At 44.4% G+C, this 143,192-nt stretch overlaps 3 protein-coding genes across 11 annotated transcripts; 1 reads left to right on the top strand and 2 right to left on the bottom strand.

Moving 5' to 3' along the window:
• Nucleotides 1-2,900: 2,900 nt before the first annotated feature.
• RPA1 (replication protein A1) lies at nt 2,901-63,272 on the bottom strand. Its single transcript, XM_027861865.1, has 17 exons — nt 63,104-63,272; nt 57,521-57,571; nt 56,947-57,025; nt 56,074-56,182; nt 52,020-52,108; nt 37,612-37,704; nt 34,859-34,988; nt 33,371-33,473; nt 31,710-31,778; nt 31,373-31,565; nt 31,044-31,183; nt 30,517-30,665; nt 26,924-27,056; nt 24,321-24,497; nt 22,156-22,263; nt 4,418-4,504; nt 2,901-3,950 (listed from the first exon to the last, which is right to left on the bottom strand). Exons 1-17 carry the CDS (start codon nt 63,134-63,136, stop codon nt 3,837-3,839), a joined length of 1,857 nt encoding a protein of 618 aa, XP_027717666.1. The 5' UTR covers nt 63,137-63,272; the 3' UTR covers nt 2,901-3,836.
• Nucleotides 63,273-63,503: 231 nt separating this feature from the next.
• Nucleotides 63,504-91,181, top strand: SMYD4 (SET and MYND domain containing 4). Of its 8 annotated transcripts, XM_027862011.1 has the most exons (11): nt 63,504-63,578; nt 68,047-68,189; nt 71,173-71,317; nt 73,967-74,056; nt 76,871-78,041; nt 84,807-84,989; nt 85,412-85,578; nt 87,424-87,556; nt 88,183-88,299; nt 88,472-88,595; nt 89,923-91,181. In XM_027862011.1, the coding sequence occupies exons 2-11, from the start codon at nt 68,059-68,061 to the stop codon at nt 90,074-90,076; spliced, it is 2,415 nt and encodes an 804-aa protein (XP_027717812.1). In that variant the 5' UTR covers nt 63,504-63,578; nt 68,047-68,058; the 3' UTR covers nt 90,077-91,181. The 8 variants fall into 8 exon arrangements, 6 of the variants coding, with proteins under 6 accessions (XP_027717812.1, XP_027717814.1, XP_027717816.1 ...); XM_027862013.1 differs by lacking the exon at nt 89,923-91,181 and having other exon boundaries at nt 88,393-88,483; XM_027862015.1 differs by lacking the exons at nt 63,504-63,578; nt 68,047-68,189 and adding an exon at nt 73,057-73,380 and having other exon boundaries at nt 71,231-71,317.
• A 3,542-nt stretch (nt 91,182-94,723) lies between these two features.
• Nucleotides 94,724-120,108, bottom strand: SERPINF1 (serpin family F member 1). 2 transcript variants are annotated; one of them, XM_027862508.1, is made up of 8 exons: nt 120,003-120,108; nt 110,345-110,430; nt 108,258-108,459; nt 106,515-106,670; nt 105,209-105,412; nt 99,668-99,810; nt 97,216-97,426; nt 94,724-95,098 (listed from the first exon to the last, which is right to left on the bottom strand). In XM_027862508.1, exons 2-8 carry the CDS (start codon nt 110,423-110,425, stop codon nt 94,839-94,841), a joined length of 1,257 nt encoding a protein of 418 aa, XP_027718309.1. In that variant the 5' UTR covers nt 110,426-110,430; nt 120,003-120,108; the 3' UTR covers nt 94,724-94,838. The 2 variants fall into 2 exon arrangements, with proteins under 2 accessions (XP_027718309.1, XP_027718308.1); XM_027862507.1 differs by having other exon boundaries at nt 108,258-108,462.
• Nucleotides 120,109-143,192: the final 23,084 nt, after the last annotated feature.

Consider the following 143,192-nt stretch of genomic DNA (forward strand, 5'->3'; position numbering starts at 1 on the left):
GATTCAGGACAGTGCAAGAAGAAGGAGAAAGAGAAACATCTCAAGAAAGGGGTGATGCCAAAATCTAAGTTATGCCACCAGGAAACTGGGCCAAAATGCAGAAATTCCAAAAGAAGGTAGGAAGGTCTCTGTCACCTTATCTAAGATCATCCAAGAGAGGGGCTCCATGGGAGGGAACATAAAGACCCAAACCAGAAACTGAGGTTGGAGATACAAATCAACAGAAGAAAACAAGGAACACAATAAAGAAATACTGTAGCCTGAGAGAAGCCCAAAAAGTGAACCAGAAGAGCGTCACTCTACAAGTTCAAGGAGGGTCTGTAGAAAAGAATGTCCTGACCTTAAGGACTACAAGAAAACCTGGAAGAAATAGCTTAGAACAACAGGTGATAAAACTTATCCCAGATTTGATCTCTCTGAAAACTAACATGGGCCAAAAAGAAAGCGACTGCCTACAGGAGGTGACAAGAAAAGATTGAAAATTACTGGAGCCTCCAACCAACTTCATGTAAAACCAACATATTCAAATCCACAAAGTTCCTGAAAGGCAAACTCTATCCACATGAGCATAAAATAGGAAAGCTTTTCTTAACCTCAGACCTAAGTCCTGGATCATGGACAGTCAATCAGCCCCAGGATGGTGCACGGTCAAATTTGAGTGACTTGGAGAGACATAAGAAGAAAAAAAGAGTTCGATGGCAAAGCAGACGTGTGCATTATCGCAATACTCCAGCATATGAACAATTTTGTCATAAGAGATTGAGAAATTGCCCTCTTCCTAGAATGGTTTGGAAGGATACCTCTTCAAACTGTTTTTTTTTTTCTTTGACATTACCAAAACCTTGCATCAGCTTAATTTATAAGTCAAGTGAAATGGATTGTCATGGACAAAGTTTTCTTCACAGGAGATCGATAATGCCTAGAACCACCACCTAAACAGAATGCTCTTTCAGAAGAGCTCAGATCTTTTTCCAAATGTGTTTACAAAGCCAGAAACTTATCAGCAGAGTAGCTCATGGAGCTAAGAGTCGGCAAACTTGGCAGAAAAGCAACTAAAAAAAAAGGATGACATTCTTTCACTAAAAGGAAAACGCAGTAGACGGAAAAGTTTTCTAACAAGTGAAAAGTAGGAAAGAGGGCTGGACTGAATCGCTACCTGAGGAGCAACCTGTTTCATGTTCTATAAATAAACCCAGAAGGCACATTGTCAAAGAAATGCAAGTCAATATAACCTTTCTATAGTGTGCTGCCAAATTTCACTTTCAGACAGTATATTAATTACATAGTCAATAACCAAGGGTTTCATTAGTGTATTAAATACCACGATCGATAATATTTATTCTTTTCAAAGACAGGCCACTCAGAAAATCAGGCGAGGGATTTTTGACCCTGCGGTTCAAAAAGTCAGCACAACACACCAGAGACAAGCAGGGCTTTAATGGAAAGCATAAAACACTGGAAATATAGACAGAAATCAGATTATTACGCTTTTGGTTTTTTTCCCCTACCACTCACAATGATACTGAGGGGAATTCAAGAACCATTTAAAATAAAGGCAAAATGATTAGATTTTTTTCCCCTAATTGCTTAACACTGATGTCATGGTAGACGTGACAGAGACATTGATCTGTTAAGTGAAAGATGTGAGATAGAACAACAGGAACAGCCCTTTGAACGAGACCAAAACCAAGAGAATTATAAGGACTGTGGGCCAGAATCTATTTAGGAGATCCTTGGGGACTTTAAGCTCTTAAAAGCAAACTGGTGGAGCCAGTTTCTGATGATTCTCCATTGGTGATCTGATTTCCAGTAGGGAAATCTGCTAAAAATCCTCCCTGGAGGAAGCCTCTCGAAAGAATGCCTCCCCAAATCACAACACAGGAACCGTTGGTCTGGTCACCTGGTGCAGCCACAGCCCATCCTTCGCCAGGGACTCGAGGATATGCGCCGGGTCCAATGCTCAGGTACCCATCACATGAACACCTGGGGAGCGGAGTCTTTCTCCTCCAGAAGGATGTGGGGGGAGCAGCAAGCATGAAACGACTAGTTACAGGATGGAAAGATAGATCATTGCTTCTAAGCCACAATTTGTCAATCCAGAAAGGTGCTGAAGACCATAATTTTCTAGTTGATGCTTTATAAGCAAGGTCAGAAGGAACAAGCTCTTCTACAGAAAAATCTGGAGGCCTCGGCAAGTTTAGAAGCCAGTGCAACTCTGTCCCCACCTTCAGAGATGAAGGCAGTTAAGGAAGGAATTAATGGTCCTGAGACAGAATGCCCCTCCAGTCCTTTCTCAGAAGTGGAATTCGTTCGCCTAAAGCTTACAGGCCCCAAAAACAAAGAGGACAGCGCAGGAAGCAACAGAGCCTGTGCCATGGGCTCCAGAAAGAGCCTCCCATACATCATTTCCATAAATTAAAATCCAGTTCGAAGGGCTGCAATGGGTCTGCAACACTGCCTCACTAGTGCGGGAGACGTGCAGCCACTGCCAAGCTGTGAGCTGCAGCCAACGGACGCATAATTAATGTGATTAGAAGCACACAGAGCAAGCATGTTCTGCTGCCTGAAAAGCCCAGTAGTATAATTACTGTTTTCTATATTAGCTCACTGTCTGTACAAATTTCAAAGCCTGGTTGGTTTTAGACTGCTGTGTAAACGTCAATAAAATCCCCAAAGTGCCAGATCATCAGCATTCTTGGGCACAAAACATAATTTTTTTTCTTTTAAAGATGCATTTCAGGGCTGCAAACATCAGGAATAGAGATCTCTACGCCTCAGTCTAATCTTAGAGTTTGTAATAAGTTAACATCTCCCCCAAGTGAACATTTATTATGAAGGCTAATTAATTGCTTTCCAGTAAGTAGAAGAACCCTTTGAGTTCAAAGAAAGTAGGATTCACAGAGATCTAAATATACTATTTATTGAAACAAAGCAACAGAAACAGAGGGTTCCCCCTCCCCCTTCTTTAAAATTCTCTCCTTATTTAAACACAGCTTCAACCAAAACTGAAGTGAAACATACAAATGCAAGAAATATATACAGGTAGGAAACGTGTACAATCATCAATTCAAAACGTGATGTTAATTGAAGTGAAAACTCAAGCAATGCTTTGTAGTTGCCTAGATTTCCCAAGGGGACAGTGAGTCAATGCTTATCAGCCTTCCTCAGAAGAGACAATTTTGATTAATATCAGACCCATCTGACTCAGTCTATTAAACCCTGAAGGAAGGATATTCTTCAGATAGAAGAGATACGTCTTTGATTAATAATTCTACCGCCTTGCCATTCCAGGCATTACCAGCGCCGTGGCACCTCTAGGAGGAGGAAGCCTTTGAATTCTAGGAGTAAACACTTGTGAGAACACGCGGGTCTTTCTCAGATTGCTCAGCAGCACTGCTTTTTCCAATTCCTTCCCCAGAAAGTTCCAGATGTATCACCAATTGGAGAAACGAAACCTCGGGTATACCATTTATCTGGCTGTCTGCAGATTTAGGGCTAATTACTTTGAACAGGACTCTAGCCTAAAGATAATGACATCTTAATAAAATCAACAAATGCCCGGAGCTAATGGCAGTGACAACTGGCATGACGCCGTCGAGACTGGCCCTCGGGTCTGACATTTAAGGGTCACAAGATCTGCGCACATGCCTCTTTACCTACCAAGGGGTTCCAGGGCTCACTCGACAAAGAAAATTGCTCAGTCCACCATAAAGGGCAGCTCTGCCCTGTGCAGCTAAAGCTTAATTGTCACACGGGGTGGGAAGAGATCAGCTCCACGTAAGCTCTGGGGTCATTCTGGGCACTGTCAAACTTCCGCCCAATTGGCAGCACCCTCTTCACATCTGCCGAACGGCAGCGTTCTTCCTGATGCTCAGGATGAGCCTCTTGCCATACTCTCTGTAGTCCACAGGCTTCACGTCTACCACAGAGGCCTTGATGCGAGACTCGTCCTGGGAAAGAGAAGAGCAGTTGGGAGGGTCTGTCCCCCCTCCCCCCCATTCCCCAATTCGGAATTCTTAAGGTAGCTGTTCCACTGAGGAATGACCTTGGGCAAAGGTCACACCAGGCCTAAGGAGAAGCTCTCCACTGACACTACTCGTGCCTCCACACCATTTCCCTTTCTCAACTCTGTAAGCCGCTCCAATCAATGGGCAAAAGATCATCTTGTCTAAGTTCGGAGAACCACAGACTTTCCCTGGAAGGCACGTTAGAGTTCGAGTCCAATGCCTTCATTTTACAGATAAGGACCAGGCGTGCAGTGACTTGCTCAAGGTCACCCAGCCGTCAGACAAGGTCTCTGGCAGACCTAAAATTCTAGCAAACACGTGACCTCCCTTCCTCCCAAAATTTTCTCATTTTGATAAGCAAAATAATTTTCCTGTGCCTGCTCTCCTCTTTCCCAGATGAATTTACTTACGTTGTAAGTCTCTAGTTTGACTCTAATCTTGAATGTGTAGGAACGAAAGTTGGCATTCTGGAAGACTTCCTCGAACGCCTGCTCATTCTGTAAAAGCAAACACACAGACTGAGATACTGGCAGGATCACATCATCTAAACACAATTCACATGTTCAAAATCAGCTTAATTTCTGAAGTATCTTTCTTTTGACAAGACTTTCACTCCCAGGCTGATAGAAATGAGTTGTCAAAACTAATTAATCTACAGGTAAAATCCCATTATGACAAATTCCATACAAGACAAAGTATTTTGGTTTTAAATTTTATTGAAATCAACACTTCTAGTAGTCACATTCTAAGACTGGGAGAGCTAGAGAGTAATCGATTCATCCATGACTTAGAGTACCTCCAACAGACACTCTCTCCATCCTAAGTTTTCTTGACACTGCTCTCTCCTGGCTCTCCCCTACCTGTCTGAATGACTCTCAGTCTCCTTCTCGGGATTCTCCTCCATGCCACGCCCACTAAGCATGCCGTCCACCCACGCTCTGTCCTCTACACTAACTTGGGGACCTCGTCAGCTGCCATTGGTTCAATGATCATCTATCTGTACCCAGACGATCACCAAATCTATACATCCAGCCCTAACCTCTCCCCCAGGCTCTAGTACCGAGTCACCAACTGACCTTTGTCCACGTCAGAATGGGGCTCTATCTCCCAGGCACCTGAACCCAACCTATGGCAAACAGAGCCCGTTCTATTATTCTCCTTCCCTTCAAACGTTCCTCTCCTCCCAGCTTCCCTATTCCTGTTGAGAGCACTATCACCTCCTCAGTCACTACGCTCAGAACTCGGTATCATCCCTGACTCTTCCCCGGCACTCGCCCCATAGAGCCAACCTGTTGTCAAACCCTTCTACCTTCACGCCACCTCTCAAAGTCGCCACACTAGGAGTGCGGGGCCTCGTCGCTTCTTGCCTAAACTACTGCACTACTTTTGGTTGCCCAACAGATGGGCACCTACTCAGCTTCCAATTTTTTGCCACCACAAAATGAGCTGCTATAAACATTTCTGGTACATCTTTGGTTTGCTTTGCTTAGTATTCTACCCTTCTCTCATTCTCCTTTTTCCTTTTCCCCCTCCATTTCCCTGTTCAGCGAAATGTATTTCTGTAACCAACTGTGTATGTATATGCCCCTCCTTTGACCAGTTCAGATGAGAATGAGGTCAAATGTCGGTCAACCCCCAGACCCCTTCCACCTTGTTTGTTTTGACGTAATTTTTCCTAACTTTCCTCTCCTTTTACCACATAATACATTCCTCATCTCCTTCATTTCCCATCTTCTTTTAAGATCACTAAGATCTAACAGAAAGCATGTAGCCCCTCAATCTCACTGGACACCTCTACGACCCCCACGATGAAAGGGTCCAGAGGGAACATGTGTATCGTCTCCCCGTATGAAAAAACCATTTATCCTTGTTTAGTCCTGTAGGATTGTTTGTTCACAATTACCCTTCTGGGTTTCTCTCAACTTCTATGTCTGCACCTCCAAGTTTCTGTGCAGCTCCGGTCTGTTCCTACGGTGCGCTGTTACATTAGAAGCATTTTGGATGCTCGCTTCATGTCTTTCAGGAATTCTAGTTGAGTTTGTGCCCAAGCCTTTTCTCAGAGGCTTTGCCTGTAGATGTTTCAGAGCAGTTTTCTTTTGGTTTGAGTCTGGAGTGCATTTGTCACCATAATCTTTTTATGGTGAGATTTTTTTGTTGGCTCATTCTTCTGGCTTTCTTCCTGATTTCTGACTTTATGTATGTTAGGGACAGGCTCTGAACTTCTAGAAGGGAATGTCGGGGCTGGTCCTGCTGCTACTTTCTTGGGACACTTATTGCTGTGTTATTCCAAGATCCAAAGGACAGTTCAGGCTGGAAAACTGCAAGATTTCAGCGCTCCCAAAGTAGTCTGAATCAGGAAAAAAGTCTGATGGCTGCCTCTCTGCTCTGAGCTCTGCAAGGGGGTCACTGAACAAGGTTTCTTTTGTTATATCTTTCCAGGCAGCATGTATAATTCTGACATACAAATGGGGACACTTTGTTGGAAGAAAGCATTTAAGATGGAATTTTGTTCTACCAAGTTAAAAAAAAATAGTGGCAATAAACAGTAAGTAAAGTAGAATCTTGTACTCTACACTTCCCAGTCAATTATGTGATGGAAAAGATGTGGTCTAACACGGAACATCACTTGTCAAAGTCTGCTTATTCCCTTTAATTCCCTCAGAAGAGAATTATTATCGCACAGGTACATTTTCGTAAAAGTTCTATATAAGATGTAAAGTGGGCACACGTGTTGGTAGTTATTAATGTCTTAACCCTTTAACATTTTTTAGTTGTTGTTGTTTGTTCATTTTCAAGAGGACCAATGATATCACAAGGTGATATCCTGACTCATCGTGAATTAGAGGCAGAGCTGCACAAAATCATCAGCCTCACTCTCTCTTCCAGAGTCAGTGAAGTCCAGTGACAAAACAAAAGTCAGGACAACTGGTGATGGCCTGGGATGCAGTGGATGACCAGGTGTCTTCGATGTCTGACCAAGTTCTAAGTGTTCCACAACAACTACTTCAGCCTCCTTCATGGTCCTTGGAACTCATTCTGCCCGGGGAAGTCTTCACATGCTCGGGATAGATACCCACCTAATTCACCAACGGGTCTAAAACCCATCAGTTACCCTCAATCTGGTTTAGCTGGTCAGCCAAGATGGTTTACCAGGGTGTAGCCACTGGCATGCTATAGCTTCTTGGAGTCACAAGTGGGAGTTGGGTGAATTATGTGAACCTTAAAGGTGGATGAGCAGCCCTGAAAGGGGCTCAGCAAACCCTCACACTAGAGATGCTAGTCCTCCTTGAACACCCCCTACACCCCTTTTTTAGTAGTAATAAGTTCTGAGAGTTTTTTCCAATCCTTTATCTTCCCCTTCACTATATATCTTGAGAATCAATCCCTAAATGCCCTCAAAATTGGTTCACCTCCAGCACACACCTTCTCCCTATATATTTGGTCCAGTCCACTTGCTTTTCTCATCCTTGTCCTTTTTAGTTCTATTTCTACTTGTATGAGTACAATAAGCACCGTGACAATGGAATCCAGTAGTGGTGGCTCAATTAACCTTGATTCTGAAAAGTTTACTACAAAAAAAAAAAATCCCTGCAGATCTTTTCCCATCTTTTATCTATTTATTATCTTTCTTCCAGTTTCATCCTTAAATGCCCTTGGGATGACTTTCTTGAGTCTCTTAACAATCTTTCTTTAAGCTGGTTTTCCCTTCCGCTCTTTTTTTTTTTTTACTTCATAAAGTAATGCTACTTATATTCTTCTACTCTCCTACTCTACAAAATTTTGCAAACAAATTTATATTTTTAAACCAGTGTTGATCTAGGCTGCTGTCTCTATTTGGCATGTGTTTGCTGACAGGTGGTTTTTAGGCTCTTTTAGGCACTTTTTAATGAAATTGTTACAATCAGTATGAACATACTTTTCTACAAACATTTCCCTCTTTTCATCATCAGTAAACTGTTTAAATGGGTCAGGATGGGGTGCTTACTACATACCTTTATCTTTCCCTCATTCTTATTCTTCTAGTTTTGAGTTAATATTGATCCTTACACTAACCAATCAGTGGTCTAACTACAAAGACAGCTGGTTTAGGAATGATGCCCACATCGGTAGCAAATCAATTCCTGTATGTTAAAATATAGTCAGTTTCTTTTTTTTAATATTTCATGCCCACCACATCCAGTGCCTTTCAATTCTTTTTTCAAAGAAAGTATTCCCAATGTATGGCTGTGAGGCTTCGGTGAAGGCTACAATACTTTGTTTTTTATCATTCCTTCTTCTTCAATTTTATATATTCTAATATATTTTCTGCTATCCTCACTTACGCCCACCTTTGAATTAAAGTCATCAAGTGTCAAAATAAATGTTGGTGTAATTTAGAGGGATTTATTGAACTCTTCATAGAATTTCTCTACCTCTTCATCTTCTGAAATATGTACCAGTGCAAAAACACCAATTATTTTCATGATAATCCTCTCACAAAAACTTACCACTAGCACTACTCTAGTTTAAGGCATTTATAGCCTCTTTCTTGGACTAATGTAATAATAGCCTCCAATATATCATCCCTGCAAGCTGCTAAACTGACATTTCTAAAGCACAGGTCTGCTCATGTTACTCAATAAGCTTCTATAGCTCCCCACTGCCTCTAGGACAAAATGTAAGCTTCTACTTGGCATCTTCACAAATCGCCTCCAACCTAACTTTCCAAACTGATTTACATTACTCTCCCTCACATATTCCACAGCCCAACTCATGGACCACATTTTTTTTTCCTATCTCTGAGCTAACTTGTGCCTGGAATACCTTCCCTCACCTCTACCCCTTGGACTCCCTTAACTAACTGAGAGCTCCAGCTCACATGCCACCTGTGAATTCCCTGGGTTGTCACTGCTTATCCTCTGGAAATTCCTTTGTACGGATGCTGCCCTGTCTGTGCATATGCTGCTCTTCCCAGAAGAATGGAGGCTCCCTGAAGGAAGGGATGTTGTGCTTCTGTCCCTGCATTCTCAGTGCTAAGCACGGTGGCTAGGATGCGTTGGCTGTTTAATAAATGCTTCCGGAATTGAATATGCTTCTTGTACCATTGAATGCACAATAAAACCAACTCTGCCGACTCCTCATGGCTTTTCAAAGAAGAACATGTGAGTTATCCTTTGTATCACTTTGTATAACCTCCTTTAATCATCTGGTTTTCTTTACAGTAAGAAGGTCAAGCCTGAAATGATCCTGTTCCTCCAACATTACGTACCGTCCACTTGATGATCCTGGACAAGGACCTCAGATTCAGAGTGTTTATACTGATTTTCCTGCCCCCCTCCCCCCAAGAGCAGAAGGGGCGCTGCACAGGGCTGAGGGCCATGCTGAATTTTCATTGTTTCGCAGGACGCCATGGCAAAAGAATTCCTCTTAAGGTGAGTGGCCTGCCCACCTCTAAGCAAGCAGAAACACACCCATCACTAGTGCCTTTTCAACATCGTAGAACCTGCCAGAACTTGGACAACCTTCAAGAGTCTAGGGTCCCCTTCCATCACGGGAAGAAATAACAGCTGCAGCTGGGCATACAAATACAGAAACAAAACAGCCCCTGTCTGCAAGGAGCTTACCTTCACCAATTAACATGTATATAAGAATCAGGAAGCCCTAAGTTCAAATTTGGCACCAGATACTTAACTAGCTGGGCAAGTCACTTAGCTTCACGCTGCCTCAGTTACTCATCTATAAAAGTGGGATAATAATAGCACTTACGTTCCAGTGGCCATTGTGAGGAAAAGGAAGGAAACAAGAATTTATCAAGTCCCTGCTCTGTGCCAGGCGCTGGGCTAAGCGCTTTACATGTATCATCTCATTTGGTCCTCAAAACAACCGCCGGAAAGTAGGTGCTATTATTATCCCAATTTTACAGAAGAGGAGACCAAGGCTGACAGAGGCTAAATGACTTGCCCAGGATCACAGAGATAGTTAAGTATCTGGGGCCAGATTTGAGCTCAGGTCTTCATGACTCCAGGTCCAGTATTCTTTCCACTAAGCAACCTAAAACAAGCTATTTGAAACATGCCCTGCAAACCTTAAAGTGCTATAGAAATGGCTATTATGAAGGCAGACTTGGAGGAAGGAAGAGTACTAGCAATTGGAGAGACTGGCAATGGCTTCATGTAGGTGGAACCTGAGTCTCGAAATAAGACAGAGGTTCTATGAGGCAGGTGAGAAGGAGGCACATTTCAGGCAGGTAATGATCAGCTTGTGCACGCGCAAAGGAGGGAGACAGCACGTTGAGCTCAGGGAACAGAGACGAAGAAAAGAAGTGACAAGGAAGGAAGACTGGCAAGGAAGGCAGAAGCCAGGCTGGGAGGGGCTTTAAATGCTATCCTGAAGACTGTTCTTTATCATAAAGGCAATGGGGAGCGAGTGAAGAAACTCAAATCTTCGGAATATTAATTTAGCAGCTACAGGGAAGATGGAGATATGGGAAGCTCAAAGACCAATAAGAAGTAATTTCTATAGCTTGGGTATGAGGCTGTGAGTGGAGAGAAGAGGCAGGTGAAAAAAATCGACAAGACTTGGCAGATAACCGCTCACATTTAGGTAGCACTTTGAGGCTTACAAGGCACTTTCCCACACATTCTCTCATTTGAACTATACAATAATCCTACCTGAGGCAGGGTCCCACATCTCTTAAGTGTCTGAGCCAAGATTCCAAGTCAGACCTTGGATCGCTGGAGAGAAAGGACCAAATGTGATTCTGAGGCTGCCAACCTGAGTGATCAGAAAGATGGTGGTAGCTTCCACAGGTATAGGTCAAGTATGAAGGAATCATTCTTTGACTTGGCACTCTGCACCGGATTTCCTCTAATGGCGGCAAACACCTCTGGTGACAAACTTCTCCCAGTTAATGCCTCATCTGATGTTAATTATTGGGAAGGGGTGGGGGTAGGGCAGGAGAGCACTCACTGGACAAGGTTCTCTGTGTTACACCTTTCAAGAAATCTTGTACCTAACATATACGTGGGGGACACCTTGTTGGAAGAAAACCTTTAAGACGGAATTCTGTCATACTAAGTAAAACACTATTGTCAACAAACACCACACACACTGCAGAATCTTAGAGAGGGTTGGGAGAGAAGGGAAAATAAATTCTGAATTCTCTTTCGGAGATGTTGACTTTGACACCTACAGGCTCTCCAGGTGGTTGGTACCCAGCAGGCAGCTGCTAATGGGGGATGAGAGCTCATGAGATTTGAAGCAGATTTATAAATGAGGAGATATCTGCTTAGGAATGATAACTGAACTCATGGGAGCTGATGAGGTCACCAAGAGAAAAGAGAAATGGAGAAGACCAGCACACAGCTTTTGGAGCACTCCTACAGTATGGGAGCAAGAGATGAGCAGTGACCTAGGAAAAGGAAGCTGAGAAGGGCAGATTAAATAAGCAGAAGATAATCAGTAGAAAAAGGATCAGAAAGGACAGCGTCTATACCTCGGAGGAGAGAATGAGCAAGTGTCAAAAGCTGCAGTAAACTCAAGAAGGATAAACCTGAGAAAAGATTATTAGATTTCATCCTTAAAAGATCACTGGTGATCTTGGAAGAAACAGTTTCAATTAAGTCTCCCCATCCTTAGAACAAATTTCACTAGACCCTATGATCCCCTCCAGCTACTGTCCTCTATCTCTCCTACCTTCCTCAGCCAAACTCCACAAAAAAGTTTCTGACTCTTCCTTTCCACATTCACTCCTCACCTGATACAAAATGGCTCCAGACCTTATCACTAGATTGAAACAGCTCTCACAAAAGTTACCAATGATTTCTTAATCACCAAATCCAATGGTCTTTTCTTGGGGTAAGTGATTCTCACCCCTTTCACTGCATTTGACACCATCTAGAGTTCATACTGCCCTTGTGGCCCCACCCCGCCCCACCCCACCCCACACGTGGATTTCTATAACACCACTCTTTGCTGGCTCATCACGACATCCCCCAACTGGGGTTTTACATGAGGTTCCATCCTGGGCCTTCTCTTTTCCTTTTCATTTCTCTCTCAGTAACCTTGTTATTTCTATGCAGATGATTCATAGATCTCTATATCCATTCCTAGTCGCTCTCGAGACTTGGTTGTCTATTATAGACATTTCAAACTCAACATGCTTAAACTCATTATTTCTCTTCTTAAATCCATCCCTCTTCCCAACTTCCCTATTTCTATCAAAGTTCTTACCATCCCTCCACTGTTTCAGGTTTGTAATCTTGGCATCGACCCTCACCCCTGCCATATCCAAACAGGTCCCAAAAATGACCATTGCAGGTGTCACTATCTTTCTTATATCTGCCTTCCTGTCTCCATTCTCCCAGCTACCATCTTAGTTCAGGACCTCGCCATCTCTCACCTTCTAACTGGTTTCTCTACCTTAAGTTTCTCCCTACTCCAGTCTATCTTCCATACAACTGCCAAAGTAATTTTTCTTAAAGCAGATCCGACCATGTGACTTCCCTATTCAATCGAGTCTAGTAGCTTCCAGTCGCCTCTAGGATAAAATATAAATTCTTCTGTTTAGCTTTTAAAGCCCTACGCAACCTAGACCCAAATTATCTTTCTCACCTCATTGAGAAGAGGAAGGGAAAGAAACAAGCATTTATTAAGTGCCTACTTCATGCCAAGTGCTGTGCTAAGTGCTTTACAAATGTCATCTTGTTTGATCCTCACAACAACCCTGAGATATAGGTGTTTTATAATCACCATTTTACATATGAGGAAACTGAGGCAGCCAGAGGGGAAGTGACTTGCCCTAGGTTGTTACAGGCCATATCTGAGCTCAGGTCTTCCTAACCCCAGGTCCCTAGTTCTATCCACTGCACCACCTAGCTTAAACATTACTCTCCATTTTGTACCCTTTGATCCAGCCCAAATGATCTCTATTCCTCAGCCTTCCACCTCCCACGGTTTGCACTGGCCATCTCTATACCTAGAACACCCTCCCTCCTTGCCTCTACCCCAAAGAGTTCCTCTTCCTTTAAAATGCGGCTCAGACACTAATTTCTGCATGAAGCTTCTCCTGATCTACCCCAACTGCTAATGCCTTCCCTCCAAACGACCTCATATTGAACTGCTTTGTATATATTTGCTATTTACTTTATATTTATGCAACATACATATTTTATGTGTACTTGCCTGTTTTCTCCATTAGAATGTAAACTCATTGTGAGTAGGGATCGTTCCAATCCCGGTACCCAGCACAGGGCCTGTTATGTCGCTGGTGCCTTGCCTCAATACTTGGTGAGTGATTATGTGGTAGGATCAGAAGCCAGAGCATGAGAAATTGACAAGTGAGAAAATGGAAGCATTGAGAGGAGATAACAAAGAGTTTGTCTATGAAGGGGAAGAGAGATACATGATGCTAGCTTGAGGAAGCATAATCAAGTGAAGGGGTTTTTTAAAATACGTACTGATCTTTTGTTTTCCTATTATCTACATTTCCCAATATATCTCCCTTTGAAAACACCATTCCTCATAACAAAAATAATTTTAAACAAAATCCAGCCCAGCAAAACTATCCAAACGCCTCCCCCCGCAAAAGCCCACCATTATTCACAGCCACATTCAATTTCCCCAGTCTAAAAAGGAAGAAGGGTGTGTCTGTAAGTGAAGGTTTAAGGATGTAAGAGTCCTGGGTAGATCTGTGGGCAACAAAAAGAAGCCGGGAGATTGGGACTGACTGAAAATTAGAGAAATGTGGAATTAAGGGGTCAAGTTCCTGAGGAAGGAGGAAGAGAGGCTCGAATATACAAGTAGAAAGGCTGGCCTTGGCAAGGAGAAAAGCCATTTCTCTGTGACATACTGAAACCAAGCAGGAAAAAACAAGAGATGATAGAGAGAGGGTCTGAAGTTTAAAACAGAGGAAGGAGAGATCATGACAAATAGACTTAAATCTCTCTGTAGAGAAGGAGGCAAGGTCAATTGAAAGGAAGAAGGCAGTAAAGGAGACTGGAAGAGAGAAGAGGTTTGGAAGAGCTACAGTAGTTAATTAAGGAAGGAAAAAAAGGATTGCCACAAAGCACTGAGGTCCCAACTGGAATAAGATAAACTTATATGGAACTCAGTCAGCAAAGTTGTGACTTCCTCCCACAGCCCATGAGGAAAGGCAGAGAAGGCAGATGGCAGGAAGAAACCAGGGCCCAGGTTTAAGAAGGTCTGAGTGGCAGGACACATAGGCAAAAGATTCAAGAAACAACCTGACTGACTACATGATGGAAGGAGAGAGCAGAAGAGTAAGAAGAATTTGGTGGCTGGAGGCCACAGTAAGGACACAAAACAGGGTTAGGAAGAGTAGGTCACGAAGAGAAAGGAGCTTGTGACCTGAGAAAGGCATGTCAGAATCTTGGAAATATGTGACCTTCTGGGAGGGGAAGGGAGAGGGATATACTGGGATATGTAGGTGATATAAAAACAAAGACACGTTCAATAATAAAAAGGAAGGATAGGTTAAAAAAAGATAACTAGAAATATGTGGCAGTGCTGTAAGAATGATGTGCGGAATGCCAACATTCAAAATGAGCTGAGACTGATGAGGAAGCTAAGGAAAACAAAGAGATTTTAAGCAGCTTGGAAGAAAAGAGGAAGACAGATCAAAGGCAAAGCAGGCTGCTTAGGGTGACTAGAACAAGGATGAAAGAAAATCAGTAAAAGGCCCAGCTTTTCAACTCTTAATTTGCTTCTGTTTTCCTTGCTAAGGACAATGAATATTCTTTGAACTCTTTCCATCTCCACTGGTGCAGTCATTGGGTGCATTGTTCTCAGCCTCAGCTTACTTCACTCTGCATCAGTTCCAGAAATCTTCACATTCTTTTCCATGTTCACATTTATTGTCTTTCAGAATAGTAATATTCAATTACATTCACACACCAGACCTTTTTAGACACAGTTTCCCAATCAATGGACACCCACTTTGTTTACAATTCTTTGCCAACACAGAAACTGCTGCTATAATCTTCTAGTGTTTATGAAGTCTTTCTTTTTTATCAATGACCTTCTTGGGGTATATGTCTAACAGTGGATATGGACCTTTTTGTCACTTTCTTCTTATAATCCTAAATTGCTTTCCAGAATGGCTGGACCAATTTGCACCAACAGAGCATTACTGTGTCTATCTTTCCACAATCCCTCTACCACCAACGATTTCCATCTTATCATCTTTGCCAATTTGTTGGGTTTAAGTAAAACCTTAGAGCTGTTTTACTTTGCATTTCTATTATTAATTCTTTAGGTGTATTATTTCATATACTAGTTTGAATTATTTTCTGAACACTTCTTTTTAAAATCTAAACTGGTTGATGAGTTCTCTGTAAATCCACATCATCTTTTTTTTTTTTTTTTTTAACAATTCCCCTTTTCAGCTCTTCATTCCAACTGTTTCTTTGTGTCTTCAGAATTTCAGTATTGAGATCTTCCAATTCATCCTGGATAACTTCCTTTGTAGAATTTTAGGCCACGAGAGCCTGCCTATCCTTTCTTAAAACATTTTAAAATCTGCTCTTGTAAAATCTAGGGAACGTGTCAGACCATGCCCAGTTTTCCTCTCCTCCATTACAAAAAAAAAATGGAAATGGTTCCTTTCCCCTAAGGTTCCTATATCTTTACCCCAGCAACTAGTTTCTCCTTGCTGAGACTTTAACTCAGAAAAGAAGCTGCCCTTACTGGTAAGACCATCTGCTCCACCACATGAAAAAATTCTCCAAATCACTAATAAAATAACAGTAATGCAAATCAAAACAACTCTGTGGTTTCACCTCACATCCTGCAAATTAGCAAAAATGACCAAAAATGACAAGAGTCAATGCTGGAGGAGTTGTGGGAAGACAAGCACACTAATACACTGCTGGGGAAGCTGGGGAATAGCATGACAATTTTGGAAAACAATTTGGAATAACGCAAATGAAGTGACTAACCACACCCTTTGAACCAGATTTATGCCTCAAGGAAGCCATCGATAAGAAAACAGTTCTCATATACTTCAAAACAGCAGCACTTTTTATGATAGCTAAGCATTGGAAACAAAGGTAGATGCTCACCGATAGGGGAATGGTGTACCAAATTATGGTTCATGAACATAATGGAATATGACTGTGCTGTAAGAAATGATAAGCGTGATGAATAAAGAGAAACACAGTAAAATCTATATGAACTAATGCAGAGTGAAGGAAGCAGATACAAGAAAACGATATACACAATGACTACAACTATGTAAATGGAAAGAACTATACATCCAAAAATCAAAAGTAAATGCAGCAAGATTATGAAGATCAAGTGGGACAACTGAAGAGATAGGTGAAGACACCCCCAACCTGCGCTTTTGTCATACCTTTACATTAACAGGTATAACACACGGCATATAGGTTTTCTGACTTTTTCTATGTATCAATCAGTTGTGCTGACTTTTCCCCCCCTCTCCAAAAAATATTGTCATATGGAGTGGGCTCTGGGGGAGAGGGAGGGATAGATGGGATATTATGGTGATGTAAGAAAATATCAATAAACACTTATAAAAAAGAACATGCACGGTTTCATATTTGTATTCCAAATTTGCATCATCCAACACTGCCCAGGCACAGAGGCTAGGCGCTTAAGAAAAACGCTTTTTGGTTAAACAGTTAAGGCCAGTCAAGAAACAAGTAGCTACTTTTCTTTGGGCAGGAGAAACCATGACCATAAATGTCCAGATAACGGAAATTCTCCATCACTACTGCCATGCCAGGCTGTGGTCTATTTCTTCTTTCTGTGAAGGTAGCCAGGAATACACTCTGATGACAATACATGTTCTATTTCCGCCTCCACAATGCTTTCTCCCTTTCTGGTTCCAGGATTTCCTCACACAAGTTCACCTTCTTAATCTAAAATGCTGCCCTGCTCCATCCTCCCACACTCTACTCTTTCATATATCCCATTTCATCTGAGTAAAGTACATCCTTTTCAGAGCCTAATTCTAGCCCTGAGCTTCACCTCAAGTCTGTGTCAGATGAAGTCAAATTTGCCTTATCATATGAGGATCATTAAATTACTTTGCTCTTATTACCCCTGCTTTTTACATAGTTATCTGAGGTCACAGGCTCTACTGTTGGCTTTTTTTCCCTCATGAATTTCCGGATGTCTCAACTGCTATCCTTTCTACACTGTAGTTACTCTCTATGTATTTAGCGTTGCCGATCTATATAGACAGCTGTCTACCTCATTCATTTCATGATCAGAATCTTCTGATACTTTATTCACATTTCTTTCTTAGTTCCCTTCTTACAACGAGAGGAAGGTTTATATAAATAGATTTATAAATAGATTTGTTCTTTGTGCTTAATAAATAGATTTGTTCTGTAAAACTTGGACTCAATCAAAAGGCCACACCCAAGGACCTAGAAGACCACATGTGGCCTCAAGACCCAAGGTTCCCCACCCCTAGTATAAAGCACTGAAACTTTTAAAACAATACTGGGGAGTCGAAGGCATGGGAAGCACGAGGTGGCACCAAACAAGAATGGAATCCAAGAAATATGGGAGTTGGAAGAACTACAGCAAATCCAAACCAAGGCAGAAGTTGGTCTCTAGACCAGTCCTGTAGAGTACCACATTAGGTGCACTATTTGGTTTTGATTTTGGAACACACACACAAACACGCTCTCGCTCGCTCTCTCAGCTTGCCTAGTTGCTCATCGTTATTTGTAAAATTGGTTGTTGTCTGGAGGTTGTAACCAGCTAGACCGAAACGACGAGCAAGCACTAGAAGAAGTATAAAATCCCTCCACCTACTCAGTGGAAGTTAAATTTGAAACCTTAGGTAGGATCACTTAAAATACTAGCGCAGTCCAACCATTCCAAAGGTGGTTGGATCTCTCTGGCAAGAGCTATTTGTATATTAATCTCAGGGGAACAGGAGTATAAAAAAGGTTTGTGCCTGTTGGTCTATTCTTTAAAAGTTATTTTGTAGGGAAAAGCTATGAATATGTAAACTGAACATAGTCAAATGCGCAAAAATTAAATCATTTTCTATCTCCTTCCAAGATTAAGGTAAGTGTCGGGCTCACACTGCAAGCGTGTGATAGCTCCTGTGGGAAGGGGTTTCTACTCATCCTCATTCAGCAGCAGTGAAGGCAGTTAAATTTAATAATCGAATAAAAAATCCTGAAAGGCCTGCACTGAGTCTTACAATCTGTTATGAAAACAGAGGGCCAAGCAGAACAGACAATGAGGATAACACCACACTTTAAAGCACGTTTTAGCCGTTACTGGTAAACGGTTTCGACAGAATATTTTCAGAAAGCTAGCACACAATTTTAGAGATGCATGGGGGATGGGACAAAATGGACAGAACTGAAATGGAGGACAAGAAAGAGAAAGTGCCAAATAAACAGCAGATAAACTACGATCTCTAGAAAAGATCATGACCTACTTTAAGACTGTTTTAGGTGAAGAAAAAAAATTCATTTATCAATGCTCTTCTTGGTATGGTTTAAAGAATACCAAACTCTCTCTGATACTGTCTCCCAAGTTCAGCTGAGAGGGAATAATCATTAACAAACCTATACAGAAAGTGTATTACATTAGAATAAAATAGAACTTGGCAAATGGAACATCTCATCTAACTAAGGCCTAACTTCTGGTATATTCCACTTTAAGCATCAAATATACTTTGAAATCCAGATTTTCAATCAAAAACATATTAAAATTCAAGGGTGATTATTCACTATGTAAAAGAAATATTCATTTTACAAGATCTTAACAAAAGACCTGCTGCCTCACTTCTCTGCCCACTGAAGTCGTTTGACCCTCGAAGGCCTCCTCAAATGCCCTCCGCTCCAAACAGCAGCCTTTGCTCCTCTGATCAGTAACATTCCTTTCCCCTTTGGTCTTAACTTGGTTCACGACTCTTGGTTTTTGTTGTTGTTGTTGTTGTTTTTTGGGTTTTTTTGTTTGTTTGTTTGGTTTTTTGGTGCATTTTCCCTATTAAATTGCCATGGTCGATTTAATCTTCTATCTTTTATCTACCCCAAAGCGCAGTCCAGCGCAAATAATAGGAGCTTAACCAATGTTTGTTTAAATTGAATTTCCTTGAAAAAGCAAGTGCTATTTATGCACAGAAAAAGTCATTTGAGGATATCTTAAATAACCAGAAAAATATTTAATGCTCATGGCTGGGCTGTGCCAATATAATAAAAATTAAAACATCATCAAAGTTAATTAACAGATTTAATGCTGTACCAAAGGGATACTTTACATAGCTACATAAAATAATAGCAAAATTCATGTGGAGGAACAAAAGATCTAGACTATCAAAAGAAATAATAATAATTTTTAAAAGGTACAATAGGGAAATAGCAGTCTTTAAACTATATTATAAAGTAGCAAACACCTAAATCTTGTGGTAACGGTTTTTTAAAGAAGCAGATCAATGGAGCAGACTAGACAATGAAGAATCAGAAATAACTGAACTCAATAGCTCAGTGTTTGATAAAACTGAAAATATAAATGACCTAGGGGAGAACTCTCTTATTTCACAAGAATTTCTGGGAAAACAAGAGAGCAGTTTGGCAAAAACTAGGCTTAGACCAACATCTTACATTGTGTTCCACAATAAAATTCAAAATGGATGTGACCTGAATATTAAAGATCATACCATAAAAAAATCAGAAGAGAAGCAGATATTTATCTTTCGAAACTATTAGTCAATGACTTTTTAATGAAGAGAAGGACAAAGGCAATCAAAAAAGATCAAGTAGATAATTCTGATTACACAAAATTGAACATTTTTGCACAAAACAAAGTAACACATCTGGTAGAAGAAAGGTCAAATCAACAAGCACTTATTAAGTGCCTACTATGTGCCAGGACTAAACACTGGGGATACAAAGAAAGGCAAAAAGACAGTCCCTGCTTTCCAGGAGCTCAATCTGATAGGGGAGATAGCATGCAAATAGCTGTGTACAAACAAACTATGCTCAGGATAAACTGGAGATAATTAACAGAGGAGAGCACTGACATGAAAGGGATTGGGAAAGGCTTCTTAGAGAAGGCGGAATTTTAGCTCAGCTGTGAAAGAAGCCAAGGAAACCAGGAGGCAGAGAAGAGAAAGGAGAAAATTCCAGGAATAACTGGGGACAGCCAGCGGAAATGCACAGAGTCAGAAGATAGGAATGTTTTGTGCAAGGAAAAGCAAAGAGGCCACTATCACTAGAAGACTGGAAATGTAGGAAGGGGCCAGTTAAGAAGAGCTTTGAACACCAAGCAGAAGTTTTTCTTGGATGTGACAGGGAAACACAGAAGTTTGTTGAATTGTGTGTGTGGGTAGAGATTCAAGGCAGGCAGACCAATCAGAAAATTATTATAATAGTCCAGGTGTAAGGATCTGTACTAGTGCAGTGGCAATGTCAGAGGAGAGAAGGGGGCTTATACAATAGGTATTACAAAGATAAAAATCAAAAGGACTTAGCAAGATTCAATTTGGGGTGGGGGTAGTATGAAAAAAGTGAAGTCAGAGATGACACCTAGGTTAGATGCTTGGATGACTGGGAGGATAGTGGTGCCCTCAACAGTAATACGGAAATTCAGAAGAGGAGAGGAGGATTTGGGCAAAAAGACGGTGAGTTCAGTTTTCGGCATGTTGAGCTCAAGTTGTCTACATCTGGTTTGAGATATCCAATAGGCAGCTGGAGATTCAAGTCTGGAAGTCACGAGAGAGGTTATGGCTGGATAAGTCAATTTCAGAATGACCTACACAGAGATAAATGGACTCATGGGAGCAGATGAGATCAGCAATGGAAATAATATAGAAGGTAGAGGAAAGGGAGGAAAGGGAAAGGGAAGCGGGCCTAGGACAGAGGCCTAGGAATTAAAAAAATCTTCGTTCAAATCCAGCTTCAGACACTTGTCATTTACTAGCTGTGTGACCCTGGGCAAGTCACTTAATCCTGACTGCCTCACCAAACAGCAAAAAAAAAAAAAAACTTTGTAACAAATATCTCTGACAAGGTATTGACATACAAGACATATAGACAACCAAATGAAAACAAGCCATTACAAATCTGAGTAGTCAAAGGATATAAACAATTCTCAAAAGAATTGCAAATTGCTAATAACATATGAAAAATATTACAAATCGTTAACAAGAGAAATACAAATCAAAACAACCCTGAAGTTTCCCTTCACACCCAGCAAATCGGCCAATGACAAAAGATGGAAAGAGCCAAGGCTGGAGGGGCTGCAGAAAGACAGGCACACTGGTGCACTGTTGGTGGAGCTGTGAATTGGCGCAACCATTCTGGAAAGCATGATGACTGTGCTGCATCACACAGCGAGGATGACAAATTCAGAGAAACACGAGGAGCCTTAGATACAGATTAATGGAAAGTGGAGGAAGCAGAGCCATTAAAACAACTCCACAATGACCACAGCCAGGTAAAATGTGCTCCCCTTCGACCACCCAATCAGGAACTGAACGGTGCTAAAATATGAAGAGTAAGTTTGACCCCAAAGCAGAGATCTGCAGAAATCCCCCTACTCCTCTGCAGAGAGAGGGTCAGCAGTGTAGAACACAGCATAAAACACCAGAATTTCTTGATATGTTGATCAGTTCTGCCATTTTCTCAACTTTCTCTTCAAAATAAAAATTCTTATAATAAGGGTTAGCTGTCTGGGACGTGGAAGAATTCAAGAGAAATTTTATGCAATGTAAAAACAAGATATCAGTGAAATCTATTATTAAAAGCTGTGATTTGGTTTTCCATCCAGCTTTTCAGAGGTGTCAGTGGTGTAAAGCAAGGTATGCCCGTACAACATCAGATGATCTCAGAATCTATGTTGATTTGAGATATCCTGGCCTCAAAAGCACAGAACACGGGCATGTAAGCAACAAGAATCAATCTCCTACATTTAATGAGTGCTTTTTACCTATCAGAGCATGTCTCACAGATGCCATATAATCTGATCTCTTCCAGGGCATCCATATCTACCAAAGTACAGGACAAGAAGCTGGGCATCAAAGTGAATTGGATTGGGAAACAAAACACAAACAGGGGAAACAGTCTAAAGAGGTGGAAATCACTGCATAGAGAAGAATAGTGTCCACACAGAAGGCCTTTGGGAAATTTGCATCCTTTGAATCAGAAAGGTAACTGACCTTGTCTTTTAATTCCCCAAGATATGCAGCGTTCTGTCCAAGGATAGCCTCTGCAGATTCCTGGAAACAAGTCACCCACTGATTCTCCTGGAAATCCGCAATATTGACCTGAAAAAACACAACTCTAAATTATTGCCCCTAGAGAAAATAAACAGAACTGTAAATCATTGTATTAAGAAACTATTAGTATACACCTATAGTCATTCCATAATAAGAGTCTATTTTAAAACTAAAAACTGGATGAAAATGAGAACACAATGCAACATAGACAGGTGTGAAGACACACACTGACACAGAGAACTCAAGTTTCCCTCCATCCATCTGCCACTGCCCTTGAGCTGGGACGTTTTCATAAGCCTTTCCTTTACGACATGAGCTTTACGACTTTGGTTTTTCATTTCAGTGGGATTGCATGCTCCAGGGGTCACACCAGGGACTTCACCCAAGGCTCTCAGGCCTCCACTGGTGGGGGAGTGGGGGCCTCCAGAAGAACAGACAAGGCATAAAAGTGAGTTGAAGGATTTAGTCTGGACTTAAAATCTCCTCATTGTAAGGCAGCCAGTGAATTTATATTCAAATCTAAGTGAGCAAATGAGCTGAGAACAAAGTGTTCCCAACTTGGACAGAGCACAGGAAGCTTGAATCAGAAATGGCATCACCACAAGTAAGCGAGGGTGGGTGGAAGGGCGGGACGGAGGAACAGGCTACAAATATCTCAGCCTCGAAAGTAAGAAAGAGGAGAGCCAAGGATAAGATGGGAGAAAAGCCCTGGCCTTAAAAAGGCAGGAAAGGGGGTGCCCATCCTCCTGGCCATCAGTGATGGGAGGTAACCACGGACATGTCATTCTCCCTCTCTGAGGCTCAGGTCTCTTATCTTTACATTCGATGATTTATTGGGCAAGTGACTTAATGCATCCTTATCTTGGGGGTCTGTGGGGTTTGTAAGAAGGGTTCTGTTACTGACATGACCTGATAGGTGAAATATGGTGGAATTCTCTTTGTAAAATAACACACAGCCACACAGAGCAAGGCAACGGATGACATATCTGTGTGGTTCCCACCTGCAGCTTCCACAGTCCCTGGAAGGGGAAAAAAGACCAGAGCCACCAGAGTGGCAATCATGTTGGACACACAGATCCAGGGGACACAAGCGACTGTGCCTAGGAATTCTGCCATTTAAAGTTTAACAAAAAAAGCTATTGTGAATGAGCTGTCTACAAAATAATGTGTTATCTCGGTTTTGCAAAAAGCACAGGGTACAAAACACAAAATGATAAACCTGACTACAGACAGAGTCTTTCTGCTAAGTTAAGTTTCTGCATGGCAACATAGGGTAGCTATAAACCCTTAATTTGTAAGAGGTTTTTAAAATGGAAAACAGCTCAGCTCTAGCAGGGGAAGAAGACGCCACCATCTCGACATCACTCAGAGATGTTTTCCTCTGAGGCAGGCTCCATTAAGGCCTGGGAAACAGAACATTACCTGCAAGAAAATGAACTAAATATAGGGATCAGCTGTACAAGTGCAATTACTGCTCTCCAGAAATGCCATTTCAAATTAATTTATCTTCATAACTGTTAGCAGGCAAGTGCCACCAATGCTCTAATTGCACTGCAGGCCACACTTGTGGACCAGAATCAGGAAGGGTCGCCAAACTCAAATTTCTGGCAAGAAGAACTTTTAGTGGGAACAAAGTATGCCAGTGAGTTCATCGAAAACCTCCTTTCTTCCCTCCTTGTTTCCAGGACCCTCAAAAAACTATTCCATGCTCAATCATCCCTAGGGTTTCTGGCCAGCATGGGGGATGAGCACATGTGTGCAGTGGGAAATAACACGAGGCCACACGCCCAGTGGAGTCAGCAAGCCTGGGTTCACGCTCTCCCACGTATTAGCTACAGGACTGCAGGGAAAGACTGAGCTCCAGGAGCACCGAGACAGTGCTATCAAACGTCTTAGCCCCTGCAGCACCCATTGCAGTTCCATACACAAGAGACGCTGAATACATTTCTGAGTGACCTTAACCTCAGGACCTCAGTTTTTTCATCTGTAAAATTGCGCTGCTCATAAAGTAATCCATCACATCACATCCGAGGGTTACCATAAACGAAATGCTCTGCACACTGTGCAGGGCTCTCTCTCTGTGCGAATGAGCCTCAGAATCTTACCGACAGGATCATTCGGTATTTGAAGCTAGGAAATTCACGATCACACTTCTCACAGCGGTAGAGTCCATTCTGATGGTCTATCACCTTCTTATTGCAATCTTGAGAGGGACAAGCCTGGTACATACAGTTCTCCTTGCGAAGGTACACCACGGTTGCCACACAACTGAAGTAATCGGCCTTTCAGAGGGATAGAAGGACAGGACACTGGTTCACCAAACCTACATTCCGGACTACAATTACAGGCAACTAGAGTGCTTTCGTGACAGACTATTATGCGGTATGTTGAACTATTCAAGGTCTTAAAGATCCTAGGGCTCACAGGGAAAGATTTCTTCTAGAGTGTTAGAGTTCAAGCATACCAATGCAACAACAACAACCACCCCACTTTCTGTGGGTGTGTGTGGGTGTGTGTGTGGTTAAACCCAGTTCTAAAGAAAATAACTTCTTAATGCTAGAAATGCGCCAAAGTCTCAATTGGGTTATGCTGAAAGGACTGAAAAGATGTGCTCTCTCCTTTCTTCTACTTGAAGACTGGGCAAGAGTCACGCTCTGCAGTTTTCTCTTTCAAAAGACAAAGATTTCTGTCCTTTGCATTCTTCTTTGGAGAGCGATGAATCACCAGTTAGCAGACCTAGGAAATAGAGAGCTGCAGACTATAAAATCTAGTAAAGCTATGGCCAACCAGCCTTCCAGCCAATTTGTTTGGGGGGGGGGGGGGCAGGGGAGAACAATGAATCCTGGGGTCTAGAGTGATCTGTGTTTTTATTCAGCCGACGTAAAAGCCCACAGAAGCCAGCTTCCACTGCTGAGCCTCAGTCCTAAAGTGAGTTCTGAGATTCCCTCAAGTGCTCCCTCTCCAACTCCCAGAAGAGTTCCCAAGGACAGCATGCACGGCATAAGAAGAGAACTGAGTTTGTAATTAGGAAAGACCAAGGTCTGAATTTCAGCCGCAGCACTTCCAAAAAGGATAACCTTGAGCAAGTCCTCTGATGTCTCAGAACCTCAGTTTTCTCACTTACAAAATGGGATATAAAAGCAGGGATAACTACCTACTTCACAGGGTTGCTGTGAGAGAAAAGCACTTTATAAACCTTAAAACTTGATATATGTGGGATCTACTACTACTATCAGACAAGACTACAGCTCAGCCTTGACGATCTCTAGGTTCCTTCAAATTCGCATTTTGGTGGTAGAGGATAAATCTAATAGAATATAAAATTAACAGGAAAGAAGGATGACATATTCTCTAAGTCCTAGTAAAATACTAGGAAATCAGTGCCATGCAAGTCAATGTGAACTCAAACACCACAGAAAGAGGCTCAGTGCCTATTTAACTGGGGGTGTGTCAGCCAACAGGGCCTTCCCACCACATCCCAAATTCAGAGAAATCTCCTAGAAGTGGGAGAACTATTTTGGACTGAATATTGTACGTTTTTTATTTGTCACAAAGGTGTGCTCAAAGGAAACATGCATGTACACAAAAATGACTATTTAAAAACAGAAAGGTATTAATAAGATGTATTTTTAAAAATATGCTTAAACATAAATAAATATTTAAAAACACAAAGAAATCTGTACAGCTTTGGGGTTGAGGTTAGGACTGAGACAACCCCATGAAAGCTCTAACCTTCCTGGGGATATCTGCTTCAGGCCCTAGAATTATTTCAAGGACTTTCAGTACCTGGCTGTACACACTCCCACCCAACCCTCTCCAATCCCCAGTCACACACAATTCTCTTGATTTTCCAGTCTGGGCCAAGTCCAGAACACATCCTAAAAGACAAAGTCTGCTCTGTACCAGGGGCACAAAGGGGCTCATGGAGTGGATGCCCTTCAGTCCTCTGCCTTGTGATCCAGCCTGCTGTGAGGGGCAAAGAGGAGCAGGGAAGCGGTTGCTGGGTGACAATATAGATCTGTCTAATGCTTGAGTCTTAAAATCAACACACGTTGATGAAGATGATGGTGACGATAAAGGCAGGTAAGGAAATGCAGTGAGTGGAGTGAGACAGTAGAGAAGAGAAAGGAGAAGGGTCTGGATCTTGTGATCGACAGGCCTGGGCCAGATCTTCACAGGCCACAAAGCCTGGAAGAAAAGAGAATTCTAAATAAGCATGGAAGAGACATCTGGAAAACCAAGCTCCATGCCAGAGGCAGCCCTTAGCAGGCAATGTGAATGGTCACTCTCAGGCTAACGTCTGAGAGTAACTGGCCAAAGTATTAACCTCAAAGGCCCCCAAATACTCAGTGCACACAAAAACATCAGAACACACCTACTTGAGGAGTGAACACTTTAAAGTCCAAGATCAATCACACTAAAGAACATCACAGAAGTGAAGGAATTCCAATTCCTATTCTAGCCTTCTTTCATTCTAAGTTCACAACAAACAGGAGAGTCCTTGAAGTTAATATCTGGTGTCACTTGTTTGACATTTGAAATTATTGCTATGCTGAACCTTAATGGTGAAGCAAACTCCCTGGATTCTGAAGTTAAAATAAAGAAAAAGGAGAGGAGAGGGGAGGAGAGAAGAGACGTGCTTGAATCTTCTCATGCCGATGCTGATGCCTGCTGCTCGCTTTGAGGACTGCCGGAGCAGTAGTCTTACCTTGTCACCCTGTCCCAGGTTCTCAGACTTAACGTCATACAGAGTTTTCCAATTGGCATTACTCCCTCCAATTCCTCCACCCCTGGCATCAGAAATTGAAACAGCTTCTAGGGCCTGTCCTTCTGAGTCAAACCTGAAGAACCAAGAGAACTAGAATAAAGAAGCAGCCGTGAAAGGGAAAGCAATGCCAGTTTTTCCAAAACCTGATTATTCCCTGAGGCCGGATACTAGATCTTTATTTTCCCTCGCCACAGATTTTTACAAGCAACAGACATTTGTGAGGACAATCACTCAAACCACATTTGGGAAAAAGTTAGTTCCATTTTGATTGTATTTTGAAGGCTATCAACATCAGTGGCAAATGACCTCAATACTGTTATCTCAATCGTTTTGATGCCCCCCAGTGGTCAAGGAACACACTGCAAAGTGCTAAGTATCACTGAACCACTTCCCATGCGTCCATCAACACTGGTTTAGGGGTCTAAGCCCTAAAAACAATAACACTCCCAAAAGGCAAAAAACTTTGAAGTAAAGCAAAAAAAAATCTGAAGCTCTGGTAATAACAAATAATGACTCCCACTTATATAAGCCCTTTAAGGCTTATAAAGTTCTTTCTTTAATACTAGCCTCCACTGGGCTACTGAAACCCAGTTGACAAAGAAACAGCACCACCACTACCACGAATACTTCACGCGACAAAAATGCTCTTACATCAAGATATTTTTTAAAAAGTTGATATGGAGAGTCAAAATATTAGATAATTCCCAAATCATTTACATTAAATTTTAAAATGAATTGCACCCTTCCTTCCCATCACAGATTTAGCTCTATTCTTAATGAGGTCTTTATGTTATTATAAAAATTAATTTGTGTTCCCTAAGCTAAGTTCCCTAACAAGGAGGGATGTTAGGGAGAGGTGCTTAACCCCTCAGGACCTGCCACCCCACTTTCTGACAGAGGACTGATGGACCCAACGTGTAGAATGAGGCACATCTGGACGCGGCGTCACTACGCCTCTTGTTCTCTAAGTTCCAATATGAATTGATACAGAAGAGAGAGAAGCATTGCGTCAAGGAACCTGTCAAGGAAATGCCAACCTGTGATTAAAAATATGCTACAAATAATCAAGAAAATAGATAATTGAGAGTTGACCCTCCCCATAATTGCCCACTTACGGGATGCCACCTTGGAGGCTGGCTGCCAGGCTGAGCTGCAGATAAATGCCTTCTTGTTCTATCAGGTAAGCTGCGAAATCCCTCACACCGGAGCATCAGTTCATAAATCTGTCTCAGCACCACCAGCAATACTAGTTTACTGTCTCAAAAGCTCCAAGGAGACATTTCCCACTATAGGCAGCTCATCAGGAGTCAGCAGAGCAAGGACAGAACAGCCCCTCTTACAATAAAAACTCCACGTCATTCGAGCTGAGAACTAATATTCCCCCACCCCAGCCTAGACATTCAACTTCAGGTAATAGCAGAGTGTGTACTAAAGGGTCTCTAGCCAACCCCAAGAATCAATTTAATTCTAGGGGCTTTTTATATGGACTGGGATCAAGTCCCTCATAAAATTAAGAGAAAACAACTTAGTATGGCCATGCCAATTAGACCTGGTTCATGAGATCCTGAAAACGAACTCATAGCCCTTGCCCTTTTGGGTTCAGGCGACTGATATTCACTAGCCTAAGACGTAATATTAAGTATAGGGTGGGTGGTAAACTTTTTTTTTAAGAAGTTAGGCATAAAGCTTGTTTCAAAAGCATGAAAATTAATGTACAAATGAATAAGAATTCTTAGTTTCACTTATAATCCCCGGTTTCTGGCCATTGTATATGTCAATGTTAACATCTGTGGATGATTTCCTAGTTTACAATAAAACATTTTCTTTAAATAAGCCTTGTCCAGGGGGGAAGGAGAGGTAGGCTGGAGAGCCCGCCTCAGAATCACGGTCACCTGAGGTAGGGATGCTTACCCCCTCAGTGCCTGATACCCCACCTTCTGACAGAGGGCTGACGGACCCAAAGTGTAGAATGAGGCATGTCTGGACATGGCTTAACTATGCCTCTTGTTACAAGAACTATGTTTTTCTTCTTGTATTGAGGGACTTGGGAAGAGAGGAGCTACTGACAGGACTATCCAAAAAAGGAAGAGAAAAGGGGGTCACTGAAGCATTTTTTAAAATGCAGAAGAGACCTGAAGTTCAAAAAGAAACATAGCCAAGAAAGGACAGTCTTTCAAAGGAACATGTAAACAAGCCGTACACAACAGTCACATTTTCACATAAAAATTTTTTCTTTCAGTTCCCCTTCCTGTATCAAAATGTTTTGGTTTTTTTGGGGGGGGGGAGGAACATTCATCAAATTCAGAATTTTTTTAAAAATCATTTAAAAAAGTTATCTAAATCAGACTCTTCATTTTATATTGGGGGGGAACCCCTAAGGCTCATCAACGGAAAATGACTTGTCTAAGGTCACACAGGTGGTTGGCACAGCAGTGTGGCATAGTAGACAATGGGCTGAACTCCAAGTCAGTAAAGGGCTGAGCTCAGAACCTGCCTCAAACACATCCTGGGGGCCATGGGATCATAGCCAATTCCCCTGCCTCTTTGACCTAGGTCAATTCATCTGTTTAAAAAAAAAAATAGGTGGGGGAAAGTGGGGTGGTGGCAATGAGAACAATACCTGCCTCCCATTGCTGCCTATAGGATCAACCAAGACATATGAAAAAACCAAGCTCTACACATCTCAGAAAGCCACACAAGTGTGAGCCATCATCCTGGTGGCAGAACCATTCCCTCTACCTCTCTACTGGTGCTCCACAGTAAAGGCTTAGAACCCATGAGATCTTATCTACAATCAGTGAAATGCTTTTTTATTTAAACCCTATGCAACAATCTGGAAGTCATGCACTTCTCTCCAACTACAGCCACATAATTTAAGTAAAGCTAGTTAAAATGTTTTCTTTAACCAAACCAATTCTCACAAATCATGTTCAACTCAAGTGGTGTTCTCTTAATGAAGAATTCTAACTTTCTGAAAAAGAAGATATATTGTAGAGACCTTGGCAGGCTCTCCTCCCCAGAGTGCCTTGGGAACGTCAATGGCCTGCTAACAAAGGCCTATTGTTCTCACAGTACTTTATCACGGAGTCCAGTGAAAAAACCAAAGAAGAAGAAGATGTACTCCAACACAGGCTATTTCGTTCCCCTCCTCCACACCAATGAAAACCTTAAGAGACCCATAACATGGATCAAATCTCAGGGAGAAAAATGTTCTCTCCACTAAAGCTCCTCAAAGCAGAATTGCTAAAGTCTAACTGTGCCTGCTTTGGGAGGATCTGGGTCAGCTGGCAATGCTTTCACTTTAATTGCCTCCCTCCGTCTCTTCAAGGTTGGTCATGGGATTACAGGTTTGTCAGTTTAAGAAGCTGAAAGCCGTCCTCTCAGAAGGCATAATGCCTCCCAGAAATATAGAAACAAGCCCCCCCTGCGCAGCCGACAGGTCACAGGCCTGATACAAGAACCACAAGGAGAACCCAGTTCCCTACCAGGAGAGAAATAAGGGGCCCTTTTTGGTTGTCCCCACAAAAACCTACCATCCACGGAGCTTAAAGGCCTCTGGAATATCAGGGTTCACAAGGATTGTGCTTGAAGACAGCACAGAGAGACTCCGCCCACCAAAATCAGAGACTCGGGCTCCTTTGATAGCCAACACAGGCTGTCGAGAACCATCGAATCTGTCGGCCTGCAATAACCGACAAAGTCACACACACAGTTAGTAGGGCTCTAGGGGCACACTCAGTACTTACACAAAAAGCCTTATTGCCCAGCCACACCTCAAGTGCTTTATGCACATTTCTCAGGCCACACGTAAGACCACCCACTATACCAAGACTCTCTGAGCATCATTACAGGCTCAAGATCACCTCAGGAACCACAAGGCAAAGCTTTAAAGAGCAATACATCTTCACAGAAAAGGATCAAACTGAGGATTTCTGATTCCTAAGACAATTTCCCGTTCTACGCACAGACCCCAACATCTACAAACCAAGAGTTTTGGGGGATTTTTTTTTAAACACGTCCCAAGTGATGCCTCTGCTGAGGCTCCTGAGCAGTCACTTACATCTTCTCCCCACAGAGTTGTTGTCACCAGCCTCCCTGACGTATCCATCAAATGGATGTTCCTCTTAGAAACCTCTCTGTTGGAAGACTTCACAACGACTTTGCCGGCATCTTCATAGCTCTTACAGACTCCAATTACGTCTGAAATGGAGGCACAGTATTTGAGTGAGGGATGCTTACAGATCCCAGCTGGAAAACCTCACTCCCAAAGATGAAATCTACAGGACCCCAGCCTTGCAAACCCCTGCCTTCCTCACCCATTGGCATAACTAAGCCAGTGACTGCTCAGTATCACAGCTTTTTTCTTTTTTTTAAATCACATGCGCTTACCTACAAGTGAATCTTTAGCCTTGTTCTCCAGGTCACCAATCACCGTGAAGTCGAACTGAACTGTAGGTAAGTGATGAGCATTTTCACAAAGCACGACAGAGGTCTCATTATTGAAGGTCATTTCATAGTCATTCTTAACAGCCGTGAACTGCTTATTAGCAATCTTCAGGGTGCCTTTGGAGAAGTAATACACCTACAAAGAGATGTCAGGCCACAAGATCTCAAACCAGGGATGTGGATAACTTGAACAATCATCGAGATTCCTATCTCCACCATTCAACTAATTTCTAGGTGAATGAGCAACTGTGACTCAATCCTTCTATATTCAAGACTATACCTTATTCACATCAATGAGGGGAAAGAACTTGTCTACTTGATCATTGAAAGCAGTAGCTCTGATCTCGCCCTGCAAGAAAATACGAGAAGCAGTTAGTTTTATGCAAAGTCTTGCCAAACCAGTTGTCACAACAGCCATGGAATTCACTAGTGGGCTTGAAACAGCCAGCTAAGAAACACCCAAATGTACATAAAGTCAGTTCCAAGTAGGGTAAAACTCCCTAACAATTACAGCTGTGGAAAAATGCAATGGGCAGTCCCAGCAGGCTATCCCCTCCCTCCAGAACTCTCCAAGTAAAAGGTGTCCAGAATCATTGGTAAGTGTTTACAGAAAGGATGTGTCTTTAGATAGGGATAGACTAGATGGAGCACAAGGTGCTTCTAGTGTTGATATTCTGGGATCCTGTCCAATTCAGTTTTTCAGTTATTCAACTATTTGATTCCATCTCCAAGCTTTACTAACTTTGGGTTAGGAACAACAAAGAATAAAACTCAGCTAAGTTTCATATTTCCACACACAAAAAAGAAACTGAGTTCTGAGTAGAAATAATTCAAACTGGCCCAACGTTCTCCATCCTTTGCTCCTACGTAAAACTATTAGGAAATTAGAGAATCACCAGTTTTGCTGCAAATAAAGCTTATTTACTTCTTAAATTAGGTATTGCGTTATATCTGCTAAATATGTCATGACAACTCATTCTTAATACATGACAACTAACGCCAGATCAATAACCTGATTTTCAAAATTGCTAGTACCTTAGTTTTTACTTTCACCATCAGTTAAAATGCTGCTGTTAAGTCAAAAATGGAAATAAATGGCTGAAACATCCCACAAAGATAGATTAGAATCATAAAAATTCAGAGCTAAAAAGGACCTAAGCACTGATCTGTTCCACTCCCCTCAATTATTCACTCAAAGAGCTAAGGGGGAGAGCTTCAGTGACTCGCCTTAGGTATACACACGTTGTGAGCTCTGAGAGGTGGGAGTTGACATATTGCTTAATGACTGGCACATAGTCCCTAAGTGGTCCTGGTAGAGCCAGGATTAGAATGCAGGTCTCTGGACTCCTAGGCCAAAAAGAGCCATTGTTAGCTTGTCACCAAGACCCAAGTTCCGGTCCTATCTCTGAAAGGAGTCTTTGCTCCCGCCCCAAACTAGTCTAGAATTTCTTCTCACTCCACCAACACGCTCAATCATTTTGTTTGGATAAACCATATGAAAGGCCACAGGCAGAAGCCACCCCCCTGAAGTCCTTTAACAAGATGGCTGTCTCAGGGACCAAGAGACCCTGTGTGCAGCCCCAAGCACTGTAGCGCTCCACTGATCTACCAAGCAGACACCAGCATCCCAGCGCTGCCACTTGGCTTGCCAAGAGCCAGACAATGCTTCTTGTTCCTTCTGCCCAAGGGACCATTTGTGCATTCAGAAGTCTAGCTCCAACAATTCTAAATGCTCTCATTTAAGACTAAGATACAAAGTCTTATTTATGACTCCCAACCCCGGATAGTACCAATACACCACAGTCTGAGTCAAAAGAACTCTGCCTATCATGTTTCCTTTTGCCTCTTCTGGCTTTCTACTGGACAGACAGGCAGAGAGATGAGTCCTCTGTTGTTCAAGGGGTCAACTGCTCCTGTTTCCCCAAGTGACAGACAACTTACACTTTCATCAACCATTTCTATAGAGAAAAGCTTTCCTCCCCCTCGAGAGTTGCTCCAGGTGCGGATCTGACTTTTATTAGTGACACGAGCACAAATAGTCCACCTGGGAAACAAATAAATATCAAATGTTCAGAAAATCCTATTCAAAGAAAACATGGTATCTCCCCCACAACGGCCTCCCTGGCCCAGGCCATCTCTGCCCATTGGACAAGCATTCTGATCAAAAGAGAATATACAAGGCTGTCAGTTTACAGAAAAAGCAAAAGACAAAGTAGACAAGATGGTAAAATGTTAACTTATGCTCTCAAAGAAGCAGATGTATAATCCATCTTCCTCTCCAAAAATAAACTAAGGCAGCAACAGATTCTTAATGAAAGCCCCTAAGCTAAAAAACCCAGTGCCCATCAGTCAATACTTGTAGTTTATCAACTCTTTTTAATTCTGTGAACTGTTACAAATGATGTCAAATTCATGTCCTGCTTCCAATGCACGGAAAAGTAAACACAAAGTTATGGTCTATGGAATCAGTCACACACACAACAATATGCCCAAAAGATCTCATGAGGATAGATCCAAGTTTTAGATTTGGCCCTGCTCTTCTAAATAGCATCTGGATGATGATAATGATGATGAAATTTACATAGTGCTTTAAAGTTTACAAAGCACTTTACAAACATCTCAGGTTACCTTGAGTGAAGAAGCTAACTTGCAAAGAAGGCCTCTTATAATCCCTCATACACTTTCCTACCTCAAAGACAGCTGTAAAAATAAAGTATTATCCACAAAACAGCCTTGAGAAGAAAGGTATTCTTTTTAAATTGCCCAGGTTAATCTGATTAAATAGATTAATCTAGATTAACAAGACTGCACTGCAGTCAGCAATGCACAGACAATCTTAACCCAGATCATCATCATCATCTATTTTGAGGATGACAATCTCCTGCTGATGACAGGTATCCAGAAGCACAGCATGGTCAGTGGACACCAGTGTTCACGGCTGATGCTGTGCTGGTCTGAGGATAGACTGTGCTTTCCACCCTTTACAGCTTACACAAATCCAAATCTATTCATAATCAGATTTAGATTTCCAGTGTGCAACACAAAATAATTTTTTTTCCTTTTCAAAGAGATTTCATTTAGGAATAGGGCATACATAGGGAGGGGAAGTTAAATAGAGAGGGAGATCAAATTTAGACCAACATGGTATTCTTTCAATTATGAGATGGTTTTTTTTTAAGAATTAGTATTTTTCAGTATAATAATCTCCATCATTTGTTTGCTTCATGAAGTTTACGCATCTTTTTTTACAATCTTAGTGGGTTACGGGATTTTTTACAAAGCTGACACAGATTATTCAAAAGATAAGAAATTAGATCGAATATCAAAATCTCAACAAACATCTGGTATCTCTACAGTTGGCACACAAGTCAGAAACCATTTTTAATGATAAGGAAGGACATCGTGAACTTGGCAGGTCTCACAACTCACTTGGACTGGTATGGGTTGAGGCTGGCGATGGGCACAATTTTCAACTGGGATCCTCCGGGAGTGTTCAGATTAGTGCTTCCAACTTTACCAGATGTCTTTGGAACACCAAAGCTCTTAGGTGCTGTGGAACCTTTAAAATATACACAAACACTTGTATTTCACTTGTATAACATCTGTATTTATGGCCAGCTCCATGAGGAGAATTATATAAAATAGTAGGAAATACATTCAGGTTACTTCTCATTTCTATCCATACAATAATGGCTGAGAGTTGCAGAGGGAGGCTTGGAAAGGTAGTCTCCAGGAAAAGTACACAGTAGGGACTGGAGAAGTAGTGTCATTAGGCTCTAATCCTTTCCAGTCCTATTCCTGAAACCTGATTTGGGAGTACTGGTCATGCATAAGATCACAGAGAAGCAAATACAACCTTTTTTGAATGAACACAATAGGATATTGGGGCAGCAACAGGCAAAAGAAAAGGTGCTTGTGGACCTGGGGAGACAGGGACTGTCACTCAGATAAATGAGTTACTATCTGGCAAAATTGTCATTTTGTCGCAAGAAAAATTCTAGGATCTTATTGTCCTACAGACGCTAAGGAAGACTATGGCATGAAGTCAATGGTGAGAACCTGCCCTTGGGCACAGGACAGCTCTGACTCCGCCCAGCCTAGACCACATTCTGTGCTCCCTGGAGAGAGCGCAGCAGTAACTAATGTTCCTTAGCAGATCAGTCTCTTCTCTCACATACATTCAGTTTCTGTAAAGACTAGAGCTATAAACTAACAAAATATTCTCAGAGAAGACGTTGGTTAAAAAAAAAAAAAAAGGAACCCTGTCACTCATTAAGCAAGTATCTACTGAGGGCTTGACACAGGCCTGGATATTTGAGGCACAGAGTAAGGAAATGACATGCAGCCTGACCTCAAAGAGTTTTTATTCTACCAGGATGGCCAAGAGACACAAGTGTGGCACCAACAGCAGTAATTCTCAACAAGACAAGCCTGTAACACCCTCTTCCGGGAACATCATTTGCCAGTTTGGCTTCTCCCAACACAAACCATGTGCCCAGGCCTTCTCATTCCACTACCTAGCTAATGCAGGTTTAGGGTGCAGGTATTAATTTTAAGATTAACTGAAGACAGTCATGGGCATAAGTAGACTGCCGTATGTGACCAATGATAATGACCTGAACACAAGGTATAAAAGGCATTTTATTGTGTATGTGTATGATGGGAACAGGAAATGGGCTGGTCACATATCAAGAATAAGAGATAACAGGGGCAGCTAGGTGGTGCAGTGGATAGAGCACCGACCCTTAAGTCAGGAGGACCTGAATCGAATCCAGCCTCAGACCAAACACTCGACACTTACTAGCTGTGTGACCCTGGGCAAGTCACTTAACCCCAATTGCCTAAAACAAACAAACAAACAAACAAAAAAACCCACAAGAATAAGAGGTAACAGATGGACAGCACAAGAGAGATACTGTTCCCAGAGCCACCAAAAGAACAAGAGGACAGTATCAAGTTGGTTAAATACTTTACGGAAGACTTCATGGAACACAGACAAGCATAACACAGTATGAGAAGCTATGAAGGGGTTACAATGTGTCAGTGAAATGATTACACACACTGATGAAATCTTCTATCCAAAGTATTAAAGATAGCGGGAAGGTATGCCTGAGGGAAAAGTATATGAATCAGCCCAAGTAAAACGGAAATGACTTCTGGCCTATCCTTGTTTTGATGCCCCATGACACTGCAGCCATTCGGGAACACAAATATTTGGGAGTTGACTCTACAGTCACAATAATCACACAAGTAATGAGAGGAATGCAAAAGTGGTAAGAGGAGTTAACCAGTTAAAGTCCTGGAAGCTGACTTTCCAGGAGAGCAGGAACAGAGTTCCATAGAAGACTCTGATAGACTCTGATCACCAAATGCACCTAATATCAATGGCAATGCGTCATGCATATCCTGAAAATGTCAAGGTTTTAATTTTACTCCTCTCAGAACACTGGCATTGAAAATCAGAAAACAACAATTCTTAAGAAAGATGTGGGGGAAGAGGGAGTGGAGACACAGTAATTTCTGGTGAAGCAGTGATGGGAAAAAAAGTTTCACCTAAAAATAGACCCAACCAAATTCTACCAATCACAGACTCCAATTTGGAGGCTCCTCAAGTAAAGGCCAAAAAAAAGCAAACAAAATAATTCGATTAAAGTCTCCCTGGATCTTCTATAGAGAAAATCAGAAGAAGAAAATATTGTTTTTCAATGAAACTGAAAAATAGAGGCTCTCTGACCAATATAAATGATATGGTTCTTCAAGCAAAAGATAAAAACCCAAGAGAGACTAAAATGGAAAACAGAGAGAGAAACTAAATTTAATGAAGCAGATGGTGGAGAACTAGCTAAAAGATAAGAATTTTAAAAGGTATGTAAATGAACAGAAAAGTAAGAGGATATAAAACCCAAGGATGTGTGAGAAATTCTAAGGTTTGTAAGGTCTGAACTTCTAAGAGTACTATACATTAGTACACAGATATAAGCAATACATCGCTTGAAGGTCTTGATCCTTAACTTTGTCTTTCTAACGTGCACTTTACAATAAGAATTTGAATTATTTTTAAATCTTCCAAGAAAAGTGTCCTTTAGCCTCCTTTCACCCCAGACTCAAGAGCAAGCACGGTGCAAAGGCTTCCTAGTCACAAGGCACATCTAAAGCTCGGCTCAGCCAGGGGCAGGACTTACCCAGCCCTGAACTTCCATTCTGTTGCTGGGGGTTGGTGGCTACTGGATTAGCTGCTGGCCCCGGAGCTGGTGTTGCTTGAGGTTGCCCTTGTCCTGAGGATGAAAAAGGAAAAGGTAATTCAGTGCAGGCAACTGGAGTTAAAAATCACTTAAATCGTCTTGAGAAAGTGAGAAATTTAAAAAGTCTTGGTTTCACAAAAGATGTTTCTGGGCCTGAATTCACGCTGGGACATTCAAATGTGTGCAGTGAATTTGCCAAGGCGGAAGGGGGTGGGTAGAGATGCAACTTTATGTTTTTAATAGAAAAAGAAGCAGGGTTGTCTCCATTGACCTTTCACCTTCTCACAATTGATAGCTTTCAGTTTTAATAAGGTTCTTCCCCTAAAGCCTACTCCTTTCTCCTGCATGAACCTGCAGTAAAGTCACCGGGCTGAATCTGTGACATTACTGCTATTTCCATAGCAACAAATCGATGTCATCAACAGAAGTGCGTGTTCACTGCAGGCTTTAGCAGAAGAAAAAGCTAGGTGGTAGGAGAGAAACCTGAAAGCATCTCAATTGTCTCTGAAGTGCTCCAACTTCAAAGGGAACAGTTCCATTCAGGAAGGCTTCTCTCTCTCCCTTTCCCCCAAACAAAGCAACCTTATTTTGCAACAGACAGTTGATGGAAAATAAGAGCTGAAAGAGTCATCGGTAACTATGAAGTACTAGTGAACTGTCTCAGCAGGGACAGCCGAGGACGGGGTTCAGAAGCAGGGGTGTCAAGGAAATAGCAAGATTACGAGGAGCAGGAGGTTAAAGGAAGAAGGCTCTCAAAAAGAAAATAAGAAATTACTTTCTAACAATATAAAGGTACTTAACTTCTCCCTCATCACTTAGACTAATTTTTATAAAGTAGAAAGTCAAAAGAAGAAAAATAGAATTTAAATAATCATTTTAAAAGTAACAATTTGATTTTGGGAATTTAACTGTGATTGAGCACTAAATATGGCAGTTAATCTAACCTAGCTTTTTTCAAGTCGAAAGCACAGTGAGGCTCAGAGCACTCCTTAGGGTACTATGGCAACAGCAATATGGAATGATGTTGGGGAAATGCTTGCTTTCTGCAGCAGGGCTCCCCAGGCTTAAGCCCCTTCCCCATCACTGGCTGCTCCAACTGGGGAAGGTCTTGATCCCATTTTCTGGGACTAGGTGGCACAGTGGATAGAGTTCCTGGACTGGAATGAGGGAGAATCTAAGTTCAAATCTGGTCTCAGACATTTACTAGATGTGTGACCCTGGGCAAGTCACTTAACCCTGTTTGTCTCAGTTTCCTCATTTGTCAAATGAGCTGGAGAAGGAAATGGCAAACCACTCCAGTACCTTCGCCAAAAAAACTCCAAATGGGGTCACAAAGAGTCGGACACAACTGTAACGACTCAATAACACTCCAAAGAGAAACATCAAGGCTCTCCCACTCTCCTCTGTCGCCACAATCAATCAAGAGCAGGCTTGGGGGGCAGCTAGGTAGTGCAGTGGATAGAGCTCTGGCCTTGGGAGTCAGAAGGACTTGAGTTCAAATCCAGCCTCAGACACTTGACACTTATCAGCTGTGTGACCCTGGGCAAGTCACTTGACCCTGACTGCTTCACCAAAAAGCCAAAAAAAAAAAAAAAAGAGCAGGCCATCAAGATGAAATAATTTAACCAAAAAATGGACAAGGTTAAAAACAATGATCCTCACCCTTAGCTGTTCTGTTGATGCTTTGTTTTGGGGGGAAGGGATGGTCCAGAACTGTGACTTCACTGGTTTGGGGAACCCCCTCTACCAAGGTAGATCACCAGCTCTTTCTTAGAGTTGACTGAGGCACGGAGAGGTTAAGAGCAGCACAACCACCATGGAGGTGTCAGAAGTAAGACTTGGGCCCAGGTCTTCCCGACTCCAAGGACAGCGCTCTGTCTACCACATCCTTCAAGCTACTTCTCCCTCATTCTTAATGTCTACCCACTAGGAGGTCAACACAGCCCCACATTACACGACCCTGGCCAAAGTCATTTCACAACAGTGTAACTAACCCGTCATAACCAAACCCATTTTCATGTCACTTTACAGTGAAGAGTTCTTTCGGCAGACTATTTATAGAACGTTGCTCCCACAAAACACCCAATATCCCTACAAAATTGCTTGTGATGTTTTTGTAAAACTAGCTAATGACATATATAAGATGTGCTTTTATACAAACTAGACACTTATTTTTATAGTTAATTATATAATATTTTATACTGATCATCTTAACATTGTCTGTGTTTCCCTGTGTTTCCTTTCCCCCTCCCAGAAAACCATCCCTTATAATAAGGAATAAAAAAAGAAAAAAAATTCAGCAAAACTAACCGATATATCAAAAACAAAAACAAAAACCCAGAAAACCTGACATTGTATGCAGCATTGCCCACCCACAGTTGTCCTCCTTTGCAAAGCAGCAGCGAGGTCTCTTCTCCTTTCTCTTCTTTGGGTCCATGCTGTGTCATACTTTCAGTTTTCCATGTACGTCTGTTGTTTTTCTGTTGCAGATCTGTCGTCCACTTACATTGCTGGAGTCATTGTGTGCGACTGTTTTCATGCTTCTCTATATCCATCATGTTTATTGTTTCTTACAACCTAGCAATATTGCATTATATTCATGTCCCCCCAACTTGCCTAGCAAATCTCCAAAACGAGGTTGTTATTAAGAATGGCAATCTCATATTTAAAGATTCCTTTCATTCTTCTGTGCATTTCAAGTCTACAAAGGTATTTGTAAAGCACGACTGCATTTCCGTGATGGTATACCATGAAAAAACATCTATAACACAACCCAGTTCATAAGATATACCAAGTAAAAAACTTTTTCGAAAAACATCTCATTTAAAAACTCTGGTGTCTCACAGTATGTTCACCTCTCTTGTGAACCGGATAGAAAGCCCTTGTTAGATGCAATCTTGATTTCCTGATTCTCTCAGGTAATAAACTAAATTGATTAAACTGGTTGCAGGCCCACGGATACTCTGGCATCAAAGCATACTCTGCCCGAGTCAAGCAATTTCAAAATACATACACACGTTAGACTAGTTTTCCCCTAAAAAATGACCATCATAGTCTCAGCAACATGCCACATTCTTTTGGTCGAGAGCCATACCTAGAAGTGCCAATCATTACACTAGAAGCAGCCCTTCAAAATCGGCTTATACAAATCCCTCATTTCAGAGGGGGAAATTTGAGGGATGGAGATCAACAAGCGATGGCCAAGCTGAGATACCTTTAAGACCCAGATCTTACATCTTGCAGCCTGGTACTCTTTAAACATTATACAGGGTGTCCCAAAAGTCTTAGTGCAGTGTTAGGCTTTAATGATGAAAAACTACACTAAGACTTTTGGGACAACCGGTACTAATACTGGAGCATGATGCCATCCTCAGGATCATGACACTGGGTTACAGTGAGGGCTTTTGATGACAACACCTTTAATTGAGAATTAATCTAAGTTTAAATGTACTTTGTGCCACTGGGTATCAGGTAAAGGTATAAGAAATAATCACTGTGATTCTGAAGTATGTATAATATTTTAAAAATTCTACCAGGGAAGAAACTCATTCCAACACACACTTATTTGAACATACACAGAGGGGCATGCAAACAGAGGATTTAGCCTCAACTGTTTTAAAATTTACTGATAACTTAAAACTAACAGAATCCAACTGGGAAAAAAAAATCCATCTGATCAATTTTCTCTGTATTTCAGTAAGATCTAAACAATGAATCATATTCCCATCAACACAGCTAAGTACTGTGTAAGACAGATTAATTACAAGCAGTAACAATTATATTTTATTTGCTCAAGATAATGTAGCAAGTTTGATTACATATAGACATGCAAATAGGCAGTGTTAAACACTGGAGCCTCGAAATCCAATAATTGTCAAACCCAATAATCGGCCAGTGTCTACAGTATATGAAACATGAATCTGTACCCTTGTGCATTAAAGCTTTATTACTGACATTTTGAAAACTCAATAAAAATTACTTTACTTAAACTGGAAAAATGACAGCATAATGGGATTAAACGAAAACACTTCAATCTACATTTCAGTATTCCTCTGTCCACTTCCTGGATTGAACTAAATTATAGAGATGCTCTAAAGTTTCCCCTACTCACTCTTCCCACAGCCAATGTTTCTGCATTTTCAAAATACAAATAAAATCTCATTATTGTGGAACACCACTGCAAAGAAGTGTTCCCTGTAACAGCTATTTTCAAGTCCCAGTGGAGGGCCCAAAGTAACAATGCTTTATTGATCTAGTTTCAGACAATCTTTACCACAAATAATCCTGAACGATAAGTGGCTCTTCGGGTCCCTATATATGTAAAAATTTCACTAGGAAGAAGAAAACACTGATTTAGGGTTCCCTGACACTGAAGCCAGGGCGAGGAAAAGCTAAGTTTCAAGAGAGGTCTATCAAGAAATACCTATTCTTAAAAAAAAAAAAAAATACCCACTCTTAACTCTTTCACTCACCACCCTCAAACATCCCAGTCATCGCTGGAAAAAAAACAAACAAACCCTAAAACAGAAAAAGCTACTCCAACATTCAAACTACCCAATAAATAGCAAGCATTTATACAGGACTTGAAGGTTTGCAAAGTGCTTTACAAATATTATCTCATTTATTCCTCACAACAATACTAGAGACAGGTGCTATCATCACCCCCATTTTACAAATGAGAAATTCAGACACAGAGGTCATATGACTTTCACAGAGGCTTTGACCTTAGATCTTTCTTTCCCCTGTAACATACGCTTTTTAAAATTTCAAGTTTATTTACCTTGAGAGTTAAATTTTTTTAAAAATTGAGCTCTGAATTTTTTCCCTCCCACTTCTCCCTCACCCACTGCAAAGGCAAGAAATGTGATATCAATTATACATGTGAAATCATAACAAATATATTTCCATATTAGCCATGTTGCAAAAAGAAAAAAAAAGCAAGAAAAATAAAGTTTACAAAGCGTGCTTCAATCTGCATTCAGACTCTATCAGCTCTTTCTCTGGAGGCAGAGAGCGTTTCTCATCATAAGTATTTTGGAATGGTCTTGAGAACAGCTGAGTCATTCATAGTTGATCATCATACGATATTGCTGTTACTGTATATAATATTCTCCTGGCTCTGCTCACTTCACTTTGCATCAGTTCACACACGTCTTCACAAGTTTTTCTGAAACCATCCTGCTCATCATTTCTTGTTGCACAATAGTTTTTCATCACAGTCCTATACCACAACTTGTTCAGTCATTCCCCAATTGATGGGCATCCCCTCAATTTCTAATTCTTTGCCGTCACAAAAAGAACTCCTATAAGTATTTTTGTACATATATGCCCTTTTTCTTTTATCTCTTTGGAATATAGACCTACTAGTGGTATTCAAGGTCAAAGGGTATGCGGTTTTACAGCTTCTGGGGCACAGTTCCAAATTGTTTTCCAGAATAGTTGGATCAGTTCACAACTTGACCATTAGTGTCAATTTCTCCCCATCCCCTCCAACATCTGTCATTTTCCTTTTTGTCATATTAGCCAATCTTATAAGTGTGAGGTGCTACTTCAGAGTTGTACTAATGTGCATTTCTCTAATAAAAAATGATTTAGAGCATTTTTTTACAGGACTATAGCTCTGATTACTTCATCTGAAAACTGCCTGCTACTATCTTTTGACTATTTACCAACTGGGGAATGACTTGTATTCTTATAAATTTGACTCAATTCTCTATATATTTAAGAAATGAGGCCTTTATCAGAGAAACTTGCCATAATTTTTTTTCCAGTTTTCTGCTTTCTTTCTAATCTTGGCTACATTGGTTTTGTTTATGCAAAACTTTTTAAATTTAATGTAATTCATATTATCCATTTTACTTCCTGTGATCCTCTCTATCTCTTGTTTGGTCATAAATTCTTCCTTTATCCATAGATCTGACAAGTAAAATTTTCCATTCTCCCCTAATTTGCTTATATCACCCTTTATGTCTAAATCATATACCCATTTTGACCTTATCTTGGTGTGAGATGTTGGTCTATATCTAGTTTCTGCCAAACTGCTTTCCAGTTTTCCCAGCAGTTTTTGTTAAATAGTGATTTCTTGTTCCAAATTTTAGATCTTTGAGTTTGTTAAACATTAGATCACTATGGTCATTTCCTACTGTGTATTGGGTACCTAATCTATTCCACTGACCCACCACTCTATTTCTTAGCCAATACCAGATCGCTTTCATGATTCCCTTGATATTCTTGATGTTTTGTTCTTCCAGATGAATCTTGTTATTATTTTTTCTAGCTTTATAAAATAATTGTTTCAAAGTTTGGTATGGCACTGATTAATAAATCTAGGCAGAACTGTCATTTTTATTATACTGGCTCAGTCAACCCAGGAATAATGAATATCCCTCCAATTATTTAGATCTGTCTTTATTTGTGTGAAAAGTGTTTTGTAATTGTATTCATATAATTCATAGGTTCCCAAAGTGGGTGATACCACCCCGGGGTGGGGGGGCCACTGGACCAATGGGCGAAAGGGGGGGAACGCCAGCCTGCGGCAGTAGCCTTGAGTGCAATTGAGGGACATTGAATAAAAACAGGATGTGGTGGAAGCATAAGAAAAGAAGAGAAGATAAGAAAATTTTGAAAACCATTTGTACATGTTTCATCTGTTGTGTAACAGAGCTAAAGTCATGGTGATCACATTGTTTTCCAAACAAACATACAAAATGCAAGTTATAAACCATAGGTGGTCGAGTCTGCTGATCAGTGAGTGGTCAAGTCTGCCAATGGGTCTTAACAATCAAGTGTTAGCAGGCGGCAGGAATACATGCATATAATGACTTTTTTACAATATGATACTATACAGTTCCGTTATGCAATATTGCATCATCAAAATCTCAGAGCAAGAAAAAACCCATAAATTTGCAGCAAATTATTAAATTTAAGATGCATCATTTAAAAAATATATTTTATATTTTTTAAAATGCTACAAATTTTTTTAAAAACCGTTAAAAGGTTAAAGAAAGTAGATTTCCAGGTGGGCACTGAGTAATCTTTTTTTTTTTTTTTTAAAGGGGGCAGTAGACCAAATAAGTTTGGGAACCATTGACATAATTCCTGGATTTGTCTTGGCAGATAAACTCCCAAGTATTTTATGTTGTCTGCAGTTGACCTCAGATCCTCTTGACTCCAGGTCGAAGGCTCTATCCACTGCGCTACCCAGCTGATGAAAACAGAAAAGGAATCAAGAACGTGGAGGAAAGGAATAGAAAAACCAGGATGATTTTTTCTCTCACTTTCCCAAGTGGCTTCAGGGAACTTACTGTCTCTAAAGAAGCAGGGTTTAGCTTATCTTTAGACTAAGTGGTCAATCATAGTCAATATTACCAATGCAGATATTTTAACAAGTTCCACAATCACAAAACAATTTGTGATCTTCCAGAGAATTCATTAGTCTATTTCTAAGTTATATTTCTACATTTTCTAGATTGGCACCAAGATACCACAGTCTTGAGTGGAGTAGGTGTAAAATAAGTGTTGAAACCCCAACTGATATTTTATGTTAATACTCATTAATATTTTTTTCTAAAAGCTTATATAAATTCAGTCTCAAAACACATTAAAATTCAAACATATCATCACGGAACAGGATGACCTATGACTAGTACAAATCATATCTGAGGTAATTTTTTCAGTAATTTTATAAATAAATGCCACAACAAGCTTATTAATAGGACAAATGGGATTTCATTAGGGCATCTTTCAGTAACACGGTTAATCCTTAACTGATGAAGCAAAAAAGCTGACTATGACTTGTGAGATTCTAATCTGCTCATATGCAATAGAGCCCTAAAGCACGTTTCCATCTCACTTAATCCCTCTCAATAAATCAACCAACCAACCAACTCACATTTATTAAGCAGCTAATATGGAACAGGCATTACGCTAAATACTAGAGATATGACTGCAAAAATGAGACAGTCCCTGCCCTTAAGGAACATACATTCTACCAAAGAAAAACATGCACGTCATCATACACAATACCTGACAAATGAAGGTGGCAAGATGGGAGACAGCCCAGCCACGCACCCAGGGCCCTCCACAACGTGGCTTCAATACTGTCTCCCTGGATAGAATGGCCTGGCATGCTGTGGTCCATGGGGTCACAAACAGGCACACCTGACTAAAAGACTGAACAACAACAATTACGTTCCAGCCTTTTACTGGACGCCCCGATGTCCTAGAAGCTCTTGAGAAACAAGTCGCCATGCTCCAAAGGTGACAGAAAGAAGATGCCCCCACTGCTGACTCTCCCACTTACCATAATCTTTTACCTCCTTCGACGCCCAACTTAAGCACCCCATCTTGCAATACTCCAAACGCTATGAAGCCTTCCCTAATCTTTCCCCAACAAAAGAATGTGTCTTCTTAAATTAATGCCCCTCACACGAATCCAAGCTTTCCTAACACAGATCACATATTAAAGGTATTTGTGTACATCACAAACTCTTTGTGGCCATGAACTAGGTTGTTTTTGTACCTTTGCATTCCAAATGCCTTTCACATAATTAATGGATGCTCAATCAAACTGAATAACACCAGTGAACTCCAGTGAAAATCACAACCATCTGTGTTCAAAGGTTATTATATATGCATATGTACACACACACACACACACACACACATTTTTGGAGGCAATCTGAGTTAAGTGACTTGCCCAGGGTCAGAGCTAGTAAGAGAGTCTGAGGCTGGATTTGAATCCAGGTTCTCCTGACACCAGGGCCCATGCTCTATCCACTATGTCACCCAGCTGTCCTGTGTTCAAATATTAGTAAATAAATAATCCAATTTTAATGGCCATAGTTTTTTCCGTGGAGAGACAAATTTTCTTTCTTTGAATGAACTCATTCTGAGTTGAAAAATCCTTTGGGAACTGGAAAAGATGAAATGCTTAGCTTTCTCTTCCAGTTAATGGGGGGGAAAAAGAGAGAGAAAGCTAACTAACCAGTTAGGTCTACAAGCTTAAGGTTCTCATGCTGGGCTACCAGAAACTAATTTTTGCTTTATTTTTAACAAGTATAAGTAAATAGCTAAAATTTAAAATACGGAAATGCTTATGCTGCAAATATTGCACAAATATACTTAAGAAAATACACAGTAATTCTGATGTTAGATTTAATCATTTACATTTACATATGTTGTTTTGGTAGTTATTGTCTTCCCAATGAAATATGGCAAAAATATCCTCCCAACAGCCATGACAAACCTGTTAAACTGAAATTGTTCTACCTCCTAATGACTTCACAAGTGCAATATCCACTTCAATTGGCTTTGGCAAACAAAATAAAAAGAACTTAATTTTAAAATTTGCTCAACCTAGAAGTGAGCCCTGGGACAAAACTGATCTGGCTATAGACTGGAGGCAATACTCAGCATTTCACCGGCCCAACCCAACCGTGACCACCAGGAAGGACTAGAGCCTTGCCCTCTGCCCTACCTCTGTGTGGTTACTTCATTCAGGTCTTTAGGGTTGCACTACACTGGCTTCCAGGTTAAGCCTCCCTCCCTGACTGTCTCCCAGTCTTCACTGCTTGCCAGTGTTCTCCTCACACTTGGGGACTTGGACTTAGATGCTAACATCCCCTCAAACAGCTTCCCATTCATACACCTCCCAAATTCTCCTGATGTGCACCGCTACTCGACTGGAGTGACTCGCCAGGACGGTGACCCCCCACAAGTGCTCTAGCTCCACTAGCCATAATTCTGCCATTCCTCTGACCACAGCTTCCTATCATCTTATGGCTCACTTTAGATCTGTTCTCTGCCCTCACCACAACCTCCTCACTGCACCCCTCCGGGCTCATTTTCCTCCCTTCAACGTCTGAACCCAATACTTACGCAGTTCAACTTTACACTGTCTTACACCCTTGCATTCCCTGTATTTTCACCGTTTTGCTGCTCATCCCTTTCCAAATCCCAGGCTTGGATTATTCCCATCATCTGCCTTTTCTGCTCCTACACACAGGCTGCTGAATGCAGATGGAGGAAGTCACACAACCACGATGACTAGGTCTACTAGAAACTTGTTAAGACATCTCAACTGGACCCTCATTGCTGCGTGCCAGGCCTTTACTCTTTCCTGATCTCCTCCACCCTATTTCCAAACCTTCTCTTCTCTCTGGTCATCCCTCATAGCAGAGGACCAAATACTCTCGTGGAAGAAGAAACCTAGGCTACTTCTCACATGCTCCCTCTTCACTCTCCAAATCCCCCTGACCTTGGCCTCCCACATAGCCTCCTTTGTCCCAACCCCATTAGACAAGGTGGCCCACCCCTCAGCTTGGGCTCTTGATGCCACTTCCTCTCTTCTCCCCCTGGGGGATTGCCCTGTTGATCTTCCTTTCTCTCTCCCCAATTTCCTTTCCTCAGCCTTCCCTACTACTTTATAATGTACCCAGACTTTGCCATGCTTAAAAAACCTCCACCTGATCCAACTCCCCACTTCCAGCTCTTCTCCCTATTGATAGGGAGTTTGAACTCCTGGAAAAAGCTGTCCATCATAGTGGCCTCCAGTGTTGCAGCTTGACCCCCAGCACCCTGACTTCTGACCTCATCCCTCAACTGAAACTGCTCTCCAAGGTGACCCCTGTTCTATTATTAGCCAATCTTAGGGCCTTTTCTCAGAGCTTCTCTCTCTTGACCTGCCAGTAACCCTTAACATTGCTGACCCCACCCTACCCCACCTTCACGACACTGCCTTCTCCCAGTTCTCTTATCTGTTTAACTAATCCTCAGTCTCCAGGGCAGGATTCTTCATCCTTTTCCCCACACTCTATACGTGGGTGGGGGCAGTTAGGTGGTGCAATGGATAGAGTGCTGGGCCTGCAGTCAAGAAGAGCCAAGTTCAAATTTGTTCTCAGGCACTTACTAGTTATATGACCCTTAGCAAACCCTCTTTGCCTCAGTTTCTTCATCTGTCAAATGAGCTGGAGAAGGAAATGGCAAACCATTCCAGTATCTTTGCCAAGAAAACCCCAAATGAGGTCACAAAGCATCAGACATGACTGGAAAAAAAAAACTGAACATACATGGGCGTGCCCCAGTATTCTTTCCAGAATCATCTTCTTTTCTCTAAAGTCTTAACTCCATGATCTCATCAGTTCCCACTGAATCAACTATCACTTTTATGCAGGCCAACTCTGAGGTCTCTGTCTACTCTCCATCCCTCCTGAAGCCTTCTCCCACATATCATTTCCTATCAAACATCTCCAATTAGATGTCCCATGTTGCTGTTCAGCTGTTGCAGTCATGTCCAATTCTTTGTGACTCCATTTGGGGTTTTCTTGGCAAAGATTTGCTACTGGCTTCTCCAGCTCCTTTGACAGATGAGGAAACTGAGGCAAAGAGGGTTAAGTGACTTGCCCAGGGTCACATAGCTAGTAAGTGTCTGAAACGGGATTTGAACTAAGCCTAGCACTTCATTTAGCTGCCTTAGATATCTCACAGGTATCTCCAATTCAGCATGTCCAAAATGAAACTCATGGTATTTCCCTTCAAAATTCTTTCACCTTCCTAATTTTCCTATTTCTGTAGAGGGCACCACCATTTTCCAGTCACCCAGATTTGCGCCCTGAGGGTCACTTTTTTTTTTTAACCATTTTCCTCTCTCCTCACATCAATCTCCCTCTTTCTACCCCCATGGCTACCATTCCGCTTCAGGTCCTCATCACCTCTCTCGTGAATGACTGCAACAGTCTCTGCATCACAGGCCTCCCCTCCACTCCAATCCAACCTCCACAGCGCTGACGAAATGCTACTCCTCAAGCTCAGAGCTGACCATGTCACACCCCTGCCCAAGAGGCCCCCGGGTCCCAAGGCCTCCAACTTGTCTGTTGGGCTCTAAAGCTTTTCCCAGCCTGGCTGCAGCCTCACCACCTGAGCTCACTGCTCATCACTCCCCATCATGCACTCCTCCACAATCTAAACACACTGTCTTCTGGCTGCTCCATGCATGCTCCTTTGCCGTTCCATTCTCTATCTCCACCCCTTGCCCCCCCCCCATGCCTAGAACACCTCTCACCTCCACATTCCAGGATCCCTAGCTCACTTCAAAGCTCTAGCCTAGCGTCACCTCCAACAGGAAGCCTTCCCTGGTTCCTTCCATAAGCACCTAATGCTCACCCCCCAGAAGTGACTTTGTCTAGAGGGTCCATTTTATTTCCTACACACATGCCATTCTCCCCAGCAGAACAGATCCTTGAGCGCAAGGGCTGTTTTACTTTCTCCTTTGTATACCTAACACCTAGCAGTGTTAGGCACACAGTAGGTATTTGATAAATATTGGTTAAACAGAACTGTTGAAAATAACCAAAATCATTCATTTTTGGATATGACCAAAAGAAGAAAAAAATCAGGTGGCCACCAAACCCTCTGTGCTCTGCTGGGAGTGTCCAACTCACACTGCCCAGAACCATCTCCCTAGCACGACTGAGTCATTTCTAAACCATGCTGCCAGAGTTCTAAGGTCATCAACCTCCACTCCCAGAACCTGGGACTCTGCCCCTGAGACCACCCTGGGCTCCGGGAGGAGAGTTTTCACCTCACCTTGCTTTCCTGTACTTGGATCCTCACCACTAAGCCCAAGGCCTGGCACAGAGTAAGCACTCAGTAAATGCTTTGTCATTCAAAATGTCATAAATATGCTAAAAAGAAACTGCAGTCTCTGATTAAACACTGATGATGACTTATATCAAACAAATTTATATCAAGCTACAGAATACCTCTGTAGGGAAAAAAGTTATTAAGAATTCCTGACACTCATTTAAGTTTCGAATTAAATAAAATCCATCCTCTTGTAGCACTTGCTTCATCCGTAACATGTGCTCTAGCTCTGTCTTCACTGTTTCTCTTCCCTCGGGTCCCTGGTTCCCATCTGAGCATCTTCTGATGCCACTAACTCTCAGGATTCCTATGCCCAGAGCCCCTCTTTCTAGCAGTATTTTCCCAAGTGCCACAATGTTATACTATATATAAAATTGCTAAGAGGACTCTCCACACATTTGAAGATAATTTGCACATATTTACATAGATGTGTCATCAATTTTCAAACTAAAATTGGGTACCCTGAAGGTAGCCATTCTTTCTTTTTCCTTCTCTATTAAATCTCTCAAGCCCTACTCTAATGACCCAGATTCCTTACATGGCATAAAGGCACAATGGGGAAAAGGTCCAAAGTATTTCTTAGTAACATTTAGGTAGACTAAATTAAAGTGCCTCTTAGCAAGAATTGAGAGACCCAGGGGCATCAGATCCAGAGAATCAAACAAAGCCTTTGTCAGGCCATCAATAGCCCCAGGTGTCAGGAGACACAACATTTTCCCATAAGAAGATATCACACCTTCATCTGACTTGCCTGGTCTTTCAAGAGTAAACAATTAAGACAAATTAAAACAGAAGCTCACACTAATATACAACTGTGCTTATATAACAACCATGGTCCTGACATGGTCCCTTGCCATTCAAAATAGTGGCGATCATTTTTTTAAAATTCCAGCTAATCACTCTAACATAATGACAGATACTTTCATGAGTTTAACTAAAAGGAAAAGGAGCATACATAAGATTCCCCAGAAGATTCAAAATCAAGAATTGTTCTACATAAAATATTAATATATCGGATACACCTTTCCAAAAAAAATACAAAGGTCGGCTTGCTATCAGAGTTACTCAATATCTGAAGGCCAAATTTAACATTTAGCAGAAGATTTCATTAGAATAACAGTTTGAAGAATTTCTAAGAATGTTTAACTAGGCAAGATAGCAGTTGCCTCTTAGCAACAGTAAGTGATACAGAGACAATTTCAACAGATGACTAACTATAGCTCACAAGAAATATGCTGTCACATTAGTCAAGAACCTGGGGAGAAAACAATCATTTATGTAAAATAAGCTATGCACTGACTTTCCAAATAACAATAATACTTTAATTTGGGATTAGTCTCACTGATGTTAATTTCCCTTACACAAAAAAGCTTAGTGTTTAATTTTTTAGTCTTTAAAAAGAAGTGTAGATTTTGTTGTTCACGACATATTTACACAGTCTGTACTTTTTATCCCCAGAGACAAGAAGGCAGATAAAGAAAAACAGCTGAATTTAAATCATGTCCAACATCGAGTAGAATCTTCCCCCTTTTCTTAACCCAACAAGTAACAAGATTTCTTCAGAATTAGAAAATGATGACAAAATGACTGTGACCGAGAGCCAAGAAGCCTCATGGTTTTCCACTCATCTATAACAAATGACAGCGATCGAGACGGTCGCCCCCTACTCAATCTGGTGATACGACCTATCCAAAGTCATGTCTTACCTTCATTATAGGGCACCGGGTTACCAATCTTTCCTCCAACTTCATCAGCAGACTGCAAAACTTCTAAATCCATCAATATAACCACTTTCCTATAAGGGCAAATGAATACAAAGTTAGAATCAATAGAAGGAGAAGGATATGCAAACCTAAGACCTCAAGTTATCACACAGGCTTCTTCATAAACACGCAATCTCTACTGACTATTCTGATAATGACTTTCTTGGCATTAACAACTTTTGAAATGGCCAAATAACTTGGGAGATAAGTTATTTTAACAATTCTCATACTGAATATTTCCCTAATTTTTTCACTGCATACTTTGTGTTCCATGGGCACATTTTTTCCCCTCATAACATAACCCTTCCTTCCACCTCTTAAACTATTCAAATGCACCGTATTTAACATAAAGCACCTCTCCAAAGGGAGCAAGTGACACGAGACCGAAGAACTTCAAGGAGTAATTCACAACCTGTGGTCCACTGACCCCTCTGGAGCTCCACTGTTACTGCAAAGGGTCTACACACACACACACACACACACACACACACACACACACACACACACACGCCCAAGTAGGATGATTCTAATCTTGATTTAGCACAAACAACATGCAGTGTGACTCATTATAATAAACATGCTTTCCATAGACTGAACGTCTCACACATACAAAATTATTTTTCAAATGTATAGACCCTTTGGTTAATAAAAAACAAATTCCTTTCACATTATTGGTGAATGCATAGCAACCATATTACCATTTATTTTTTCAATCAATGGATACAAATAATAAAACTACTAGCATTTAGAGGTCCATGAAACTTTTTGATGCTAAAAAAGAAAAAGTCCTCATATGAAAAAAGGATAGGAACTACAGGAGCCGAGTATTAAGCAGCTCTGGCACAAAGATTTTATTTTCAATAGTATCTCTGTATAACTAACTGACATGGCATTTAGATTTTCAGTGAAAATTCGATTTACACCAATAGTTGTGAAAACACAATAAGAGAAATAATAAAAGTAGGCACTTATAAATTTTTTTTAAGGCCACGAAGCATCTGAATCAATAACTCTATGAAATAAACAGTACAAGTATTATATCCCCATCTGACAGATGAGGCAAAGAGGTTAATGATTTACTCAACTTCCTGAAACTATGAAGTGAGAAGGCACCCAACAGAACTCAGGTCTTCTGATTTTCAGTCCAAAGTTCTTTCTAACATACGATGCTGCCTTTCTCAAAACACTTATCTTTTTAAGTGTTCAATGGCAAAAACAAAGAAATGAAGATACACTGGACCCTCCAAGAAAGCCCAAGTCTACTTCCCCAAAGCTGCAAACATTATTCTATATAAAAGAACCTTTAGTCAGTGAACCAAAATGTGACACTACACTCCAGAACAGGAAGCCAAGGTTTCTCTCAGAAAAAGGAAAGCAAGGGCAGGACTTCAAAAATGGCTGCACTCCAAAGCTTTAGGTAATTAAAACACTTTCTGAAATAAATTCTAGCATGTTTACCCATGTTCCTTGGTTAGAGGACTGAAATTTTTCAAAAATAAACAAAGGATTAGCCGATTAATTGGACCTTTGCTTCTCAGGAAACTAGGAGTGGAGGGTAAGGAGAACATTTCTCAAAAAGAACTAAAAGAGATTTTTTTCTCAGTTTGCCAGAATTTAGCATCCTGCTTTCAGTCCCAGAGCATGACATTTTTATCACCTAAAACACAAGTGAACAGGTATGAAATCCAAGTTGATCGCTAGTCATAGCTATCACTAATCTCTCCCCAAAATGCCGCAAGGTCTCTAGACTGCCTTGATGCCTTTCAGTCGGTCTCTGTCCAGTCAGTCTGTTTTTATTGGAGGAACACAGAACTCAAGAGATGGAGCCTGGCCTCGAAAGTGGGAATGCCTGGGGGGCTTCCCAAGTCCTACCTCTGACACATAGTAGCTATGTGTTCACAGGCAAGACTCCTCACCTTGAAGGGCCTCAGACTATCCTCTCCAACTGTAAGCCATCAGTGAGATGCCAAAAAGGCATTGGTGGAGAGTTCTCGACCAAAGAGATCACAGAACCAAACATTCCCCCTCTCCCTAGAAAAATTTGTCAATTGTTGTGAATTAGAAGTAAAGAATCACAGACGCTGGAGAAATTAGAACTCATGTCCCCCCGTCCTTTTGCAAGTGGAAGAGAAGCTGTGATTCACCAAGGTCAAAGGGTCAAGCCCACAGACAGGAAGAGCCAGCAAACTGAACTCCTATACGATGTGAACTCTTGGAGACGAGGGGCAGCTCCTGATCCCTAGCTCTCACTCAATAAAAGCTGACTGAATGAAACTCCACGTTTGGAGGGATCTGGGACCCCCAGGGAGAAGGTTTCCCTCGTGGCCTGGGCTCCAGAGACCTGAAGGTCTCCTGGACATCAGACAGCAGCATGAGGCAGTAGGGAAGACCACCCACTCGGTAATCAGAATCTTTGGGTTGAAGAGCTGGCATGTCCACTGACCGTCCCTAAAACTTTAACAGGTGCCCTCCTTTCTCTGCTCAAGCCTATAAATAAGGCCAATGATGCCTGTTTGGATGAATCCAAAGGGCAGACTAAATCAGAAGGCAGCACTGCGCCATGGCCACAAATTACTGCGCAGACACAGGCATGCTCTGTCATGAAAGACAAGGAGTGTGTGTGTACAGTTAACAAGAGGTGAAAACCACAAAAAATGGCATTAATTTTCCACCTAAAAACTTAATTTTCTCTCAAGTGAAAGTAAAAATGAGCAGTCACAGGCAAGTCTTAATCAGAAATAAATTTTTAGTAATACGTGATACTTAATTCTGAAATATTCTACAAGTACCACTTAGGCATATTCTTCTATTCCTCATCCTCTTAATTCCCATGAAACCTAAGCTCAGAAGGAAAAATTATTAAGACACTGAAAGTAGCTAAATGCAGTCCTCATTTATTTGAGATAAAATACCATTTACTATTCAATTCAAACATTAAAGCAGCACCTAATATGTTCAAGGCACTGGGAACAAAAAGACAAATACTAAACATTTCCTACCCTCAAAGAGCTTACGTTCTAGAGCTGGGGGTAGGGGATAAGATGGATTCTCCAAAATATGGCACAAGAAATCTACTGCAGGCAAAGAACCAAGATTCGATGGGGCAGCTAGGTGGTGCACTGGATAGAGCTCTGGCCTTGGAGTCAGGAGAACCTGAGTTCAAATCCAGCCTCAGACACTTGACACTTACTAGTGGTGTGACCCTGGGCAAGTCACTTAACTCTGACTGCCTCACCAAAAAAGCAAAAAAAAAAAAAATTAGGATTCAAATTGTCCCTGTAACTTACTATTTGTGTGATCTTGGACAAATCACTTGACCTCAATGGGTCCCAGTTATCTCATCTGTAAAACAAGGGAGCTAGAAGGTACTTCAGAGGCCTCTGAAGAAGGCACAGGAGGATCCCTGAAGGGCTACCCCTGAGGCACCTTCCAGGTCTTTAGCTGTGGCCCTCTAAACACAAGTATAAACAAAAAAAAAAATTCAAGAAGGGAAACAACATTAATAACCGGGGGGCAGGTGGGAGGAGAATCACAGAATTTAAGAGTAGGAAGTAGCTATCCAGTCTAACCCATACACAAAAAGATTCTCTACTATAAGATCTGACAAATGGTCATCTAGGAAGGAAGGCCCTGGTAAAGCACTGGCACTTGAAATGTGTCTTTACATTGAGGCCTACATGAAAATCTGGCTCTACTTCTTAAAACTCTGAGTCTTTCATTTAAAAGCTCCAGTGAGAAATAAGTATACAAAAAGGAGTCAAAGTGATAAAGGGGTCCTTCCCTCCGCTACCAAAAAGGCATAGAAAACCAGCTGGGATATGCCTTGGTTAGTGCTGTTGGGTAACCAGCATGGGCAAGGCCTGAACCAGTGCTGTCACTATTACTTGGTAAGGCCTTGATTCCTGCTGCCTAAGGATCATCAATTTTACACGCCTAGAATATGTGCTCATTTTTACAAACAAACAGGAAAGGAAAAAAAAAAACAAAAGCCACAGACCTTCCAAATTTCAGGACATTAACAATGAAGCGGTTAACCCGGCAAATGCAGTTGCTTGCCAAGCGCTCTTCTTCCACCAGACCATTCAGTTGTGTTGCCAACATGAAAGCTGAAAAGTGAAAGAGATTTAATCTCCACAACATGCCGAGCTGGCCTCCTCACCCTTCAGTCCAAAGAATATGAATGCCGGTCATGTTTGGGGCAAAAGTCCTATGCCAGTGTGACAGTGAGTAAGGGCAATAGAAACAGATGTTTTCTGGAATTGAGACAAATCACAGGTTCCCTTCCCCAATTTCCCTACTCTACAAAATGATTACAGCACAGTCATTTGCTGGAAGCAAAAATGCACTGCTACAATTATATACTCCTTTATCTCAATGTGCCCAAATTCACCTTTCCTCACCATTCTAGTTTCATGACAAAAAACAAAACAAAACCAAAAAATCCCTCAGGAGTCTCTCTCATTGCAGAACATGTGCTTGCTAACTCTAGCAACAAATTCCCCAAAGTCTCTCTCTCTTTTTAAGCTCCCAACACAGAAATAAAATTCAAGAGAGGAAGGTATAGGACAACTAACCCATCACGTTCACTTAAAGTCAATATCATCCTCAGGGAAATTAATCACACAGAAAACATATAGAGCCAGTTAGAGAAAATTAATTAAGCCAAGTGGCAGCTTTCCACTTGGACTGTTCTATTGTTAAAATGCTCTGCCAGCTGCAATTCTGTCGGAATTCTACTGCCAACCTCACGTATGCCTTAAAATGAGGCTTTTGAATGTCATAAAATATCGGATTTCAAGGTGGGGGGAGGGGGGTGGTACTTGCGTCACTTCAACACAACCAAATTCTGAGTCCTCCACACTGCACTTACAGGACACAGTATTCACTCCATCACTCATGAGCATTCGATAACGGGGCGCAGAATTTCCCGTAGCAATCGGCCGGATGCTCTAGGATAGATAATTTGAGTTATTAGCCTGGCTGCTTACACTCTCCTAAGACACCTCAAGAGAGTGGCAGAAGAGTAAATCTGACATCAGCACAACACAGGACAAAAATGTTTGCCCACTCCCCTGGATACCTAAAAATAAGTGAAAAGATGCTGGAGTGAAGTATTTCTCCTTCACTCCCTACCGAGATCTGTGTTCCTTCCCTTCCCCTAAATCAAACCCAATACACAACCAAATGAATAAGCGAGTGTTTGCTGAGGACGTGCTGCCAGGAGGGAAGGGAAGTGAAGGAAAGCCTCAGGGCAGCACACCTTGAGCCAAAGTTAGACATCAGCTCTGGCCAGAGCTGCAAAGGCCCAAAGCTGTCACAAACTCACCTCCCTCCACCACCGCCTCCCCATAAACATTGATATGAGCACCTTACACAAATGTAGCTCTAATTGCATTTGCATTGAGAAGTTAGAAATATGCCATATTATGTATCTGGATACTTACAATGACTTGGAGTGTGGGTTTTATACTAGTATCTCCTTGCTGCATTATGAGCTGAGAAAGAGACAAAGATAATTTCAGTTATAAACTGAACTGATGTGAAGGTTTTTCTGCATGAACACAAAAACTAGTAGTAGTTTGGGCCTTGGAGACTTTGGGAAGGGCTGGTTAAAAGGGAAGGGCACTCAATTCTCAGAAAAGCTTCTTGTTTAAAATCAACTTGGGTCTTGTCACCTTGGACAACACCCCCTCCCTCCACACATACACCCCCAGATCACCACACGAGGCTCAAATTAAGTTGAAGCAGCAAAAGACTCATTCTGCTTTCTCTGAAAACACACAGAACATACACATACACCATAAAAGGTGTCTCTTTGTATTCAAAGACAATGACACTATTAACAATGTAGCTTTATGTCAAGCCTCACTTTTGAGATAGGTAATTAGCATTCCACACCACAGTGGCTAGCTACATGCATAATCTCTTTTGCTATCATAGGAGCTCTGGCCTACAGATTGTGATCTGCATGTTTTGGCTCAAAATCGTAACTAAGTGCTTCTGATTGACAATCAAGGTTGAAACTGGACAGATGGTGAGGATGAAATATAGGCGTATTTACATTTCAAATTGACTAGAAAGGCTCACTAAGAGAATTCCATGTGAATCTCATGTAAAAGTAATGAATCATCCCTACTTTACTTCAGAACATATCTAGTTCACTTAAAGCCAAGTATACCTGTATGCCCAAGTGTCAAAAATGGCAGCCAGTCTACCATAACCATTTCTCAATCCTCACAATCACTATTTCAATCTGAAATGGAAGAGTGTACTTTTCTCTCAATATCCCTGCCCCTTTCATTTGCCTCTTCTCCACAGCTCCAACCCTCTTCTAGTACGCTGTACCAACACACACACACACACACACACACACACAGTCCCAACCCCTTTCAGACCCTCTCCACATTCACAAGATTCCCACCCCAACACAATTACTACCCCCTTCATGACTATACTACACACATATACACAAAACACCAATAGTTCCCAACCCTCAGGGTCAAAATCATAGAAAGAAACCAAGAACAAAACTAACCTTAGACCAAGCCTGCACACCCTGTGGCCCGCCAAAGGATTTCAGGTGGCTCTCAAAAAATGTAGAGGAAAACATCCTTTGTATATACAGGAAATCCTTTGGCAGTCCAAAGGTTGTACAGGCCTGCCTTAGACAATGAACACAAATGCACAGCATATAGGTAAAAAGAATCTCAAAGCAAAAAGGTCAATTTGTCCTTGCAGGCATCACAAACTTGGTAGGATGTCAACTATTATTTGTATATGCCTCTGAAAGGATGTACCTTATTTAAAAACTCTTAGTTGTGGAAAAGGAATAGAGTAGCAACATGTAATTAAAAATATAACCAATCAACTAACAAGCACTTATTAGCACCTACAATGCTCTGGATACTGGGAGCTGGGGATACAAAGACAATCATGAAACAATCTCTGTCCTCAAGGAGCTTCCATTCCAACTGGAAGAGACAACATGAACACAGAAAGCCATACAAAACAATTTGGGGGAAACTCAGGGATGGGGTAAGGCTCCGTGTGGGTGGTGCCCGAGCTGAGCCTCAAAGATAACTAGGGATTCTAAAGAAAGCAGCGCATGCCAATAAGAATCTGTGGCAAGACCAAAGTTCATGAAAGAGAAGTAGATGTCATAAGGCTGAGGCCAGGGTGTAAAAGGCTTCAAACACCAAAAGAGATTACATTTGATCCTAAAGGTCTCCCGAGAGCCAGAGGTAATAGGGCTGTTGATGGAGGAGAATGAGACCTGCACTTAAACAAAACCACTTTGGTGAAGTGGAGTGGAAAGACTTGAGGCAAGGATTCTAATAGGGAAGCTATTGCAGGAGTCTGGTTCGTGGCAGGGAGTAAGATGTAAGAAGGCTGGAAAGGCAGGTGGCTGCTCTGAAGGCCAAACAAAGCATTTTATACTTGATGCTGGAGCTCACAGAAAGCCACTGGAGTTTACTGAGTAGGGGAGTGACATGATCACTTATGCTTTAGGAAAATCACTTTAGTGGCTGAATGGAGGATGGACTGGGGAGAGAATTGAGGCAGGCAGAACCACCAGGAGGCCACTGCAGTAATAGAGATGCTCGGTGACGAGAGACTGCACGAGGGTGGTGGCTGACGACTGGATCAGCAAGGAGGCCTATTTGGAGGTGCTGCAAAGATGCTGCAAAAGGTAAAACCAGTGACAGCTTAGATGGCGGCAGGGGAGGGGAGAGGAAGAGATAGTGAGGCACCCAAAGGTGATGGGGGCCTGGTAGCTGTGTGAGCAGAAAAGTCATATTTGAAAGATGCTGTGGAGGTAAAAACAAGAAAACCAAGCAACTCACTGAACACATGTGAGGACTTGAGAACGACACCAGAGTTGCAAACTTGAGTGACTAGAACAGGTGGTGCCTTTGACAGAAGTCAGGGCAGGGCAGACTGGAGCTAGCAGGGACCTCCTGAGCTTACAGTGCATTAAGATGGGGTATCTACACGAAACCCAGCAATGATATAGAGAGCCTCAGGAGTGGGAAGCCACTAGGTGGCCTAAGGACGGGCAAACCAGCCCAAATCAAAAATGGAGCAGGTCAAAGCTCTCGTGATGATCTGAGTGGGATCAGGCCCATGAGTGACCCCTACATGTCCAGCCTAGACAAGATAGAGGGCCCCGGTCTTTTTTTTTTTTTTAACTTTTTTCAAACTAAAAAAAAAAAAAAAAAAAAGCAAAACCAGACACAGGGAAGTTCAGAAGAGGTATGGATTTGAGGGGGAAAACAAGTCCTGTTTTGGACATGTTGAATTTTAGATGCCTATTCAATATCCAGCTAAGGCACCACCAGCAGGTAACTGGTGATGTGGAACCAGAGACCAGGAGAGAGACTGGGGCTAGATATATAGGAAGTCACAGGACAGAGAGAATTAAACCCTTGGGAGCTGATGAGGTCACAAAAGATTTCTGAGGAAATCGAGGGACAAAAGCATGACGGAGAAAATGCATTTGAAGATTAACAGAACAGAAATGGACTAGAGTTACATAGAAAGCTACAGCTACTTACAGCAACAGACACAAGGAAATCACAAGCCTGGCTCTGAGGCATAATATGGTTATAATGAGGGACTTCAACTATGCAGACAGCTTTTGAAGTTCTCTTCGCCCAAAACAGCAACTAGAAATTACCTGACCTGTCTTAATAACTTCTTCCTTCAAAAAAGCAAAGGAATCAATGAAGAAAACTTGTTTCCAAGGTGTAAATGACCATTCTAGCTTAGAACTTGTGATAGACAAGAAGTTAAATGGTCTAGTATGTCATACACCCTGGACTGTGAGACAGCAGACTTCAAAGCATTCAGAGAAGAAATAGGATGCCTAGACGTGGTCTACAAAGACTCCTTCTAGGTTTTTATCTGTGATCCATGAAAATCACCAACTATGATTACTTAAGAGCCAGAAAAAGAAGAGATGGTGAAAAACCAGAGTGGCTTCATCAAAAACAGGTGCTGCCAACTAACAATAAGTTCTTCTTTTAAGCTACTTTTCCCTAAAACATTTGACAAAGTCTGTTATGCTCTTCTTGCAGAAAATGTGGAGATATGTGGACTACAGATTCTCACACAATAGGGTAAACTGTAAATAGGTTGAATGGGTGGGCCCAAAGAGTAGTCATTAATGGCTCAACATCAGGCACTTCAGGGGAGTGCCCCAGAGGTCTGTGCTTAGGCCTGTGAACATTCTTATCAATCACAGGAAAAGGCACAGATGGACATGTTCATCAAATCTACAGATGACACAAAGCTGGGAGGGAATGCATAAACATTCTGCCGAATCAAATAAGATGCAATTTAATAGGGATTAATGAAGTCTTACAGTTGAGTTTTAAAAGATCAACTTGACAAGTACAAGATAGGGGAAGAAGCATCAACAGGCAGTAGGTCATCTGAAAAAAGTTAAATTGAATCGACTGTAAGCTCGATATGCATCAACAATGTGTTATGAAAGTTAAAAAAAGCTGACACACCACCTTAGACTTAATCAAGAGAAGCACAACATGGGGCAGCTAGGTGGCGCTGTGGATAGAGCTCCAGCCCTGAAGTCTGAGGACCTGAGTTCAAATCGGCCCTTAGACACTTGACACTAGCTGTGTGACCCTGGGCAAGTCACTTAACCCCAACTGCCTCACAAAAAGCAAAAAAAAAATAGAGAGAGAGAAGCACAATATTCAGCACTGGAGGGCTGATAGTCTCACAGCATTCTGCCTAGTTCAGACCATATCTGGAAAATGAAGCGTCTGGGACCACATTTTAGCTGAGATCTTAATGAATTTAAGAGCATCCATCCAGAAGAAAACAACCAGAATGGTAAACTCAGTCAACAAGCATTTATTAAAGGCTTAATGCGTGGCAAGCACTGTGCTAAGTGCTGAGAACGGATGAGAAGGCAAAAAACAGCCCCTGACCTGAGGGAGCTTACATTCTGATGGGGGAGACAACGTGTGAATCACCAGGTAGATAACAAGGCATATACAGAGAAGGGGGGATAGGAGGGAAGGGGATAAGCATTTATATAGCACCTACTATGTACCAGGCACTGTGCTAAGTGCCTTACAAATTATTAGCACAGTAGATAGAATCTGAGAGGGGAAGACACTAGCAGGTGAGTGCGCCAGGAAAGGCCCGCAGAAGTTGAAATTTGAGTCTTTAAAGGAATCCAGGGAAACCAGAGCATTTCAGACGGGGGAAAGCCAGTAAAAAGGCACAAAGAGGGGGGAAGGAGCACTGTGTTTGGGGAAAACCAAGTAAGACGGAGTAGCTTGGTGGGGAAGGGAGTGGGGGTGGGGACAGAGTGGACAGCCAAGCCTAAGACTAGAAAAGCGGGAAGAGACCAGATCAGACGCAACTTCAAATGCCAAACGATCCCGGGGTTTTGTAAGAGGGAGCACCGAGATCCCACGGAGCAGCGGGGCACCCTGCTCAGACTCAGCCTTTGGAAAAGCCTCTTGAGCCCCAGGATGATGCCCAGGGGGCTGGGCTGAAGCAGACTCAGCAGGGGCCCGTGCAGCTCCAAACCCACGCCCCCATGTCGTGACAAGCACGCCCGCAAGGGCATGTCGTCACAAGCATGCCCGGGCACCGCTCGGCCCCTTGATCAGAGACGGGAGCCGGGGCAGCGAGGACGAGAGAGTCACCGGAACCCGGCCCGGAAGGCTCTTCTGGGGTGCTGGGCTCCCCCGAAAGGCGCAACAACCACTTGTTTGGAGGCTCTGGCTGGTCCCCGACGTCCCGTCCGACTCGCCCCCTCCCCGGACCCCCCCCATGCTGTCCCGCACGTTTTAGAGCGCCCTCCCAACATCCCCGACTCTCGGGCTCCCCACAAAGACCCTGAGGCCCCTTCTTTTAGAGTCACCCCAACAGCGATCAGGGATCCCCCCAACTCTGACCCCACCCCCCTCCCGCGGCCCTCGCGTCCTCGGGGTCCCGCCAACGCAGCGGTGGCCCCTCCCCCAGCCACCGGCCCTGCGCCCCACCCCCACCTCAATGGCCCCCTCGCTCAGGCGTCCGCTCATGGCCTCCCGCTGTGCTGGCTGTCCCGCGTCCGGCGGTTCCGCTCTCTCAGGTCCCGGGTGTTCAAGCGGTGTCCGCCGAGTCACGGGAGTCCAAACGAGGGGGGGGGTCTCTCCCGCGCGTTCAAACCTGATTGGCCCCGCCCGACCGTGGCGCGCGTCGCTCTCGCGCTCCGGACGCGGGCGGCGTGGGAGGCGGGCTCAGAGCGCCGAGTTGCCATTCTATTGGCCCAGGCTCCCCGAGCGAGGGGGAGGACGTGAAGTCCCGCCCACCGGCGTCCGCCGGGCGAGCGGAGCGTTTGGGTGGGGGGTGGGGCGGAGAGCGCGGTCGGCGCGAGGCTGGAGCCGGCGGAGCCAGGCGCACGCGGGGAGGAGCCACGCGCGACGGGGAGGCCGGCCCGGAGGTCTGCGGCGGTCCCCGCGCCCCTGCACCCGGCCTGTCCAGGTGAGAGCAGGTCAGGACCGGACGGCGAGGTAGCGGATGGAGCTAGCCCGGGGCGGAATCTTTTCGAGTCTCACTTTCCCTGGCTGTAAAATGAAAGGAAGGAAGCATTTATTGAGCGCCTACTATATGCCTCCTGGGGGCTACGCGCTTTGCATCACGCTCTCCTTGGGTCCTCACAGCCGCCTTGAGAGGCAGGTGCTGTTATGATCCCCTCTTTACACATGGGGAAACTGAGGCGGGCGGCGGTTCAGGGACTTGCCCTGGGTCACACAGCTAGTAGATGTCAGAGGCTGGATTTGAATTCGTGTCTTTCCGACTCCAGGCCCAGAGCTCAGCCCCTTTCCCATTCTAGCTGCAGTGGGGATGAAGATACCTTTTTGAACTTTCTTCTGTTTGGGGGAGAATCAGATGAGCCCACGGGTGTGATTCCTTTTGACCTTAAAGGGCCACTATTAATATTACTAGCCCTCCGGTCCTAGAGGTGTTAACTTGGATTTCAGGGGCAGCTTTAGTGGGAAGGGAATCACTAAAGAGTCAGTCCACAAATATCTATTAAGTTGAGAGCTAGGTGCTCTGGAGGTACTGGAAATGGATAATAAACATTTATTAAGCGCCTACTGTGTGCCAGGCACTGTGCTAAACGCTGGGGATACAGAAAGAAGCCAAAGAGCAGTCCCTGGCCTCAAGGAGCTTACAGTCTAATAGGGGAGACAGCATCCAAACGCACTATATACAGGATGAATGGGAAATAATTAAGAGGGAAGGTGCTGGAATGAAGAGGGGTTGGGCAAGCTTTTGGTTGGGACTTAAAGGAAGCCAGGGAGGTCATTAGGCAGAGCAGAGGAGGAAGAGCATTCCAGGCGAGGGGGACAGCCAGAGACTATGCCAGAGATGGAGTGTCTTGTTTGTGGAACAGCCAGGAGGCCAATGTCACCAGATCCAAGAGTGTATGTTGGGGAGTAAGGTGTAAGGAGACTGGAAAGGTAGGAAAGGACAGGGTAGGAAGGATTCTGAAGGCCAAACAGAGCGTTTTGTATTTGTTCCCGGGGTCATAGGAAGCCAGTGGAATTTACGGGGGAGGGGGGGCGGTGTGTGATGTGGTCAGACCTGTGTTTTAGGAACTTTGCTTTGTTGTCTGAATGGAGGATGGACTGGAGTGCGGAGAGACTTAAGACAGGCAAACCCCCTAGCAGTGACAAAAAGGCCCTGGCCTCATGGGCAATTATTGCTTAGAGAAGTACGTGCAAGTAAACACAGGATAGTTTGGGGAGAGATGTCATCAAGGTGGAGACCGTGTGGCTGAACACTGAAGGAACCTAGGGATTAGAAGAGGTAGAGATGAGGGAATGCGTTGCAGGTATAGGGGGGAGGGGGGCAGCCTGTGAAAGGTGATAGACTTGGGAAGGGGCAGTCTCTTGGAAAGAGAGGTCAGAGCCACCTTCCTTTGAGGGCAGAGTGATTGTGGTCTTAGGGACTTCGTCCAAACATGGACCCAGCATCACTGATTTAGTCACTTGGCTGCTTAGCAGAAGAGCTCATATTAGAACCAAGCAATTGGAGTAAAGCAAAGGTCTACCTTAGGGATACTTCAGTTGTTCAAGGATGATGATTTCAGTGATGTGGTTATTCTCTTCCACTTATGGAGATCGCAGACCCTTAGTGACTCAGTAGATAGATAGTCTGTGAGAATTGGCTACAACTGAAAAATTCAGCCTGCTTTTGCCATCCTGGTGATGAACCTCTTGAAATATAACTCAATTGGCCTCAGTTTGGGAGCGTAAAAGAACCCCAGCGACTACCTAGTGTGACTTGTACATGAAAGGAATCCCCTCTTCAGCCAAGGGGCTTCACCTACGGTGGGTCCCAGCTCCCTTGGGCAGTAGTCCGTCTGGTGAGGAGCCCTTCTCAGAATCCTGGCTTATGCATAAATAAAGTAAGTGGGATTACAAAGGAAACCAGTTGTACTGCAATGCAGCCATCCAAATATTTTTAAAATATATTCACAGACCCTGAATTAAGAACCCCCGCTCTACAGCATAGCTCACGGGCAGTAATACAGCCTTTGATTGAAACCATGCATTGAGAAAGAAGCTAGTACTCCTGAAAGCAGCCCAGTCTCTGGGCTCTGACTGCTGGGAAATTTTTCTGTACCCTGAGCCCAAGTTAGCCTTTTGCTATGTCCGCCCCTTGTACCTAGTTCCGCTGAAGGCTCACCTTCTGCACAAAGTTAGTAGTGCCTGGCCAGTAACAGGCACTTAATAAGGCTAGGTTGTGATTCCTATGAATAATGAAGGTATGGAATGGTCACATGTATTCAAATGTATTCACATGTATTCAATGGTCACATGTATTGGCACTGTTCAGAGTTATAATTGTGTTAACTCTGTTTGTTGTTCCAACCCAGTAGAAATATGCAATGCAGATTTGAATAATGGAACCACTTCATAGGGTTCATTGTTCAGACTAATTGGCACCAACCTGTGTATGTTAGTTGATTGGCTGAGTAAAATACTCCCTTCTCACAATGACCTTACAATCCAATGGGGAGATAAGTACATCTAAATAGATATACGGCACGAATAAAAATTAATAAATATATATGGGTAAAAATTAAATACAAGGTAGTTTAGGAGAGAGTGTATGAGCATTTGGGGAACCAGAAGACGCTTCAAGTAGGAAGCAGTGCCTGAGCTTTATCTTAAAGGAGAAAGATTCTAGGAAGCAGAGATGAGGAAGGAACAGTCAGGGTTAGGGTGACTCCCCCCTTTGGATTTAGTAAAAGGGTCACACTTGAGGACCTAAGGGCCACATGTGGCCTCGAGGCCACAGGTTCCCCAGCCCTGAACTGGGCCGTACAAAAATCAAAGGAACTGGAGAGACTTAGCCTGGAAAAGAGAAGGCTGCAGAGGGGTGTGTTGGCTGCCTTCAAACATCTGCAAGGGCTGTCGTGTGGAAGACCAGAATGGGGATGCTGTCCCCAGAAGGCAGAATTAAGCCATATACATTGCAGAGATAGAGATTTAGACTTAGTAAAAGGAAAAACAGCTAGTTGGAGCAGTGGATAGAGCACCGGGCCTGAAGTCAGGAAGACCTAAGCCCAAATCCAGCCTCAGACACTGACAGGCTATGTGACCCTGGGCAAGTCACTTCACCCAGTTTGCCTCAGTTTCCTCATCTGTCAAATGAACTAGAGGAGGTAATGGTGAACCACTCCAGTATCTTTGCCGAGAAAACCCCAAATGGAGCCATGAAGAGTCAAACCTGACTGAACAATGAAAAGGAAAGCCTCATGACGGTGAGAGCTAGGCCAAAGTGGATGGAAGTCTGCAAGCAGGGCTGCTTGACCGTTGGCTGCCTTGTACAGGGGATTCCTGTTCTTGTGTTAGCCCCACTGGCATTTGAAGCCCTTTTCCCTTCTGAGGTTTTGTGATTCTGTGGACTTCATTTCAGCCAGACTCTCCTCTTTGCGATTGCCTTTGACCTGGCATACTGTCACTGTCCTCCGTGCCTGGCCTGCACTTTCTCCTTCCCACTAACTCCCCCAGCAGCTAGTGCCCCCTCCTGCCTCAAAATACTTTATGTATTTGTCTTCGTGAAGCTCCCTGCATTTTGTAACCCTTTACGCTCTCAGAGGGCAAAGATTGTTTTGCTTTTTTCTCTGGATCCCCAATCAACAAGCATTCATTAAGCACCTACTATGTGCCTGACCCTGTGAGAAGCTCTAGCGCTCAGGCGCATAGTAGGTGACATAAGGGCACAGTGTGGCTGCAGCTGAGGCTTCTCAAATATCGAGTGTGGCTGAGCCGCAGTCAGCAGAGGCCCAGCCTCATTCATGCCAGAGAGGCTCATCACCAGGTGAGCTGCTGAGTGATACGTGTTCCCCACCACAGCTCAGGATGGTGTTGTCGTGATAATGACTGGCAGCATGGTACTTTAAAGTGGGCACAGCTGTACTACCTCACAACAGCCCAATGAAGTAGGGTACTACAGGGAGTGTTGTGCCCATTTTCCAGACGAGGAAACTGAGGCTCCAGGACTTGAAGTGACTTGTCCGTGGCCACATCCTTAGTATCAGAGGCAGCATTGGAACTTGGGTCTTCCTGGATTCAGCCACCTTCTCTTTTGCCAGGCTGCCTTACAGCTGCGTACCAAAGTCATGTATCCTTGGGGTATTGAGGAAGGGTATCAATAAGTTAGATGGCTCAGTGGATAGAGTGGTGGGCCTGGAGTCAGGAAGAGCTGAGTTCAAATCTGGCCTCAGACACTCGCTATTTGCTTTACGACTGTGGGCAAGTCACTAAACCACTATTTGCCTTAATCCACTAAAGGCAATGGCAAATCACTCCAGTATCTTTGCCAAGAAAATTCCACGGATGTTACGGACGTGCCATGGTCTACAGGGTCACAAGGAATCAGACACGCCTGAGCAACAGCATTCTAACTTGGTCTTTTCTTCCTCACTTTACAGTTCTGCAGTAACATGGACCTGCCTGTGGAGGAGTGGCAGTCCCACGTGCACAGGCGGTGGCTGCGGCTCCAGCCGTCTGTCCGGGCGGCGTTCTCCACCAGCGCCCTACAGGAGATTGTTCTGCTCTGCTCTTCTCTACTCCAGTAAGTCACTGGCAGCCCTGGAAGAGAGCGATCAGCCCCCAGGCCCGCGTCATCCTTTGCATGAAGGCATCCTTTCAGGCTCTTGGACGTGACGGTCCATGACCCCATTCCCATAGTTAGCTTGATCCCCACTCAGGCAACATCCAGAGCCTTCGTCTCACCTTCCCCCAGTTATCCTCCTTAAGGGTCAGGCGTGGGACTGAGCAACGTCTGAGGTCAACTAGCCTGAGTCCCTCACTTTATAGATCAGAGGGAGCCTTATGTTTCAGCTGTCCCAGCTCTTCTCAGGCTTCTTGTATTCAAGACCCCTTTATACTCTTAAAATAGTGAAGACCCCTCCCCAAAAAAGGGCAGTGTCTTAACATTAGTATGGAAAGGGTTGTGACGTTGCAGCCCTCCTGAGGCCCTGAGCAGCCTGTCGAGACTCGACCACATTGAAATCAGTACTCCGACCTCTGCGTTTTACAGATGAAGAGACTGAGGCCAAGAAATGCAAAGTGGCTTGCTTGAGGCCACATAACTAATAGATTTCAGAGGTGGGGTTAAGCCTGGGTCTTCCAGACCCCAAATCCTATAGAGCGTCCACCACCCTGCCTCTCAGGCCACCCCTCAGCTAGGGCTCCACCATGGCGGCCAGCCAGGTCATGGATCCTGCTTGGACCAGAAGCCGTCCTTGCTGCCAGTGTGGCAAGGTTAAAGTTGGCCATGGGGGGTGGGGGGTGACTGGTGAGTGACACAGTGGGATCTCCCACTAGGACCGTTTAAGGTCATTGGAGCACTGGGGGAAATACAAGTCAAGGAAGGAGGAGGCTTGCTCTCCATTCCGTGTTCTGCCTTGCTGATTGCGGTGCTGGGGGCAAGCAGGGGTGCTTAGGTACTTTACAGCTATGTAGGAAAGCCGGGTTAATGGTCTAATTTCTTCTCTTTCCCTCCCCTTCCTCAACCCTGCTGCCGTGTCCTCTTCCCCCATACCTGGAGTTCTCATAAAGGGAACCTCAGAGGTCTGTGTCTCTGAGAGTCGTTAGACTCAGCACACGTGTGTTTGCAGAGTCCACGATTTTTCAATGAGCCCTAGCCCTGGGGATCCTGAGCTTTGCTAATCACTCGGCAAGGAGCCGGGGGTGGTTCACCCAGCGTCAGCCCCTGTGGCGGGATGGGGGCCCCCTCAGAAGAGCCCCCATTGTGGCCTGTGCCCTTTGGGAAGTTAGATTCCAGAAGAAGAAGCAAACTGAACAGCATGCAACAATTCTTGAACAATAAAGTGTTTTAATTAGCGATAATCGATTCCAGCCAACTACTCAACCCGATGTTCCATCTCCTGACTCCTTTGCATAGGCTGTCCCACGTGCCTGGCCAATTCCCTCCTTCCCTCTGCGTCATAGAATGACTCCAGGTGCTCCCTTCTGCCACAGGCCTTTCCTCATCCCCCCAGCTGGGGGACTCTCAGGGATCGCTTTGTATTGGTTTGATAGCTGCTTTTCTGTGTAGATATTGTTCTTTCCCCTACCCCCCAAAAGACCCTTTAAGCTTCTGACTTTGTTTGCCCGGTGCCTGACACATAGCAGGGGCTTAATAAATGTTGATTGAAAGGAATAATAATCGCGGTGGAAGGAAGCCCTCAGTGTGACCCAGTCTGCTATAAGTGTGCCTTCCTTCCCTCAGCTTTCCAGGCTCCCTGCTTGACCTCTCCTTGGCGTTACCACATCCCAGACGATCTCAAGGTTGCTCTACCATCCTTGATAAGTGGTCATCCGGCCTCTGCATGAAGACCTTGGATGGGTCATAAGGTGACCACTCCAAAGGAGAGGATTCTGCCTAGAGGCCGCCTGGCCACGTTCTAACTCTCCTCTGTATTTCTCTAGTAACTGCGGAAGTTCAGCTCCTCCGGTTGCTTCCATTCCCACGTATCAGCAGAGAGGCGTAATCTCTCCTGTACGTTTCATGACTCCTCCTCTCGGTGCCCACACCACCACCTAACACAGGGCCTCGTCACTTCTGTCCCCACTCCACACAGCGGCCAGGGTGAGCTCTGTGTATGCCCCTCCCCACTCGTAAACTAACAGCCCCCTCTTGCTTCTAGGTTCAAATACAAAGTCCTCTGTTTGGCTCTTCACAACCTGGCCCCTTCCTACCCTCCTAGTCTTCTCACACTTTTGTCTCGTCCACACACTCTAAATCCAGCATTCACTAACCTTCAAAACTCGACTCGGATGCCCCGTCTGCAGAAGCCTTTCCCGGTCCACATAGGTACTCGAGCCGTCCCCTCCAAGGCTACCATCCATCTGCTCTGTGTATATGTGGAACGGACCTAATTATTGAGCCGTTGTCTCGCGCATTCGAATGAGAGCGCTTGGAGGCAGGCGTCGTTTTTGCCTTGCCCTGTGCTCCCACCCGTCGGTACAGTGTCTGGCATATAGTTGGTACTTCATCAACGTGGGACTGATGGGTTCCTTTTGAGCCATTCCTTCCTGGGCCCTGCTACACGTTCCCTGAGTGAGGGATGTCCTGTGTCCCCTTTCTCTCTGCTTGGTGCCCTGGGTGACCAGTGGACTGCTGACCGCTCATTGGCCCCTCCAGGTGCCAGCGCGCCACATCAGACTGCCTGGCCAGCAGGCTTCTCCAGCCCCTCCAGCATCGTGTGCTGCCATGTACGCTCTCCCCCCCACCTCAGATCTCACTTGGCCATGTGTTCTCATGTCTGGGCATCACTTTGTGCCGTTTCATCTGCGAGTGATGAGTGTTCATAGAACGAGAGGATATTGTGTTTAGAACTTGAAAGCCCTGAGAGGCCATCTTGTCCACCTCCCTTGTTTTACAAACGAAAAAGCCGAGGCGCAGGGAGGTAAGTGGAGGGCCTAGCCCCCGCCATGGCCTCCCGGGTCCCTGGGCTCCCTATCCAGGGCCTCCTCCCCAAGACCAGGTTTCCTAGAAACAAAGGTCTGTGCTGGTCTGTGGCCATGTGAGCCTTCTCTCCTTTTTGCAGACCTGAAGATGAGGCATTTTTACAAAGACTTGCTGAAGGTTACTCAGTGGAGAAGGATCCAAACGCCTACCTTTTTTATAAAGAAGAAGGGAACAAGGCATTCCAGAAGAAGGCATACAAGGCAGCCGCCCTGCTGTACTCTCAGGTGAGGGGTGGGGCAGGACAGGTCCAGCAGGAGGCGCTACAGCCCCATGATGGACGGCTCTGCCTTCTGGAGGCATACAGCTGCACCAGTGAATGGTGTCACTTAGACCTGGTCTGTAATTAGAGGTTTGGATAGAAGAGAGGACACTTGGCAGAACTGTCCTTGACTGTGTTTAGGAAACAAAGGGAACCTTGTACTGTGGGTCCTACATTCCATAAAGAAACCCCTGTGTTCTTAAATACATAGCTGGAGTATGTGGTCCCAGCTATGGACCGTGTGGGCCTCCTGCCAAGCCTCGTCTGTCGACATCTGTCAGCCCCATTGGATCAGAGGCCATTTTAATATGAAGGACTTACGTTAGCCCTTCAGTGCTCTTCCATGCCCCAGCGGGGTGAGCGCAGATTGAAACCCTGTGTGACTCGGTTGGTGGCCTTTGGGAGTTGCCGTGGCAGGAAAGCTTCTTGCCCTGTGGCCCACCTGGCCAGGAGCCGCTCTGAGCTTAGCGAGGCTATGGCTCAAACAACAGATGTCCCTGACCCCTGCTCACAGATTGCTAGAACCTGCCAGAGCTTGCCCTTCGCTGGCAAAGCCTCTAAGACTCCAGGGTCCCCTCCGTGCCTCGACACAGAGATGCTGGATGCCCGTGGAGCATGTAAAAGGACTGACTGGTGAAAACTTCCAGTTTGCTAGTCCTGCACAGGTCCTTTGAGTGAATAGATAGATCATAGACAGCTCAAGACGAACAGGACTCAGGACATTTCCTGAGTGGCTAACGATCAGATCCACTCACAAATCCTGGCCCTGGAAAATTTGCCCCGCCTTCCATGCCTCTGGCCAGCGTACCCCACCAGCACTCCCAAGACAAGAGAAGCATACCTCACCTCCTGCCTAAGCGGGGGAAGAGTATAAGGTCTGGGAGATTTTAGATTGTGAGAGGATCTTCTGGCTTTGGAATTAGTGGGTAGAATGTAAGCTTGAGATATGGACCAGAAAGTGGAAGTCCTCCGTGCCCCACAGTGAGCAGCACTGCGAGAAGCTCTCTCCCATTCCCTTTAGCAGCAGGGAAAGATGTTGCACCAAGATTGTGGAGAGGGGCTGACCGTCCCTGCCTCAGTCCTGGTCTAGAAACCCAAGGCTTCAGGCCCGCCGGCTTCACTTTGAGCCAGCCATGTCTGTCACGGCTATAGAGCGTCTTTTGGCAATGGACCCCATGGCCTCTCTAAGAGCCAGGCATTTTGGCTGGCTATTTGTACTGACAGATCCTCCCTTTTCTCGGAGAGTTTGCTCAGAGCGTTGTTTTCACTACCGCCCCAGCAGATGGGCCCTACATGGAACCATACCAACCTCACAGTTTTTGATGACTAACCCTCTTGCCCACTGTTTCTTCAAGGGGTGCATATGTGTTGGGGTCTTTTTTTTCTTTTTTTAATTTGATAATTTATTTTTCCCCAATTAATGTGTAAAAACAATTTTTAACATTCATTTTTAAAACTTTGAATTTCAAATTCTCTCCCTTCCTCTGTCCCAACCCCTCTCATTAAGAAAGCAAGCAATTCGATATAAGTTATACATGTGCAGTCATGCAAAACATTACCATATTAGTCATGTTGTGAAAGAAAACATAAACCCCCCAAAAAAAACCCTTAAGAAAAATAAAGAAAGTGACAAAAATATGCTTCAATCTACCTTCAGACCACATGGGACTTACCTTGGGGGTCCTCTTGTCTGTTTCTGCACAGAGGTAGAAAGACCCAGAAGTGAGTCCTGAATGGGCCAGGCTCCCTGGTGGTGCAATCTCTAATGCTGAGAGTCTGCCTTCTGACCAGTCGTTGGGCGTGTATGTGGAGACATCCCGATGAATTAAAACGGACCCGATTCCACGGGTGCCATGGAGGATGACCGGCTTCATGGGGTCGGCCCACTAATTACAGCAGATGTTACATAGCGTTTGAAGCTTCCCAAAGTACTTCACAATTTTGTCATCCTTCCCAACAGTGCTGTGAGATTGATACTGTAGTATCATTTACCCCCATTTTACAGATGAGAAAGTGGGCTTGGAAAATGTAAGTGACTTGCCCATGATCACACGGCAAAGTCGAGAGTCAAACCCAAGTCTCTCCTGCCTCCAAGTCCAGGTGTCTTTCCACTCTGCCTCCCACTTTATGAATATGCTGCCTAAATATGTGACATGTATGTAAAAAGGGAGACAGGTGGAATTCAAGGGAAAAATACAAAATAAAAGGAAACATTAAATGGAGACATAAACAACTTCCAAAAGCTAGTGGGCTGATGATGGCGTTAATACTTTGCATTTGTTTATGCTGCTTTTATTTTCCATCACTCCACAAGAATTTATTGATCACTTCCTAAGTGCCTGACACTATGCTCAGTGCTATAGATACAGAGAAAAAGCAAAAACATCGCCAGCCCTCAAGGGGCTTACACTCTAAAGCTGTGCTTTTACCCCCTTACCTCAGTGGGTCCCACAGCAGGGCTCTTAAACCGGGCAGGGCTACTGTTGTTATGCCTGCCTTAGAATGATTTTGCCCAGGTATATACATTGACAAGTAGTAGTGGGCCTGGAACTCCAATCTTGGTCCCCTGATAAAGCTCCTTTCGTTCACTGGCATCTCCTTATCCCTCCTGCAGGGAACCTCCCATGCCAGACCCAACACTCAAGAAATGTCATTGTGTTTTGCCAATCGCTCTGCAGCCTTCTTCTATCAGGCTCAGTATGAGGTGAGTACCAAGATGCCTGCTGTGGTTGGCAGAGAAGGGCTTTTATCACCCTGGAGCCAAAAAGAGCTTCAGTAAACTCTGCCTTCCAAGGACATGAGTGCCAGGAAGGCCCCCAAAAGAATGGGCCCCCCCCCAAGTCTCTTTCCAGGAGGGTTCATCCTGAACGGCCTGCTGTTTTCAGCAAGAAGGCATCCGTAATGTGGCCTCTGGGGTTTTGGGAAGAGGGACTGCTGTGGAGCCCAAGTCGTGCAGGAAGACTTGGAAGGGGACAGAGTCTGAGCAGGATTCTTGGAGGGTGACCGGTCCCTCTGCGTTACCTGCTATGGGCAGGACAGGGAGGGTGTTCTGACCTCCCTGCGTGGGTGCGTGGTGCTCCTTTTGGCTGGGGCCGTGGGAGCTCTGCTTTCAAAGCCCACAGCCCCGGTTCTGCCCACCACCCTTCCTGGCCTGGAAAGAAGAAAAGTGGTTTGAACCTTTGTGAGTCTCTTGGGGTTTGGTTGTAGCTTCGGGGGCTCTGATCTCTCTGCCTTTCTTTGTCTGAGATTTCCTCAACTCCTTCATCAAACAAGGATTTCCCATCAAAGGGAAGCAGCTCTCTTTTAGTCTTAGGTTCCCATGGGACCAGGCCTAGACAAAATCAAACATGGCTTCTGGTGTCTGAGCAGCAGCATGGTGCAGTGAGGGCCTGGAGGGAGGGGGCCACTGGATTGGAACGTGGGAGACCGTGACTCAGATATTGCCTGCAGCGATGGCGGGGCGCTACGGGGAGTCAGATCCCCTCTGCCTCCCTATCGCCTCCTGTAAATGGGATTGTTGACACCTGGCCTACCTCCCAGATGGGATCACTAGGAGGAAAGCATCATGTGATGGGGCACGCTCCTGGAGACCTTTAGCATGACATGAGAAGCCTCTGGTGCTTCCTGAGAGTTCTCTGAGGCATCTGCTAAGGCATGATGCCGTGAGCAGAGTGTGGGACTCGAGGTCAGGAAGACATTGGTTTGAAGCCTGCCTCAGACGCTTCCATCGATCAGTTAGTCAACAAACATTAATTAAGAGCCTACTACGTGCCAGGCACTGTGCTTAGCATTAGGGATACAAAAAGAGGTAAAGGATAATCCCCGCCCTCAAGGAACTTACAGTCTAACAGGGGAGACAGCACGAAAACAATGTACAAAAAGCTATGCAAAGCAAGCTCTATACCAGATAAATAAGAAATAATGAACAGAGGGAGGGCACTGGAATTAAGAGGGATTGGGGAAGGCTTCCTGTAGGAGGTGGGATTTTAGTTGGAACTTAAAGGAAGCCAGGGAGGTCAGCAGTTGGAGAGGAAAAGGAAGAGCATTACAGACATGGGAGATAGCCAGAGACAATGCCGAGAGCTAAGGGATGGAGGGTCCTCTTCATGGAGCAGCCAAGAGGCCAGTGTCCCTGGATTGAGGGGTGTGTCCCCCTAGCCAACTGACCCCACCTGTCTGGGCCTCAGTCCGTTGAGGACTTTCAGATGACTGCCAATGGCCCTTCCAACTTCAGATCTCTAATCCTCTGTTTGATGTGGCTCTAATAATCTGGCAGCCCCATACAGCTTCCAGCTGGGCTGTACAGAAGCTGCCCCCAGCACGTGGCTGGTCTGGCCGCTTGGAGCCGGGCCCTGGAGGATGGAGTAGCCTTGATGTTAGCAGCCCTCTGTCATAGTCTTGGCTATAGGAACCTGCTTGGCAGGTACTGGGGGCGTCATTATAAGGGGTCATCCAGGGTTATGTAGATACCTTAAGTCTTTGTGACCTGATGGGTTCTGGACATTCACTCAAAGTGGTCAAGAGGTTGTCCACCCTGAATGGCAGTTCAGGGGAGCTCCCTTCCCTGTAACAGATTATTTCTCCAAAGTTTTGCCAATGTACTTTTGGGGGTGATTGGACTTCTAAAGCCAACAAAATGGGCAATTTGGAAAAAGACAGGTGGATGGAGTATGTTGCGACAGTTATTTTGTAGGTTAGCTCTGCTTAGCTATCTTTCTTTGTTACAAAAGTGGGTTCAGTGGGGGAGCAGCCAGGCTTAGAGGGGAAGCAAGCAACTTTAAGAAATAAAAAATAAGCTCATACAGGATTGTCACACATGGATTTTGTTTGTTTTTTTTTTTTAAACCTACTTTGGGCAGAAATTAACTCTTGTGGTTGAGAGACTCAGTCAACAATCATTTATTAAACACCTACTGTTCCCCACCCTCATCCTCTACTAGAGTTACAAAAGCGAGATGGTCCCTGCTTTCAGGGACTTGGGTTCTATGGAAGGATGCAGCCTGTTCGTAGATCAGTAAATAGAGGGTATATCCAAAGCCAACGCAGATCGGGTCCCCGGGGGGCAGAGCAGGCAAGGGGAGGCCTCTCAGGGGAGGTAGACCTTGGGCCGCCAGGAGGGAGGAGGGATTGAGGACAGAGAGCTTCGTGGGCCTGGGAGGGAGCCAGATTCAGAGTGACCTGTATAGGGAACAGTACCGGCTAGGACAGCCATTGCCCAAGGGGGAATCGAGTAATCCTCCTGAATAGAGGGGCAGGAGTCGGACTGTGCCCAGCAGAGGAGTTTGGTATTTGTCCTCGAGGCAACAGGGTGCCCCTGCAGCTTCTTAAACAGGGCTTCCCCACACTTGTTGCAAGGACCGTTTGTTTGCTGCAAGGTGGACCCCTCATGTGATATATGTTTATCCCGTTATATCGTCCTGGCAGGTTCTGTAATGCAGGGAGAACCAAAGCATTTGTAGAGGTGCAGGTGGCCCCCCAGAGAACAGGAGTCATATTCCCATTTCCTCTCTAATTTTAGACTTGTCTGGAAGACATTGGGAGAGCCCAAATGCACGGGTACCCAGAAAGATTGCAGCCCAAATTGATGCTGCGCAAGGCCGAGTGCCTCATGGCCCTGGGCAGGCGACAGGAGGCAGCCCTGGCCATCTGTGACCTGGAGCAGAACATGGCAGCTCAGCAGGCCGGCAAGGGCACTCCCCATCTCCAGGACCTGCAGAGGAGGCTCCGCCATCTGAAAACAAGGGGGCAGGAGGACAAGGGCCCTGCAGAGGCTTGTCCCACAGGACCACCACCCGCCTCCAAAGAGGTCCATCTGGAGGCCGAGAACGAGCAGATTCCCAACGCGACATCATCCGTGAGCTTGTGCAGCGACCCTTCCAGAGGCCGCTATCTGATCGCCACTGAGGACATCCTTCCCGGTGAGCTCCTAGTGAAAGAGGAGGCTTTTGTGAGCGTCCTCAATCCTGGAGAGACACTGTGGCTGCGGCCTGGCCCAGAAGCCAGGCGAGACGGCAGAGCTGCCCCTGGGGACCTCCATTGTCACCGCTGTTTGAAACCCGCCGTGGCCACAGTTCCCTGTCAGGGATGCAGCTACGCCAAGTACTGCAGCCAGCAGTGTATGCAGCTGGCCTGGGAGCGCTATCACAGGAGGGAGTGTTCCCTGGGTGGGACGCTTCTCACCCTGGGAGTCTTTTGCCACGTGGCTCTAAGGACAGTGCTCCTGGCTGGATTTCAGCTTGTTGACAAACTCGTAAAGACGCTTCAGGGAGCTGTAAATTCTGAAGCAGTTTCTGTACCTGAAGGCCAGCCTCCAATGGAGAAACTGGATGCCCAGCCCGACCTGGGGGAAAGGGACCAAAGGAGGAGGCTGTCTGGGACACCACTTCCTGGGTGTGACAGGGATGGCCGTTATCAAAGTTCTTACAGTGCCGTCTTCCACCTCTTGCCCCACACAGAAAAGCACAGCCCAGAGCACAAGTTCCTCTGTGGCCTAAGTATCGTGGCCTTGTGCAAGAAGCTGGGAGAAGCCTATTGGCCTTCCCCGCTGTGGGGTCAGGTGCCCTCCGAGCTGGAGGCAGCCTTGACAACGGAGTGGTCACCAGGGCCCGGCATCTGGGCAGTGGCCATGCTGAGGCACGTGCTACAGCTGCATTGTAATGCCCAGGGAGTGACTGCCCTCCAGGAGGTCGGTAAGTGGGTAGAAACAGGTCATCCCTGAGGGCCTTTTTTTTCTTTTTCATCTTGGTCTTTATCTATAATGGAGTGATTGACAAGAAAGTCAGCTTAAAGGAGCATCCCAGAAAAAGTTAGCCAAGCATTCTGGAAGAGCTCAGTGCAAGGAAGGAAAGGAAAGTGGAAGGAAGTGAGAAAGGGAGGAGGGAAGGAGGGAGAGGAAGGAAGGGAGGGAAAGTGGAAAGAAGGGAGGGAGAGAAGGAAAGGATGGAAAAATGGGAAGAAAGAAGGAAAGGAGGGAGGGAAGAAGGGTGGAAGGAAGGAAAAGAAGAAAAATGGATGGGAGGGAAGGAGGGAGGAAGGAACATTTAGTAAGTGCTGACCCAGCTCTAGACCCTTTTCTTTCTGCTGACTCTCTGACCTTAGCAGAGGGCCTTTCTACCTTCTATAAAAGTGAGAAAAAGGGGCAGCTAGATGGCGCAGTGGATAGAGCACCGGCCCTGAAGTCAGGAAGACCTGAGTTCAAATCCGGCCTCAGACCAAACACTTGACACTTACGAGCTGTGTGACCCTGGGCAAGTCACTTAACCCCAGTTGCCTTTAAAAAAAAGTGAGAAAAGAATGTCTTTCCTTCCCACTCACCTCCTAGGGTGGTTGTGAGGCTCAGATGGGCTATCAGTCAATCAGCAAGAATTGCTTAAGCATATACAATGTGCTAGGCACACTGTGCGCTGGGTCCTGGGCTTCCAGAGAAGTGAAGTAGCCCTGCCCTCCGAGAGCTTCTACTCCACCCTGGATCCAGCCTAGCTTGCACTGTGCCCTACAAATAGCGACTCAGGTTGGGCAGAGCTTGAGGAGGGCTTCAGGCTGCCCCTTGATCCGGGTCTTAAAGGAAGTTAGAGACGTTGTAAAAATCCTTTGAAAGGGGTCAGAGGGGTCTGCAAAATAATGCAACAATACTGCACTGTTGGAAGGTAAATGATGTCTCCTTTACTGGTGTCCAGGGGAAGTAAACTTTTTGCCAGAATAAGAGTAAAGCTCACATGGTTTAGTAGGTAGAATGCTAAGATCTCCCTAGGTGTGTGACCATAAGCAAGTTGGTCCACCTCTGTCAGCCTCAGTTTCCTCACCTGTAAAATGGTTTTTACCTGGCAGAATGGGCCTTGGTGGTGCAGAGGTGTCTGACCAGAGGCTCCATCTCACCTCCCCAGCAGGGCAAGCATCCAGAACTCAGGTCCCCAGTAGCTTTGGCTTTTTTGTCCTGGGCTGCCCCCATCCCACCCCCACCCGGCCTCCCGTTGTTTCTTCTCAGTTCTTTCTTGCCTTCCTGGGCCGTCCCTGTTTTTTAAGCAGCATCCACCAAGTAGACTTTAAGAGGTTTGGGGTTTTTTTTTTTTCCTTGGGTATATTCACTTGCATTTTCTAATTAAATCTAATTTGGTTTTAATCTGCCCATATTTCTAATCTTGGTTTTATCCCTTTTTATTATTTCACTGGGGCTCCAACACCTCCCAATTTAGTGTTCTCATTGAATTTCATTAGCAGCTGTGTCATTAGTAACACAGAAGGAGGATTAAAGTGTTAAATAAGAGAGAGACTTTGACAAAGAACCTCAGAAGCATTTGTTGTTCTACTTGCAAAAGTCCTGTTCTCGAAATTTTTGAAGCAATGTTGTTGTCTCGGGGGAACGAGCCAGTCCTTTTGCTTGGGGTTAAGCTAAGCCTGCTGTGTCTTCGGTCATGTGGCAGGAGGCAGCAGGCTGTGAGCGAGGGTCTCTACGGCCACCCTGGCTTTGCTGCCACCAACCAGTAGAGTGACCTTGGGAAGGTCACTTCTCTGGGCACCTCTCTTGAAGGCTTCTACAAGCTTTCCAGCCTTTTATGACTCCAAGAAACCGCCCCAGCTCAATGGGATTTCCCCAAGGGTTCCCATCACTCCCCTTTCCTTCCCATGACCAAGGGGGTGATCTGTAGCTTGAATTCTCACTTGGGGGGCTGCGTCTTGGCACTGTTTTTGCCTTCGATGCCAGCCTTCTAAGTCCTGTATAACTCTATCTCTACCAGTTAAATCTTTTCTTAAAGGCAGTAGAGGGCTTGCTTGTTGGAAGGACGCCAGCGATGACAAGCAGCACTTGATGTATCACTTTCAAGTTTGTCAAGGCCTCTACATACCCAATATTAGCTCATCCAGTTTTCCCAGCAACCCCGGGAGACAGATGTAGCCAATGGTATTAGCGCCATTTTACAGATGACAAAGCTGAGTCAGGCTTCGTGACTTGCCTATGGTCTCACAGCTATAGAAATGCCCAAGGCAGGATGTGACCCCACATATCAAGCTGCCTCTCTGAATTGTCTGAGAGGTAGAGCCTGAGGGGATCCCAGAGGCCATCTGGGCCTATCCATGCATTTTGCAGATGAGGAAACTGAGTCCAAAAGAGGGAAGTGACAGGTAACAATTAATAGGGCCAGAGTTCGAACCCAGGTCTCCCTATTCCAAAGCCAGCGTTCATTCCACAGTACCCAGGAAACCTCCCACTCATCCTTTCCCTCACCTCCCACAGCCAAAAGTTACCAGGTTTTGTTGATTCTCCATCCACACTGTTGCTCCCACCCATCTGCCCCCTCTCACAACCTGGATCTCCTGAACTCTTGAAACCACCTCTTACTCAGTCCCTCTGAATCCACTCTCTTCCCACATCCCATGTGCCCACATCACCATCTTGACCCCACTCTGATAATTGTATAATTATGATACACTCATAGTCATGATTATGATTTATGCCCTGATAATTCTACAATAGAATTATATAATTAAATATATTCTCTGATAATGTCATTTCTTTCTTTAGAAACTTTAGGTGGCTCTCCATCGTTGATGAAAGTATAAATTCCTGACCCTGACATCGAAAGCCCTTCAGGGTTTGTTTTGGTCTTTATCTCCAGCTCTTTACTTATTCCAGCCAAACCCAAGGACTGACCTTCCCCATTCTCATCCCGCCCTGTTCCCCATCTTTGTGCCTTGGCTTATTCCATTTCCTGTGCTTAAAATGACCCCCTGTCCCTGCCTACCCTCTAGGCCCAGCCTGGGGGCCCCCCTCCTCCTTTTTTTTTTTTAACACATTCTTTATCTTCGCTTGACAAAAATCTGTTTTCTCTCTCCCTGCCCCTCCCCGTCCTTCTCTTTCTCTCTGAAGGTTTTTCTGATCCCCACAGGTGAGAATCATTTGTCCTACATCTTTCCACTGCTCTTCTCTTAGATTCTTAGATAGCTCTTCCTTAATCATAGTTCTCTGAACATGCTGCGGCTCTGCCCACCTCTCTCCTCTCTCCCTCCCTCTCCTCCCCCTTCTTCCTCTCTTCTCTCTCTCTCTCTCTCAGCTTCTGCAGGGTCCTCTGCCTTTGGAAAAGTGAAGAAATCACTCCTTCCTCAATTTCTTTTTTATATTAAGTCCCCATTGTCATGTAGCTTTCTTAAAGGGAGGTGGTTCCTGTGTTCCATCAGCTTTCCACAAGCATTTCTTCCTTCTCCCATCCATACTACAATAGCCCCCTCTGATGCAGCCCTTTATGCTTTACAAAATGCTTCCCTCACAGAGAAGTAGGTAAATATCCTTATGCCCATTTTACAGAAAGATGAAGTGACCCACAGTATGACCTCCAAGTGGGTCACAGCCAGGAAGTTCCCCCTGGCCTCCTGACCATTGGCGCATCACGTCCTGCCCCTCTGTGCTCTGATGGAAGGGGGGGCGGGGTGTGACTCAGCCAAAAGCAGGATGATTTCTAAATCACGTTTTTTGGAACCCAATCAGAGACACACCCAAGTGACACTCACTTCTGTTCCTGAGCCCACTCCTGTTGGGGAGAATCCATAAATAATTTGCAAAACTGATATCTCTGACTGGAGTGTGATGTTTTTAGGGAAAATTTTTAGCAACTGTTTTCTTGTCGATTGTCAGCTATCACTAGCTGAGAAGTGGGCTAGTCCACCTGGAATCCTTCTGAGGCTGTTCCTCCAGACGGGACAGTGACCCTGCCTGCCTCCGAGCATTTTCTCAGCTCATTAGCACCTCCAGAGAAGAGGACTGGGGACAAAACTCCCATCAGTCAAGATGATGCTTATTCGACACCTTAGGGGACAAAATTAGTGGGACATTTCCAATAAAATGCATTATTCGGAGTCTCTGGGAATTACACTCACCTGTGTCTTCCCATCCCCCCCAGGGGAAATGGGCCATGGAGGGAAGCTGTAGGCCCTGGCCTCACCCTGACTTATGTGAGACAGGCTTCATTCAGAACCAGCCACTGGGGGTAGAAATCTTTCCCACGTGCATTCTCCTCTGACTGCTAAGTAGAGGAAATGGAACAAGCCGTAACCTTTTCTTGATGACTGGAGGTCAGCTTCATGCACATCCGTTAATGGACTGTCAGGTAATACAGCAGTGCCCTCCGGACCGTTTGCCTTCCAATGATCCTGGCCCTCAGCTGGATTCTGATAATTGAGGTTACTAGATAACTGACCTCTGATAAGTGACACGTAACTATAAAGTAACTGCTGAAAACATCTGCCTGCCTCTGCTCCGTGTGACCCCAGACGGCTATGACCTTTTTAAGTCCTTATGTCCATTAGCGTTTTTCTCTTTCCTCTCGTGGCTGGCATGTCTTGCTGTTCCAGCATGCCTGCCTTAAGCAACTGTTCCCTTCCCGCTAATTTGCTGCTTTTATGTGCACTGACCTGGGAAAACAATTTAAACAAACTTGTTAGAATTGTGTCTAAAATAAGAGTAGTTTTGGAATGAGGGCCTGAAGATAGCTCCAGGAGTAGGGATGGACACGATTAGGTGGTCACCTAGAATACAAGGGATGCTTTTCACTATTGCTTTTTGTAAATCTTTTTAATGCCAGCGAATTCCATTCTTTGTGGCATGACAGCCTTCATTTGATAATGTCTAGTAGTCGGGTCTCAGCAAAAACTTAAGGCTTCTTCCCGTGGACAGTGAGGCACAGCATAAGGGACACAGGTTTCAAACCTCGATTCCAGCATCCAAATAACTTGTTCCAGCTCTGTGGGAAGGGCTGTCCTGCAAGGAAAGAACAGGCGCTTCCTTGTCAGCATTTCATGACATCTGTTGTGGCTGCTCATGGGCCTCTGTGCTTGTTGGCTGTGTTCTGGATAACCATTTTGTCAGAAAAGTGACCTTCAGATAAGCGAAGAGATGGTTTAAACATCAAAGCCTCTCCGCTAGTATGAGGGCTGAGATTTCTTTCAGGGGGAACCGATGTTAAAACTGATTTCCCAGCAAGATGCTGGGCAGACACACGGAAACTGGGAGCTTTTGAAACGGATTGAATGAGTAAACCCAGTCACCTTGCTGCTGCTCATTTAGAGGGAGATAGATGTCTCAAGGATGTGCTGTGCAGATACTCAGCCCTCTACTATTCGACATTTTTATCACTGATGAAGGTATGGAGAGCATGCTTGTCAGAATTGTTGACTGCGAGAAGTAGGAGAGGCGATCAAACACGTCAAATGACAGAATCAGGATCCTGCCTGATTGTGACAGACTAGAATGATAAGCCAGGTCTAATTAGATGAAATGTATAGGAGGCAGCCTAAAACCCCTACTTGGTTTCAAAGAACCCATTTCCCAGGGACAGTATGGCTAGACAGGAAGGCAGGGAAAGACAGCAACTTGTGTGAAGAAGATCTCAGGGTCTTAATTGACTGCAAGCACAGCCTGAGCCAACAGCATGATGTTAAGGGAGGCGGTACCTAGGACAAAGGGGACAGTAATGTTGCTGTGCTCTGCCCGGGGCAGACCATCTCTGGAGTGTTGGGTTTTGTTCTCTGAAGGCCATCACAAGCTAGAGAGAGCCCAGAAAGGTGTGGGAACTCAAAACCATGGCGTACAAGGACCTAACAGAAGAACCAGGCACTGTAAACCTGGAGGGGAGAAAAGTTAGGAGGAATTTGTTTCAGATCTTCAAGTATTTGAAGGGCTGTCATGAGAAATAACCTTGTTCCTCTTGGCTCAAGTGGGCTGGGACCAGGAGCAGTGGGTGGACGTCGGAGGCAGAGTTGGACCTTCCGGAAGGAAAGATTCCTAACAATTAGAACTGTCTGAAAGGACAACAGGGAGTTTGGGAGGCGGCGGGCTCCTTGACTTCTGGATGTCCATGTTGGTGATGGTCTAGAAGGGGTTTGGGGTTGGGGATGGGTAGGAGGAGATGGTTTCCTTTCTGAGGTCCCTTATCACTCTGAGCTTCTGCAAAGGACTCAGGATCCTTTCATATATTCAACCCACACATGTGAAAAATGTGCTTGGACGGTGGCTAGGATACTTGTTAAGTTAACCAACCAAATGTCTGATAAATCAAAGCGTTTGCCTTACAGTGACTTGGAACATCTCTGGGAAATAGTCCTGACGTCACTTTGGTCTCTGTACCCTCACGAACATCCTCATGCCACCAGGCAGGACGCTTCCCTGGTGATAATTCCTTTTTGATTATTATTTAAGGTATTTTAATCTTTGGGTTCCTCTTCATGATAATGAGAAAGAATGATTAGGCTTCTAAGATTCCAGGGGACTTTTGCTTTAAATATGTTCATTCCCTCTGCCTCCCAGGGGCAAGAGAATGCTGTGAGTCATGTTCCCTCCTATTTATACTGCATCCGCTTATAAAGATATGAGTCAGATGGGCTAAAGGCCCAGTTTCCTATCTCCATCTTCTGAGATATGGGTAGCTGGGCTAGAGCTGGTGTCCTGATGTGGTTGTCACTTTCAGAATCTGAAGGGGACCTCGTGACAGAGCACAGGCAGGCCCGCCTTGCCACCGGCTTCTTCCCCGTCATCAGCCTGCTGAACCACTCATGCAGCCCCAACACCAGCCTGGCCTTCAGGGGCTCCGTGGGCACGGTCCAGGCATCACGGCTTATCGCCCGCGGGCAAGAGATCCTCCATTGTTACGGTGAGCCACCCCCCCCCCCCCCCCCCTTTCCTGAGAAGAAGGAGCCCACAGGAAGCCCTCTCCCTTCTTCGCTTCCAGGAGGATGGCAAGCCCAATGCATCCAGGAAGAAGGGTCTGAGCTCTAAACAGAGAGGTCTCTTTCACTGGCCCCCTTATCACCCAGCTGCCCTACACCCTGCACACACACATCCCCCATGTGGTCCTTACTAAATGCCTTCTTTTCTGAAGGTGGTCTGGACAGGTGTCCCCTTGGTTCCTGCTTTCTAGTCACCCTGAAGCCGGTATTCTCTTGCATCCATCCCCCTGTGTTTGGCTGTGGGGGCTCACAAAGGGAGAGGGTTGTCCCGAACCCTCTGCTGGGCCAGGGCGAGTATGCTCTGGCCTTTCCTGTTCACATGCCCCTCGGTTGTGTCTCACGCCAGGACCTCATGAGTGCCGCATGGACGTTGCCACAAGGCAGCAGAAGCTGAGATCTCAGTATTTCTTTGACTGCTGCTGCCAGGCTTGTCAGGATGAGGAGGCGCGTCGGGCCAACACGACACCAAAGCAAGGCGGGTTCCGTTGCCCCACCTGCCAGGCGGCTCTGCAGGTACCTTTCCTCCTCCTTGGGTCTCTGCCTTTTATACTGCTTTCTGCTCCAGGCCATGGCTGGAACTCTTGGTAGACAAGCGTTCCCTGGCTTTCGAGGCAACTCCACACCCCCACCCAGATTCTCTCACTAGTAATAACAATAAATAGCTGTTGCACAGTGCATTAAGATTCACACAAAGTCCTTCACATACATTCTCATTAACCCTCACAACAAACCATGAGAGGCTCTCCCATGGGTACAATTGTGGCTTGTTCACAGAGGAGGAAAGGGAAGCTCAGAGGGAGACTTGTCCATGGTCATACAGCTAATGGCTATCAGAGGTGGGACAGTTACTCAGGACTGTCCTGCCACCAGATCTAACATTCATTCCACAACTCTTCCCAAGGGCACAGCAGAAGGTTCTCTCCTCTCCTTGGTTCATTGAGCATGTTGGTAGGTGCCTTAGTGAAGCAAGGTGCTGATTGGTAAAGTATAATGAGAAAGGCAGTGGATTTAGAGTCAAAGGACTTGGGTTCTAATCCTGGCTCTGTTACTTACTACTGCTTTATCCTCAACCCGTGAGAGGATTGGGCCGGATGCCTCTGAAGCCCCTTCCGTCTCGAAGCCCTATCACCTTATGCAGTGTTGGAAAACTACCAGACAGGAGCCCACCCCACATTCACCCCCCCCTTACTTAAAAGTGGCACTGCTTTCTGGTGACATTCAGGTTGTCTCCTACCCATCTTGAAAAACAAAAAAGTGTGATGCAGAGTTTAGGAACTGAGAAGCAAAGGGCCTGTGGCAATTGAAAGGAACAGGCCGTCTCTAAGCAGCATTCATCTTGGACGGTCCTTAAAGGACCAGAGCCTGAGGGGACCTCGGATCATCAGCCTCCTTTGTGAGTCGCAGCTTTAGATTTGGAAGGAGCTTCAGAGAACAGCTAGTCCAGCTGCCTCATTTTACAAACAGGGAAACCTAAGACACAGAGGGATCGAGAAACCTACCCAAGTCTACGTTGGTTCTAAGTGGTTAAAACATAATTCAAACGTAGGCTCTCTCTTGCCATATCCAGCACTCCTTCCCCTGAACCCCAGTGTCTCCCTCATCCAACCGCTACCTCAACAAGAGTCCACAACCTCTCCAGCCAGGGGTCACTTAGGATCTACTTGAATACCTCCTTCAAAAAGTAAGTCATTCCCTTCCTAGACAGCCTTTTAAGGAGACAAAGAGAATTTTAGACAAGTTCTGTATGATAGAGCTCTGAAGAAAATTGAATGGGAATAGAAAGGAGTATACCTTTTTCTCAGCTGTACATGGCACCTTCAAAAAAATTGACCAGTATTAAGGCATTAAAAAAAAAACTCCCAAACAAGTGTAGAAAAGTATAAATATTAAATATACTCTCTTCAGACCATAATGCAATACAAATTATATTCAATAAAAGGCCTTGGAAGCATAGACTAAAAATTTATCTAATCCTAAGGAATGAGTGGATCAAAGAACAGATCATAGAAACAACCTTTTAAGACAGCCCATTTCACGCTGAAGCAGCACTCTCGCCAAATTCAGCCAGGCTTTGGGCATGACGTGAAGACGTTGTGTTCCCTATCCCCTGCAGGGCCACGAACCTCAAAGGCATCCTGTGATGCCTTTGGTCACAGGTGGCCTATGGAGTGTGAGCCCCTTGAGAGTAGAGACCTTCCTTTGGTATCTTTGTGTCCCTCCCTCGTAGCCCGGTACCTAAATGCTGGCTGAGTTGAGTAGAATGGACAGCAGCCTCTCCCCCATCCCACATTGGCTGGCTGTCCACATTGGGCTGCTGCAGTAGCACAGAAATAAGGATGAGTGAAGCTGTCTTCCCAGGGGGACGATGCTCTGTGCTGCAGCAGTGGGTCCTGCACGGCCGAGGTGAGCAGGCCTCACCTGGTGGGTCGATTACAAGACCTTCAGCAGCGGGTAGAAGTGGCCCTGGAGCTGCTCAGAGGTGACAAAACAGGTGAGAGTCCCTTCCGTCACCTTTACTCCTCCCCCTTCACCCCAAATCACTGCTGCTCACACTCAGGGGCTCAGTAAATGTTTATCGAATTTAATGGGATTATCCCGATGGCAGCCACAAGGTGGCTGTGTCATCCACGGAGACCAGAACCGCCTTTATCGATTGGAAGCCCTTGGAAGGGCTGGATAATGTGCCAAGCTGGCATCCCTTCCAGTGACGAAAGAGTTTTCTCTGCCACGTGTGGGCCCCTGCGTCATTCCCTTTTATTTGGATACCAAGGCCTCACTGACTCAACTTCCCAGAAGTGTGGTTGTGTCCCCGACAGGGTTGGAGGCTTCCAGAGGGCAATGGGGCATGGGCATTTTTTCAGGGGCTGAGTTCTAGAGACCCTGCTATGTGGCATGGCATCGAGAGGCTTTGCAGGGGTGGAGTTCAGACTCTAGACTCTGGAATGGAACCACAAAGCACTGTGGGAGCAGAGACATGTTCCCTGCATGCGAATGATGGGTCCCAATAGGGAGCGTGGGGCTTCGTTGAGAAAGAGGGAGACTCCTCACTCGCTCAGCCAGCCGCTGTAGAGCCTGGGTCCTAAGCTTCTGCTGCCCTGTTTTTGTTTGCATTGATAGTGCGAGCCATCCAGCTTTTGTTGGGGTGCCGGCAGGAGGCAGAGAGCTTCTTAACCTCGGAGCACATGCTGATGGGAGAGATTGAGGACCACCTGGCCCAGGCATATGCCAGCCTCGGTAGGGCATTTCCCCCAGAGAAAGGGGGTGGATCACTTTGTTTTGTCTTGGCTTAACTGTCTACTGATCAGTGAGTGTTTTCCCTAAACTCAGACCTTGTCCCCTGAGAAGTCTTGGCTGTAATAGAGGGAGTGTGCTTCTCTTCCTGGAATCAGGTTGTGTTTCCTGACAGGGGACTGGCCCGAATCTGCAGCCCACTTGCGAAACAGTCTTAAGGTGGTGGAGGCCCAGCACGGACCAGCCAGTGTGGAGATGGGCCACGAGCTTGTCAAGTTGGCTCAGGTCCTTTTCAATGGGTAAGGCTCTTCAGGCATCATCCCAGCCCTCTGCCCAAGCACACGCCTGGGCATGCCCTTAGCCAGACTCACTTTGTTCTTTTTTCCTATCCTGGAAGCTTCACCGAGTTCTTTAAGGTATTTTGAAATTCTGAGTAGCTTTCTTATTTCCTCTTCAGGGGAAAATTGAAGTGTCTCTCTTTCTGACATGATGAGAACATTTGTGCACCATGCTGAGAGAGATGACCATGCACTCTGAGATCCCAGTTACACTCGTTGCCACCTACTGCTGCCTCCAGTCCAACCCTGTGGGCATTTATTAAATGCCTACTCTGTGTGAGGCACCAGGGACACAGAGACAGAATGGAAAACAACCCACACCTTCCCTCCTTCCATTTCTCAGCAGCTGTGGCCTCAGCTGTCTTCTGGCTCCCTCTTCCCAGCACCTGCCCTCTCACCCTTTCTTCTAAAGGTGGTGTTGATTATACCTTCCACTTCCTTTTCTCTCTGTCTTCTTTGGGAAACCCTGATTTGACCATTTCTGAACAGGCCCCCCCCCCCAAAAAAAAAAAAGTTAGTGTTGGTAAGTCTTTAAGGGAAGCTGCCAAGCTGCTTTTGAGAGGCAATAGATCTTCAAGACCTGGATTCCAGTCCAGCCTCAGACGCTGGCTGTTGTGTGGCCTGGCTCAGTCACTAACTCGCCTGAGCCTCTGACAGCTAAGACTGATTCAGAGTCGGGCTTCAGCCAGCATGGGTGGGAGGAGCTCAGGACCCGGGACGTCAAAGGGTGTCAGCTTCTTAGTGAGTGGGGAGGGAGTGTGGAGAGAGTCCATCTTCTGCCAACATGAAAGAGGAATAGTAAAAGTTGAGTTTGCAGTCAGTTAGCAGCATTTATAAAGCTCCTACTATTTGCCTGCTAAACACTGAGAATACAAAAGAAGAGAAAGATTGTTCCTGCCCTCAAGGAACTCACAGTGTAATGAAGCCAGCATTCCAATAAATAGGATGCGTACAGAATAAGGGCACAGAAACACTTCAGTCAACAAACATTTCTTAAGCAGGGGGATGAGATGTTGGGCAGACTTGTTCATCCTGAAAGAGGGTCTGAGATAGAAACTTTGGGTTGGTATGGCTGAAGGAAGATGTCCCAGGCTCTGTGTGGCTCCTAACAAGCAGGCCTAGCTTCCTCAGAGTTCTGTATCACACACTTGATACAGTCAAGTATCAAGGGTCAGCCCCTGCCCCAAACTAGAAGCTGCATATTCATCCCAGAGCCAGTTATACGAGGCCGTGCTCAGACACATGATAGAGTGGGTGACCTGACCTCTGCTTGCCTCTTTTGGTCCAGGTTTGCAGTCACCGAAGCCTTGAGTGTGATAGAGAAGGCAGAGAAGGTTCTGTCCATACACTATGGCCCTGAGAATGAGCAGGTGCAGGAATTGCAGCAGATGAAAGCCTGCTTACTGGAGTTACCAGGCCTCCCTGCGGGGCCCACGGCATAGGGACAGGCCTCTCAGCGTCTGCATGTGGCTGACATACAGTCAGCCTGGCCTATTGCAAGAGAGTCCCTGGGCACCTTTACACCTCCAGGAAATGTAAACAAACGTGCCTTCAAATTGCCGGGGAGCTGCTGCTGGTGAAGAATGAAGCCCTTAAAACAATGGGGAAACACGGCCAGAAAGTCACTAAACCATCTGTACCCTTGGGCCCAGCAGCCCCACTGCTGGCATCAGTCCCAAGGAGGGTCGTGTACACAAAATTATTTTTTTGGTGGCAAAAAACCAGAAAGCCAGTGGGTATATGTCAGCTGGAATGGCAGAGTGAATTGTGTGTATGACTGTACACAGTAAGAAATGACAACCAGGAGGCATTCCTAGCCGCTTGGGAAGGCTTCTGTGGAGTGATGCCGAGTGAAGTAAGCCAACCAAGGGAACAGTTTGCCCCGGACCAATAATGTAAAAGAAGACCTCATCGAACGACGTCGGTGACAGGTGCACCTGCCAAGGATGAGGTCGTGTGGACCTCCCTCCCCTTGGCAGAGAGGTGGGGGACCACAGGCACAGAATGGGGCATGCATCGTTGGAGGAGCCAATGTATCGGTTTGTTTACTTCATTGCACTTCCCTGTTACAAGTTGGGGTAGGTCCAGTATTGGGAAATGACTGAGATTTTTAAAAAGCATCCAACCTTTCAGAAAAAAATAAATGGCTTCAGGGAAATCCCACTCCTGGTATGTGATGTGGGGCAGGGGCAGGGGAGCAGTTACTCCACAATTACTGCACTGAGAGATGAGCTTTCAAAGGTTGCCATCATTCTGAGTACTGTTCCCTGAAAGGAGAAAATGTCCTAAACCAAAACCTGACCCCCTCAGAGGACTGAAGACAGAAGTCTAATGCTGTGTTCCTTTGAAAGGAGCTAGACTTTCCCTAGGAATCAGTCTGAGCCTCTAGACTCATGGCCAGGGTCCAACCCACTAAATTGTGAAGAGTTGGCTTCAGTGGAACACGCCTGCTGTTTCCAGTGGTCACATGATGCCGCATATGCCCCTAGAGGGGATTTAACTAATGGTGATTGTGTTTAAGAACAAAAACATGATTATAAGAAAACATGGAGTTGATGTGGTTTCTTCCCTCTGACAAGTACATAGGGCTTCACACAGAGTGTCTCATTTCACTGGGGGTCATTTTATTCAGGGGATGAGCTGTTTGGCAACTCCCAAATTTGTCTGGAGCCATTTTTCCAGTTCTGTCGAGTTTCCGTTCCGTTCCCTAACTACCTACTGAACAAACTAACAAAACAGAATGTGCCGTCATGACTTCATAATACTTGTGCCTCTTTTGTAAATTTCCCAGCTCGGAAGCAACATTGAAAAGGGCACCTCCATCGTTCCTAGAAAGGCAGACCACCCCAAGCCCACACTCACTATATGACTATCCAGCGTGGAAGTAATCACAAGGGGCGACTGGGGTTTCAGACCAAGAATACCCAGAGTGAGGCTGATGACTGGTTCCCACCTACATATATGAGAAGGGGGCAGCCCCCAGCCCACCCAGAAAGCTAGTAAACAACTCAAGAGTTGGAAAATTCTGCTTGTGGGAGAGCAACTGGCAACTGGAAAAGGCCAGTTACCCACCATTTTGATGTGGACAGTTTGGCCATGCCCAAGTAGACCTGGGTGATGGATGGGGCTCCATTGTCAGGGAATAAGAGCGTACTTGGACTAGGGGTTCTTGACTTTGGGGTCCAGACTACCCCAAGGGGTCATCTGAGGATAGATTTCAGGGCAGCCTGGGAACTTGGAGAGGAAAAAAAAAATGACACCTTTCTTTTCACAGCTTTAACTGAGATGAAGCATTTTCTTCCCTAACGAATGGAAGCAACGAACGTTATTCTGGGAAGGGGTCTGTAGGTGTCCTCAGACTGCCACAGGGGTCCCTGAGCCCACAGAGGGGAGGAAGCCTGGCCAGAGGCCCTGGAAGTGGTAGGACGAGTTTGAGAAAAGCAAAGTATCAGTTTTCCCAGCTGTTCTCCCTGTTGTGGCAAGTTTGTTATGAGCCAGAGGCACATTTGAGATGCTCAGGACCATCTTTTGGCCAATTCTGCTTCCTCGACCAGGACTGGTCCTCCATGGGTCCCAAAGAGGACCCCAGGCATTTCTCTCTTGGTTACTTGGCATTAGAAATGTGTTCCTAAAGGACTGTTTGGAAATGGACTCGTGCCTTACATGTGGACTTGACAAGCTTTTCAACTTTTGAACAAACTCTTGGGCATCTCTTATGTAAGTGAAGAATTCTTTCAGAGAAACGAATCCCTCCCCTTATGTATCTGGCTCTTCTTTCCCCCAGCCCTCCTCTTCCTCCTGACTTCTCTGTATCTGTGATGGCATTCCACTTGTCCAAAACCATGAGGTTATCTTTGGCCGCATGAGTAGCCTAATTAATAACCTACCTCCCCAACATAGGGTCGCCAAGCCTGCTGCCTCCTACATGAAGACTACAGAGCTTGCTTTGCAAGCTCTGATTATCATGCAGTATTGTGCATGGTATTGATTGGTGTGGTCATATTCACTTAAAGATTATAAGGGATCAGGGGTGGTAGCTTAGCTAAGCTTCGCGTGTGTTTGCATGTAATCGATGTTTAAAAAATATTGAAGTAATCTGGACCTGAGCCATAGGCAGGCAAATGTGCTGTGACTGATTCACGTGGGTGGATATTAGAGATGGGGAGGAAGGGACCGTCCTACACTGGAACTGAAGCTCCATCATGTGATCCTTGGGCTACCGTCCAGCTCGGGGATCCTGTGTGTGATCTAATAAAATGGCCTGGATCCAGATTCCAAAAACCCAAGTTGGAGTCCCAGCTGTGCTCCTTACTGGCTGTGAAGGAAAGGGTAGTGTATAGTAAGCACAATGTGAAGTTAGGAAGTCCTGGATTCAAATCCTGCCTTAGACGCTTAATGCCTTAGGTAGTCCTGGGCAGATCACTCTCCAAGTCTCAGTTGCCCCATCTGTGAAAAGGGAATAATGATAGCACCTACCTCCTAGGGTAGCTGGAAAGTTCCAGTAAGGGAAGGTATATAGAAAGTGGGGCAGGAAGGTGGCACAGTAGATAGAGCACTGGGCCTGGAGTCAGGAAGACCCGAGTTCAAATTCAGCCTCAGACACTTACTAGCTGTGTGACCCTGGGCATGCCGCTTAACACTGTGCATCCATTTCTCATCTGTAAAATGAGCTGAAGAAGAAGATGCCAGTATCATTGCCAAGAAAACTCCAAATGAGGTCACTGAGTCAGATACTACTGAACAACAATAATAGAAGGTATTTTGAAACAACTGCTGTATAAATGGCAGCTGTTATGATCACATGGCCTTGGGCAAGTCACTTAACCTTGGGGAACCTGTTTCTTCATCTCTAAAATGGGGATAATAACGTTCAGGCCCTTCTCCCCTACAAAATTATAATAAAGGTCAAGTAAGGTTTATGTGTTTGGGTTGGGCCTGTGATGTCATTGGGGTAGAGAGCTCTTACTGAGGAAACTCCCTCTCCTGGTACAGATCAACTGGCTGCTGAGTTGTCTCTCCCTGCCTTTTTTTTTCCTTTTATTTATTTTTTTGTTTTTTTTATTTTTAGGCAATTGGGGTTAAGTGACTTGCCCAAGGTCACACAGCTAGTAAGTGTCAAATGTTTGGTTGGAGGCCGGATTTGAACTCAGGTCTTCCTGACTTCAGGGCCAGTGCTCTATCCACTGCACCACCTAGCTGCCCCCCTTTTTTTTTCATTTTAAGCAATTGATATTAAGTGACTTGCCCAGGGTCACACAGCTAGTAAGTGTCAAGTGTTTGGTTTGAGGCCGGATTAGAACTCAGGTGTTTCTGACTTCAGGGTGAGCTGTCTTTTTTTTTAAAAGGTGGCAGAGGAGAGGCCAAGGACTGGTCTAAGGTCACACAGCCAGTATATACTAGAGGCAAGACGTGTAAAAACCCAGTGAGCTGCCAGACCATGCAGTTTCCTAACTGCAAAGTGCCATGAATGCTCGTGAATACTTACCACAGAATTTCAGAAGTAGAAGGAGCGGCAGCACTTTGGTGCAATCCATACCTCAGAGGAAGGCCAGTTACGACAAACCCCCCTCCTCTCCCTTCCCCCCCTCTCCCTGGCCATTCCCTCGTCATCAATGGTCATTCAGCCTTTAGTTGAAGATTCCCTGGTAAGGGAGGGAGGAGAGGGGACAGTTTTTCGTTTTCCTTTGTACCTCCAGTGCCTAATGTAGTGCCTCGCACATAGAAGGCACTTAATAAATGCTTGTTGGATTGAATTGGATCAGGGAAACCCACCACCTTTCAAGGCAGCTCCTCTGTTAGCATCAGGCTTAAACTTTCCTCTTTGCTGCTTCTGGCCTTTCTTTCCGAGTCTGGCCCAAGGGTCAGAGAGAACAAGTGTGACCCTTCTGCCAGGTGACTGCTCTTTAAATATTTCAAGGTGCCTTTAAGATGGCCGCAGACCATCCAGCAGCAGTGAGGCCGATCCCCAGGTTATTGTGAAATTCAGCAGCTGCTAGCTAATGCAGGGCTTACTGGGACCGAGCCTGAAAAGCCAGAAGCCCAGCAGCAACCATCGACCCCACAGCCCAGGACAGAGGCAAAGCAGTCAGTTTTCAGAGGCTCACGTGACCATCTTTATTGCACAGCACGTGTGGGAAAGTCACGCGTCAGCCCACGGACAGCACATGCACCAGTCGGCCTGGGTTATCCTCTGCCCTGGGCCACTCAGGGGCCCCTGGGGTCCAAGACTTTGCCGATGAAGAGAAGGGCCCCAGTGTCCGTGTCCCGGAGAACAAAGATGAAAGGCTTGTTTAGGTGGTAGTCCAGAGAGAAGGTGAGGCGAGCCGGTTGGAGGCTGGGGCTGGGCGGCGTTCCTGCCCCGTCCTCGTTCCATTCAAAGGCCGCCCTGTGTTCCACCTGAGTGAGCTTGAGAGGTTTGCCTGTGATCTTGCTGAAATCCGGGGCGTCAAACAAAGACTGCAGCTCTGAAGGGAGGAGAGATTGCCATGAGAACTCCAGCGAAGGCTTTGGCCTAGGGCTGGAAGGGATCCTCCCCAGTCCTGCTCCTTTTACAGAAAACTGCGGCCGAGAAAAGTTAAGGGGCTTGCTTACGGTCACGTGGACAGCAAGAGGGAGTGTCATCCAGTGTGGCCAATCCCGGACTGGTAGTGACCTGCCTCTGCCTCTGCCTCCTAAAACCTGCACAGCCAGTCGGCCCCTCCAGGCCTCAGTTTCTCATTTGTAAAATGAGGAGATATGCTAGATGACCTCAAAGGTCCCTTCCAACCATAAAGCTGGGTCCCAAGTTCCGAACCAGGATTTGAACCCAGATCCTCGGACTCCAAATCTGGATCCTTTTCATTGCACCAGACTGAATCTAGGGCCCCCACGAGGGTCCTCAGAAATTAGAAGCTCAGAGATTTAGAGCAGGAAGGCACCTGAGAAGTCCCCTAGTCTAAGTCTTTCATTTTATAGATCAGGAAACAGGCCCAGAGAGGGCCAAATGTGGCCCAAATCACATGAAACTACTACGAATACAACCGTAATCATGGCCATTTATCAAGTACTTCATGGTTGGCAAAATGTGTCATAGGCCTTATTTCATTGGTACTTGGCAACAACCCCAGGAGGCAGGTGCCGTTGTTACCCCCCGCCCTTGCAGGTGAGGACACTGAGGCTCAGAGAGGTTTAGTGACTTAAAAAGCAGAGGAAAGAAAGAAAAGAGGGGGGAAGGAAGAAAAGAAAAAAAAAAAAACAGGTCCTCTGACTCCACTTTCTACTTTCTAAAGAGGACAAGCAGGTTCAGCTCCTGACGGTCAGCTGGGCTTTGTTTAGTTTTGATTACGTTCTAAGAATTGTGTCAGGTACTGGAGATACATTGTGTGTGTGTGTAGACTGGAGGTGGGGACACCATCAAGGAAGCCATTGCCACAGTTCAGGGGAGAAGTGATGAGGGCTTGAACGAGGGTGGGCCTGTGTCAGTGGAGCCACAGGGGCGTCTTCACGAAATGGCGATGGGGAGAGAGGTGCGTGAGCTGAGCTGAAGAGGTCCACCTGTACAGGCAGCGTGGGGCCTTGCCCTTCCTGCCAACCTGTAGCGCCCAGGTCATCCAGGACTTGAGGAGACCGGTTGGTGAGGACTCCAGCCTCAAACGTCTCCTCAGCTGCTCAGATTGGGGAACCATCTCCATCCCACATTGCTAATGATCAGCTCCCTCTGCATGATGTGGAAAAAACACTGAACTTGGGAACCCAAGCCTGGGGTAGAAGTCTCAGCTGGGATACTAGCTGGGCAATCCGGGGCAAGCCACTAGACCTCCCTGAAGTCTCATTTTCCATGTGTGTCCAATGGGGATAATATATATTTATGCCCCTTCACTGGGCCTCGCTTTCCTTCTCTGCAAAATGAGTATGATAAGGCTTCCACTACCTCCCTCTCTAAGTTGTTTTGAGGTCTCAAATGAGATAATGCATGTTAAAGCTCTTTGCAAAATTAAAAAATACCCACTATTCAAATGTCAGTCATTATTTATTCCCTGCCTCCTAGGACTGGAGTGAGAGAAGGGCTTTGTAAAACCAAAGGCATCCTGGAATGTTCAGCAGTTCCCTCATGCCTGTACCATCAAATACAGACTCCCTTGCTTGGCATCTGAATCCTTTTACAATGGGGCTCCGGATATACATGGGTATATACACATATATATACACATGTGTATGTGTATATATACATGCATATACATACACATGTATATGTAGGTGTAGATATGTAATATACTCTCATACACGTGTACATATATACAGACAGACAGACAGATCGATAGATAGGTAGGTAGGTAGGAAGGTAATGCTTCCATATATACATTCTACATTTTAGCCAAAGTGCCCTGCTCACTGTAGAGGAAACGGGTTCAAATCCGTCTCTGTCCTTTACTACCTTGTGCGATCCTGGGCAAGTCACCTAACCTGTGGGGGCCTCAGTTTCCTCCTTTGTCAAATGCAAGAGTTGAACCAAATGGCATCTAAGGTCCCTTCACCTCTAAAATCTATGCTATGCCCTGTTGCTCATGTCACCTGAGGCAGGGTCAACTGCTCGCCCACTTACTCAGCTGTTTCACAGTTTCAGTGATTTCGCCATCATGGGTCAGCTTGATCTTGGGCACAGTCAGCACGGCCTGGATGGTCTTTAGCTCCCTGTCGATATCATGGACAAACTCGGAGGTGAGACTCTCCTCAATCAGGGTCAAGTTCTGGGTCACTGTCACGGGCAGGAAGAAAATTATCGTCATACTCCCGCTCAAGGGCAACTGGGCTATCTGAAAAGGCAGAAAGGAAGCATTCCAAGGTTAACAGGGCTGGGAGTCCTGTGCACATAGGTGTGAGCACACGTACATACTCCCACACACACACAGCCACCATATCTTCTGGTAGAGCTTATGAGGGGGACTCGTCCCTTCCTCACCAGCCTCACCACCACTCCTAATAGGACGATTATCCCAAGTTCTCCATGGGAGAGAGCATGATACAGTCAATCAATATTTATTAATCACCTACTACAGACCAGGCAATGTGGTAAGTGCTGGGGATACCAAGAAAGACAAAAGACTGGTGCTGCCCTCAAGGAGCTCCCAATCTAATGGGAAAGATAACATGCAAGCAACCATGTGCAAACATGATATAGACAGGAGAAATTGGAGGCGATCAACAGAGGGACTGATCCTGGAGGGAGAGTCAGAGGACCTAGGTTTGAATCCCAGTTCTGCTGCTGTGAGACCTTAGGCAAATAACTCATCCTTTCTGGGCCTTGGCTTCTACCTCTCTGTCAGATGAGGAGGTAGGACTCCATAACATCGGAGGTCCCTTCTAGCTCTGAAATCTACTCTCCAGCCAAGAGCCTATGAGTCCTTCCTCATGGGCTCCTGGTAACCACTTTCACCTGCTGCTGCTGCCACAAACAAACCTCTTGTTTTTCAGTGGGGGAACAGGAAATGAAATATTCAGCTGCTTTCTTACCACAGCCTGAAACCAAGGGTACTTGAAAGGAATTCTCAGCTAAGACAACAAGGGGGAGGTGGAACTGAAATTGGATTCTGAGTCTCTCCTTTCCCCCCAAGGCCAACCAGGCTCTAGGGTCAAATGCCAACTCTCCTGTTTAGCATTTAAAGCCCTTCCCAACCTGGTGTGGCCAGTCTTTCCAGGGTGCTCACCCATCATTCAGTTCAACTGTTCTGCTCGCTGCCCCGCATCTGTTCCCTTCTGTCTCCCACCCCTCCCTATACTTTTGCCCAGGCTGTCCCCCCAGCTTGGCATTCTCTCCTCCTTCCCTGGACTGCTAAAGGATTAGTTCAAGTCTCAACTCCTACAAAAGGCCTGTACTGTTTCCCCACAGTCTAGAATTGAGTTTACTTTTATCTATCTCTTGTATTAACTTTTTTTTTCTTGTATACATTGCCTTCCCCAGTTAGAAAGTAATCTCCTTAAGGGCAAGCACTGTCTTGTATCCCCAGAACCTAACTTGGTGCCCAGCATATAGTTGGCATTTAATAAATGCATGTTGACTTACTTGAAAACAGAGTAGGGCACTCTGCTAAGTACTTTGGGAAAACAGCAGAGCAATCCTAGACCTGGGTCCCTAGGTAAAGAAGAGACTAACAAGGAATGACACCTGCACATGGCAGGTATCTCCAACACATACACAAGGAACACACCATAAAATGTCACTCATTTAGATTTCACTGAATTGGAGTTGGGGATAATTGATTTACCAAAGGCTGCTTTTCTGATATCTAGGAAGGACAGTATTAGTGAGCTGCCATAAGGGACAGAAGGCAGTGTGCTGTCATGGGAAAAAAAACTGGAATGGAAAGCAGAGAGCTCGGGGCCAATCCGAGAAGCTTTGGGCACGTTGCCTAGCTTCTCTGGATAAGGAGGGGAGTCAAACCAGATGGAACATCCTCTGAGATCCCTCTCCAAGACATGGGGCTAGCCTGTGTCCCTTCTCTTGACCTCTCCCTTCCTCCCATTTCTTTCTCCTTGGGAGCTGAGGGTGTTTCTGGTTGGGGGGAAAAGAGGAAGGCCCCTCTGGTCCATTTGGCTCCATCCTTTTATCTGTGTTGGCTGATCATGATGAGCGGGAATGATGGTACCTTCCCTTCCCCCTCTCTAGCCCCTCAACTCTCTGTCTCTCCCAGTAACACTAACGTCTTCCCTCCATCATCTCCAACTCATCTCGTCTATGCTTTGTTTGTACATAGGTGTTTGCATATTGTCTTCACCACTGTGAGGTCCTCTGCCTTTCTTTGATCCTCAAGGGCTTAACACTGTGCCAGGCATATAGTAGGTGCTTAATAAATGCTTCCAGCACTGAATCTGTGGTGGAAGAACTCCAGCATTTCAGGTGGGATTATGAGATGGTCTCTTCCACTCTCTGAATCTCATTCGTGTCATCTGTAAAATGGGGATAACAGCACACTGGATTTGGAGTCAGAGAACCATCCAAACCACTTGCTCCCTACGTCACTTTGCCCTCCCCGACCCAACCCCACTGCCATCCAGACCTTGCAGTTGAGGTCAGAGTCCAAGCCGTAGCGAAGGGTGGCCTTGGGGTCTGACATCATGGGGACCCTGATGGTCCTGTCTTCATCCAAGTGGAAATCCTGAAGTGAAGTCTTTCTGGAGTCAAACTTTGTCACCCACTGCCCTGGAAGGAGACATCAGACAGTGGTCTTTCAGCAGAATGAGAACAGCAGGGACCAGGAACGTCAAATGAAATGAAACAATAGGTTCATAGTAGGCCTGAAGAAAACTAGGTGCTGAGTTCAAATCCGGCCTCAGACACGTAACACTCACTAGCTGCGTGACTCTGGACAAGTCACTTAACCCCAATTGCCTTACCAAAAAAGAAAGAAAGAAAGAAAGAAAACTAGGTGGTTGGAAATTATCCAGGTTAAAGAAAATCTCTGAGAATGAGCATAGGATGGTAACCACAATTCTAGATACATCTAGAGTGTACAAGACATTAGAAACACTTTTTTTTTTTAAGTTGCATTAGAAAGAAAGAAGCTAATTTGATATTTTTATATAGATAGGGGCCGGTCTGGAGAGATCACCCAACTCAGTCCCTTCATTTTCGAGATGAGGCAGTCACGGCAGAAAAGATTACGCAATTTGCCCCTAGTCAGCCAAGTAGGAAGTATCAGAAACAGGATGTGATCCCAGGGCCCCCCGACCGACCGCCAAGACCGAGGCTCTCCCACTGTACCACACTACCTTCCTCTAAAGTAACGCATTTTTGTAGCAGTCTGGGAGGAGGGGAGACTAGTAGGAAAGACTTTGTTTTCTCTTTTTTTTTTAGGGTGGGGAAGGGCACAGAACTCTTTCATAAAACTAGCCTACAGACACAATCTTTTCAAATAACGATGTTTTAGACCTAGAAGGGGCCTTTGAGACCCTCCTAATACCCGTAGTAGGTAGTGGATGGACCCCTGGACCAGAAGGATGAAGGACGTGGGCCCGAGATGCTCACTGGACAAGTCACCCTCTCAGCTTCAGTTTAGGGGTGTGATAACAGCCCCTCCCCCACAGGGTGGGGATCAAGTGTAAACCTGGCAGTCATATGGAAGCATGAACTTCTTTCCGTTTTCATTTGTTTTTAAAACTGGACCAGTGATTTCATTGCACTGGAGAGGTCTTGGAGAAGTTTTCCAGCCACTGTGGACTAGCACCTGCTTTGCAGTGTAGGGTCTTAGATGTTTGCCTGGACCCCCTAGAACTTAAGTGACCTGCCCAGGGCCACACAGCCAGGAGAAGTCAGAGGCTGGAAAGCAAAGAGAAGGCCACCAGAAGGGGTTATTATAATAATAAAAGGGAGGAAGGCAAACAGGGAGGTGGGGTCAGGGCAAGACCTCTTTTATCAAATTAGTGTAAAGACACTACCACTTAATATAACAGAATTTGAGAGCTAGAAGAGATTGGAGATCATATGCCCCTGATATATCTGACTGTGTGATGCTGGGCACGTTATTTAACCTCTCAGTGCTGCAGGCTGCTCTCCAAGACTAGAAATCGCAGAGAAGCTGCCAACCTGCATTGGTAAGAGGGATATTCCTCACCTAAGAGTTCCTTATGCTAGCTAATAATATAGCTCTTTACATATGTTATCTTCACAATGAGAGGTGTGCTATTATTATCCCCAATTTACAGATGAGGAAACTGAGACTACACTTACTAGCTGTGTGACCTTTGGCAAGTCACTTAACCCCGATTGCCAAAAAAAAAAAGAGGAAACTGAGACTAGAAGAAATTAAATGACTTGCCTGGGGTCACCCAGCTAGTGTCTGAAGCCAGATTTGAACCCAGGTCTTTTTATCCCCAGGTCCAGAGTTCTATCCACTGCACCACCAGCTGTCTATATGAATAAAATCACAGATCCAGTCTCTACCTTCAAATAGAAGCTAAAATCCCAGCTCCTGGAAGAAACCCTTCTCAGGCCTCCTTCCTCTTAATGCCTTCCCTCTCAGACTATCCCGAATTTATCCTGGGTGTATCTTATTTGTCCAGAGTTGTTTGCCCTGTGTCTTTTTGTTTGAGGGCAGGGACTGTTTTTTGCCTCTCTTTGAGACTCCACTACTTAGCATACTGCCTGGAACATCATAGTTGTCGCTGAATCATTTTCAGTCCTGTCCAGCTCTTCGTGTCTCCATTTGAGGTTTTCTTGGCAGAGATCCAGGAGTGGTTCGCCATTTCCTTCTCCAGCTCATCTGACAGATGAGGAAACTGAGGCAAACAAGGTTATATGACCTGCCCAGGGTCACACAACTAGTAAGTGTCTGAGGTTGGAGTTGAACTTTCTGACTCCAGTATCTGCACTCTATCCACTGTGCCACCTAGTTGCCATGGAACACAGTAGGTGCTTAATAAATGCTTGTTGGCTTACATTGACTGTTGTTGTTATTGATATTACAGAGGAGGGAAGTGAAGCCCAGAGAGGGGGAGTCGGTCAAGTCAATAGGTATTTATTAAGCACCTACTGTGTGCCAGGTAGTATATTAAATGCTGGGGATACAAAGAAAGGCAAAAGACAGTCCCTCCCCTGGAGGAGCCCAGGTCGAATGGGGGAGACAACGTGCAAATAGCTATGGACCAACGTGCCGCATACAGAATAAATAGGAAATAATGAATGAAGGGAAGGCGTTAGAATGAAGAGATTGAGATTCTGGTAGAAGCTGAGGGAAGTGTCTTGCCCTCAGCCAAATAACCAGTCCATACCAATGCCAGGGCGAGAACCTTAAGGACCAATTTCACGCTGCTTTGAAATGCTAATCTCCCGACTGCTTCTCCCACTCATAGCTCCCCTGCTGTAGAATCTGGAACTAATATGCGTTCCTGGAAGTCAGTGCTTGACGCAAGGGCGCCATCCAGCTGCTTTCAGAGGCTCCTGGAACAAGCACTCCTCCTCACTGGCAGAAGGAAATCGTTCCGGAATGCCCATCGTAGCTAGCCACATGGCATCCTGTCTCACTTCATGGGCTAGCCCTGGCTTCCTCACCCCTCACCCTCACCCTCACCCTCACCTGCAAAAAAAAAAAAGCCTCACCCCGAGTCTTTAGCTCATGTAGGGCATCTTCTGCCCAAGGCTGGGGGGACATGCCTGAAGGGGTTCCCTGTGCCCACTACCACTGGTTGGCTCCCTGAAATATATATAAGTGAGTGGGAGGCTGTTTGTTCCCAGGGCAGTCCCAAAGACTTAGCATAGTGGATAAAGAGCTGAACCATCAGTGGGGGAAGGACCACACACAGTGTGAAGGAGTGCCTGTGGAGGAGTTAGGGAGACCTGAGTTCAAATCCTCTCTGACACATCCTGGCTGGACAATGCTGGGCAAGTCACCTAACCACTCAGTGCTCCAGGCAATTCTGTAAGACTGTAAGTTACATAGGGGCAGCTAGGTGGTGCACCAGGGTAGAGCACCAGCCCTGGAATGGGGGGGGGAGGAGACTGAGTTTAAATGTGACCTCAGATACTTAATAGCTGTGTGACCCTGGGCAAGTCACTTAAGTCTGTCTTAAAAAAAAAAAAATACTGTAAATTGCAAAGAATTGTGTTGGTAGTGGGGAGTCCTTAAACAGGACCTGAAATCACAGGCCAGTTAAAAATGAAACCCTCCTGGTACCAGCAGAGAGAAGTCCCTTCTCTCAAGGAGCTCACAGTCTAATAGTGAGTTCTCTAAAGCAGGGGCTGTTCTGTTTTCCTCTTCCTATCCCCAGTGGGCTTGCCACTTTTTCGTAGTAGGCACTTCTTGCTTTTTTATTCATCCATTTCCCCTTTCTGAGTTCCCCTTCACAAATTCCAGTCCAGTCAATCTGGCCTCTTTGCTATTTCCCTACACACAACTTTCTATCTCCACCCTCCATGCCTTTGTATTCTCCATGCCTGACTCAGCTCACTTCCATCTCTCAAAATCCTCAAATTCCTTCAAATTTCTGGCCGTGTCACCTCCTCTAAGAGATCTTTCCTAATTCCTCCAGTTGCCTTTGCCTCCTACCAAATCACTCTGTTTTGGATATATTTGACATACTTAGAAGTGTATGTGTCTCCCAATAGACTGTAAGCTCCTTGAGGGCAGGAACTATTTCATTTTTTTTTTTTTTGGTTCTTCTTGATCCTGATACTTCAGCACCTAGTACAGTGCCTGACACATAGTAGGCACTTGAGAAATACTTTTGGAGTAAATGAAGAGTTTCTCTCTTGTTCACACGGGGAAGTTCTATTTCTCCAATAATTTGAGTTTCTTGGACTTGGCTCAGCTCCGTGTCCAGTGGGATAAGTCATGCAGGTATTATTATTCCCATTTTGTAGATGAGGAAACTGAGGTGCTTTGCCCAGGGTCCCACAGCTACTAGGACATGTACCAAGGAGAGGCAGCATATAATGTGATGAAAAGAGTGTTAGACTTAGAGTCAGAGGGCCTGGGTTTGAATCCTAATTTTGCTACTCCTCAGCTCTGATGTGGAATCAGGAATCTAGGCAGCAGTATGCTGGTAAATGTTTAATAACCGGCTTTTTAGGGGACTCACAACACACTTTTCATTTTAATCTGCATAATTTGCATTTTCTCTATCACTTTCTTAAGTCTAGACCATTAGCAAAACAATGAACCAAGCCTTGATTTGTAGTGTTTGCCGATTTCTGAGGTGTAAGTGACCATACTGAACATTTAACAATCAGCTCTTGGGCCTCTTTGACCTGGCTTCAGCACACCCCTGATTCTAAGCCTGTTCTTTTGCTGTTGTGCTCCTGGAAGCTTGGATTTCCTGCAAAGGGTTATGGGTAAAATAGATAATTACTTTCTTGAAGGACCATAGGAAAACTTGCTGTCTCTAGCGAGAACAAATAGAAATGTTTACTTTGCTTATGGAACTTACCAAACAGTCATTCATATTTCTCCTTTTTTCTTTAAAACTTCAGAAACTTTCCAATAGATACTGTGCCCCGGAGACTCCATTTTGAATTTTTTTGTTGTTGTTCAGTCATTTCTGTCATGTATGTTCAGTCATGTCTGTCTCTGTATGACCCCATTTTGGAGCTTTCTTGGCAAAGATACTAGAGTGGTTTGCCATTTTCTCCTTCAGCTCCTTTTACAAATGAGGAAACTGAGGCAAACAAGGTTAAGTGACTTGCCCAGGGTCACACAACTAGTAAGCGTCTGAGGCTCGGTCTTTAGGCCTGGTGCTCTATTTACTGAATATTCCCATTAATTCCCTAAATTTTTATGACTTTATTATCTTGTGTTAAGACCTCCATTTTGTTTTTTAATCTTCAAAGAATACCAGACTATTAACCCTTGCCCAACTTGGGGAGAAGCATCTCCTTAACCCTTGTCTGCATGCTGGACGCTCTCCCTTTCAACCTTATGTGATAAAACTTCCCCTTGATTAAGCTGGGAATGGCCTGCTCCAGGGTCATTCTTCAACACTGGGCAGGCCCCTTGGCTTCTCTGCACTCGGTTTCCTCAACTGTACGTAAAACAGAGGCAGCCGATGGGGTCCCCTAAGCCCTAGGTCTGCCCCTTGGCTGACAGCAAGCATCACTGGGTTCTCACCTTTGAAGTGAGCCACGGAAAGGAGGAGGATGCTAACGTGGCTGGGCAGATCCCTCGAAGACCTGGAGATCTTCCCTTTCGTCTGGACCTGAACCCAGTTGTTCATCTCCTGGAGATCAATCCGGCTGTTGCCTGTCAGAATTCGGGGCCTTGTCCCGTAAGACTTTTCCAGGAGCGTGACAAACCCAGATTTTATCCGCAGCTCTGGGGAGCAGCGACATGGTTAGTGTGGGAGAATAAGGTCTAGCTCTTTGACCAGGCATGCCACAGGCTTGGCCTGACTACCCAGGGCACTTCCTCGGCCTGTTCTTATAGCATGCACAGCTCTGACTTTCTATCCTCAGCACCCTGTATGGTGCCTGGCACACGGTAGGCACTTAATAAATATTTATCAAAAATTATAAAGGCCAAGCACGGCTTGAAAGAAGAGGAATGAGAAGATACCTCCAGCCCACCCCTTGGCAGAGCTGGGAAATCTACATCGCACATAATTTCAGACTTTTTGAAGTATAAACCAGTTACGTTGATTTTTTTCCTCTTCTCTTTTGTCTTTTTATTTCTTTTTTTTAATTTTTTTATTCATTTTGAACTTAAATCTAAAAAGACAAAAAAGAGAACATTTCTATGTATACAACACAACATAAAGATTCCGGATAAAACCGTAAAATTCTAGTTCAGACTGTTTACTTTTTTGGAAAAACTATGTAATAAATACTACACATTATTTTCAAAGCTACCCTGCTTTTCCGTGTTTCCTTCTAAGTTTTCTTTTGTTCTCTGCTACGCACTTTTTTTTCTCCCTCCCTCCCCATCTTGCCCTAGAGAAGGCTACAATTAAAAACACTTTTTTCTCTTGAAAGAATACTATTCATTATATGGGATGTGACTCTCTAGGAGGAGGAAAGGGAGGGGCAAAGGGGAAAGCTATAATGATGGGGGAAAAAAATCAAAAGGCAACAATAAAAATGTATTAAAGCAAACAAATGCCTGTCGATCAATTGATTTCTAAAAGAGTTTGTGGAGGGGACTTTCCTGCGACAGACCCTTCTCACTTCTTCCTATGGCATCCACCTATCAATGCTCAGCTTCATCTAACACCCTCCTCAGCCCACCATGCTGAGCCCACCACGGCTGGTGCTCTGAGCTGCGCAGGCCTCCCTCCCCTGCCCCCATCGCAGAAACCATGCTCACCATCCCCTCCTTAATGCCCAGCAAGACCAGAATGCCAGGTCCAGTCCTGGAGGACACACACAGGACCCGGGAACCAATGAACATTCTCTTTCTGCCTCTGAGAATGAAGACTTACTTTTTTCTAAGACAATCCGGGAGGCACTTTTTAGATTCTTCTGAGAAGCGGTAACAGAGGCCAGGAGTTCCTTGTAAGTGCTGTGAATGTCTGGGTTAGTAATCAGGTCATAGTAGAGGGCACGGTGAATGGTGGACTCTGTCCTCTGCTCAGCACCTGCCATGTGGTGATTACAGATCATGGAATCAGAAACTTGGATTTGGAAGGGACCTTTATGGGCAGATCTTCACGTACAATCCCCTCATTGGACACAGGAGAAACCCCAGGTCCAGGGAAGTTAAGTGACTTGCCCAAGATAACATGGCTTGTAAGCAACCTAGCTAAGATTTGAACCCAGGACTTCTGACTCCAAATCCATTCTTTTCACTTTGCTGAAGGATGTGGAGTTCAATCAGTGAACTGAGAGGAAGAGAAGGATCTTGGTTGCAAGACGGGGGTTTTGTTGTTCATTTGTTTTTCAATTGTGTCCAAATCTCCATGACCCCATTTTGGGGTTTTCTTGGCAAAGATACTGGAGTGATTTGTCATTTCCTTCTTCAGCTCATTTTACAAAATGGGGAAACTGAGGTAAAGAGGGTTAAGTGACTTGTCCAGGGTCACACAGCTAGTAAGTGTCTGAAGTCAAATTTGAACTCAAGAAGATGAGTCTTCCTGACCCCAGGCCTACACACTCTATCTGTGCCACCTAGCTGGGATACTAAGCAGTTATTCCCCATGTCTAAAGGATCAAAATGGATATATATTACACTAGGAAAGATTCTAGTTGGACATAAGGAAGACTTTGTAAAAAATTTCAGCAAAATGAAGCACAGGGAACTAAGGAAAGGTATGGGGTATATGTCCCTAGAGACTTTCAATAAGAAAACGAATAGCCATTGGCCCTACACGTAAGGACACAAGCAAAGGGAACAAAGAGAAGTTTCCCAAGATATCCCTCAGTCAGCAGGTAGTGGCTGATCACAGCCTCTACCTAGTGAGAGGATTATGTCAGCACAGCGCTCCTCCTATACATACACATCTACAACCCAATTCTTGGGCGAGTACCTCCCTCCCCCAGACAGTGGCGCTCCACGTGTTGTCTGACCAAATTTTAACTCGAAGATTCACCTGTATGTGAACTGAGGGCTAGGTCACAAATGAAGCGGACCTCAGAGGCTGTCTATTCCCAGCTCTAATTTTACACACGAGGAAACTGAGATTCAGAGAGACTAAGTGACTGCCTGTGGTCACACAGACAGTAAGTGTTAGAGGGAGAATTTGAACTCAGGTCCTCTGACTCCAAATCTCATGCTCTCTCCACTCCTCTCTGCTCTTAGACTCAGGGAACAAGTCCTAGACCAACATTTCTTCACTGTTTTTGTGTCCCAGGCCCCTTTTTATTTTATTTATTTTTATTTTTATTTTTTATTTTTGGCTAGGCAATGGGGTTAAGTGACTTTCCCAGGGTCACACAGCTAGTTAGTGTCAAGTGTCTGAGGCCGGATTTGAACTCAGGTCCTCCTGAATCCAGGGCTGGTGCTCTATGCACTGCGCCACCTAACTGCCCCTTTTTATTTTATTTTTTAATTTTTTTTTCCCGGACCCCTTTATCAGTCTGGTGCAGCCTGTGGCCTCTGTTCCATAAATGCCCAAAATAAAAGGAAACTGATCATATTGAAAATAGTTCTCCAAATATTGATAAAACAAGTTCATGAAACCCAGGTTAAGAACCCCTTGGCCTAGACGGATTCTCGGAGAACTCACCCACGGAGAGAGCAGACAGAGCCGTGGCTACACTCAGCGGAGACAGAAGCACGTTGGCCGTGGGGCTCTCGCTGGACTTCTGGCGGTAAAGGTCATAGCCGAAGTTAGAGACAGACGCTGCCAACTTATTCACGGGGACTTTGAAGAAGGGGTCTTCCTCCTCTACCACCGTGGCCCCAGTGGCATCAGGCCCTGGCAGAGTCTCCTAGGAAAAGCACAAGAGCTACAGAATTAAATGAAGGGGACAGATATCCCTGAGCTCGGTCAATCCACGAACCATTTCTCCTTGTTTTGGGGAAGCTAGTTGGACAAAGAAACTCTAGTAGGGTGGTCCGTTTCTGTTGTTTGGAGGATTTAACTTTTTAATTACGGTTAACCTAGCCTAATGTTAAAAAAAAATTCCTCAAGTATCCACTAGCTCATGGATGGGGAGAGGCCACCCAAAAGCAGGCTTATTAGCAATTAGTCAATCAACCAGAATTTATTAAGTGCCAACTATATGCCTAGCACTGTGCTAGGCCCTGAGGAAATGAAACTGAACCTACCCTTTGAGGAACCTACTTATTAAATAATCAGCCCGGTGAACATTAAACTAGAGGTTGGTCAGATAAGGCCCTGAGTGCCAACTGTCTCGGAGGAGGGACTGAGGTGTCTACACAGATACAAGTAGCATACAGAATGAATACAAAATAAATACCAGGTAATTAGCTACAAAGTAGTTAGGGAGGCAGAGTGCAGCAGTTGGGGGAGTAAGATAGCGTTTGCAGAGAAGCCAACCTGAGATTGGTGTGTGACAGGGAGATGCACAAAGTATCCACTTTTGGGGATGGAGAGTAGCATCCTGTATACAAATGGGAGGGAAAGAAGGAAGCAAAGGGAAGAGAGAGGAAAAGGGGAAAAGGGATGAGAGAAAGAAGGGGGAAAGAGACAGACAAAAAGAGGGAGGGGGGAGGGGGGGAGGGAGAAGAGAGAGAAAAAAAGTATGAGAGAAAGAGAGAGAGAGAGAGAGAGAGAGAGAAGAAAAGTTGTTTGAATGATTACTAGGAGCCAACCCCTGTGGCAGGTGCTTAGAATTCAAATACAACAATGAGAAAGTTCCTGACCTCAAGGAGCTAGGGACTCTAGAAACTATTTAATCTAAATCTCCAGTTGTTGTTTTTGTGTTTGTTTTGTTTTGTTTTGCTTTTTGATGAGGCAATCAGGGTTAAGTGACTTGCCCAGGGTCACACAGCTAGTAAGCATCAAGTGTCTGAGACCAGATTTGAACTCAGGTCCTCTTGATTCCAAGGCCGGTGCTCTATCCACTATGCCACCTAGCTGCCCCTTCCCCAGTTTTTCAAAGGGAAAAACTGAGGCCAGGATGGGGAGGAGCCTGGCCCAGGGTCATAGAGATACTAGGAGAGAGTCAGAATTTACTCCCAGGTGCCCCTTTCAAAGCCAGTGTTCCTTCCACTCCACAACATTCAGGAAGGACTCAGAGACAAAACGTTTCTCTTGCCTCTTGGCAAAGATGTGGTGGACTCTAGGTATGGAGTGAAGCACCTGTTTTTCAGACGTGGCTAATGGGTCAATGTATTTGGTTCTACTTATTTGTTACAAGGGGCATTCTTTTGGGAAGGGAGGGGAGCATCAGGAGGTGAGAGTGATGTTCAAAAAAAGCAAAGAAAAGAGCACAAAGAAAGCATTTTAAAAGAAAAAAAAGTTTTCTGCACTCTTTGCGGGGACGACTCCACTGTAGCCAGGGGTTAGCTCAGGTCACTTTGTGGGCAGGACAGCCCTGGTGGGCTCAGTAGCTTTGCTTTCCAATATCCTTTCATAGAAAAACAAAGGAGGAGGAAGGCAAAGGAAAGAGACGTTCACATAGGGCTTTAGGATTTCTGAAATACTCTGAGGTGGGTGGTGGCACAGGTATCATTATCCTCACTTTGCAGATGGAGAAGTGGAATGATTTACCCACAATCACCCAGTAAGAGCCAAGATGTAAACCCTTTCGGGGTCTCCCAATGTCCCAGGACTTTCCTCAAGGTCTGAGGTTCATTCACCTGCCCCTACCCCAGAATGCATACATACCCCCATTCTTCACTCACCTCAGCCCCTCCTGTGTTCTGGGAGCTACTATAGCCCACGAAGGCTACAGCCCATAGAAACGCAATCAGGATCTTCATCATGCAGCCTGGAGGGGAAAGGAAAAGTGGAGAGGTGCCAACTTCAGTGGAATTCAAAGCCCTAGGGCTCCTGGGCTCCCCTACGCAGAGGGTGGTGTGGACTCAGGCCTAAGGCACAGTCTCAGCCCCAGGCAACAACTATAACTTGGGAATGACAGGATCAATTAGTCAATCAAGAAGCCTTCATTAAACTCTTATTATGTAAATTCTTATTACATACCAGGGGCCACTTGGTAGCATAGTGGATAGAACGATGGCCCTGGAGTCAGGAGGACATGAGTTCAAATTCAGCCTCAGACACTTACTAGCTGTGTGACCCTGGGCAAGTCGTTTAACCCTGTTTGCCTCAGTTTCCTCATCTGTAAAATGATCTGGAGAAGGCAATGACAAACTGCTCTAGTATCTTTGCCAAAAAAATCCCAAATGGGGTCATGAAGAGTCAGAAATGACTGAACAACAAATTATTATTATTATTGTATCGTGCCACTTCCTGTATACCACCCCAGTACGATGGCTCACATAGTACTCTGTTATTCCTTTCGTTGTCTGTTTGGCTCCTGCAGGTTCACAGGGACGTGACACAATCATCTCTGAGGCTGTCTAAAGTCTAGCTTGAGGGAATCGGCAGATCGTTTTCCTGTCAAGGACTTGGCTTTGAGATGGGATTTATAACTGAGACTTTTGAGATTCTAGTACAGCCCTCCTCTTTTTACACCTAAGGGAAATGGACAGTGATTTACCTAAGGTCACACACATCAGAAGTAGCAGAGTCAGATCAGAGAATCATAGAGTGGAAACCAGCAGGAAGCTTACAGATTGTCTAGGCCAATAGTTCTCAAATGGACCCCTTTATAGTCTTAAATTTTATTGAGGGCCCCCAATGAACTTTATGTGAGTTATCTTTATCAACATTTACCATATTAGAAATTGAAAGGTCTTAAACCTACCCCCCCCAAAAAAAAGGGTCTCTGGGACCCACTTTCACCCATCTACCCCCGGGGGTACACAGACCACATTTGAGAACCACTGAACTAGTACAACACTTTCATTTTATAGATAAGGAAAAGAGAGTTAAGTGACTTGCCCAAGGTAACACAGGCTACTATAGTGGGACAAAGACTCAAACCCAGGTTCTCTGACTCCACACCACTTCAGTGTCACCTACTGGTTAGAACATGAGACTGGACGCAGGGATTCCTGAGTTCCCACACCCTGGTCTCTTTTCTCAGCAGAGACAAATGAGTCAGAGATCATAGATTTAGAACTCGAAAGGACCTCACAGGCCATCAAATTCAACATTTCACAAATGAAGAAACTGAGGCCTGGGGAAGTTAAGAGACTTCCCCAAGGTCACACTGCTGGTAAATGTCAGAGGCAGGATTTGAACCTACAACTTCTGCCCCCCAAGTCATTGTTCTTTCCACCGTATTCCTTCTATTCCAAACCTATGTTAGCTACCAGGATTTATTAAGGCTCCTCTCCTGTCCTGCTGTCCCCTTCACACTTTCTCCAGGCTATTTAGCACTATGCAGGTCAAACAAGTAAAGACAGGGATGGGGCACTTGAGGACCTAGAGGGCCACATGTGCCCTCCAAGCCACAGGTTCCCCATTCCTGGATTAGACCTTGTGGTTTCAGCTAAAAAGCCAAAGATACCAGATAAAGGTTTAACAATGTGCATTGCTAGTGACAAGGGTTACATTGACTGTTTCAAACGTCCCCAAAGAGATCAAAGAAAGAAGGAAAGGACCCATTCGCATATACAAAACTATTTATAAAAGCATTTAGTGTTGCTGCAAAGAACTGGAAGTGAAAGAATAAAGTGGGATGCCCCTCAACTGAGGAATGGCCCAACTGACTGTGGTAGAGGAAGGTCATGAAATACTATTGTGCCATAAGAAACAACAAAAGGAATGGATTCAGAGAAACCTAGGAAGACTTCTATGAACTGATTCAGAGTGAAATGAGCAGAACCAGAAGGACAATGTATACAGTAACTACAACATTAAAAAAAAAATCTGGAAAGATTTAAGAACATGAGTTCTTAAATTACATAATTACATTATATAAGTCAAAGGCAAGTCTCTTAACTTCACTGGACTTCAATGTCTTTATCTATTAAAATGAGGAAGTTGGACTAGGTGGGCCTCTTAGGTCCTGTCCAGTTCTAGACCAACGCAATAACCAGCTACTACATGTCAGAGAACCAATGACAAAACACGATACTAACCCCTTGACAGTGAAATCAGGGACTCAAGGGGGTAAATTTATATATACATTATTACATATACATATACATTATTATATATACATACATATACATTATTTTTTATATATATATATGTATATATAAATTTACCCCTTTGAGTCCCCGATTTCACATACACATACATTTTGGGAAATGGCCAATGTGTAGGTCTGATTTGCTGAACTATGCTTATTTTTTTACAAGAGATTTAAAAAAATTGGAGGTGGGCGAATGCAGATAGAAAAAGAATGATAGACCAAAAAAAGAAAGAGAGAAAAGAAAGAAAACAGGGTCATGGTAGCATTTTTTTTAAGGCATTTGGGGTTAAGTGACTTGCCCAGGGTCACACAGCTAGTGTCAAGTGTTTGGTCTGAGGCTGGGTTTGAACTCAGGGCCAGTGCTCTATCCACTTTGCCACCTAGCTGCCCCCATGGTAGCAGTTTTTAACACTGATAGAATTTTTTTTTTTTAATTCACAGACAAGAACAGAAGGAGATTCAGAAGACACAGACAAGCAGAAAAGTGTTGATACTACCCTACTACTTGAATTTATTATGTTCTTTTACAAATGTAAGATGTATATAATTGATATACGGTTTTGCATGTAATTTTCTTTTGCTGTTCTATGTATATGGAAATGCTTGTCTTTGATCATATGTCTTAAGTACCCAATAACAAAATTTTAAAAAAAATTAATTGCCTTTTTCAATTTAATAAGCATTTATTAAGTTCCAGGGATTTTTTTGGGAGGGGAGGGAGAACTTGATGTATGATTTCATTGTTATAAGGTATTCCCAGTAAAGATGGTCCCTTTAACCATGCAGGTGAACACCAACTTGGTCACTTGTAGTCTTAGAGAGATGCCTGGGGCACTGTGAGGGTAAGTAATTGGCCCAAAGTCACAGGCAGGACCTGAACCCATTTCTCCTTGACACAGAGACCATCCACTATGTCTTGATGCTAATGACAAAAAGACAAAATGAAAACATTTCCAGTCCACAAGGAGTTTATATTCGTATTCCAAGTGGAGATTGTGAGGACAGAAAGTATTCTCAGCATGGGAACAGCCTGTGCAAATGCTTGGAGGTGGGAAATATGTTGCCCTATACAGGTAATGAGTACACTTGGCTGGAATGGAGAGAATATGAAGGTAAGTAACATGAACCGAGTCTAGAAAGGCAGGTTGGAGCCAAAATGAGAAAGGCTTTGAATGCCAACCCTAGATGCTCAAATTCAATCACTTGAAGCTTCTTGAGAAGGGCAGTGACATAATCATGCCTGTGCCTTTAAAAAAAAAGGCTAGGTTCCTGTCTGTATCCCAAAGAGATTTTAAAAAAAGGAAGGGTATCTAAACATACAAAAATAGTTATAGCAGCTATTTTTGTGGTGACGAAGAATTGGAAAGTGAAGAGATGCCCATCAATTGGGGGATGGCTGAACAAGTTGTAGTATATGATTGCAATTGTGCTGTAAGAAATGACAAAGGGAATGGTTCCAGAAAAACCTGGGAAGACTTTCATGAAACGATGCAAAGTGAAGTGAGCGGAACCAGAAGAACATTGTATACAGTAATAGCAGCATTGTAACAATGATCAATAGTGAAAGACTTAGCTACTCTAATCAATACAATGATACAAGACAGTTCCAGAGGACTCATGAAGAAAAAGCCTATCTACATCCAAAGAGAGAAGCGATGAACTCTGAGTGAAGATTAAAGCATACCTTTTTTTTTACTCACTTTATTTTTCTTGCTTTTTTTGCAATATGCTAATATGGAAATATGTTTTGCATGACTTCACATGTATAATTGATATCATATTGCTTGACTTCTCAACGAGTGGGGGAGGGGCTGGAGGGAAGGAGAGAATTGGGAACTCAAAATTTTTTTTAAAATGAATGTTAAAATAAAGTATAATTACTTTTTTTTAAATAGCTTAGATCTGATTAATGTGGATAATTAATCCCCTGAAATGGTCTCATGTATTCAAATTTGCACTATTTGAAGTTAAAACTGTTTAAAACATGGTAATTGGTTCCAGCCTAATGGAAATATGCAGTGTGAATTTAAATACTGTGACTACTTCAGGAAATTTATTATTCATATAATTTAGAGCCTAGGTGTATCACTTTGGCAGCTATGTGGAGGATAGATAGATTCCCTTGGCTTCCAGCTGCCCACTCCACCCAAGGAGGGAGAGTGGTGATGGAAAGAACCAATTAAGAGATTAGTGAAGTAGTCCAGGCCAGAGATGATGAAGGCCTAAGTCAGGGCAGTCTCACGCCTGGAGAAAAGGGGATGGATGTGAAAAGTAGAATAGATAAGACATGACAACTGTGGGCTGTGGGCAATGAATGGAGAGGAAAGAATGGGCAATGACTGTGAGGTTGTAAACTTGGGTGACTGGAAGGATCATGGTGTCCTCTAAAAAAAAAAAATAAGAAAGTTAGGAAGAGGGGTAAAGTTTGGGGGAAAGATATGTTCTATTTTGGATATGCCGAATTTTAGATCGTTGGATCACATTCCTGATCTTAAGTCCAAACCCTTTCATTTGTGGATGAGGAAACTGAATTCCAGAGAGGATGAGTGACTTACTTGCCCAGGGTTGAACAGATGGTAAGTGCTTGGAGTGAGATTCAAACCCATGGCTCCTTGACGCAGAGTGTGCTCCTAGGTGTGATAGTGGATAGAGTGCTGGACCTGGAGTCTGCAAGACTCCAGTTCAAATCTGGCCTCAGATACTTACTGGCTTAGCTCTGAGACCCCAGGCAAGTCACTTAATCTCTGGCTACCTCAGTTTCTTCAACTATAAAATGAGGATCACAATAGCACCTACCTCCCAGGGTTGTTGTGAGAATCAAATGAGGTAATATTTGTAAAACATTTAGCACAGTGCCTGGCACATAGTAGGTCTTAATAAATCCTTGTTTCTTTCCTCCACATCCAGCACTCTATCCATTACACCACACTACTTCATCTCCCAATGGAGACATCTAACAGGCATTTGGTAACACAGGACTGGAACTCAGGAGAGAGATTTCCAGATTTCTTTCCATTAAGATTGGGTCATTCCTCCAAAGAGGCCACTGCTTTTCTGCCAGATGCTGGGCACTGGGGCTCTGGGTTTCTGTGCAGGCTCTTACCGTCTTTAAGAGGGGGCCAGAAGAAGACAAGCAGGAGGCTGACCTAGTGAGAGTTAGTCTCTCAACAGCAGCTTTTCACTGTGCAAGATAAAAAATCCTAACATTCCGCAGGCTGCCCACTCCACCCAAGGGAGAACCCCACCCAGAGGCTGACAGGACCTCCTAACCAGTTCTCAACATGCTGACAGAGACTGTGGTCCAGGGATGCGCCCAACTGAACAATTTAGTATTGGGAAATGCAGCTTCAGGAGATTCAAGCCTGCCCCATCATCAAGAGGAGAGCAAAAGGCCTTCTGCTCTGTCCCTGGAACAAGGCTTGGTGCCTGAGACAGGAAGAAAGCTGAATAGTTCAGGGACTAAATCATTCCCCCCATGCTGAAAAACAGTCCCAAAGCATCCAAGGGCGGTACTGTCCCTGGCTAGACCCATTTAAAACATTTATCCATCTGTCGATTAACGCTCGAACTGGAAAGGACTGAAGTTTTCACCTAGTCCAAATGCCTCCTCTTACAGATGAGGAAACTGAGGCCCAGAAAAGTGAATAGTCATGCCTAAGGTCACATAGGTGGTAAAAGATTGAAACCCATGACCTTTGATTCCACATCCAGCAGTTTTCCTATTGATGTCAACGGCCCAGGCCCTCTTCATCCCCACATTGATTACATCCCATCGCTGGAGGTCTCAGAGCAAAGCCTAGAGGGCCACGTGTCAGGCTAACATGGTAGAAGAGATTCCTGTTCAAGTGAGGGCTAGACTACTTGCCTGCTGAGGACCCTTCCAACTCTGACATCTTTGGTCCTGTGACTGAATAGACAGTCTTTGAGGGGCCCCAAAGCTGAGAAATTCATCAGGATGATGGCCTTCTGTGCACTTAGCCAGGCTTGTTTTCAGACAACAAATGCATCGTCCACCATTCTGAAATTTTTTCAACCTAGTAGAACTACCTATGTGACTTTGGGCAGGTCACTTCACTTTTCTTGGCCTCAGTTTCCTCATATGTAAAATGAAGGTGTTGGACTAGAGGACTAGCAAGTTTGGCCCAGACCTCAAGAATCTAGGATCATTTCCACGCAGTGAGAGAAAAACTAGAGTAGATGAACCTACGTAAGTAATTTAGTTGATTGATTCTAACCCTCACTCCATGTTGGAAGGGCTGACGGGGAAGAAGTATAGAGGAGATCTATTCAAACCCCTGTCCCCAAGGACTGTGAAATAGAAGTATTGGTGTGTACATGGCAGTGGGGGGGGGGGGGGGGGGAGCTGTTCTAAGACCAAGAACTTTGCCCTCACCAGAACACATCTCCTCACGGTCAGACAAAGGTCACCCAGTTTGGCGAGAGCAAGAGGTTGTTATCTCCCTCTGCACACATGTGGGGAAAAAATGGCACCATCCCATCCAAAGGGTAATGGCTGAGCCAGGCACCCAGGCAATCTGGGAGCGCTGGGAGGATGGGGTTGGGGGGAGATGGCCTCAGTGTTTTCCAACTCACTTGTGAGACCAGGAGTGGCCTAGCCCAGCCAAGGTCAGGGGCCCACCCCGAAGCCACATCCTCCAAACCCAGACGAGGCAGCTGGTATTTAAGGAACCTCCCGGCAAGCTGGAAAGACGAGTAGGAGCCGGCACATGTGTTTCTAATTAAATGCTGTTGTACAGAAAACACTTCTCCTCCTCCTCCTCCCAGACCCACAAACCCCTGAGCACCATATGGAGGCTGAAACAGAGGAAAGGCCTGACCCCCTGCCTATGCAAGGAAACGATTCTTCCCCTCGGCAGGGGCCCTGGGAGAGGTCAGCCCCTGCTGGACCATACCCCATCCAAAGCAGAGTCAGAGATTAATTACGGCACCCCAGGCAAGCATCAGGAAACGTGTCCGGGACAAGCTGTGTAGAAGAGGCTTCCAGGTCCACTTTTCAAAGATGAAAGCCAGGGCTTGAATGGGAGACCTCAGACTCACGGTGGGAGAACATGGGTGGGGTTGGCTGAGGGAGGGGCCAACCTGAGCTGCTGCCACCCACAGGAGCAAATATACCTTAGTCTCATCACAGGCCCCTGGTGGTAAACATGGAAGGACTTTCAAAGTCAACTAGTCCAACTTCCTTATTTTACAAAGGAAGAAAATGCTTCTCAGAGAGGGGAAGCCCCAGGTCGTTGTTGTTCTGTCCTGTCCAACTCTTCACCACCCCAGCTGGAGTTTCCTTGGCAAAGATACTGGAGTGGTTTGCCATGGCCTTCTCCAGTTCATTTTAGGTGAGGAAATTGAGGCAGACAGGGTTAAGTGACTTGCCCAGGGTCACACAGTTAATAAATGTCTGAGACCAGATTTGAACTCAGGAGGATGAGTCTTCCTGACTCTAGGCTTTGAGCTCTCTCCTCTTTGCCACCTAGCTGTCCTGAAGCCTAAGGTCACACAAGTGATAAGTGTCTGAGGCAAAATTTGAACCTAGGTCAGCTGACTCTTTTCTCTGTACTACATATAGCTTCTCATTTTAACTATTTATTTCTAATTAGAGAGGCAATGTGGGTAGTGGATAGAAAGCCAGCCTTGGAAAGCAGGAAGGGCCGGGTTCAGGTTCTGCCTCTGATACATGCTGGCCACGTGTCCCAGGAAACTCTCTAAAACTACATAGTATACAAAAGGTACAGCTCTACACTGGTAGAGGGAGGAATCCTCATTAACAACCCCTATACTAATGAAGTTATAGGTCTAGTCCAAAAGAAACTGTTAATTAGTTGCTAAGCTCAAACTGATGAGTCCAGAGCAGTCAGCTCCCCTCTCAGTCTCTGTTCCCTAGGTTAGAGCCCCATTTGTCCCACCCTAGTTACGGCTCTGACCCAGACATTAAGTTCTTCATTCCTCACACCTTTGAGAACCCAGGCAGCTGGCCAGCACTCTCAAAGTCTCCTTCCACTTCAGGCTCAAGGTACCAGAATGGGTCAAGCCACGCCCAAGTCGGAAAGAGGTAGCCTGGGCCTCTCCTGCTCTCTGGGTGGGTCCCCAGGGCTGATTCTGTCTTCTCCCCCAAGGGGCCAGGCTCGATCTGTGGGTGGGGCCAAACACTCTCATATCAGGGGAGTTGCTCTCCCACCATGCTGCCCCCAGGGAGCTATGACTTTTGGCAAGGGACCCACCCTCCCTTCTGTCCTTGGCTGGAGAGCTAAGCAGTATGGGAGAGAGCCAGGCAGAGGGGTTTCTGGGAAGCCAGTAGATTTTCTTTGGCACTGAACCTAATCTTCACTATGGCTTCCCCCTGGGGAACAGAAGGGGTGCGGCGGTCTCTGGGCCCTTGGCTCACCAGATCCCACATCAGACATCCCAGGCTTGGCCAAGAGACAGCGCTTTGGAGGAAGCCGGTGCCCCCGCTGGGACATTGTGCTCCAGCACATCTGGAAATTGTTTGGCTGGTACACTGAAGCAGCAAAGGGAGACTGAGGATGGCCAGGGGCCGAGCCCCAGCTGCACCTTCCCCCACCCATTCCTCCAAGGCAGAATTCAGCTGGACGCTGCTCACAGAGTTCTGGGAAGTTGTCTTTGAAATCAGCACCAGCTGATTTTGAAAAGGAAGAAGAGAAGCTGGACATTATCAGCATTGGATGGGGGAGGGAGGCCCTGGGGGTGCCAGTAAGGGCTTTCTCTCCTGCTGCTCCACGTGGGAGCCCTTCCCCAGCCCATCTTCTCCTAAAGGAGATGGGAAAGGCCCTTGATTTGTTCCGAGTGCGAAGACCAGATGAGCTAATCTCTGCAAAGCCTTTCGATGTGGATATTAGCTCTCATCATCATCATCGTCTTTATACCCACATGCTTCTACCTACCTCTTTGCCCCACTGAGTCTCCCATTCTCTTGGGAAGCACCCCAATTCTTCTCTTACATCTGGGTGTGTAAATTCTTCAAAACCCAAGGCCTTCTCCTTCTGGCCCCACATTCCTGCCCCTCTCCCCTAAGCGCCATGGCCAGAAAGCATTCGTTCAATTCTTGCAAATGTCCAAGCCCTGGACACTGCTCCCCTCTTCCGTGAGGGTCCCCTTCCCCCAGCCTACCCCCCAAGCCTTTCATGCAGGCCTTAGGAAAGGCACCCCCCCCCAACCCCATCATACAAACACCCTCCCTGCCTAGCCTATGCAGGCTCCTCTCATCAGCCCTGGAGCCTAGGGTGTCCTTGGCTCTGTCCTAGCCAGGGTGGGAGCTCCCTTACCTGGGAATCCTGCTGGACTTGCTCTCAACTTTGGTCAGACCAAGCCTTCACACAGTGAGGGGTTCGTTCTAAAAAGTACATTAGCCTTCTTTTTTTTTTTTTCCCCAGCCTCCCAGTCCAACAGCCAGCCGGCTTCAGATTACAGTTATGCCTTTCTTAAAGCAACCCTCTCTCATTTTGGATACTGCTATTGCAACATAGCCTGGGGTGAACTTTAACTGGACCCACCCCTCACCCCAGCCCAGCACCCCCTCACACAGTCTCCTTCCAGACCAGTCGCTTATTAATAGGAAAAGTAACACTCTTTTCTTTCCTGAAGGCTGGCTCCCAGTGACCTCAGGGCCACGAAGGTCCCAAGCCAAGGCACCAGGTGAGAAACAAAGGCTGAGAGAATGCCTTCCTACAGGAGGATTCAGTTCTGGAAGGCAGCATGGTTAGAGCACAGGATGGGGAGTAGAGACCTGAGTTCTAATCTTGGCTCTGCTGCTAATTCACTTTCCCTCTCTGAGACTCAGTTCCCTCTTCTGAAAAATGAGTAGACCGGAAGAGATGATTTGTAGTTTAATAGAAAGAGCACAGGCCGGGAGTCAGAGGACCTGGGTTCAGAGGCTAGCCCTGATCCTTAGTGACCTTGGGCAAGTCCCTAAACCCTCTTAATTAGTGATTTCTTTCTTTTAATTATTTCCCATTTATCTTGTGTATGATTTGCTTTGTATATACTTGTTTGCCTATTGACTCTCACTTTAAACTGTAAGCTCTTGGAGGACAGGCAATGCCTTTCGTCTGTTTTTATATCCTCAGCACTTAGCGCAGTGCCTAGCACTTAGTAGGCACTTAATAAATGTTTATTGAACTTTGCCCTCTTTGCGGCTCAGCTTCCTCCTCTGCAAAAAGAGGGGGTCGGACCTAAATGACCTCTCGGGTCTACTCTATAGTGAAGCATGGAAGAAATCACCTGTCAGATCTAGAGACAGGGAAAGACATTTGGTTATGACCAAATAAGAGACAGGTTTGTAGGAGGTAAAATGGATAGTTTTGATTATATAAAAATAAAAAGGTTGTGTGTAAACAAAAGCAATGCAACTAAAATTAGAAGAAAAGCAAGTAGCAGGGGAAAATATTTTCAAGTTTCTCTGAATAAAGATCTGATTTCTAAAAATACATAGGAAACTGAGGTTCTTTTCAGCTCCAGAACTTTGACCCTATGACACAAGGACCCTCATAGTTGATGAGTTCTAGGATCTAAAAAAAGAAAGGCAAGAAAAGTAACTCAGTTGTACAGGTACTTATTTAATGCCTTACAGGTGCAATAATATACCAACAGGCCACACTCTATGAGAGAGGCAATGAGGAAAAAAAAATACTAGGTTTGAAGTCAGAGGACCAGGTTTCAAATCCTTCCTGTGTGACCATGGCAAGTCACTTCATCTCCCTAGGCCTCAGTTTCCTCATGTGGAAAATGAGGGGGATGGACTTGATGATGTCTGAGGTCTTTTCTAGCTCTGGGGCTATACTCTTAAATAGAGCAGTTGCTTATCTGAGTTCAGAGGAGTTTCCTTGCTGGGCATTTTCTACACCAATGAAATTGCTGGTCTAGTTTAAAATAAAAATCTGCAATAAAGCAGAGTGTTTATCAAGGGCCTGTTCTGTGCTTGGTTCCATGCTAGGCAGGGATAAAAAGGAAAGAGAATACTGTCTCTGCCCTTTGGGGGCTTACAATCTGATAGTGGAATTAATAAACAATCGATCAATATTGACCAGAGTCTCTCAACAAGTGCAGTGGTCACACTAAATTTTAATAGGAATTCATAGGATGAAGAGGACAATATAGGCAGGAGTGTCAAGGGAAGATTTCTTGGATAAGGTGTCACTTGAACTATCCCGGAATAAAAATAAATAGCCCTCATCCCAAGCACTTAGCATGGGACATACAGTAAGCCCTTAATAAATGCTTTCCCATCATTCTATTCACTATATAGTGCTTTAGGGTTTATGCTTTCCTAACAACAGCACAAATGTGTTCAGTGCCTGGGCACTGCAAATATGATTATGCCTAATTTACAGATGGGAAAACTGAGGCTTAGAGAGACACAAAGTTTCTTGTCTGCAAAAAGTGACCTGTATAGTGACAAGAACATTGGCTTTAGAGTCCAATGACCGGGATTCAAGTCTTATCTCCATGTGACCTTGTACATATCACTTCTACTCCCTGTGACCGATTCCCATCCTCTGTAAAGGGAAAGGATTATACCAAACGATCTCTAAGCTCCTACCCAGCTCTGACGTTCTATGGTTCTAGGAGATGAATCTTTATTACAGAGGCCGGCACATGAGGCAACCTCTAGAGCAATAAAGTTGAGCTCTCCTCCCCTCCACACACCCCCTGCGCAGACCTAGAAAAGTCCCTATTTGCTTCACCCTCTGTGTGGCATGACATTTCTGGGACCTTGAAAGTCACTTTCCTAAAGACTTCTTGAAAGCAGCAACGAGAAAAGCCAGGGAGATGTGGGTTCACATCCAAATTCTGCCACTAATTCACTGTGTAATCCTATGTACTCTACCTCTCTGGTCCTTTCTAGTCCAAGTCCTAGGAATCCCCCCAGGGCATCCGACTTCGAAAGAAAGTAAGCAGGGGCAGCTAGGTGGCACAGTGGATAGAGCACCGGCCTTGGAGTCAGGAGGGCCTCAGACACTTGACACTTACTAGTTGTGTGACCCTGGGTAAGTCACTTAACCCCATTGCCTAGCAAAAAAACAAAAACAAAACAAACAAAAAAATCAGGTGAAGATGACTTCAGAGAAGGATTTGTATTCTCCTCTAGTCAGGATGAACAATTCTTCATGTTGACTCAACGTCACAGCACCCAGGTATTTATCTAGGCCACGAAGGCCACTATGCCCGGGCAGGGCTTCTAGAAGGATCTTGAAGCTGTTAGTCCATCGACAAGCATTTATTAAGCACCTAGCACCATGCTAAGCCTTGGGGAGGCAAAGGAAGGAATCAGACAGTGCTGGACCTCAAAGAGCTTGTTCACATTCTACTTGGGGAGGGGGGGCAGCAGGTACAAACAAGAGATATCTAGGATGGATCGGAGCTCACCTCCGAGGGAAGGCACCAGCAGTAGGCGGGACGGGCCAAGGCTTCTTGGAGAAGCTGGGATTCTAGGTGATAGCTGGAGGAAGCCAGAAGATGGAGGTGAGGAGAGAGAAAATTCCAGGCAGCGAGGAGAGTCAGTGAAAATGACCAGAGAAGGAAGATGGAGTGTTTTGTTTGAGGACAACAAGGAGGCCATCCCACCACTCAAAGCGGGGGACCCCTTACTCATGAAGCCAGAGGGATTCCCCACACAGACTATCCTTTATTGGCCCTTTGGTGGCAGACACAGACAGATGGATTCCAGCCTCTCTCCTCCCCTTCTTTATCACCCCCTATCTCCCTCCTCCTTCTGCTTCCTCCCTCTTCCCTTCCCCTTTCTCTTTCATCTTGGACATTTTGTCTGTGACCACACCAGAAACACCTGCAGGACCCATCATTGGGGAAGGGGGTTGGGGTATGCAGGTAAATATTTAACCACTGGCTCTCTGAAAAAAAAAAGGTTGTAGGACATGTTGTTATTCTATTTATTTATATTTCTATGTATCATATATTATATATCATAATATATTCTCTACATACCTATAATATTCTGCATATACTTATAAAATGTAGTATATATAATTATAATATATGATATGTTATTACAATAGCATATATTACATTTATTCTACTTATTTTTATCTTCATCATTAACATTTTTATCATTAACATTTATACCATGTAGTATATATAATTATATTATATATGTTATATACAATAGCATATATTAAATTTATTCTATTATTTTTATCTTCATCATTAACATTTTCTCCATCACTTTCTTAAGTCTAGACAATCAACAAAACAATTCATCAAGCCCTAATTTGTAGTATTTGCTGATTTCCGAGGTGTAAATGCTCACACTGAAAATTGAACAGCCAGGCAGTTTCAGCTGGCTCCAGCAAATCCCTGAAGCCCAGCTAGAGAAGGAAGAAGGCAGAGATGCACAGCAGGGTGCTGAGTAGAGATTCTTGGGTAGGGGGGAGGGGGCAGCAAGCAGCTGTTTGGGAGAAGAGGAACAGTCCTGACCTTGAATCCTTTGGTCGCCACCTAATGAGCCCCTCAGGTTGCAATAGTACCTGGTAGGAGTATGATAGCACGCTCTTTAAAAAACAAAACAAAACCCAACCTAGATCTATGATTTCACTGGGCAGCTAGGTGGCATAATGGAGGATACAGCATTGGACCTGAAGTCAGGAAGACTTAAATTACTGAGTTGAAATCTGGCCTCAGATACTTACTAGTTGTGTGACCCTGGGCAAGTCACTTGGCCCTGTTTGCCTCAGTTTCCTCTTCTGTCAAATGAGCTGGGGGAGGAAATGACAAATCAGTATCTCTGCCAAGAAAATCCTAAAATGGGATCATGAAGAGCCAGATACCGTGGAAAGGACAAAACAACAACAATAATTTCACTGGCATTTTCTACATGAGAAAACTCCCTCCACCAATCTAGACCACCGTTGTAATATAGTCTTAAGAGTTGCCCAGGGCACTAGATCTGGACCTTTGAGGCTACCAAGTCCAACCCCTTCAGTTTACTGGTGGGGAAACTGAGGCAAACAGGATTAAGCGACTTGTATCTGAGGCAGAATTTGAACCTAGATCCTCCTGGCTCTAAATCCCAATTCCTGGTCCTCTGTATCATTGCTGCCTCTCCTATTCTAGTATCCTGGAACTCTGGTGATATTTGGAGGAATGGGTGACAGTGCTCCTCAGTTAATTGACTCTGGGAGCATTCCTTTATTTTTTTTTCTTTCTTGGCAATCAGAGTTAAATGACTTGCGTAGGGTCACACAGCTAGCAAGTGTCTGAGGTCAGATTTGAACTCAGGTCCTCCTGCCTCCAGGGCTGACAATCTATCCTCCATGCCACCTAACTGCCCAGAGCTGGCCTTATTTTAACACCAACTTTTTGGAGTCAAGACTCTAGATCACTGAGTGTTCCCCTTTTGGATCACTTAAAATAAGGAAGGAGATAAGAACTGTAGTAGAAAAAGAGAAAGGAGCTGTCTTTGGAGATTCACCCAGACTACAGGCATGGACAAAATAACTGACCAATGCTGGAATACACTTAAAAAGCATTGAATGGGGGGCAGCTAGGTGGTGCAGTGGATAGAGCACCAGCCCTGAAGTCAAGGGGACCTGAGTTCAAATCCAGCTACAGACCAAACACTTGACACTTACTAGCTGTGTGATCCTGGGCAAGTCACTTAATCCCAATTGCCTAAAACAAAAAAAATAAAATAAAAAGCATTGAATGGGAGTAATTTTACCTTGCCAGAGGTAAAGAGGAATTTGGGTCAAGGTAGGGGCAAAAAGTAGGCGCTATTACATTTAGAAAAAACTTGCTGAAATGTCCACAGCCATAGCATGAGTCCCTTCTATAAAGAGAGTACCCAGCTAATTGCTCCGCTCTCCACATAGGGGCCAGTCTATCCTTTAGGGCACCTTCTATTTTGCACATGGAAAATGTTCTACTATGACTTTCCACCCTAAATCTAAAGATATAGTCTGTAGATACAATTTACCTAGATTTTGAACAAAGCATCTTCATTCAGTTCTTGCAGGAAAAGATGGAATGATTTGGGCTACAATGGTCCAATTAGGTGGATTTGGATACATGTGGACGATCAGACTCAAAGAATAGTTATTGATGCTTCACTGTTAGGTTGGAGTGACATCTCTGGTGGATGACTCTCTGGTGGTGCTAGTTAACATTTTGTGGGGGGGGGGGGTAAGGCAATTGGGGTTAAGTGGCTTGCCCAGGTCACACAGCTAGTGTCAAGTGTCTGAGTCTGGATTTGAACTCAGGTCCTCTTGACTCCAAGGCTGGTGCTCTATCCACTGCGCCACCTAGCTGCCCCTCTAGTTAACATTTTATCAATAACTTGTGAAGGTGCTATATTTATCATGTGTGCCAACGATACAAAGTTGAGAAGAGTAACTAATATGCTAGGTAAAAAAAAAAAATCAGGATTCAAAAATATTTGGACAGGCTGGAGGAGAAATGTCAATCAAACATACAACCAAAAGCCCCATGTGGCATATTCCTAAGGGTTTCTGGAATCAGATTGGGATCTAATTGGGAAATACTTAACAAAACAATGGAAAATGCAATAAATCATAGATAATGTTAATATGTGGTTTTCTAAGTCAACGTGCAGCCCATGGGGTTCATCATCTACTGGTTAGTGGCCAGTTTCTGTTGACTCTGACACCAATGGGTGAGAGCACTGGGCCAAATGGAAAGAGAGCTGGAGCTGGAGGCGGAGGAAGTGGGTTCCAATCTCAGTTCAGCCAAATCCCACCTGTGTGACCTTGGCAAAGTCACACACCTCCCCGAATCTCCATTTCCCCAATTGTAAAACGAGAGCCTTGGATCAGAGCACCTCTAAGGTCCATTCCAGCTCTAAATCTATGACCCTATGAAGATGAAATTTTACAGGAATAAATGCAAGTCTTACATGGCTTTAAAACATCAACTTAGAAAGGACAAGATAAGAGATGAAAGGCTATTCATCTGAAAAACATCTGGGGATTTTAATAGATTGCAAGGCACCTGGTAGTGCAGTGGATAGAGCGACTGACTTGGAGCCAGCAAGACCTGAGTTCAAATCTGGTTTTAGACACTTACTGGTCACGTCTCTGCCTGCCTCAGTTTTGAAATCTGTAAAAGGGGTATAATAACAACACCTACCTTGCAGGATTATTGTGAGGATAAAATGAGATGTTTGTAAAAGGTCTTTCAAATCTTAAAAAGCTATATAAATATTAGCTATCATTATTATTATGTTATAATGCAGCCTTAAGCCATCTTAAGAGAAGCACAGGTTTCAGGAATAAGGAAGTGATACACACTCTGTACTCTGCCTTGGACAGAACAAAACACTGTGTAATTCTCATGGTCAAGCCTGGCCCTTAGGAAGAAGTGAGTGAATGAACTTCCCTCCCCTCTTTGAAGAGGTGGGGGACTACTGATGTGGAGTGATGCATATGTGGGCAGACTCAGTTGATGTGTTGACTCGTTCCTTGAATGGCTTTTTTCTTTCTTACTCTTTAAATCTTCATTCTCAAGGATGGCTCTGTGGGGAGTGGAAGGGTACATTTGGAAAGGAAGGGGATAGAAAATCAATATGAAAAAATTCTTTAAAGAAAGCTATCGACTTCTGGTGAAAGTTCACAGAGGACACACGGATAAGCTGGATGGCTTTGTTTCTCTCTGTCTTGTTAAAGTTAGTAGACACGTTTTGTTTTTTAAAGAAATTGACCATTATAATTGTATGGTGTTTGGGTCTTTCCATTTCTGTTATTATGGTCGTTGCATACGCACATGCATGTGCATACATGTGGTTTTGTTGGTTCCTCTCACTGTACTTGGCATCAGCTCAGAAATCATGGATTGCAGGTGGCTGAGTAGAAAGAGAGCTGGGATTCAGGTCAGGAAGACCTGGGTTCAAGTGCTGTTTGGAACCCATGCTGGCTGCGTGACCTTGGGCAAGTCACTCAGAATCAAAGACCATCAGACCTTGAAGGGGCTTTTAAATCATCTAGCACAACACCCTCTTTTACAGATAAGGAAATTGAGGCCTGGGCAGGGAAAGTGACTTGCCTGGTCACAAGCTAGTAAGGGGCAAAGGAGCATAGACAGCATGCCATGGGAGATTGAGGGAAGTCAAGTCAAGTCAATAAACTTTTATGTGCTTCTAAGCCTGACAATGTGCTAAACCCAGGGGATAAAAAGAAAAGCAAACAGTCCCTGCCCTCAGCGAACTTATAGTCTAATGGTAAATGAGGTAGATGAGGATAGAGGGAGGAGGGGGAGACAGTAGCAGGTCTTAAAGACCAAATGGGCACATCGAGACCTGTTAAAGACCTTAGCTTAAAAAGGCTAAAAAGTCTCCCACTGGGTCCTGATCCATATCTGGCCACTGGACCCGGATGGCTCCAGAGGAGAAAGTGAGGCGGGGCTGTGCAAAGTCACCAGCCTCACTTAAATCTAATTCCCCGGCACAGCATGGCATGGCATGGCGTCACCTTCCTGATGTCTTTGTCCTCTTTGAGAACAAAGAACAAAGTCACTCACATGCTGGAGTCATTCAAGTTACTCAGCCACTCTCCCTCTTTGAAGCAGCTCCCAGCCCTGAGTAACTGAGTCTGCATGCATGAAGCCTAGAGTTGGCCTTTGCTCCCTCAACTACGCCTCTACCTCTCTCAAGCTGAGCCTCCAATGCTGGTTAGGGTGCCTCCACATGGGCAAGTGGTCTCATGCTAGACGCTGAGGCTAATGAGGGGCCGGGACCAGAAAAATCAAGAAATCCTCTCCTCCCCATCCCCTCACTCCACAACTACTCCAAGGACCCGCCTGCAACCTTATGTTCTTCCGAACTTACTTCTCCTCCAGGGCTTAGCAATTTAAAGACACAATCAAATTTTTTTTAAACGAGGTTGCTCCCTTCTGACTCATCAGAGAAAGGTATTCACACTTTGCTAAAGGAGCGTGGGGTGTTAACACCTCGTTAACACATTTAAACCTCATCATCTGTGAAGCCAGATGTGACTATAACAACAGGGGTGGGTGGGGCAGGAAAACAATGATCAAATCAAGTCCCTCCTTCCACTTCCATAGGTATAGATCTCCTGTCATTTCTGTAGTCATTACATGTTTACATTGTTGTCCTAATGATAGACTCTTTTTTTTACACTTAATAGTATTTTCTTTTTTTTCCAATTACATGTAAAGATAATTTTCAACATCCATTTTTGTAAGATTTTGAGTTGGAAATTTTTCTCCATCCCTCCCTTCTCTCCCCTCCTCCCCAAAATGGCATGCAATCTGATATAGGCTATACATGTGCAATCATGTTAAACATATTTCCACACTAGACATGTTGTGAAAGAAGAATCAGAACAAAAGGGAAAAACCACAAGAAAGAAAAAACAAAAAAGTGAAACCAGTATGCTTCGATCTGCATTCAGACTCCCAAGTTCTTTCTCTGGTTGTGGATAGCATTTTCCATCACGAGTCTTTTGGAATTGTCTTGGATTATTATATTGCTGAGAAGAGCTAAGTCTATCATAGTTGATCATTGCACAATGTTGCTGTTACTGTGTACAATGTTCTCCTGGTTCTGCTCACTTCACCCTGAACACAAGAATTTTGTCTCTCTCTTTTTTTTACTCTTTCCTTCCAAAAACTGTTACAGGGGGCTTTTAGTCCCTGCTGTATCTCTGTCTGACAAGGAAAGAGGGTAACACTATCTCCCCACTTCCACAGCTCCTGATGTGTCCCAGATAACACAGTTCTGTGCCTGGATTAGGTAGGACAGCATAGTAAGGGGCAGCTCTCTCTGCTAAATCCTACATGCTAATGCCAGATTATTTACATGTCACTCCCTTCCTCAGAAGCCTTCAATGACTTCCCATTGCCACCAGGATACAAATTCATTTTCTTCAGCAAGGGCATTCACAGCCTTCCAAAATCGGACCCCAGGCTAGACCTCCAGTCTTATCTCATATTATTTCCCTAGGTAAGCCCTTTGTTCCAGCTAAGCCATGCTTTTTCCAAAGAGCCTGCCATTTGCCTTCTCATCTTTGGGTCTTTATCACACTAGTTCTCCTGCCTTAGCATGCCCTCTACGAATATCATGGCATTGTAGCTTTAGGGCTAGCAGAGACTGCAGAGACTGCTAGTCCAATTCCTTTATTTTTTCAGATGAGAAAACTGAGTCCAAAGGAGTTGGAGGGACCTGTCCAATATCACGCAGATGGTAAGAATCAGAGGTGGGATCTGGCCTCTAGCTTCAGAGCCACTTTTCCTTCTGTTATATCAATATCCATGATCCACGTACCTTGTGAAGTCATTTAGTCATTCCTTTCTCTCTTAAAGCAACCCATGGAATTTGTTTTGCCAGGTTATATAGTTATATATTAAGGGGCTTTCTTTTTCTTTCTTTCTTTTTTAAAAATTTGCTCAGTGTGGGAAGGGGTGGCAATGGAAGAGAACAGATTAAAAAAAAAGAAAAAGAAAAACCAACAAAGAATATTTGTGCTATGATATGCCACATTTATTTCTGTATAATTTATTGCTGTGCAATGGGGTTATTCTGAATTAAAACCCGGGCACTGAACCACACTGCCTAAGAGGAATCACGAAAATCCTCAACTTGCTTTAAAAAAAGTTTTTTGGGGGGGCAGCTAGGTGGCATAGTGGATAAGGCTCTGGCCTTGGAGTCGGGAGGACCTGAGTTCAAATCTGACCTCAGACCCTTGACACTTACTAGCTGTGTGACCCTGGGCAAGTCACTTAACCTCGATTGCCTCACCAAAAAAAAGAAAAAAATTTTTTTTCAATTCATGGCTTCAATAGGTAGGATTGTCACTGATATTACTGATATTGGGAATAAATGGGGAATTTTAATGGAAAAAGTAATGTGATAAGTATGCAGGGTTAAAGTAGACATCATTTGTATTTTTAAATCATTGTATTGCTCAGATAAATATACTGGATAATTAAATCAAATTTTAAAAAATAAAGCAACTGATTCTCATATTGGACAATGCACCTACAAAGTTAATATTAACCCTCCCTTCTCCTGCCTATCTATCCCCAGAGATCTCCTTTCTATACCAGCAACATCCACTCAAACCCTAAAGGATCCCCCTTACCAAACCTTATGGGATTTTTCCTTCCTTAGAGCTTCTATGGTGAGTCACAGAATTACATAATGCCAGCACTAGAAGGGAGCATAAAGACAATCTAGGCCTAGTACTTCAGAAGAGTAAACTGAGGCCTACTGAGAAGGAGCTGTCTTGCAATGTTAGTGATCTCTTTATGCATGTGTCCTCTTAGTTTGTAAGTTCCTTCAAGTCAGTCAGTCAATAAACATTTATTAAACCAGGCATTGTGCTAAGCACAGAGAATACAAAGAAGGACAAAAACCAGCCAGAGTCCAGCTTGGTCATTCTCATTACAAAGGCTTCAGTTTCAGGGATTTTTTGTTCTTTCTGTCTTCATTGTCCTAGAAAAAGCTGTCCTACCTACTTCATTCCCCTTGCTCTCTTCTAAACTCTCTGTAGCATCTCTCCACTCCAATCCATCCTCCCTCACAGATCTACAAATCCAGCCCCAGTCTCTCCCTGAGCTTTAGTCCTCATATCATCAGTTATGTATTGTATATTTCAAGGTGGATGTCCCATGAGCATATCAAAATCAATGTGTCCAAAACAGAACTCTCTGTCTTTCTGCACAGACCACCTTTTCTCTTCTTCTAAACTTCCCTGTTTTTTTGTTTTTTTTTTTTTTGTAGAGGGCATCACCATTCTTTCAGTGTTCCATGTTCATATCTTTGGTGTTGCCCCCAACTCCTCACTCTTCCTCACCCCACATTTCCATTCAGTTGCCAAACATTCCATTTTCCATCTCCATGACATCTCTGGCTTCTGACCCCTTTTTGTAGTCACATAATTATCAGCTTAGTTCTTACCCTCAGCACCTCTCACCTGGACTATGGTAATTCTGGCTTGCTAACTAGTTAGGCACCGCTAAGGCCAGACCACAAGAGTCCTTGGCCCTGTCTTTTACCTGCCCTCTTGGATTGTCTTGGGTCCATTGCTCTGAGGTTGCCTGTGTCTTCAAAAGGAGGAGACATCTCAGATTCTTCTGTCCCACCACAGATTCCTGAAGAACAATTCTGAATTTGGTTCTAAGGTATCTAATTCTAGTCTAACCCTAATCCAACCACAGAGAATGAAGGGGTGGGAGGAGGAAGTGAGTGTCAAGCCAGTGCCAACATGAATCAAGTATAGAACAGGCAGTTTTATTCCCACACAAAAAGGGAAACGCTAAGCGATAAAGAAAGAAGGGTAGCTAGGTGGCAAAGTGAATAGAGTGGCAGGTCAGAGTCAGGAAGACCTGGCCTCGGATACTTACTAGCTATGTGAACCCAGGCAAGTCACTTAACCCTGTTTGCCTCAATTTCCCGATCTCTAAAATGAGCTGGAGAAGGAAATAGCAAACCACTCCAGTATCTTTGGAAAAAAAAAAAAGACTCACTCATGAAGAATTGGGCATGGCTGAAAACAACCAAACAACAACAACAATAAATCAGTAAAGAATCATAGAATGATCACAACCAGTTGAAAGGCCAGTCTCCATTCACTTCCATTAACTAGTTTATACTTCACCTCCACTGAGTATTGCCCAATCAGTACCAAGTAGGTGCTTTCTTTCCCTGGTTTATCGCTTTGTAAATCGCAGGTGCTATTCCAGTAATCAATACCCCACTATTTGGGTCCACTCCTGGTTCTTCTCCAGATTCTTCTGGCTTCTAGCTTGGAGACAGAAGACAGAAGTTGCCAACAGGAAAAGAGCTGGCTTTCTCCATCATGTCCCTATCTTAGCTTGCTACACTCGAGATTTGGGGAACTTCCCCTTGGGTGAGATCCAGGAGCCTTTGTCTCGGATAAGCTGAGGTATCTTGCTATCAGTCTGAAAGGTTTTTTTGGCTTCAAGGTTTTGGGGTTTTTTTGTTCTTTTTTTTTTTTTTTTTTGGTAAGGTAATTGGGGTTAAGTGACTTGCCCAAAGTCACACAGCTAGTAAGTGTCAAGCGTTTGGTCTGAGGCCACATTTGAACTCAGGTCCTCCTGCCTTCAGGGCCGGTGCTCTATCCACTGCGCCACCTAGCTGCCCCTAAGAGGTATCTTGCTATCAACGGAAGAGGTCCTTCTCTCTATATTGCCTAGCATAAGTCCTCCTACGGACACTTTCTCTGATTTCTGTTTTGTTATCTACTTGGATAAATGGTTTCTTTGCTATTTATTTTGTGTGCTTATTGTGGAATTGGGATTTGGTGGAAAAGGGGTCAAGCCTTCCCTCCCCTCAATTAATGAAGAGCAATCAGAAATTTAATATGAACCTGAAAAACCACATTCCTTAGACTAACAATATAGAAGGGAGCAGATCGATATAATTTTAGCCTGAGGAAAGCAGGGTGGCTCTTAGTCTCCTGCTTCCCCTCCCGGCAAAAACTAAAGCCTGCCCTGGAGATCCTGGGCTTCTGAGATATTCCCACCAGCATCCAGCACTTGCCCTCCCAGAGGCCTCAGGCCCAGACCATCCCCGCTTTGGCACCAGTTACATGGCCTTGCCTGTGGCCATAAGCACCAGGTCTTGGTTAAGGGTGAGCCTCAGGATTAGAGGCTTGGTAATTACCCCCTCTTTCCAAAGATGGTGAAGAAGGCCACTATTCTGAGCAGACCTGGGTTTCTACAGAAACCCAGAGGCTAGCGGGCCCTTTGTGGTGGGCTGATAAAGAGCGGCCTTTTAGTTTTCTGCAAAGGTCAGAGCCCCCGGAATCACAGGCCAGCATCCCTTGAGAATATAGGCTATGAGAGGCCTTCAGAGCCAGCCAGAGGGAGTTGCCCCTGACTAAATGCTTCCCATTGCCATCACCACCACCCCACCCCTGGTGTTACTGATTTAAAGGCCGGTTAGTAAGAAGTAAGACTGAAAAGCGGACATAACATCATCGTCGGTTAACAAGCATTTGTTGAAGGCCTACTGTGTGTCAGATACTGTGAACTCTAGGTGTACAAAGAAAAGCAAACACAAGTTTCCTGCCTTCCAGAGGCTTGAATTCTCAAGAGATAAGGAATATGTACATAACTCGTACATACAAGGTATGCACAGAGACCATGGAAGGTAATGTCAGAAGACAGGCCAGCCACTGAGGTGACCAGGGAAAGGACTCCTGCAGAAGGTGGGGTATGAGCTGAGTCCTGAAGGAAGCCAAGGAGCAGAAAGGAGGCATGGGATACAGTCAGAGCAAAGGAAGAATTGGGAGATGGAGTGTTGTGTGTGAGGAACAGGAAGTGCATCAGAACTGCTGGATCTCTGAGTAAATGTAAATTAAGTAAATCAAGTAAGTGTAGAAAGACTGGAAAGGAAGGACAGGGCTTTAAATGCTAAAGAGTTTTATATTGGATCTGGAGGTCACAGGAAGCCACAAGTTTATTGAATAAAGGGTATAGCATGGTCAGACACGTGCTCTAGAAAAATCCCTTTGGCAGCTGAGTGGCTGATGGATTGGAGGGGGAGAGAGGCTTGAGACAGGGAGATTAACCAGCAGGCCATTGCAAGAGTCCAGGCAGGAGGCAACAAGGGCCTGTTCAAGGCTGTGTGGGTTGAAAGAAGAGGACATATGCAAGAGATGTTGTGAAAATTAAAAAAAAAAAAAAGACAAAATCTGACAACAGACTGGATATGTGGATTTCATGAAAGCCTGATTGTGAGCCTGGGCAACTGGGAGGATTGTGGTGCCTTCAACAGACATAGGAAAGATGGGGAAAGGGGAGGGTTTGGGGAGAAAGATGATGTTCTGTTTCAGATATGTTGTTTGACACCTATGGGGTGTCCAGGTGGAGATGCCCAAGAGACAGATGGTGGGAGCATTGACGCTCAGGAGAGACGTTAGGGCTGGGTCTGAGAATCATCTGCAAAGAGATGATAGAAAAACCCCTGGGAGTTAACAGGACGAATGAATGAGATCAGAGAGAGGGAGAAGAGAAGAAAGCCCCCAGTTTGTGGGCATCCTTTGGGAGTGGGCCATTGTGTTCTCCTGCTCCTCAGGACACAGAATCTCAGAGTGAGAAGAGTCCTATGAGGCCATCCTGTTCATCCACTATCTCTGTAAGAGCAGTATGTGCATGGGAAGAACACTAACTATGAAGTCGGGGGCTCTGGGTTCCAATCCCATCTCTGATGCTCAGCTGCCTGTGTGATCTTGGGCACTGTTTCCTGATCTAGAAGTTTGATGTTAGGCCAAGTGGTCTTTGAGCTCCCTTAGAACTAAGGTCCCAATTAAGAGTCTCCTCACCACTGGAAAAGGTTGGTGAGGTAAGAACAAAAGATATCCATAAAAGGGTATTTTTGAAAAACCCCACAATCTCTTCTTCAGCATCTCAGACAAGTGGCATCCAGCTTTTGATTGAACACCTCTAGGAAGAAGGAGTTCATTGCCTCCTGCAGCAGCCCATCCTTCTTTTAGACAGGTCTAATTGTTAGGAAGTCTCTCCCTACATCCAGCCAACATCTGTTTCTCTGCAATTTCCACCCACCGTTCCTGCTTCTGCCCTCTGGGACCGAGCAGAATAGGTCTAATCCCTCTTTCAAACGGCAGGCCTCCAAACACTTGAAGACAGTTATCATATGTTCACTCTGTCTCCTCTTCTCCAACCTAAACATGTTTGCCTCTTTCCCTTTTCTAAAGCTATCTGTGTTGTATTGTGTTTTTATTTATTTCATTAAACGTTTTCCATTTACATTTTTTGAAATCAGTTTTTATTGATATCTTCTTTACACCATCATCATTTTCCCAAGTATCCTCTTCCTTCCCCTCCCAGAGAGCTACCCCATAGACAATTTTTTTTGAAAAAGAAAAAAAATGAGCAGAACTGATCAATACAATGAAAAAAATCGACAGACCTATGCAATGTGTGAGACCTATGAACCTCCCACCTCCAGCAAGGGAAAGGTTGGGGCTGTCTTCTCATACCTCTTTTTATTTATTTTTTTTGGGGGGGGTGAGGCAATTGGGGTTAAGTGACTTGCCCAGAGTCACACAGCTAGGAAGTATTATGTGTCTGAGGCCGGATTTGAACTCAGGTCCTCCTGACTCCAGGGCCGGTGCTCTATCCACTGCACCACGTAGCTGCCTCCCATATACTGCTTCAATTGAGTCTTACTTGAGCTTTATAATTGGGTTACACTTACTTTTGATTTTCTGCTGTGTAGTTATTTTATCCATTTACATTGTTGCAGTCACTGTGTGTGTTCTTTTCCTGTCTCTGCTTCCTTCACTCTGCTCAATTCCTATTCATCTTTCCATGCTTCTCTGTATTCATCCTGGGAGCCATCTCTAGTCATCCTGATCTATATCTGGCCATTGGACCCAGATGGCTCCGGAAGAGAAAATGAGGCTAGTGGCCTTGCACAGCCCTCCCTCATTTACATCCAATTCCCTTGCAAGTCATGGCACCATCTTTCTGATGTCATGGTCCTCTTCGAGAATGAAGGACAAACAACAACAACTATTCATCCCACACATGATTCCATCACATTCATGTACTGCAATTTGTTTACTCATTTCCCAATTGATGGGCATCTACTTTGTTTCCAATTCTTAGCTATCACAGAAAAGTGCTACTATAAATATGTTCAAATGTATGAGGACTGGGGCTTCTAGGTGGCACAGTGAATAGAGCACTGGCCTTGGAGTCAGGAGGACCTGAGTTCAAATCTGACTTCAGACACATAATACTTACTAGCTGTGTGACCCTGGGCAAGTCACTTAACCCTGTTGCTTAGCAAAAATCAAACCAAAAAAAAGTGTATGAGGACTTTCTTCTTACTGAAGGCTTGCTTGAGGTATAAACATAATGATAGATAGAGTCCCTGACTCAAAAGGTATGAACATTTTAACAGCTTCATTTGCATAATTCCAAATTGCTTACATTTCACAGCTCCACCAACAATGTATTAGAATGCCCATCTTTCCGCAACTCCTCCAACACTGACTGTTGCCATTTTTGGTCATTTTTGCCAATTTGCAGGGCATGAGGTGAAATGTAAGGGTTGTTTTGATTTGCATTTCTATTATTAGTGATTTGGAGCATTCTTTCATGTGATTTTGAATACTTTGCAATTCTTTTTGGGAACTGTTCATATCCTTTGATCATTTATCTATTAGGGAAGGAGTATTAGTCATATATGTACATATATACATATATACAACTCATATATATATATATATTAATTGCTGAAATAGCTTGGACGCTAAACATTTATCAGAGAAATTTGATACGAAGATTTTTTTTTCCCATTTGACCACTGTTTTTCCCTAGGTATGTTAATTTAATTTTGTCTGTGCAGAAGCTTTTCAGTTTCAAGGAATCAAAGTTATCTATTTTATCTTTTGTAATCGCTTCTGTCTCTTGTTTGGTTAAGAATTCATCTTCCATCTGTAGTTGTGAGAGATATATGACTAGTTTCTATTCTATTTTGTATAGTATGATCTTTATTATTAAGGTCACGTAACCATTTAGAATGTATTATGGGATATAGTATAAGTGATGGTCTAAGCCTAATTTCTGTCCAACTCCTTTCCTATTTTCCCAGCAGTTTTTATCAAATAAGTAGTTTTTCCCTAGTTAATTTATGCTTCCACTTTATCAAATATTGGATTATTGAGTTCTATGTTTCTGATTCTCCTTTGTTTAGTCTGTTGCACTGATCTATCTATTTTTAACTGCGACCTAACGGTTTTGATGACTGCTGCTTTATGATGTAATTTGATATCTGGAAAAGCTTCCCCTTCATCCCTACTTCTTTTCATCATTTTCCTCGATATTGTAGATCTTTTGTCTTTCCAAAATAATTTTGTTATTATTTTATCAAGTTCTATAAAGTATCCCCTTGGTGATTGGATTGGTATAACATTAAAAGTGCAAATTAATTTCGGTCGGATTATCATTTTTATTACATTAGCATCGCCTGCCCACGAGCATTGAATATTCCTTTGGCTTTTTAAGTTGTTCTTTATTTCTTTAAGGAACATTTTGTAATTTGGGAAGTTTTTAATATGATTAATTATGTTGATTATTTTCCCAATGTTGAACCATCCTTGGTTCCTTGGTATTAATCCTACTTGATTAAAATGAATGGTTTCTTGAATAAATCATTGTGGTCTGTTTGACAGGGTTTTGTTCAAAATTTTTGAGTCAATGTTCATTAATGATATTAGCTTATAGTTTCCTTTCTGTATACAAGTCTTTTGTGTGCTTTGGTAGGTCAATCCCCAGATATTTCATGCATTTTGTAGTTATTTAGAATGGGACTTCCCTTGTATTTTGTTATTAATATATAGAAATGCTGTTGAATTTTGAGGATTTATTTTGTAGCCTGCAATTTTGTTAAAGCTATTAATTGTCTCAATTAACATCTTTCCTGATTCCATAGAATTTTCCAAGTAAACCACTGTATCATCAGTAAATGGGGGTAGGTTTATCTATTTTTATTCCTTTAATTCCTTCCTCTTGTCTTAGTGCTGTTGCTTAGTACTATTATCTTAGTGCTATAGCCTTTTCAGAACTATATCAAATAGTGGGAAAAGTGAGCATCCTTGCTTCACTCCTATATTTACTGGAAAAAATTCTAGTGTATCCCCATTGTGTGTGATGCTTGCTTTTAGTTTTCATGTCCTTATTACTGATCAGTGATCATCCACATGAATCAGTGTGGCTCCATCAGTGTAGCTGAGTAGTTAAGATGCAGCAGAGGTCTTTGGCCCATAGAATAGTCTTTAGGACATCATAGAAGTGCTTTGGATTTTGCTATCAGCATAAAACTGAATCTCATTTGCCTTCTTACTGAGCCAAGAATCCTGCATCTCTCTAAGCTTCACTTGAACTTTACTTTTGATGGAGTTAAACCATTGGTTACAGCAAATGGAGAAATTTTGAATGCTGTGGATAAGTTCATTTACCTTGATGGCATACTTTCCAGGGATGTCCACATAGATTATGAACTTGACACATGCATTGCCAGAGTTAGCTCAGCATTGGGAGGCTCTGAAAGAAAGTGTGGGAGAGAAGAGGTGTTATTAGGCTGACTACCAGGCTGAAGGTCTACAGAACCGTTGTGCTGACTTCACATTGTATGCTTGTGAAATCTGGACAGTCTAGCAGCACCATGCCAGAAAATGGAATTTCAATTTGAATGGTCTTGGGAAGATTCTAAACATTACCTGGCAAGATAAGGTACCTAACACTGAGGTCCTCTCTCAAGCTGAACTGCCAAGCATTCAAACTCTACTGCAGAGAAGGAAACATCTATGGCCGCATAGCCTGAATGCCAAATGTATGTTTACCCTAAAAGACTATTTTACAGAGAACTTGCACAAGGCAAGTGCTCACACAGAGATCAGAAGAAGCCGTACAAGGACACTTTCTAGGTCTCTCTGAAGAACTTTAGTATTGATTGTAAGACATGAGAAACAATGGCACAGGACCAAAGTGCCCACATCAATGAAGGTGCTGTGTTCTGTGAGCAAAGCAGAATCATGGGGGCAGCTATATGGCACAGTAAATAGAGCACTGGTCCTGGAGTCAGGAGAACCTGAGTTCAAAGCTGGCCTCAGACAGATGATACTCACTAGCTGTGTGACCCTGGGCAAGTCACTTAACCCCATTGCCAAAAACAAAAAACAAACAAAAAAAGCAGAATCACAGTAGCACAAAGGAAACATGAGATGCACAAATCCACAGACATCTCTATTCCAAATGTTCAAATGGACTATTTGTGCCTGACCTGTGGTAGAGCCTTTTGAGTTCCTATTGAACTGATCAGCCACAGTTGAACACACTGTACCTTGACCCCAGCATAATGATGTCATTGATCTTCTTCTGGTACAAAGGGCAAACAACCATAGTTTTGGTTTTAGATAGATGCTTTTCATGATATTAAGAAAAGATTCCTTTGTGCCAATACTTTGTAGGGTTTTTAGAATAAAAGAGTATTGTACTTTTTCAAAGACTTTTTCTGCTTCTATTGAGATGATCATCTGATTTTGGATGCCTTGGTTTGGTATGATTAATTATGTTGATTATTTTCCTAATGTTGAACCATCCTTGTTTCTCTAGTATTAATCCCTCTTGATCATAATTAATTACTTTTTAGACAAACATCTGTAATCTGTATGATGAGATTTTGTTTAAAATTTTTGAGTCAATGTTCATTTAATGATATTGGCCTATAGTTTTCTTTCCATATTTTATCTTTCCCTAGTTTAGGTATTTGAACTATATTTGTCTCATAAAAGGATTCTGGTAGGGCACTTTCATTCTCAATTTTTGAGAATAATTTGTGAAGTATGGGTACTGTCTTCTAAAAAGTTTGATAGAAATCTCCTGTGAATCCATCAGGACTAGGAGTTTTTTCTTTTGTAGTTCCTTTACAGATGGATTTATTTCCTTTTCTGAATTTGAATTATTTAAGATCCCTAACTGGTTTTCTGATCTATTTTTGAAGATATTTCTCCAATTTTTTAAATGTGTGCTTTATTTTGTTAGTATATAACCATGCATAATATGTTCCAGTTATTCTTATTTCACCCGATTTTGCTGTGATTTTTACCTTGCTCATTTGCTTTTTTATTTAGTTGATTTTCTATTCTTTTTCATCAGATTAGGCAAGGGTTTACCTATTTCATTGGTCTTTTCAAAGAACCACCTTTCAATTTTGTTTGTCAGTTCTGTAGTTGTTTGTTTCCAATTTATCTATTTCCCCTTTAATTTTTAATGCCTCTTCTCTTATGCCTATTTTGGGTTTGTTTATTTGTTGATTGTCTAATTTTTTAAGTGCATATTCAATTCATTAATCCTCTCCTTTTCTATTTTGTTCATGTATGTTTGTAAAAATATGATTTTTCCCCTGAGGACTGCTTTAACTTGCATCTCAAAAATCTTGTTATGTTTTTTATCACTATCATTTTCCTTTACATAGTTATTAATTGTGGTGGGGGTTTTTTGGGGGGGGGTTAAGTAACTTGCCCAGAGTCACACAGCTAGTGAGGGTTATGTGTCTGAGGCTGGATTTGAACTCAGGTCCTCCTAACTCCAGCACTGGTGCTCTATCTATTCATTGTTATTAATTGTCAGAAGATTTATTCTTTGACCCATTCATTATTTAGTATTTCATTGTTAAATCTCCATGTGGGATTGTAATCTTTTGTTTGTGGTCCCCCGAACCAAATACTATTTTGATGGTGTTATGGTCTATAAAGGATGTGTTAAGTAGTTCTGTCTTTTTACATTTGTTTGCAATATCTCTGTGCCTGGTCAGTTTTTGTAGAAGTTTCATGTGGTGTTGAGAACTATTTATATTCTTTTGTTGTCCCATTTAGAAGATGCCATAAGTCTTTTAACTCTAGTTTCTCCAAAAATTTGTTCAGTTCCAAATTTTTGCTTTGTTTATCTTTTCTGTTAGACTTGTTCAAAACTGAAAGAGAGCTATTGAAGTCTCCTATTGTGTTACTGTCTATATCTTTTTGTAGCTCAAATGTTTCCCTTATGGATGCTAAGGAGCTTATAAGTTTATTAAAGATATAAGTTTGTTGTCTATGGTTCCTTTCTACATCATATAGTTTGCTTGTTTATCCCTTTTTATATTTTGGATATTTGTTTTTGCTTCATTAGGTAGCATGATTGCAACTTCTGCTTTTTGGATTCATTTGAAGTATAGCAAATTTTTTTTTCCATCTCCCCAGTTTGATTTTGTGAATGTCTTTGTTTTTTAAATGCTTTTCTTGTAACCAACAGGTTGTAGGATTTTCTTATCCAATCTCTCACTCTTTTCAATTTTATTGGGTTCAGTTAAAGTTATGAGAATTAGGTTTATATTTTCCTCCATCTGTGTCTAATATTGCTTTTTTTTCAAATTATTATTTTTCACCTCCTACTCTAAAGAGAGTACTATGTCCTTTAATTTACTTTGCCTTAATCTTTTTAAAGGTGGCCTTGTTCTCACTGGTTCTTTTTCCCTTACCACTGATCCCCTCCTCTTATTTGTTAATCTCTCTCCTTTTGGGGCTTTACTTATTAGTTCCTTTTTTCTCCTACTTTTATCTGGTTTTACAATTCTTCCTCCCTTTTTTTCTCTCAGTCAAGTAGATTTCTTCTTCCTCTCCTCCCCTTCAACTAGTCTTGTTTGTTAATTTTTATTTCATTTTTTGTACCCATTTCCAAAAAGAAGTTTTCGCACTTTCTTCATCCATCTTCTCTATCTATTCTATATTCATTCTTTGATTCATGACCCCTAAAATTATCTGGTAGGGACCCTCCCCCCATTCTTGATTATGCAGCCCACCTCTGATCAGTACCTTCCCCCCGGTCACCTTTTCCCCCATTTGCCTCAAAATCTCCTTCCTGGGTCCATGCTCTCTCATTCTTCCAGGTTCCAGTTGCCCTCAGGAGTTCCAACTTCCCCTTTCCCAGGGTAGGGCAAGTAGACTTTTTAAACATCAAAACCCCCAAGCCATGCTGAGTGCAAGGTCCCCATCTCCCTTTATGGATCATCCCTCTTCACCCATAGGAGTGAGCATTCATCAGTGCGACCTCCTCCCACCTCTAAAGTAAGGCCTTTTTTTTTTCTCCCATCTCCTTCCACCCTGTCCAATTTAATCTTTACTCATGATATAGCTATCTGTCTTGTTGCCCTTCACTCCTACCCTCAATCCTCCATCATCCATCCATTTCCCAAGGCTCTCCAGCCCAGTGACATCAGACCAGCCTGGCCAATTCATTCTTTATTATTCAGAAGACATAAAAATCACTAGAAAAACTTTACAAAACAAGCCTCCAGTCACCCTCCCTGCCCGCTACAAGCAGTGCTCAGAGGAGAGAAGGAGAACCAATCTGGCGACTTTGGGATCCTTGGGGATGGTTGGAGGTGAGGCAAGGTAAGTGGGGTCAGGTCTGAGTTGCTGTGGGATTGGGAGAACTTGCCACTAGGCCAATGAGGGTCTCCTCTGTTCAGGATTTCACCTTGATATTGCCATCAACTCTGGGAACATTAGAGCAAGATGGGACTTCAGGGATTATCTGGTCTACCCCTCTTCATTAAACTTTCCCAAAGCTACACAGAAGAGCCAGGACTAAAACTCAGTTAGATACTCTTGCTATGATTACTACCAGTGGTGTGCTGTACATAAAACCAGAAGTTTACTAGCTATTGTGACCTTGGGCCAGTCTGTCTCTTGGGACTTGTTTCCTTATGTGTAAAATGAAGGGAGGTTTAATTAAATGGTCTCTAAGGTCCCTTCCAGCTAACAAATCTAGGATCTGTGATTCTGATGAATTGGTTGCCATCTTTTTTCTCCCACTGCCCCTGCCAATTGGCAGCCCTTTCCTCAGAGTAAGATGATTCCGTGTTCCACCAACACTGGTGGGTTGGTCCCAATCCTATGCCGTCAGGAGAGGCACCAAGCAGCTTTCGCCCCCTC

The sequence above is a fragment of the Vombatus ursinus genome, unplaced genomic scaffold, assembly GCF_900497805.2.
Source record: "Vombatus ursinus unplaced genomic scaffold, bare-nosed wombat genome assembly UNPS02014768.1, whole genome shotgun sequence".
In the NCBI taxonomy this organism is placed as follows: Eukaryota; Metazoa; Chordata; class Mammalia; order Diprotodontia; family Vombatidae; genus Vombatus; species Vombatus ursinus.

What these genes read in the sequence shown, in the direction of transcription:
- RPA1 (XM_027861865.1), bottom strand. Translation starts at nt 63,136, where the DNA reads ATGAGCGGACGCCTGAGCGAGGGGGCCATTGAG. An exon ending in AATGTCCTGAAATTTGGAAG is followed by an intron (nt 52,109 to 56,073) that starts GTCTGTGGCTTT and finishes TTGCCCTTATAG; the next exon opens with GAAAGTGGTTATATTGATGG. An exon ending in GCCTTTAAGCTCCGTGGATG is followed by an intron (nt 27,057 to 30,516) that starts GTAGGTTTTTGT and finishes TTGGTTCTTCAG; the next exon opens with GTTTGACTCAGAAGGACAGG.
- SMYD4 (XM_027862011.1), top strand. Translation starts at nt 68,059, where the DNA reads ATGGACCTGCCTGTGGAGGAGTGGCAGTCCCACGTGCACAGGCGGTGG. An exon ending in GACTGCCCTCCAGGAGGTCG is followed by an intron (nt 78,042 to 84,806) that starts GTAAGTGGGTAG and finishes TGTCACTTTCAG; the next exon opens with AATCTGAAGGGGACCTCGTG. An exon ending in AGAGATCCTCCATTGTTACG is followed by an intron (nt 84,990 to 85,411) that starts GTGAGCCACCCC and finishes GTCTCACGCCAG; the next exon opens with GACCTCATGAGTGCCGCATG.
- SERPINF1 (XM_027862507.1), bottom strand. Translation starts at nt 110,425, where the DNA reads ATGATGAAGATCCTGATTGCGTTTCTATGGGCTGTAGCCTTCGTGGGC. An exon ending in CCGGATTGTCTTAGAAAAAA is followed by an intron (nt 105,413 to 106,514) that starts GTAAGTCTTCAT and finishes GCTGCTCCCCAG; the next exon opens with AGCTGCGGATAAAATCTGGG. An exon ending in TGAAACTGTGAAACAGCTGA is followed by an intron (nt 95,099 to 97,215) that starts GTAAGTGGGCGA and finishes TCCTCCCTTCAG; the next exon opens with AGCTGCAGTCTTTGTTTGAC.